Source organism: Lutra lutra, chromosome 6 (genome assembly GCF_902655055.1).
Source record: "Lutra lutra chromosome 6, mLutLut1.2, whole genome shotgun sequence".
In the NCBI taxonomy this organism is placed as follows: Eukaryota; Metazoa; Chordata; class Mammalia; order Carnivora; family Mustelidae; genus Lutra; species Lutra lutra.
Genome location: NC_062283.1, coordinates 15808492 through 15952670, shown reverse-complemented (window position 1 = coordinate 15952670; position 144179 = coordinate 15808492). Strand labels below are relative to the sequence as shown.

The 144179-nt window shown below is 42.7% G+C and overlaps 1 protein-coding gene and 1 pseudogene across 3 annotated transcripts; one reads left to right on the top strand and one right to left on the bottom strand.

The window, feature by feature from the left end:
- Nucleotides 1-42509: 42509 nt before the first annotated feature.
- Nucleotides 42510-113363, bottom strand: ADTRP (androgen dependent TFPI regulating protein). 3 transcript variants are annotated; one of them, XM_047735029.1, is made up of 7 exons: nt 113234-113363; nt 112301-112509; nt 95765-95899; nt 94076-94177; nt 64982-65097; nt 52323-52474; nt 42510-44321 (listed from the first exon to the last, which is right to left on the bottom strand). In XM_047735029.1, the coding sequence occupies exons 2-7, from the start codon at nt 112451-112453 to the stop codon at nt 44287-44289; spliced, it is 693 nt and encodes a 230-aa protein (XP_047590985.1). In that variant the 5' UTR covers nt 112454-112509; nt 113234-113363; the 3' UTR covers nt 42510-44286. The 3 variants fall into 3 exon arrangements, with proteins under 3 accessions (XP_047590985.1, XP_047590984.1, XP_047590983.1); XM_047735028.1 differs by lacking the exon at nt 42510-44321 and adding an exon at nt 47070-47419 and having other exon boundaries at nt 112301-112628; XM_047735027.1 differs by lacking the exon at nt 42510-44321 and adding an exon at nt 47070-47419.
- Nucleotides 113364-125765: 12402 nt separating this feature from the next.
- On the top strand, nt 125766-125837 carry LOC125103419 (uncharacterized; annotated as a pseudogene).
- Nucleotides 125838-144179: the final 18342 nt, after the last annotated feature.

Sequence of the window (144179 nt, the reverse complement as noted above, 5' to 3'; positions counted from 1 at the left end):
TCCCAACTGAGCAGACTAGATGCTTCAATGCTGCGCATAACTCCCATGACCTGGCCTTGCCTTCAGTTCGTACTACCAAGGTCAACATTGAAAATAAGAGCCTTTAGTCTGCAGAGACACACAAAGACCTTACAACTGTATTTAGAAGGTCCGATATCTAACTGCACCTGTGATATAATAACAAAATAACATTAATTCCTTCAGGTATTATTTGCTGTGTGTTTTTAAATAAACTTTTGTATTTTAGAGCAGTTTTAGAATTATAGATCAATCATGAAGACAGAACAGAGCGATCCTGGATATTTCATACCCAATGTCTCCTATTGGTAACACCTTGAGTTTAGTGTGGGGCATTTGCTGAAATGGATAACCAGTATTGATAGATTATCGTTAACTAAGGTCCATACTGTATTCAGATCTTTTGGGGTTTCACCCAACATCTCCTGTCCTAGGATCCCATCCAGCGAACCACATTACCTGTAAGTCACTGAGTCTCCTTCGGTTCCTCTTAGCTGTGACGGTTTCTCCCACATTCCTTGTTTCCGGATGGCTTTGACAGTTTTAAAGGTTTACTGCTTGGATATTTTGTAGGCAGTCCTTCAGCTGGGATTTAGCTAATTTGTTTGTCATGATTAGACTGGGGTTATCTGTTTGAGAAAGGAAAATTACAGAGGTGAAGTGCTCCCTCCATCCCATCATATAAAGACACATGTTGTGGACAAGACTTAATCACAGTTGGTATTGACCTTGGTTACCTGAGTAGGATGTGCTCTGTGTTGTGTGTGCGTTATTCATTCTGTGCTCTGTCTGCCACTGATGTCTTCATTGTTTTTCCAATATTTTCTTTTTTTTAAATTTTATTTAATCTTTTCAGTGTTCCAAGATTCATTGTTTATGCACCATACCCAGTGCTCCATGTAATCCATGCCCTCCTTAATACCCATCACCAGGCTCATCTAACCCCCCAACCCCCCACCCTCTCTCCTCTAAAACCCTCAGTTGGTTTCTCAGAGTCCACAGTCTCTCATGGTTTATCTCCCCCTCCAATTTCCCCCGATATTTTCTTTTTCTTTCTTTTTTTTTTTAAGATTTTATTTATTTATTTGACATCACAAGTAGGCAGAGAGGCAGGCAGAGAGAGAGGAGGAAGCAGGCTCCCCGCTGAGCAGAGAGCCTGATGTGTGGGCTCCATCCCAGGACCCTGGGATCACGACCCGAGCCGAAGGCAGAGGCTTTAACCCACTGAGCCACCCAGGCACCCCTCCCCCAATATTTTCTTATGAGAACTTGAAAACATACAGCAAAATCAAAGTTGTAAGTTTTTATAATATTTACAATATAATTATAATATAATATATAATATTATATATATAATATATAAGGCGGGAGCTGTGTCATATATATGATATATATATTATATTATAATATAAAAATTATAATATATTATGTAATAATATATCCCCCAACATAGATTCTAAACTGATCTTTTACTTCACTTCCTTTATCACATATGTGTCTATCCATTCTGCCATTCAGCACATCGATTCATCTTTTTAAACAAAAGATATCGTGTTGCCATTTATTTTAGATTCTGCCAATTTTGCCCCATGATACAAGAGGTAATAGGACAGACTTGTTGCAAAGAAACAAAGGAAGAGAATCATACTGGATATTAAAATCCAAGTTCTAGAGATGTGGCTGTAGGGGCACACCAAAGAGAATAGCACAGGGGAAAAATGAGCCTGCAATTTAGAAACTAGTGGAAAAGTCCTTTGACATTATAAAGTGTGTCAGAAACAACACTGCAACTCCAAAGATTGTCAGGCAATCCCACGGAGAGAAGCTAAAGAAAACTATGACCCAAGGCATGTGTGACTTCAGGGCATTTGCAGAAAATGGAAGAGGCATTTGCCAGTTTTAGATAGCAGGAGCAGGACTCCAAAGGCACTGTGTCATAAAGATCTGGAATTGCATTCCCATTTCCTGAATCCCATCCCCGGCACTAAATGGGAAATGCTGGGGTACCAGATTTTAATGTTTTATTCCCCTAAGGCAAAGAACAACACAGTGACTGTCCCTTTACACTTTTCCTTGTCCATCCTTGTGAAGGTTTCCCCAGGGCAATAGTCTTTGTATTAGTTTTCTAGAGATGCTGTAAAAAGGTACCACAGACAGGGATGTTAAACAACATTAATGTATTTCTCACAGTTCTGGAGGCTCAAAGTCTGAGATGGGTGCGGGCAAAAATGGTTCCTTTTAAGTGTTGTGAGAATCTGTTCCTGGACCCTCTCCTTGGCTTGAAGATGACCACCTTCTCCCTGTATCTCTTCACCCTGTATTTCCTCTATCTCCGTGTCCAAACTTGCCTTTATATAAGGACACCTGTCATATTGGATTAGGGCCTACCCTAATGACCTCATTTTAACTTCATTATCTTTATAAAGATATATATATAATAGATAAATGTATTATATTTAATATGCTATATTAAATATTATATATTTATATCAACAATATATGTTACATGTATATTATATGAAATATTATATATTAAAAAGATATAGATATCTTTATAAAGATATCTATATCTCCAAATAAGGTCGTATTCTGAACAACTGGGCTTAGAACGTCATTGCATGAATTGGGGAAGAGGGGTTGGGGGCACAACTCAACCTGTAAGTCTTCAAATTCATTTCTTGTATAACCCTTAAAAGAACTTGGAGAGGGGTACCTGGGTGGCTCAGTGGGTTGAGTCTCTGCCTTCGGCTTAGGTCATGATCTCAGGGTCCTGGGATCGAGCCCCACATCGGCTCTCTGCTCAGCAGGGAACCTGCTTCCCCCTCTCTCTCTGCCTGCCTCTCTGCCTACTTGTGATCTCTCTTTCTCTCTGTCAAATAAATAAATAAAATCTTAAAAAAAAAAAAGAACTTGGAGAAACTACATACCCTTCACACCGTTTAACATGACATTTGAGAATTTAAATCATAGGTTTAAAACAGTTTTTGGCATTTTGTAACTATTATTTTTAAATAAATGATTACTTTTTCAAGTATATTCAAAAAAATCTAAATACCATAACAATTTGATTCAATGATCATTATCATTAAAAATACATGCACAATTTCCTATGGAAATTTTAAATCTTTCTGTTTTCCCCTTCCCATTCCAATTCCCCTAGTTTTATCTTTGTGTAATATATTTCTATGCCAGGAAGTCCCATTTTTGATCACCCTATTATCTTTCTTTTTGATGAAATTATGAATGGAAATTAAATTTTAAAATTATTTTTTAATTTAAATTCAATTAATTAACATATAATGTATTATTGGTTCAGAAGTAGAAGTCAGTGATTCATCAATCATATATAACACTTCTCTCGAAATAATATAAATAGTGCTTCTCCCTCCGATTAGTTCATGTACCCATTGATGAATGGTTTTATACTAGAACAACACAGATTTCTGCACTGGTGTTATTCCTGTCCTCCTCTCTGTTTTTACAGAAGTAACTGCTCAGGAAATATATTCATCGTAATAAATAAATGGGAATGAAAAGTGTTTGTTATAGCAATTTTATCCGATTCTTTGAATCTTATTCAAATTACATGTCAAATACTACCTAGTCATTTACCATCAAAATTATTTAGTATTCCTCTTGCTAAAAATTCTATTAAATTCTTCTTCAAATTGGTGAAAATTGAAAACCACCTGATGTGAATGAGAGTTATTCACACGTTCAGTTTCTAGGAGGAACACCTAGATTTACCAAATAGTTCTTTAACTTACAGCACCGTGTATAGAACAGATCACTGTTTTAGAGTTCTCCAAGAAGGCAAGGCAAACTCTAAAATGAGGTCTTGGGTTCAAGTGGTTTATCTGAGCGTTGATCCCAGAAGGTATATCACAGTGGGGACTTTCTGAGTATCATGTAGAAGGCACCTCAGAAATGTCCCATCAAAGGACAGGGAAGTGGGGTATTTATGCCTTTTCATTACCTGCCCCTGTGCCTGGCTGAGGATCAGAGAAAGCCTTCCTTAGGCAAAGACTCAGCCCTTACCCCGAGAAGGTTCGGTGAACTTAGAGGTGGGCTGGAGGATACACAGTGGGACGTCAACTGTGTCTGTAATAACTGAAAAAAATGGAAACATTGCAACTTTCATTACTGATAGAAATATGTATCTTATTGCATTTTATTTTTTTTAAGATTTTATTTATTTATTCAAGAAAGAAAGAGAGAGCGAGCATGAGCAGGGGAGGGGTGAGTAGAGGGGGAGAAGCAGACACCCCGCTCAGTGGGGAGTCCAACCAGGACTGTGGGATCATGACTGAGCTGAAGGCAGCTGCTTAACCGACTGAGCTCTTATTACACCGCTCTTACCACATTTTAAAATATATTTTGGGGGCGCCTGGGTGACTCAGTGGGTTAAAGCTTCTGCCTTCGGCTCAAGTCATGATGTCAGGGTGCTGGGATTGAGCCCCATATCAGGCTCTCTGCTCAGCCAGGAGCCTGCTCCTCCCCGCGCCCACCACCTGCCGCTCTGCCTACTTGTGATCTCTCTCCCTGTCAAATAAATAAATAAAATCTTAAAAAAATGCATATTTTCATCAAAACCTTGAAGCTGCAGATTCATCTCATTTAATTTATAAAAATTACCCTCTCTATATTGACAAAACCAATAACCTTTGTCAAACCGATCAGCAAAATAAAACATTTTCTGACAGCGATAGTTTAACTTCATTTTTGATTCAAATAAATGTTAATATAGGATTCAAAAATCTCATTAGCTATTCCTTGAATTGAATTTGAATTTAATATTGAATAAATATGAAACACTACCGAACAACTGAGAAATAAATTTCAAGACGCATGTTGTAAAGAGAAGATTCAAATGGTGTAGAGATAGTTAATTTATTCATTTTATAATAAGTCATCCAAACAACGAAATGAATTGACATGTTATTTCTCATTATTTAATTAATAATAATGCAACATATGATTTAGCTAAAATTGTAAATTATTTCTGAAATGGTGTATATGATAAAAAAGCATGGTATTCCTTTGGTAAGTGTATTTGTATTCATGTATGGATTATTGGTATTCTGCTTTAGGGAATAATTAATTGACTTAGAACCCAGTATAGATGTCATAAATAATGTCATTAATTTCTAGACCTCGGGGTAAAACATGTCCTCGTATTTAAAGAACGAGAGAGATACTTACTGCTGAAACTCATCTGTGGAGAAGAAACTTATAATTCTATCTTTTGTTGTTAACCGTAATAAAAAACATTGTTTTATAAATAAAATTAGATGGGAATTAATTTAAACTACAATAGATGTTTAATGATATACTTTTATAATGTGCATTTTAGCTGCTTTACTTAAGAGCACACACCATAAAGAAAGAAATGACGAACACATTTTAGTTGCGAATTTTTATCCAATTTACTCTGGGCAGTTTGGGGTTTCCAGAAAGACACGTTGGACCCATTTAAAAAAATCTGAGTCCCTGATGTATACTTCTTTGACTGTTTAAAGGTGCTTTTCTTTCCTGTGAATGAAACATTTTAGGCGTAAATACTGAGAATTGCTTAATAGAATTTCCTGCCCCTAAATACACAAGAAAAGTCATAGAGTATTAAAATAATTTTAAAATTTTAAATAATTAAAAAATTTAGTCATGATTTGCTCTCATGAACTCCCCCCATCCTCATCTTCATACAATACAAAGAGGAGAGCAGTGTTCAAGACTTAACTCTTGTAGGGCATAAATGGCATTGATTTTTTTTAGTCAGAAGGTAGACCCCATATCATGTGGATTAACATTAAGCTCCCACAATGGGTTATACATCATAGGAGACCCTCAGATTACAAAAGGGAAAAGGAAAAAGGCACTGTCCCTGCTCTCAGAGTGCTTACAGTGCGGGAAGAAAGACAGACAATTGTAATCCCACATAATGACCACTGTAATAAGATACGGCGAAAGTTGCTGATAGACTATCTAGGAGGGGGCCCGAACGTGCGATCATGTGTGGTTCTATAATCGTGAGAATGATTTGTATTGAATGTTCTGTCAGTATCTCCATCATATGTACCAACCTTCCCTTATTTTATACATTAGTCTAGACATAAATATCCTAATGAGTATGGCTGATCTCCTTGAGATCTCTGGGACTCTGATTTTCCCAAGGAAGGTTTTGGCTAGCATTTCTACCAATGTGCCATTGACGGTTTGCTGAGAATGTTGTTGATGTCCTTATTCAACTCATTTACCCCCAAGGAACGGATAAGGGACACAGGATAAATTTTGGAGGCAAGTCCAGGGCCAGCAAGCATTCTGCAGCTGTCCCCCCAGGTTTGTCTCTTCTTCTAGAAGACAGAAGGGTAGTGTGGGTGAGGGTAGCCCAGAGCAAGGTGGTGTCAGCAGCTCAAGCCAAGGAGGTGGGGGGTGACCCCCAGGGCCGTCCTGCTGCTGCTTTTCCTTCTCCTTCTTCTTCACTCTTCTCCCCACTCCCAATCCCCATCAAAAGCTGCATAATCTCTTCAAGAAATTAGTGAAACTTTACAATTTCATTGGAGCTGAAATTAACAAGAGATCTCTTCAAACCACTGGCACCTTAATTTATAAGAGAGAAAAAAGTAATGCTGGACACAAAAAATCGTCATTCCTTAGCGCGTTTTGGAGGGGAGAGAGATGAGGAATTGCAGGAGATGAACTGTGCCTGTGAACATTTGTGGGACAGAAGAGAGAAAGCACTCCCAGTGGTAAAGCCATTTGTGACTTCACATGGGAGCAAATGTCATTGTAGCTGGGTTTTTCCTATTATGTCATTCCAGACTGGTTATTTTTAAGCACGTAAGCACAATTATTTATTTCGTGGCTGCTAGTTTTCGGTCTCACCTCAGTTGCTATTTTAGCATTTGTCCTATAAAAGGCTGGCTCTGGGATCTCACAGGGTGCTGTGAAAGAGACAGAATGTTCGGCAGGCCGGCATGAAGGCAGGACTAGGAGGGCAGAGGTTCTGTCCCCAGAGCAAGAGGTCCAAGGCACCGCGCCTGTAGGGGGCTGGGCCATTCGCATTTATGGGAGAAAAGTGAGGTTCTTCCAAATTCTGAGGGAGTGAGGCTGGATGACGTTGGCGACAATAGCAAAGTGACAGGAAGCAGCAAGTAAACTTCTTTCCTGGTTGTTCCCCATTGAAAGAGGCAACTGGCTGAACAGAAACGGAGTTTGCAGAGTCAGTGTCAGAAGCACAGAGCTGAGTATTCAAGCTTGAGTTGGAAGCCAAGAGAGAAAACCTTCCCTAATGAAGTTCACCAGGATGGAGCCCTAGCCACGCTATCGTTTAGTACACTCAGAAGACACGGTCAGGGTCAGGACAGTAATTAAGGAAGTAGGGGAAGACATATGCCTTCCCCAGGGAAGAGAATAGTATTAGTTTCCCTATGAAAATGTTGAGTTTTAAAGCATCTCTGTGGGGTAACTCATGCATGCTCCTGAACATTATTTATTAGTACATTCATTTATTTAACACATGTCAGGATGCCCCTCCTCGGTTCATGGTGTTTGCAGCTAAGCATTCTGTAGGTGGAAAAGAGGGCTTATTTAAAGCTAAGTTTTCCACTGTGGCCATAGCAAATGTGTCTAACGCTGGCCAGGGTCCTGGGCAATTACCTTTCACCATGTCCACTCTTTATCACCAGGACGGCTGTGTTAAATAAATAGAGAGGGAGAAAATGAAAGATATTTTAAAATATAAACACCACCTCATCCCCGCTACTTAATCCATTTTTTGCAATCTCAGGAAATTTGGGAGAGGAAGGAAGTTTGAGTCTCTGTCTTTAGGCACTGATTATATAAGGTGAGATTAATTTTCCCATATGTGCATGAAATCCATTTCACTGCTCTGCAGACATGCTTCTGCCTCACGTAAATCTATTTGCGTCTAAGCACACGGAGTAGGGTGTAGTTTAGAATAGAAAAAAAAGAAAGAAATGGGAAGGTAAGAGAGGAAAAAAAAGTGTGAAGGGCAAAGGGAGATACAGAGGATAATTCAATTCTAGGCTCATCCTTCAGAATGGGTCAAACCTATTAGGGTCCTGTCACTCATTCCATCATATGTAATATTTATTGACATTCACAGGCCAAATGTGGCAGGATAGAGTCTGTAGATGCAAGGCATACAGAAAAGAAAATAAATAAAAAACGACCCCTACCCTTGAGACGCTTTCAGTCCAGGGGCGTCTGGGTGGCTCAGTCTGTTAAGCATCTGCCTCCGCTTAGGTCATGATCCTGGGGTCCCAGGATCGAGACCCTCCTTGGGCTCCCTTTTGATGCTGCTCTCCCTGCTTGTGCTCTCTCTCTTGCTATCTCTCTCCTTCTCTCTCTGTCAAATAGATAAGTATAATATTTATTAAAAAAAGAGCCTTCTGTCCAGTGGAGAAGCTGCATGAGGGAAAAAAGCCACAGTGTGATACAGAGAACTCTGATGGGATGTACATGGGGCAGGAGACGGCATCAAAATCACACTAGAATTCTGGAAGGCTTCCTAGAGGAGACAGTACTTACAGTTGGTAGAAAATAAAGGAGATAAGATTTGGGGAGGCGGGATCAGCATTTTTTTTTAAGATTATTTATTTATTTATTTGACAGTGAGAGACACAGAGAGAGAGACAGTGAGAGAGAAAGCACAAGCAGGGGGAGTGGGAGAGGGAGAAGCAGGCTTCCCACCGAACAGGGAGCCTGATGTGAGCCTCTATCCCAGGACCCTGGGATCATAACCTGAGCATGGCAGACACTTAACTACTGAGTCACCCAGGTGCCCAAGGGTCAGCATCTTTTAAGGCAGAGGGACAGGAAATAGATCAGTGCAACCAGGGCATGGGATGAGAGACAGAACAAGAGATAGGAGGAGATGGGCTGTCAAACACTGTGGAGGCTATGGAATTTTCCCCTACTCACAGCCTAACATGTTAGCATCTTGGCAGGTGATACAAGAATCCTGGTGCAGAGACAAATGAATGGTGTAGCAAGAACAGGAGAGGCAGCATATTCACGCTTGTTTCCTTCCCAAATCCCACAAGAGTGATGTGATGGACTCAAGAGGATGCTACACGTTTACTGGAGGATCTCAGACCCAAGGGCACAGCCTTTCTTAAACAAGCAACCAACTATTAAGTCCCCCCATTCCAAAGCAGTGAGCAGATCTGCAGTGACCATGCTGTGGCCACCTGGATCTCCTTAGGTCCCTCTGTGACTGGCTGTTGGTACTGCTCGGTGTGAGGAGATGGACAAGTCTTGCTGTCTGACCCACTCGGCAAGAGTGTGCACATATACTCAGCACCCATGTGGATGATCTCTCCCAACAGGAGCTGGAAAGCTAAGCAGAGGGTCTCCCACCAAGGGCATTTTAGATGATGCTGAGGAATTTGAACTTTGTCTGAAAGCATGAGGAGCCATTGAAGACTTGACCATAGAAATGTGCCAGTGATCACTACAGTTTGAAAAGATGACTCTTGTAGCTATGTGTGGAGACGACTTGACAGCAAGCTGAGACAATGAAGAAAAGCCAATTAGGAGGCAGTGCCCATATTCCATGTGTGCAGTGAACTACCCAAAGTCAAGGTAGGACAGGCTGGGGTGGGGGAAGGTGGCAAGCCCAAGGATATTATGAAAGGTAGGATCTGAATCTTTTCTGTGGGTTAGTTTTTTAAAAAAGAAAATTTAGAGATTTTATTTGTTTGTTTATTTAAGAGAGATTGCAAGTGGGGGGTGCAGAGGGGAGGAGAGAGGATGAGGGAGAGAAAAATCTCGAGCAGACCCTGCACAGAGCATGGAGCCCACCTTGGGGCTCAATCTCAGGACCCTAACATCATGACCTGAGCTGATACCATGAGTCGGATGCCTAACTTGACTGAGCCATCTAGGCAGCCCCCTCCAAAAAAAAAGAAAATTTTAGGAAAAAAATCTAATGGCAATACTATTAACAACTTATTTTGTGTTCCACATTTCATTAGCATTTTGCATGCATCGGCTCATTTGATCTTATTCTCTGTGAAGTAGATACTATTATATTGTTATTTTATAGATGAGGAAACAGAAAACCTAGAAGGTGACCCCTCCTTGCTGCCAGGTAGGCAGCTGGGCGGATGGTGCTGTTCTCCCCTGAGATGAGGTACAGCAGAGGTGGGGCAGGTCTGGGAGGGAAGACAAGGCATTTGGTTTTGGCCCACATTTCGAACTAAATGTTTGCGATTTCCCTCCTCCCACGAGAAATTCATATGTCAGAGTACTAATCCCCAAAGTGATGATATGTATGTATGTATTTAAAATTTGATTTATTTATTTTAAAGGTAGATGCACACACATGTGCCCATGAGTGGGGGGAGGTAGAGGGAGAAAAATCTTTGAGCAGACTCTCCACCGAGCGTGGAGCCTGACAAAGGGCTCGATCTCACGACCCATGAGATCATGACTTGAACTGAAACCACGAGTCAGATGTCTGACTGAGCAACCCTGGTACCCCAGTGATACTCAGAGATGTGGTCTTTGGGAGAGGTGCTTCTATTCAATGAGGTAGTGAGTGTGGCACCCTTAGGATGAGGTCAGTGCTCTTCAAAGAAGAGGAAGAGAAAGAATTCTCTCTTTCTCCATGAGCGTGTATGAAGTAAAGGCCATGTGAGTGCACAGTGAGAGGTTTCCATCTGCCAGCCAGTAAGAAGGGCTTCACCAGGAACTAAGTTATCTGGCCCCTTGATCTTGGCCTCCAGAACTGTGAGAAATAATTTTATGCTGTTTAAGCCACTCATTCCACGGTGTTTTGTTATGGCAGGCCCAAGTGCACTCAGCACAGTTGAGTATATGATATCTGGGAAACATCTGAATGGTGATTCTTAGTAGATATTTGAATACATAAATCTGGACTCCAGAAGGGAGGTCTCTGCTGGAGAAATGGATTTAGTAGTTATTGAGTGGGTGGTAAGTGAAACCATGAATTTGGATGAAGTCATCTGGAAAAGTGGGAAGGTTAAGAAGAGAAAAGGGTTACAGGATGAAGCTGAGACAGGGAACTTGAAGGCATCCCATGAGAAACTTTTTGTTTGTTTGTTTTTTGCTCATTTTCCTGATTTTACTCTTGCTAGGACCTACATCTTTGCCTTACACAAGCCTTATAGAACAGATGTTTTTGTCCTCCTTGTGAAGGTCAAGGAGTTAATGATTTCTTTGGAGTCTTCAAGCATAGTAGAGAACATCTAAAGAGTGACTGAGTGGGGTTTTTGTGAACATTTTCCAAGACCACTGACTCATTAAGACTCCTGGCTCCAAGGCATAAGTGACTTATGGAGGATTCCTAAACACCTGTCTTTGTTTTTGGATGCCTGAGAACACATGTACCCTGGACCACAACCCTCAATAAAAACCCCAGACCCCAAGCAAAGACAAGATTCATTGTGTTTTCCTTTCTGAGTTTCCTGGATGCTATGTCTATGTCTACTCTCCCTCTATGTCTGTAATGAACTCTGCTCCCACTTCATCTTGGCTGGCTCTTGGTTTCTACCCTGCCTGAAGCCAACGACCCTCTTGGCTACTCCTGAGGGGCTCCCCTCTGGTCCTTGGACACAGATAGCTTGCATCAAAGCTGTAAACACCTACCTTTTAGGGGCAGGTAGAGAGGAAAGCCCCACAGAAGACCAAAAGTAGATGATCAGAGTGGTTGGAGGGAAACAAAGAGAGAAGGCACAGAAGCCAAAGGAGGTCTGGAGATTTTCATGTAGAACAGAGTGCCTCATAAAAACTGGACCTCAGATAGACTGAACAATGAAAGCACCATGTCCACTGAGTGAGACAATTTGTAAGCAATTTCTGCACATAAACAGAATAAGTTAAGGTAGCGGACAGATAGGGAGTCACTGAAATTTGAATTGTGGTTGACAAACTTGAGATACCATGTGTTAAGGAAGTCACCTGGAGAATAACTTTATAGGATGTCTCATCTGTGTGGTTGGAGGGATATGCAAAGCAGAAATGGCAACAAAGTAGACAGCCTGTTTCTTTTCCTAAAAAAATATGTGATTCTGTATCTCTCTGGAAGAGAATACTGTTGGCTTTTAAGAAGGTCATAGCAAGAATATGCATTCCTCTTGCATGGATTGGAAAAATAAAGTGGGCATGTGTCCCAGATATTCTAGTTGTGTTTTAGACAGCATTTGGATTCTGATCTAGCATCCCTGTGCCTTGCTCTTGTGCAGAAAAAAAAAAAAAAATGAAAGCGAGGGGTTAAGAGACCAGAGCTAGCTATCTTGTTGGTCATGCTAAATGTACTTTTTTTTTTTTTTAAAGCGTTAGGAGCCCTGTAAGATAGTAGAAAGCAAGAACAGGCCAAAGAGACCAGGTGTGGAGACCTCTCTTGACTTTCAGTGTAGTTAATTAACCAGCTCAGAAAGAAGATAAAGGAGAAAGAAATGCTTAATAAATAAATAAATAAAACACGGGCATAGGTCAAGCAGAGTACTTGTAGGAGGTGATTATTATAATTAATGGTGATACATATGGATAATGTCAAATTGTGAAAGCTGTGCTGGTCTCTAATTTCTTCTGTTCTTCTCTCTCTTCCTCCTCTGGCCTCCTTAACAGGCTTCTGCTAACTCAGCTACTCTTCCCTGTTAACCTGGTGGCCCTGCTTCTGTCTCTGTATTTCTGTGTGTGTGTGTGTGTGTGTGTGTGTGAGAGAGAGAGAGAGAGAGAGAGAGAGAGAGAGAGATATTCTAAATAGCTAGCTACATAACTATGGCAAGCAGTTTTACAGACAGCAAGGATTCCAAAATAACCAAAAGGGCTGGAGAATATTCTTGGTTGGATGTAATCCAAAATGCAATCAAGTTCATGGTCTCCTGTGATTAATAGGAGCTAGCCCTCTCATCTAAGATGAAAGAAGAGGACGCTCTTCCCTTAACATTGACTATTGCGTGTTATCCAGCCTATGGAAGAATTACTAAATTTTAAATTGGAAGGGTTTTTAGAAATCAAACTTTCTAACTTTTTGTCTCCATATATGAGATGATTGAGGCCTAGAGAGGCTAAATTATATCTCCAAGGTCACACGGCTGGACGGTGCCTGGTCCAGGATCGGCACAAAGGTTTTTGAGTATCTTTCCTGTTTTTCATTTTCATGTGACATACATGTGACTAGAAGAGGCTGAAGACATTATTATGTATCAGACACATTTGAATATATTTTTTAAAAACTGTGCTCTCACTACTATATACTTCTGTTTTTCATGCACAGCCATGGGTTCAAAGACCTATTTGGCTTTTACTTGGATATTCTTGGACAACACAATTTTGTTATTTGTAAACTATTAAGCTGTATTTTTGAGAACCTTAATCTTTTTTTCTTTCTATATCCTAACTTTTAAAAGCTTTTTGGGGAGGGGAGCCTGGCTGGTTCAATCAGAAAAGCACATGACTCTTGATCTCAGGGTGGTGAGTTCAAGCCCTACCTTGGGTGTAGAGATGGCTTAAGTAAACAAAACTTTAAAAACTATAAAATGCTTTTTGGGGAAAGTTTCAGGATGATGAAGAAGAAAATAATATGGTTAGTTTGACATAAGCTCGAGTTCCCTTTGATAAACCATGTCAAAGAAAGGTTCCTTAGGAGACAGGGTGGTCTCTGAGCTGGGAAAGGGAGAATAGGAACACTCGGAGGGGTTGAGCTAGAGAAAACGTCAGGATCTCAGCGGTGATGTCTCTAGGTCCTCCTGCTTGGTCTCTTCTAGAGACCTTTGCCACCTTGCATATTCATCTTTGAGACACGCTGTTAATTCCTTCCTTTAAATATAGTGATCATGTCCTAGATGCATGTCATTTTTTCTAACATCAAACAGACAGCTCATATTCTTTCCTGGAATTGTTTCCTTTAGCTCAAGAAGAGCCTCCCATAGCAGGCCATGGGCTCGTTAGTCATTATTTCCCATCTGCACTCTTCCTTTCTTCTTTCCATCGGAACCTGTAGCACCAAGTATCAAATAATCAATTTTCATGAATGTTTTTATTTGTTACTATTTATTTCCTTTTACCTTTGCGAAGAGCACAGTCTAAAATTCTGACATTAACCTCTTCTTAACTCTGTGGCTAGAACCAGATCACTCTGGCTTCTCAGAGTCCTTTTTTTTTTTTCCCCTCTGTAAAGCTGGAAAATTTCTACTTGATCTGCTGCTCCAGTGAAATAAATTGGGAAAGTGCTTGTCATTTTCTGATAAGTGTGATAAGCAGAATTCAAACCAGGAGGTGGGAGTCTTAAGGCCCCACCTCCTGGTTTATATACCCTGTGTAATCTCCAGTCTTTGAGAATAGGCAAGATGTGTGACTGTGATAGGATTTCACTGCTGTGAGCAGATTACAATTCAGTTGACAAGGAGCTGATCAAAAGGGTGGGCCTGAACTAATCAGGTTAACCTTGGAGAGAGAATGTGAGCCTTCCTAAAGGGAGAATATAAAGCAAGAGAGATACTCCTACTGGCTCTGAAGAATTCAACAGTCCTATTGTGAGCTGTCTATGGGGGTGGGTGGAGTGGGCCTGCGGACACAACAAAGACTTGAGTGTCTCAGGGAGCTGAGAATGGTCCTAGCTGACAGCTACCAACAAAGCAGGGATTTCAGACATATGGTGGCAAATACAACATTCTGCTGTGTTCTGAGGGAGCTTGAAAATGGATTCTTCCTCAGGAGAGCTTTCCAGTAGGAATGCAGCCCTGTCAACACCTTGATTTGAGCATGGTGAGGCTGTGAGCAGAAAGCCCCGCTAGAGGCTTGACTGGAATTATGGCCCATGGAAGCTGTGAGATAACAAATTAGTGTCATTTTAAACATAATACTTATTATGCAGCAATACAAACTAACACAGGTACTTGGTACTGAACACCAGTACCTGAACTAACACAGGTACTTGGTACTGAACATCAGAGGTGAGGGGTGAAGGAAATGGAGATTCTCTTTTCTCTCCCCTACCCCCCACCACAAGCTAGGGCCCAGGTGTGGTCAGTCAGATGTGCCCACCTGGAACTCTGAATCTAGAGAGAGGGACACAAAGACTCAGAGACTATTAGAGGTTGACCTTGAGGCCAGTGGTGGTGGCAGTGACAGCAGAGCCTAGGACAGCTTTCAGACAAGATATGACTGTGATCTGACTGGTTATGACACATGGAACCAGGTCCCCTTAGTTTCTGACTATTCTCCATGCTTTGGGGCTCATGTAAATTCTGTGAACTGTATGCTGCCCTTCTAATGCATTTATTTCTGCAGCAACTAGCCAGAAACTAGCTTCTGTCATTTGCCACCAAGAACTTGGATTATTATAGATCATACATGTAAAAATACCTTATAAAACAAGACAAATACCATATATGTAACATATTATTATTATTTAGATTTTTTTTATTATTTTATTTTATTTTTTATAAACATATAATATATTTTTATCCCCAGGGGTATAGGTCTGTGAATCACCAGGTTTACACACTTCACAGCACTCACCATAGCACATACCCTCCCCAATGTCCATAACACCACCCCCCTTCTCCCAACCCCCCTTCCCTCACTTTGTTTTGTGAGATTAAGAGTCACTTAGGATTTGTCTCCCTCCAAATCCCATCTTGTTTCATTTATTCTTCTCCTACCCCCTTAACCCCCCATGTTGCAGCTCCACTTCCTCATATCAGGGAGATCATATGATAGTTGTCTTTCTCTGATTGACTTATTTCGCTAAGCATGATACCCTCTAGTTCTATCCACGTCCTTGCAAATGGCAAGATTTCATTTCTTTTGATGGCTGCATAGTATTCCATTGTGTATATATACCACATCTTCTTTATCCATTCATCTGTTGATGGACATCTAGGTTCTTTCCCTAGTTTGGCTATTGTAGACATTGCTGCTATAAACATTCGAGTGCACGTGCCCCTTCGGATCACTACGTTTGTATCTTTAGGGTAAATATCCAGTAGTGCAATTGCTGGGTCATAGGGTAGTTCTATTTTCAACATTTTGAGGAACCTCCATGCTATTTTTCAGAGTGGTTGCACCAGCTTGCATTCCCACCAACAGTGTAGGAGGGTTCCCCTTTCTCTGCATCCTCGCCAGCATCTGTCATTTCCTGACTTGTTAATTTTAGCCATTCTGACAAGGTGATATCTCATTGTGGTTTTGATTTGTATTTCCCTGATGCCTAGTGATATGGAGCACTTTTTCATGTGTCTGTTGGCCATTTGGATGTCTTCTTTGCAGAAATGTCTGTTCATGTCTTCTGCCCATTTCTTGATTGGATTATTTGTTCTTTGGGTGTTGAGTTTGCTAAGTTCTTTATAGATTCTGGACACCAGCCCTTTATCTGATATGTCATTTGCAAATATCTTCTCCCATTCTGTCAGTTGTCTTTTGGTTTTGTTAACTGTTTCCTTTGCTGTGCAAAAGCTTTTGATCTTGATAAAATCCCAATAGTTCATTTTTTCCCTTGCTTCCCTTGCCTTTGGCGAAGTTCCCAGAAAGATGTTGCTGTGGCTGAGGTCGAAGAGGTTGCTGCCTGTGTTCTCCTCAAGGATTTTGATGGATTCGTTTCTCACATTGAGGTCCGTCATCCATTTTGAGTCTATTTTCGTGTGTGGTGTAAGGAAATGGTCCAATTTCATTTATCTGTGGCTGTCCACAGATAATTTATATGTGCCTGTCCAATTTTCCAAACACCATTTATTAAAGAGTCTGTCTTTTTTCCATTGGACATTCTTTCCTGCTTTGTCGAAGATTAGTTGGCCATAGAGTTGAGGGTCTATTTCTGGGCTCTCTATTCTGTTCCATTGATCTATGTGTCTGTTTTTGTGCCAGTGCCATGCTGGCTTGATGATGACAGCTTTGTAATAGAGCTTGAAGTCTGCAATTGTGATGCCACCAACTTTGGCTTTCTTTTTCAATATACCTTTGGCTATTTGAGGTCTTTTCTGGTTCCATATAAATTTTAGGATTATTTGTTCCATTTCTTTGAAAAAAATGGATGGTATTTTGAAAGGAATTGCATTAAATGTGTAGATTGCTTTAGGTAGCATAGACATTTTCACAATATTTATTCTTCCAATCCAGGAGCATGGAACATTTTTCCATTTCTTTGTGTCTTCCTCAATTTCTTTCATGAGTACTTTATAGTTTTCTGAGTATAGACTCTTGGCCTCTTTGGTTAGGTTTATTTCTAGGTATCTTATAGTTTTGGGTGCAATTGTAAATGGGATTGACTCCTTAATTTCTCTTTCTTCTGTCTTGTTGTTGGTGTAGAGAAATGCAACTGATTTCTGTGCATTGATTTTATATCCTGACACTTTACTGAATTCCTGTACAAGTTCCAGCAGTTTTGGAGTGGAGTCTTTTGGGTTTTCCACGTATAGTATCATCTGTGAAGAGTGAGTTTGACTTCTTCTTTGCCGATTTGGGTGCCTTTAATTTCCTTTTGTTGTCCTTTTAATTTCCTTTTGTTGTTGAAGGCTAGGACTTCTAGTACTATGTTGAATAGCAGTGGTGATAATGGACATCCCTGCCGTGTTCCTGACCTTAGGGGAAAAGCTTTCCAGTTTTTCTCCATTGAGGATGATATTTGTGGTGGGTTTTTCAGAGATGGCTTTGATAATATTGAAGTATGTGCCCTCTATCCCTACACTTTGAAGAGTTTTGATCAGGAATGGATGCTGTACTTGGTCAAATGCTTTTTCAGCATCTATGGAGAGTATCATATGGTTCTTGTTCTTTCTTTTATTAATGTGTTGTATCACATTGATTGATTTGTGGATGTTGAACCAACCTTGCACCCCTGGAATAAATCCCACTTGGTCATGGTGAATAATCCTTTTAATATACTGTTGAATCCTATTGGCTAGTATTTTGGTGAGAATTTTTGCATCTGTGTTCATCAAGGATATTGGTCTGTAGTTCTCTTTTTTGATGGGATCCTTGTCTGGTTTTGGGATCAAGGTGATGCTGGCCTCATAAAATGAGTTTGGAAGTTTTCCTTCCATTTCTATTTTTTGGAACAGTTTCAGGAGAATAGGAATTAGTACTTCTTTAAATGTTTGATAGAATTCCCCCAGGAAGCCGCCTGGCCCTGGGCTTTTGTTTGTTTGGAGATTTTTGATGACGGTTTCAATCTCCTTACTGGTTATGGGTCTGTTCAGTTTTCTATTTCTTCCTGGTTCAGTTGTGGTAGTTTATATGTCTCTAGGAATGCATCCATTTCTTCCAGATTGTCAAATTTGTTGGTGTAGAGTTGCTCATAGTATGTTCTTATAATTGTCTGTATTTCTTTGGTGTTAGTTGTGATCTCTCCTCTTTCATTCATGATTTTATTTATTTGGGTGCTTTCTCTTTTCTTTTTGATAAGTCTGGCCAGGGGTTTATTGATCTTATTAATTCTTTCAAAGAACCAGCTCCTAGTTTCGTTGATTTGTTCTATTGTTTTTTTGGTTTCTATTTCATTGATTTCTGCTCTGATCTTTATGATTTCTCTTCTCCTGTTGGGTTTAGGGTTTCTTTCTTGTTCTTTCTCTAGCTCCTTTAGGTGTAGGGTTAGGTTGTGTACCTGAGACCTTTCTTGTTTCTTGAGAAAGGTTTGTACCGCTATATATTTTCCTCTCAGGACTGCCTTTGTTGTGTCCCACAGATTTTGAACCGTTGTGTTTTCATTATCATTTGTTTCCATGAATCTTTTCAATTCTTCTTTAATTTCCTGGTTGACCCATTCATTCTTTAGAAGGATGCTGTTTAGTCTCCATGTATTTGGGTTCTTTCCAAATTTCCTCTTGTGATTGAGTTCTAGCTTCAGAGCATTGTGGTCTGAAAATATGCAGGGAATGATCCCAATCTTTTGATACTGGTTGTGACCTGCTTTAGGACCAAGGATGTGATCTATTCTGGAGAATGTTCCATGTGCACTAGAGAAGAATGTGTATTCTGTTGCTTTGGGATGAAATGTTCTGAATATATCTGTGATGTCCATCTGACCCAGTGTGTCATTTAAGGCCTTGATTTCCTTGTTGATCTTTTGCTTGGATGATCTGTCCATTTCTGTGAGGGGAGTGTTAAAGTCCCCTACTATTATTGTATTATTGTTGATGTATTTCTTTGATTTTGTTATTAATTGGTTTATATAGTTGGCGGCTCCCAACGTTAGGGGCGTAGATATTTAAAATTGTTAGATCTTCTTGTTGGACAGATCCTTTGAGTATGATATAGTGTCCTTCCTCATCTCTTATTATAGTCTTTGGCTTAAAATCTAATTGATCTGCTATAAGGATTGCCACTCCTGCTTTCTTCTGATGTCCATTAGCATAGTAAATTGTTTTCCACCCCCTCACTTTAAATCTGGAGGTGTCTTCAGGTTTAAAATGAGTTTCTTGTAGGCAACATATAGATGGGTTTTGTTTTTTTATCCATTCTGATACCCTGTGTCTTTTGATTAGGGCATTTAGCCCATTAACATTCAGGGTAACTATTGAGAGATATGAATTTAGTGCCATTGTATTGCCTGTAAAGTGCCATTGTATTGCATTGTATTACTGTATATTGACTCTGTTCTTTTCTGATCTACTACTTTTAGGCTCTCTCTTTGCTTAGAGGACCCCTTTTAATATTTCCTGTAGAGCTGGTTTGGTGTTTGCAAATTCTTTCAGTTTTTGTTTGTCCTGGAAGCTTTTAATCTCTCCTTCTATTTTCAATGATAGCCTAGCTGGATATAATATTCTTGGCTGCATGTTTTTCTCTGAATATATCTCTGCACGTTTTGCTCTGAATATATCATGCCAGCTCTTTCTGGCCTGCCAGTTCTCTGTGGATAAGTCTGCTGCCAATCTAATATTTTTACCATTGTATGTTACAGACTTCTTTTCCCGGGCTGCTTTCAGGATTTTCTCTTTGTCACTAAGACTTGTAACTTTTACTATTAAGTGATGGGGTGTGGACCTATTCTTATTGATTTTGAGGGGGTTTCTCTGCACCTCCTGGATTTTGATGCTTGTTCCCTTTGCCATATTGGGAAAATTCTCTCCAATAATTCTCTCCAATATACCTTCTGCTCCCCTCTCTCTTTCTTCTTCTGGAATCCCAATTATTCTAATGTTGTTTCGTCTTATGGTGTTACTTATCTCTTGAATTCTGTCCTCGTGGTCCAGTAGCTGTTTGTCCCTCTTTTGCTCAGCTTCTTTATTCTCTGCCATTTGGCCTTCTATATTGCCAATTCTTTCTTCTGCCTCATTTATCCTAGCAGTCAGAGCCTCCATTTTTGATTGCACCTCATTAATAGCTTTTTAAAATTTCAACTTGGTTAGATTTTAGTTCTTTTATTTCTCCAGAAAGGGCTTTTATATCTCCCGAGAGCGTTTCTCTAATATCTTCCATGCCTTTTTCGAGCCCGGCTAGAACCTTGAGAATCGTCATTCTGAACTCTAGATCTGACACATTACCAATGTCGGTATTGATTAAGTCCCTAGCCTTCGGTACTGACTCTTGTTCTTTTTTTTGTGGTGAATTTTTCTGTCTTGTCATTTTGTCCAGATAAGAGTATATGAAGGAGCAAGTAAAATACTAAAAGGGTGGCAAAGACCCCAGGAAAATATGCTTTAACCAAATTGAAGAGATCCCAAATCGTGAGGGGGGAGAAAGGGTATAAAAAGAGGTTCAGAAAGAAAAAAAAAAAGAAACAATTTAAAAAAGAAAACGAATAAAGAAAAAATATAAAAAAGAAAAATATATATATATATTAGATAAACTAGTTTAAAAGGTTAAAAAAAAGAAAAGGGTAAAAGTTTAAAAAAATTAGCAGAAGAAGAGGAAAAAACAATTGAAAAAGAAAAAAAAAATTAAATTAACTGCAAGACTAAAGAATCATGGGAAGAAAGCCATGAGTTCTGTGCTTTGCTTTCTCCTCCTCTGGAATTCCGCTGCTCTCCTTGGTATTGAAACTGCATTCCTTGGTAGGTGAACTTGGTCCTGGCTGGATTTCTTGTTGATCTTCTGGGGGAGGGGCCTGTTGTAGTGATTCTCAAGTGTTTTTGCCCCAGGCGGAGTTGCACCGCCCTTACCCGGGGCCGGGCTGAGTAATCCGCTCGGGTTTGCTTTCGGGAGCTTTTGTTCCCTGAGCGCTTTCCGTAGAGTTCTGGAGGGCGGGAGTGAAGATGGCGGCCTCCCAGTCTCTGGCCCGGAGGAGCTGAGAGCCCGGGGCCCCAGTCCTCAGTGTGCCCTCAGAGAACAGCGCCCAATTATTCCCGTCACCCTGGCCTCCGGCCACGATCCGAGCTGACCGAGACTGCAACCGGTTCAAGGTAACCCCGAGCTCAGAGCTCACTCCTCGGCTCTGTCTCTGTAGCTGGCTTCCCCGTTCTAATACCTGCAAGCTCTGTGACACTCAGACACCCCCGATCCTTCTGTGACCCTGCAGGACCTGAGGCCACACTGACCCCACGTTGGCTTCACCCCGGTTTAGCCTCTGGAGCGATGTCCCTCAGCCGAACAGACTTTTAAAAGTCCTGATTTTGTGCTCCGTTGCTCCGCCGCTTGCCAGGAGCTGGCCCCTCCCACCCACCGTCTATCTTCCTCGTCGCTTTGGATTCACGTCTCCGCCAGTCCTACCTTTCAGAAAGTGGTTGATTTTCTGTTTCTAGAATTGCTGTTCTTCTTCTCTTCGATCTCCTGTTGGATTTGTGGGTGTTTGCAATCTTTAGATAAGCTATCTAGCTGATCTCCTGCTAGCTGAAGTAGTCTCAGCCTGCTACTTCTCCGCCATCTTGACTCCTCCCCTATTATTTAGATTTTATTTATTTATTTGATAGACAGAGATCACAAGTAGGCAGAGAGGCAGGCAGAGAGAGAGGAGAGGAAGCAGGCTCCCTGCTGAGTAGAGAGCCCAATGCGGGACTCAATCCCAGGACCCTGAGATAATGACCTGAGCCAAAGGCAGAGGTTTTAACCCACTGAGCCACTCAGGTGCCCCTATGTAACATATTATTTTAACTGTTTCTCTGCCTTCACTTTTTGTCAGGTCCATAGGTATAAACTTACGTCCTCTCTGAGTTGCTGTAATTCTTGGTGTCCTTCTACATGTTGGTATTTCAATAAGTAAGTGTTCCTTTATTCTAATAAATAAATGGGACTCATATGTAAGTCTTCACGAAAATGAAGGAACTGTTATAAACAACAACAACAACACCAACAACTGAGGGAGAACATTCAGGCTTTCAGAGAAGGATCATTTCCTGGGAGCTTGAGTGGTTTAGGTTTAACGGACCAGGTTTGAAGGACTTGTCTCCAGCCAAACTTGAAGGTCAAATGAAGCAACAGGTGTCTCCTACAGTGGGGGCCTCCAGGAAAGACGTTTCCTTGACTGTTCTTCAGAATGATTTGAGTCTTGAAAACATATATTCCAATTGGTTTACATTCCCATTTAAGGTTCACATCCTCATGTGTAATGAACCGCAAGTTTGTGTGTGAATCTTCTCATACTCCCTGCATTCCTGCCACTGACAGAGTGGGAAACCAATGAAGTGAGAAACATCGTCTTTGAAAAGAGATGATGAGAGAGCAGTTTAAAAAATGAATACAGAGGGGCACCTGGGTGGCTCAGTCAATTAAGCGTCCTACTCTTGATTTCAGCTCAGGTTATACTCTCAGGGTTGAGAGATCAAGCCCCAGCTCAGGCTCTGTCCTCAACAGGGGGTCTGCTTGATATTCTCTCTCCCTGTCCCTCTGCACTTCCCGCTCTCTTTGTAAAATAAATAAATCTCAAACACATGTGCATACACACACAAACACAAAACCGCTGCATCCATCAGAGTTCTCTTAAGGGCCTTCCTTCAGATGCAAAGGGCTAGGGTTGGGTCGCCCACCACGTTCAGTCCTTGCCGCCATGCTCTTTGATGAAATGTTGGGGTGTGAGGCTATCACCAGTTTGAGAGCACCTGAGAGCAAGTCTATTTGTTTTGACTAGCTAAGTCAAGGGCCTTGGATCAATTTACATATGGCCCGTGGGTCTTTGGGGACCCTTTGTGAAGAAGGACCTCTGCATTTTAAGGAAAAAGACTACAACTGTGACCTTCTCCACTCACCATATTTGCAGCAAGGGGAAATGAGGTGTTTGCTTGTGATTCCTGGCAAGAGAGCAATGGTGAGGTGGAAAGCCTACTTGGGGCTGGAAGTGGTCAGGGCGAGAGTGTTGTCTGCGGAGCACAGAGTAGGTGGTGGGGGGAAGAGCAGTTGGAGGTGGTGTGATATTACACTGAATAGCTTCTCAGTGTACCGACTTGAGGACATCATTTAAGTTCCTAAATAGAGAACAAGCAGTCAACATGACCTCAATAGAGAAAGCTATAAAAGTGAATCAATTTAACAACCTTGGGTAAAGGTTTACCTGTAACACTCGGAACAGAAATGGGGAGAGTGCCAGAAAGTCAGTGACACAGTGACAATGGGAAGGGCAGAGCACAAGGGTGGTATAAACAACTGCGGCAGGAGGAGTAGAGCAAGGAGCAGAAGTGGCTGGCCCACCTCATGGGCATCAGGCCAGACAGGGATGGGAGGAATGTAGAGGGGACCAGCCAGGGGTCTGCCCCAGACAAGGCTCTGGGCAGGGTCACAGCTGTCCTGGAAGATCCTGTTAACCTGAGGTTCTTCACTTTGACTCGGCATCAATCGTCCGTCCATCAGCACAGGAGAAGGCAGAGCATGGCCAGGTTTGTGGTAGTGTTTGAGTGCCATGGTGTCTGTGGTGTTGCTTTCTTCAGCAGGTGTATGCTTGGCTGGGAATAAGGTTGTGTGCTGACTGCTGCAGCTGAGCCAACCTGGCCATCAACCCCTTTTGGTTGCTGTGAGATCAGAAGAGCTATCAACGTGGCCTGCGATTGAGCGAGACCTTGTAACTTTCAAATTTCCTGTGAAAAGGGTGCTTTCCACTGAAGATAATGTAATTTCAGTGTTTCAAGACTCCAAATAGAATAAAAATAGCTTAACAAAGTATAAATTATATTTCCTGGTTTATATAAAAATGAATATGGTTGGAAGTGAGGCACTTTATGTCTACAACGATTGATGGCCAGTTTATGTGTACACAGGTCACTTTGTTCATAGTACGGAAGAGCCAGAGTTACAGCATTTAAGCTAAAATCCTGAAAGCTTCTATGATAGAACAGGGCACGCTGCTATTTGCAAATACTTGGATGAGTTGCTGGGACCTGATGTGATTGGCACTAGATACTCTACTAATGGACATTCTGATCAGAGACGATGGGAAGAGCTTCAGTATGGCTGAGAAAGGGAACTCTCCAACCAGCCATGGAGTGACCAGTTGGCCAGGAATGAAAAGAAGGGTGGTGTGTGGGCACCTGGGTGGCTCAGTGGGTTAAGTGTCTGCCTTCAGCTCAGGTCATGATCTCAGGGTCCTAGGATCGAGCCCCACATCAGGCTCTCTGCTCAGCAGGGAACCTGCTTCCCCCTCTCTCTCTGCCTGCCTCTCTGCCTACTTGTAATCTCTGTCTATCAAATAAATAAATAAAATCTTAAAAAAAAGAAGCCAGACACAGAAGAGTTCATCCTATGTAATTTATGTGAAATTCTATATAGATAACACTAATCCATGGGTGGAAGGAATTAGGAAAGTAATTGCGAGAGGAGTCAAGATGGCGGAGAAGTAGCAGGCTGAGACTACTTCGGGTAGCGGGAGATCAGCTAAATAGCTTATCTAAAGATTGCAAACACCTACAAATCCAACGGGAGATTGAAGAGAAGAAGAACAGCAATTCCAGAAACAGAAAATCAACCACTTTCTGCAAGGTAGGACTGGCGGAGAAGTGAATCCAAAGCGACGGGAAGATAGACCGCGGGGGGAGGGGCCGGCTCCCGGCGAGCGGCAGAGCAACGGAGCAAAATCAGGACTTTTAAAAGTCTGTTCCGCTGAGGGACATCGCTCCAGAGGCTTAACTGGGGTGAAGCCCAGGCTGGGTAAGCGCGGCCTCAGGTCCCGCAGGGTCGCAGAAGGATCGGGGGTGTCTCAGTGTCGCAGAGCTTACTGGTATTAGAACGGGGAAGCCGGCTGCAGAGACAGAGCCGAGGAGTGACTCTCAGCTCAGGGTTGCCTTGAGCCGGTCGCAGGCTCGGTCAGCTCGGAGCGCGGCCGGAGGCCAGGGTGACGAGAGTCATTTGGCACTGTTCTCTGAGGGCGCACTGAGGAGTGGGGCCCCGGGCTCTCGGCTCCTCCGGGCCGGAGACCGGGAGGCCGCCATCTTTATTCCCGTCCTCCGGACTCTACGGAAAGCGCTCAGGGAACAAAAGCTCCCGAAAGCGAACCCGAGTGGATGACTCAGCGCGGCCCCGGGTAAGGGCGGTGCAACTCTGCCTGGGGCAAAGACGCTTGAGAATCACTACAACGGGCCCCTCCCCCAGAAGATCTACGGGAAACCCAGCCAGGACCAAGTTCACCTACCAAGGAGAACGGCGGAATTCCAGAGGAGAAGAAAGCAAAGCACGGAACTCATGGCTTTCTCCCCATGATTTTTTAGCCTTGCAGTTAATTTAATTTTTTTTTCTTTTTCAATTTTTTTTCTTTTTCTCTTCTTCTGCTAAATTTTTTTTTAACTTTTACCGTTTTCTTTTTTTTAACGTTTTTTAAATAGTTTATCTAATATATATATATTTTTTCCTCTTTTTATATTTTTTTTTATCGGCTTTCTTTTTTTTAATAGTTTTTTTTTTCTTTCTTTCTGAACCCCTTTTTATCCCCTTTCTCCCCCCTCACAATTCAGGATCTCTTCTGATTTGGCTAAAGCATATTTTCCTGGGGTTGTTGCCACCCTTTTAGTATTTTACTTGCTCCTTCATAAACTCTTATCTGGACAAAATGACAAGGCGGAAAAATTCACAACAAAAAAAGAACAAGAGGCAATACCAAAGGCTAGGGACCTAATCAATACAGACATTGGTAATATGTCAGATATAGAGTTCAGAATGATGATTCTCAAGGTTCTAGCCGGGCTTGAAAAAGGCATGGAAGATATTAAAGCAACCCTCTCGGGAGACATAAAAGCCCTTTCTGGAGAAATAAAAGAACTAAAATCTAACCAAGTTGAAATAAAAAAAGCTATTAATGAGGTGCAATCAAAAATGGAGGCTCTCACTGCTAGGATAAATGAGGCAGAAGAAAGAATTAGCGATATAGAAGACCAAATGACAGAGAATAAAGAAGCTGAGCAAAAGAGGGACAAACAGCTACTGGACCACGAGGGGAGAATTCGAGAGATAAGTGACACCATAAGACGAAACAACATTAGAATAATTGGGATTCCAGAAGAAGAGGAAACAGAGAGGGGAGCAGAAGGTATATTGGAGAGAATTATTGGAGAGAATTTCCCCAATATGGCAAAGGGAACAAGCATCAAAATCCAGGAGGTTCAGAGAACCCCCCTCAAAATCAATAAGAATAGGTCTACACCCCGTCACCTAATAGTAAAATTGACAAGTCTTAGTGACAAAGAAAAGATCCTGAAAGCAGCCCGGGAAAAGAAGTCTGTAACGTACAATGGTAAAAATATTAGATTGGCAGCAGACTTATCCACAGAGACCTGGCAGGCCAGAAAGAGCTGGCATGATATATTCAGAGTACTAAATGAGAAAAACATGCAGCCAAGAATACTATATCCAGCTAGGCTATCATTGAAAATAGACGGAGAGATTAAAAGCTTCCAGGACAAACAAAAACTGAAAGAATTTGCAAATACCAAACCAGCTCTACAGGAAATATTGAAAGGGGTCTTCTAAGCAAAGAGAGACCCTCAAAGTAGTAGATCAGAAAGAAACAGAGACAATATACAATAACAGTCACCTTACAGGCAATACAATGGCACTAAATTCATATCTCTCAATACTTACCCTGAATGTTAATGGGCTAAATGCCCCAATCAAAAGACACAGGGTATCAGAATGGATAAAAAGGAAAGTAATTGCTTGGAGTTGGAGGTGGGGCAGGTATTGACTGGGAATAGGGATGAGGGAGCTCTTTGGAATGATGGAAATGTTTTCTATCCTGATGGAGGGAGGTATGGAATAGGATACACAGGTGGATGAATTTGTCAGAACTCAACAAACTGGACATGTAAGATGTGTGCCTTTCACTGTGTATACATTCTACCTTAAAACACAAAAACCTCTTCGGTCTTTTATGTTTTTACACTGTTATAAATGGTATTTTAAAAAAAATCTTACTTTTAAAATATATGCTATTAACATATAGCAAGACAATGACTTTTTGCATATTGGCCTTATGTGGTCTAAAATTGATAATTTCACTCATTCATTCTGGTAGTTGGTTCTTTATGTAATTTTCTCTGGGTCTTGAACATGGTAAACCTCCTCCAACCTTCCATTTCTCTTAACTACCTACTTATGTTTCCCATTTGTGTCTACAGTTGGGATCATTTCTTTCGATCTGTCTTCTTGTTCTCTGTAGCTTTGTTGATTCCGCTATCAAACTCATCCATTGAGTTTTTCAATTTGCATTTTTGTGTTTTTCATTTCTAAATGTTCCATTTGGTTGTTTTTCAAATCTGTTAGGTCACTTTTTCCCCCTCAAGTTCCTGTTTACTGCAGATATTTTTAATTCTCATTTTTTTAAACATAGCTAATATATAAGTTGCCTCTGATTATTCAAGATACTGAAGTATTTCAGTATCTAAGGATCTACTTAGATAATTTTTATTTCTGCTGTTTTCCACCCCACCCCTCGATGTTTATAACCTATTTTCTTGTGGCTTGGTTACCATGACTTTGCACTGCTCACTATCTATGAAACATGATTTTTGGTGGTTACTGTGGCTTAGGTGAAGGAGTTCTTCTTCAGTTTTGCATTTGCTTTTGCAAGGCAACTGCGGACATTACCTCTTTGTAACCAATTCAAATTAAGTCATGGCTTAACGTTTTCTGAATTACTCCTGGGTTTTTAAGTTAGGTTATAATTTCTTAGGGGTGTGTCTGTGTGTGTGTGTGTGTGTGTGTGTTTTCTCCCTCTTCCTTTTCTCTATTCAACATTAAGACACTTCTATCTTAGGAGGTTTTTAGAAGGGGGGAGGAGCAGATAGTTTTACTTTGTATTTATTTTTATTCTGAGGGTTCTTCCTTTGGGAGTCTAGGTTAACACAAGAGAGGCATCTAATAGTAGTCTTTCGACCTGGTGGACACTAAGTTTTGACTTCTGTCCTTCTTAGTTTGTAAGGTCTTCAAAACAGTTACATAAGTCCCCAGCATATGTCTTTAAGGTAAAAGGATTTTGTTGCTTTTCTTGCCTTTATGGGTTCTTGGAGTCTCTTAGACCTTGTTCTGATCATTTTTTATTATCTTGTTTTTTCTTTGGTATTTTTAAAGAGATTAGAAAATTATTTTTTCCATTATTTTTAGTTGATTTTAGCAGAAGGGTTGGTTCAAGTGGCCTGTCCCTTTATTATTGGAAACGGATGGAAATGAAATTTGAAATACTGTTTAAAAGGCTCTTCTCCATAATTTCTAGGTATAAAAATAATCCTCTAAATTGGTAAGTTTCACTGTGTAAAAATTTAAAATTCTGCATGGCAAGAAATAAAGGACATAGAAAAGAAAGAAATAAGAAAGAAGGAAATAGACATTCAACAAATAGGGAAAAGTATTTGAAACTCATATAAAGAAGCTCAAACTCAAGAGAAAGGACTTATAATGTTAATATATGTACAGCTCTATATTATGGTTGATTGATGCATAATAAATTACCCCCAAGTTTGTCAGCTTAGAACAAGAGACATTTCTTACCTCTCAGTTTCTGAGGTTCAGGAATATGGAAGCAGCTTAGCTGGGTGATTGTGGCTCAGAGTCCATTATAAGATTGCAGTGAAGACTATGGTCATCTGGGACTGTAGTCTCATCTGAAGGTTCAGCTGGGGCTAGAGGACCCCCTTCAAAGGTTGTTCATGTGACTCTTGGCAGGAATCCTCAGTTCTTCACTGGCCAATTGCTGAAGGCATCTGTTCCTCACCACCTGGACTTCTCCATCAGAATCTGGCTTACATTTCAGCTGGTTTTTCCCCAGAAGAGGTGACTCAAGAGAGTCACCAAAAGAGAAGCCAAATATGTTTTACAAGCTGATCTTGAAAATGACATAACATTTCTTCTTCCATCTATTGTTGATCACTGAGACCAACCTGGTACAGTGTAGGAAGTGACTATGAATGAAGGTGGATACCAAGAGGTAAAGGTCAACCTGCACGTCTTGGAGGCTGCCCACTACAAACTGCTAAGAGTTCAATACAAAATTTAAAAACCCACACAGAAAAATGAACAAAAGATGTAAAAGTCTGTGCATATAAAATACTCATAAGTAACACATATTAAGATACATCTGAAACATAAATAAGCTGTTCAACCTCATTCAAAATAGGAATAATGGCAATTAAAACTATACCAAGATGCCATGTCTACACATAAGATTGTATAACCCACTGCATTGTTGAAGATTTGGGGAGATAGGCTCTCATATTTTTGCAGCAAAGGTAAACATTGGTGAAATCTCTATGAAGAGTAAATCAGCAATAACCATCAAGAGTAGAAGTACAGGGGCGCCTGGGTGGCTCAGTGGGTTAAACCACTGCCTTCAGCTCAGGTCATGATCTTAGCGTCCTGGGATCGAGTCCCACATCGGGCTCTCTGCTCAGCCAAGAGCCTGCTTCTCTCTCTCTCTCTCTCTCTCTGCCTGCCTCTCTGCCTACTTGTGATCTCTGTCAAATAAATAAATAAATATATATATATAAAAAGAGTAGAAGTACATATTTCCTTTGATGTGACAATTCCACTTCTAGGAATTTATCCCAAGTATATCTGGCAATGTGTAAAATGATGTCTGTATGAAGATCTTTATTGCAGCATTGACTTATAATAGCAAAAGATTATAACCATCTGAATTTCCATCTAAAGGGAACTGATTACATAATTTATGGTAATATACATATAATGGAATTCTGTGCGTTTCTTAAAAAGGAATGAGGCAGACCTCTAGGCCGATTTTGAATTTTCTCCATCATATACTGAAAGATGTGAAAGCAAGGTGCAGAACAGCACATTGCCTCTTGTGAAAAAAAAATGTATGTATATGCTTGCACATGAATACGATATCTCTGGAAGCATATGCAAGAGATTGGAATCAGAGTTGTTTTTGTAGAGGGGAACTGGGTAGCTAGGAAATAAGGGTGTGAGAGAGACTTATTTCTTATGCATTCATTCTTGTGTTTTGAATTTTATAGTGCGTGCATTTAGTACTTGAAATAATTTTTAAAATACACTTTTAAACAAGATGGGATCGGGAGGGAGACAAACCATAAGAGACTTAATCTCACACAAAAAAAATGAGGGTTGCTGGGGGGAGTGGGGGAGGGAGAGGGTGGTGGGGTTATGGACATTGGAGAGGGTATGTGCTATGGTGAGTGCGGTGAAGTGTGTAAACCTGGTGATTCACAGACCTGTAACCCCTGGGGCTAATAATACATTATATGTTTGTAAAAATATTTAAAAATTATTAATAAAAAAATACACTTTTAAAAAGCGTATTGTAATAAACCAAAATGATGGTGCCTTAAACTAAGCTGGTGTCAATAGAAACAGAGAGAAGGGTATTTGTAGGGTATGGTGGATAACTGTATTGATGAGCAGGAGAAGGAAGAGTTCAGAATGGTGCTCAGATTCCTGGTGCAGGCATCCAAGTGGATAGAAGAGAGAGAACTTAAGAGCATATCTCTTAGAGGAAATTTCTGTTCTTCAAGAAGTTTAAAATGGAGCTATGATCCAGCAATTGTACTACTACATATTTACCCCAAAGATACAAATACAGTGATATGAAGGGGCAGATGTATCCCGATGTTTACAGTAGCAATGTCCACAATAGCCAAGCTATGGAGAGAGCCCAGATATCCACCGACAGATGAATGGATAAAGAAGATAAGAAGTAATATTCCTATATACATATATATAGGAATATTACTCAGCCATCAGAAATGATGAATCCTTACCATTTACATAGACATGGGTTGAAGCGGAGGGTATTATGCTGAGTGAAATAACCCAGTCAGAGAAGGACCATTATCATATGTGGAATATAAGAAACAGCGTAGAGGACCATAGGGGAAAGGAGGGAAAACTGAATGGGAAGTAATCAGAGAGGGAGACAACCATGAGAAACTTAACTATAGGAAACAAACTGTGGGTTGCTGGAGGGCAGGTGAGTTGGGGGATGGGGTAGTTGGGTGATGGGCATTAGGGAGGACACGTGATGTGATGAGCACTGGGTGTTATATGCAACTGATAAATTATTGAACTCTACATCTGAAACTAATGATGGACTATATGTTTGTTAATTTTATTTAAAAAAAGAAATTTCCGGGGCGCCTGGGTGGCTCAGTGGGTTAAGCCGCTGCCTTCGGCTCAGGTCATGATCTCGGAGTCCTAGGATCGAGTCCCGCATCGGGCTCTCTGCTCAGCGGGGAGCCTGCTTCCTCCTGTCTCTCTGCCTGCCTCTCTGCCTGCTTGTGATCTCTCTCTGTCAAATAAATAAATAAAATCTTTAAAAAAAAAAAAGAAATTTCCGTAGTTAGTAAAATTGTCAAAATTTTTTTAAAAAACTACCACATTTTGGTAGTTTTTCAAGGCTATTCTTTTCTGTATTTTCCCATGAGCTTCTTGCAATTAGGAATGAGACTTTAAATGTTCTTGTATCTCTTATTCTACCTCGTATCGTATTTGACTTTTTTTAGATATCCTGTAGATATTTGTTAGATAAATGTCTGAAAATGAAATTTGTAAAAATGTGTTTCATCTTTTCAGAAGGCAGATTAAATAATTGCCCAGTATGTGCAGAGTGTGAGCATCAAAGAAATGGAAAATAAAATACATTAATCATCTCCTTATCTGAGAGTGAAGGGGCACAGGCGGAGAAAAGAAGTTCATGCAACAAAAGCTGTTAATCGGAACAAGCCATAGAACTTTCCAAACCCAAGATAATTTGTTGTAAGATCTCTAAAAAAGGGGGAAGAGCCAGTCCAGCCAGCAGAGGGCTCTCATTATTCCATTTCATTGTAGGTCTAGAATCACTCACGAGATAAAGACAAATGCTGGATGAAGACAGGCAGAGAATAGACATCCTCACCCACACCATTAAATTTATAGTACCATTGTGAGGACATTCTGACAAGTCATCTTATTATAAGATGAGGGAATTGAAACTCAGCAAATGTGCTCTAAAGACTACATTTCTAAATGTTGAGGATGGCATCTTTGTCTTGTGTTCATTGAAAACTGAACTTATCTCTACTACCCTGTAACATGAGGACTGCTTGGAAGGTTTTCCCACTTATTGAATGGCAAGAAGAAGGAAGTCGTAACGGGCTGTGTCCCCTAATGTAAACCTATCTAAAGCAGTGATGTTTGTTGGAATTTTAGTGCTTTATGAAGACTTAGAGGGTTCTAAAAACTAGGATTACTAAAGCCTACGCATTTGCAATTTTTCATCGATTTTCCCACTTTTATTCTGCTGGGTCGTATGTAATAGGCTCTTATGTATACTTCAAGTCAGGGAATTATTGGGACTTCTTGTTGATTTTGTGAAGTCACTTGGACAGTAAGTTAGTGTCTCTCCCATTAACATCTTCTGACCCCGGGTGCCCTCATCAGCTGCTTTGTCCACTGTGATTAACACTCCATCTGCCAAGATCACACATAAAACCTATAAATATCCTTCGTTGGATTAATAGAGCCTTTGAGTTAAGAGAACAGAGAAGGACATGTATGTTCATAGATTTCCAGACACTGGGCTATATTCTGGACCATTACAACATTCCATCATCCATTACAGTGACTCTAACACAAGGTACGTATTGTACTCTCAAATTCATAGATGAGGAAACACAGCTCTGAAGGTTGAGTGAGTCACCCAGAATGGTAAATTCTGTGGGACTAACTGGATTTTGCCTCCCTATAGAGTCATGCTCTTTCTGACATTGCATTATGCCCTACATTAGGAGCTCAGGCTTTGGGCTTGCTGTATCTCTGGCTCCCCAAGCCACTCGGGATCTCGGGTGGGGCTTTAAGGCAGTGTGTTCTATAGCCTCTGCAGTATCTACTGGGGATGGGGTTTAATGGTGGTTACAGCCACAATGCAATCCCCCCTGTCACCCCAACAGTCCATCAACCACAGCGGATACAGTGGACAGCAATGAGACCCCTGTAAGTCTTTTGCAGTAACTGCCCTGGTATGGCCATGGCTGCTCTTCCCTTTTCAGCTACTAATGACCTCTGACTGTGGGACAGCCTACCAGTCAACACAGGTGGGGTTAATGGGCCACCAGATCAGCGCTTGTGCCCCTTGCTGTGGGCTTTACATATTAACCATACACGTTGAACTTGTGTAATAATGAACCTCGCTCTCAGGAGGAAGGCACAGTGCCCCATGGTCGGAGGACATATGCTTCTGTGTTTGCACTCCCTCACACCTTGTCACCCAGTTCGCCTGGAAAGCAATGTTATATGAGCAGGACGGTAATGTGAGACTGGCTGTGAGATCTGCACCCTGGAGGACAGTGGTCTTCAGCAGCTCAGTCAGGAAGCCAACACCCAAGACCATGGCCTCGTGAGGATCATTAGCACATGGGAAGACGTAGCCAGACTATAGATCTGCACAGGGAATCCAGCCCTGGCCCCATCTAAGGTAGAGCATTAGGAAACCCCAAGTTCCCTTACAGTCACGTGTGGAACGGTCTTAGAGCAAGGTCATTTTTAAAGCAACATTCCAACACTAGGGTTTTCTTTCTGAAATTTTTTCCACTGAATGGGCTCATCCGAGGGAGGACAACCTGTTGTTTCCTTGATTGGGTGTTGTGGGATTTCAGGAGATTCTTGAATGAAGGGAAGAGAGGGAGTTTGGCAAACGGAAGCTGAGGACTTATTATAGGCCTATGAGTCAGAGGGACTGCAGGCAAGTGATTTAGAGAGGGTGAGTGAGTGGGAGTAGGCGTGAGGCAAGGCTGGAAGGCAGACCCAGAGAAAGGAAGCCAGGCCAGGGAAGAGGAAAGGTAGAACACATGAGTCAGGGGCCTCCAGAGACGTGGGAACTATAGCCTCTAAGTGTCTGTGTGCATATGTGTGTGTACGTGAGAGGGGGAGGATTTTAAATAATGGGCTCATGCTATCATGGAGGCCAGCAAGTCCAAAGTCTGCAGGGTGGGCCAGTAGGCTAGAGACCCAGGGAAGGGCTCACACTACAGTTCTAGTCCAAAGGGTGACCACTGGCAGAATTGCCAGAGGGAGTCTCCACCATGTCCCAGTGACCGGAGCTCTTTGACTGTGACAGAAGTGCACTGAGGTCTGAGATAGACATGAGAACACCCGACCGCAAAGCTGGGCAGAGGCCTCTGAACCATCCCCAGGGCCTGGCCCCACATCCTGTCTCAACGTTGTTTCCAAAGGGACCAGGCAGTCACTCATGCTACCGGCTTTGCCGAGCACTGGGATGGGTGGACTCCAGGAGGCAGCTTGGAGGCTTTTCCAAGTGATGTTCAAAATGACCCCAAAATTAATTATATCCAGTCAGACCTCAGTTGCTGCCATACCCAAGGAAAATTCAAGTAGAATTCCTGTACATCAGTGCTTCCAACTTTGTGCCCTGGAATGACCTAGAGGTGCTTTTGAACCTCCCAATGCCTAATCTATAGCCCAGATGGATTCTGAAGTTCTGGAAAAGGGAGCTGGGCATTAGGTTTTTATAGCACCCGAGGGCTCCGAAAAGCAGGCAAGGCTGAAGAGTTCTGCTAGACCCCTCCAGCAGCCTTTTGTATTTCCCTCCCTCATCCCACCCCTTGAGGGTCTGCTCAATGTCCACTTAACCTATTTTGGGGGTCATTCAAACTGCTAGACATGGGAAAGGAGATTTTCTTAGAGCCTGTACCATTCCCATATTGCCTCAGAAGGTTTAAAGTGAAAATGTCTAACACTTTGACCTTGAAACAGAAAGAAGGGTTGACCTTCTAGACATCATGAGGGAAGGAGAAGCAGGATTTGGTGGAGATCACAGGTCGTAAAGGAAAGGGGGCAGGTATCCGAGCTGACCAGACTGGGCTTGGGCTCCATTCTTCTTGTGCAATTCTTCCTTGGGAAAACCCATCAACCTCCCTGAACCTTAATTGCTTTATCTTTAACATTAAGATAATAATACCTACCTTTCAAGGACTAGAGATAAGGAACAGCAAACAGCCAGGTGTGTGTAGTAGGTGATACAGTCATGAGTGGTATAACTTATGGTGATTTCTTAAATTAAGACAGACGAGTAAGAAGAATTAAAAGCTAGAGTTTGATATCCGAAGATCTCTGACCCTCAATCCCCTCACCTATAAAATAGGGGTAATGTTCCAGGTTGAATAGCCTCCCCCCCAATATTTATGTCCACCTGGAACTTCAGAATGTGACCTTATGTAGAAATAGGATCTTTGCAGAGGTGATTGGTTAATTGATCATCTTCCAAATAAGTTAGATGAGAAGTGATCATCTCCCCTAGTCTCATAAATCAAAGTGGGGAGGGGGGAGTACAAAGCAAAGGGGGCACAAAGAAATCCCAGAAACCTGGAGACAGATGGGCTTGTGTGGCCCTGAGTTCCTTCCCTAGGAGAGGGGACAGGTTTCCTGGCCAAAAAAGTGTTCTAGGAACAAAACTTCCTTTTTTAATTTTCCCAACTGAAGAGCCTGATCTAGAAAACCATCCCTTCTTCTGCTTCTACCACTGTGGGAGAAGAGCCTGGCATCTCCATGGCACAGGTGGATCTAACTCTGGGACCCCGTATCTTTCTCCTCTAGGCACCACCCCTGCAGCCAAGGAAGGTGCACTAGCGGATGAGGGACATCTCTGTGGTGGGTAGTTTGAATGAAATCATTCTGGACTCAGGGAAGCCCTAAAAACAATGGCTGGTGTCTTTTTTTTTAATTAATTATTTTTATTAACATATAATGTATTATTTGCCCCAGGGATACAGGTCTGTAAATCATCAGGCTTACACACTTTATATCACTCACCATATCACATACCATCCCCAGTGTCCATAACCCAACCACCTTCTCCGCACACCCCCCTTTCCTCCAGCAACCCTCAGTTTGTTTTGCAAGATTGAGTCTCTTACAGTGTCTTTAAAAGAGAAAAGAGAGACATATTTGGACACGGATTTCAGATTCCCACTATGGTAAGAGGCACAGAGACCCCCGGGTAAAATGTCATACAGAGATGGGAGCCGAGATTGGAGTGGTGCAGCCAGATACCAAAGATTTTCTCTAGAGCCTTCCGAGGGACCACAGTGTAGCTGACACCTTAGTTTCAGGCTGCTGGCCTCCAGAACCGTAAGAGGATAAACTATTGCCTTTAAGCCACCTAGTCTGTGGTCCTTTGTTGCAGCAGCTCTGGGAAACAAATACAGATAATAATAGCTCTACCACTTTTAGACTGTTATCACTACAAATGAATTTATACTGTAAATACAATTAAATTTAGTGATGGTTAATCTAGGCTAAATGTTAACTGGGATTATCCAGATGCTGGATAAACAGTCCGGCCTGATGCTGACTGGCACCCAGAGGGTCTTTCACGGGTGACTGTATGAGAGATGAAGTGAAGGGACAAATGTTGAGTGGAGAAGAGGGGGAGGTAAGAGGCAGCTGTGCAATAAGTCAAATGCAAGAGCTGCTCGCCCTGGGCATCTCCACCTACCAAGAAGAAAGAGAGCTGGCTTCCCTTACATCTCAGGCACACAGCACAATCCCTTGTAATGCATACATAAACACATTCACTCGCAAATAGCTCAGACCCTTGCTGGTTCTCATCCTCCAGACTCTGCACCCCCATCCTGGAGTTGCGCTTTCCATCTCTTGCCCAGTAAGCAACCACAGGACCAAGATTTATGGGCATGTGGCATTTTCACTCAATCCCTTAGAAGGCACAGCAATCTCCCTTTATGGTTGTAAAGGCAGTCATGGAAGTAATCCCGGTTTTCAGTAATCCCAGGGTCTAATATGGCTCCCAGGTGGGCCCCCGAGAGGTCATCTGTGAGTTGGAAGGACATTTTGCAACTAGTCTTTTCTTTCCCATGATGTGAGATTTACCCGGAAATCCCCGCCATGGAGCAGGGAGGAATGACGGAATTGGCTGCAGACCTATCTCTTGACATCTTCCCCTTTGCTTGGTGATATGCAAGAGCACCGGAAGGTCGAAATGGCCGCTTATCAGAAGAAAATATGGACAGTACCAATGCAATTTATTTTATAATAAGAAGAATTTTACTTTACCACGGGACTTTCAAAATTGGCGAACTTGAGATAACGCATGTATATAAAATGACAACATGAGTGCATTTTAGAATAAACTCAGGAAAATTTTCCCGGGGAATAAAACCCAACACCTCAGACTGAGAGTTTTCAGAATTGAGTATCAGGTTCCTGCCAAGGTAAAAGTCATACGGTATTTGTTTCCTTAACTCAACTTCCTCTAACTTCATTATTTGAATCTTAATAAAATTAGGTGTTGAGTGAAAACAAATCTCTACAGTGTCACCAAATGTGGCAGCTCAGGGAAGAATTAAGCCTTCCGCAGAAGGGTTTGTAAGCTCTTGTAGTGGAAATGTTTTCTCTTGTCTTCCTGCCTGCCTCTCAGAGGGCCTGAGTCTAGAAGGGCAGCGCTCACACAGTGAGCAGAAGCAGGGCTTGCCTCTACACTCCCACAGATGCTGCAGGAGGAAAGGCTGCAAACTCCTAACCTTAATGCAAATGGCCAGAGCTCCATGAATGAATGAATGAGTCCTACAGTAAGGTAGAACGCTCTGTTTGTTGTTCAACCATTAGGTTGCAGTCTTATGGTTGGATTAAGAAATCAAAGTAATGGTCACAACATATTTCAGGTAATAGAATGGAAAACAATAGGATAGAAAATAAAGGGGTCTATCACACATATGAAAGTGTGTGTCTGGGGGCACCTGGGTGGCTCAGTGGGTTAAGCCTCGGCCTTCAGCTCAGGTCATGATCTCAGGGTCCTGGGATTGAGGCCCGCATTGGGCTCTCTGCTTAGCAGGGAGCCTGCTTCCCCCTCTCTCTGCTTGCCTCTCTGCCTACTTGTGATCTCTGTCAAATAAATAAAATCTTAAAAAAAAATGTGTGTCTGTTTCTATAGTCATGATGTAAAATGTATTTCTGAGGTATTAGTCAGTAAAACTTTGGTGGAGTGGAAACCAGTGGGGCATTTGTGTTGGGTAGATCTAGGTTTAAATTCCCATGCCACCAGGAGGCACTGAACATGTTACCCAAATCTGAGTGTCAAATATGCATTTAAAGTCTACTGTATATGACACATTGTGCCCTGTGTGGTGGATACAATGGTAACAGGTCCTGTTGCTTGCTCTCAAAGTAGCCCAGTGTACCTTGAGTAAGTGTCCATCCTTCCTCAACACTTCAGGAACTCTGGGACTGGTTGACGAGATGTGTGGGTAAGAAGGAATCTTGGCGGGATAATGGGATGTCTCATTCCATTGAGTGACTGATTTTGGCTCAGGTCCTGATGTCAGGCTCCCTACTCAACAGGGGATCTGCTTCTCCCTCTCCCTCTCCCTCTGTGGTTCCCCCTGGTTGCACTCTCTCTCTCTGTGTCAAATAAATAAAATACTAAAAAAACCCCAAAAAACAAAAACAAAAACAAAACCACCAAAAACAAGAAAGTGATCTTGGGGAAAGTCCATCCAGGTGAAGCCTTTCAAGAGCCAATGTAATCCAAATTTTTTCTTTGCCTGCCTCCTCTCCTTTTAAGAATGGTGACAATACAACACTAAGTCCTCTCTCCAGTTCCAGAGTAAATTGAAATTCCTGTAGTGCCTGCCAGATAACCAAGACTGGAAATATGGAGAATGGCATGTCTCCAGTGTGCCTCCTCTTTCCACTCCTCCAAAGGCATGCCGAATTTTGTTGACCCACCAGTGGCCAAGATCACTGTCCAGCTCTCTTTGGGTATACACTGACCATACATCAGCTCCCTCAGAGTGGGATGGAGAGCCAGGACCTGTACCCAGTCATCTCTTGGCCACTCATAAGGTAAAAACTTGTGAACTAGGCAAGGTTGGTTCTTGGAGTCTGCAGCTGACCCTTTCTGAACCTCTTTCTTTCTTTCCAATATCCTCATTTTCACTCTGATAAGCATACTTTTTCCCATATTAACACTTGCTTTCAAGTCATCAAATATCCTTCATTGATCATTGAATATGAATGAGTGTAAGTCAACAGTTACCTCTCTCATTTATGAGTTAGATGGATCTCTCCATGTTCAGTGGAATACTTTATCCATGGTGAGGGATTTTTTTTGTACATTAGTAGGATATCTGGAGTGGCAGTAAGAGCAGAGACCCTTTCCGTGGTCCCCGCCATACCATGGAAATGGTTAAAGAAGTCTCAGTTAAGACAAAGAAGAGTCAGACTAGACCAAATCCTAACGATAAGAGCTATCATCTATAAGAAAGGGCCAAGCAGGCACCTGAAAGAAAATAAATTCTGATGTCAACAGAACTTGTCTTCAATGCTCCCCTGCTCCCAATTCTCTTTTGGGGATCAGTCTCCCTGATTTGGTCAGTACCCTGTAGGCACTCTTTGGGGTAGTCTGGGCTGTCCAGTCATCCCGTCTAAAGCTCCACTCGCATGCAGTGTTTATTCTCCAGGCCATTACTCCTCTGCTTTTCCTCTTTTTCAAAATTTACTTGCTCTATGTTCCATCCTGTCAGTGGGTTTTCCACTGCTGAGTCCCGTGGAACTATAAGCTGATCACCACTGGTAACAGGATTCTGGGATTTAACATGGAGAGAGTATCTTCCGTGAAACGGTAGCTCTCATGTTGACAACCTCAGCTTCTGGGACGGGAAGGATTATTGGTGATGAAGCCTATAGAATGAAGACGCTGTAAGTTACCCCTGAGTCAATTCTCTGTATATAGTGCTAGTACTCTCACGAAGCAGAGCTAGGGCTTGTTGGGGTTACAGACAACTCGATGTGTGGTCCCTGGCCTCAACGAACTTGCAGTCCAGCAGGGTGGGACGGCGAATCTTGGATGCCACCACCCCTTGAAATAATCTTACTTACTCATGGTAGGTATTATCATGCGACTTTAAAGAATCAAGCCTCTGAATAGTAAACTCTTTCCTCAGCGTGTATATATGTAGTGAGTGGTGGAGGCCGGATTTTAATTCAGATCAGCTGTGGTTATCAAACTCACGTTCTTTCCAGTGTCCCAACTGCTATGGAAACAGAAGCGAAGAGGCTGGAGGAGGGACAGAGATGCAGTGCTGGGTGGGATGGGTGTGGCCTGCTCCGGGGTCGGGGTACTGAGAAGGGAATGAGCCTTGTGGCTAGGAGAGCTAGAGCGAGCCTTGTAGGACACTGGGAAGTGGCGACAAGTCTGAAGCCATGAAGAACAACTTGTTTACATGGCAATCGCTGGACGAACAGAGGTCTTTTCAGGGAAGGAGACCAGTTTAAGGAAAGGCCTGGAAATAGGAATAAAATCATCCCGAAGGCCAAAACAGGGAGTACTCAAGGGGATGAAAATTATTCCTTGTGGCTCACCTGCTCTTAGACCACATCCCTGTTCAGCAGAGGGAGGCCGGGAGGGCCAGCATGGGAGGAGGTTTCCCTCATCTAAGTGATCAGAACTCTGCAAACCTGGCCCGGCCCCCAGTCCTATCAGGAGCCACTGACCCAGAGGAAGATGGTCAGGGTCCCCAAGATTAGGGGCTTTTTCTCAGAAGCCCCTGACAGACACAGGCTGCATGCGAACTTCTGGGGAAGGAGGGTGAGGAAGCCAGGTGCTTCTCCCTTCCCTTTTTGGAATTCCGGCCAGTTTCAATTTACATAACACAGCTTAATCTGCAGAAACAGGAGCTGGGAGGCAGGTTCTTTCTCTCTCTTTTTTTTCTCTCTGAGACACGGAAACCTTTATTTTCTCCCTACACCACAAACCAGTGCTGTTAAATAATATTGGATAATTGCACCTGTCGTACTCCCCATATTGTGCGGAGGAAAAATAATTGCTGGTTTTCTGCTTTGCAGTTTAGCTGTGACTTCGTCATTTGACTCGGAGCATGTCATTTTCTCCCATTTTAGACTGTGTACAGTCAAACTGTGTGAAAGGACCGTGGATAGCAGCCCTGCGTGTGTGAGTGGGCGCGGGCCTCATTCAGCAATGATTTCTAATTTATACAGCATTGAAAATCCACAGCTATAAATAAACAGTTCTGACTGGCTTTGCTGCCTACTCAAGTGCTTTATTAAAAAAAAAAAAAGAAAAGAAAAAGAGCCACCAACTGCATGAGAGGGGGAAACAGCGTCTGGGGATGGATTCTGGTTTCTGAAACTTGGGCCTGTAAGGGAGAAGCCCAGACTTGGGATGGGTTCAGGGCTCAGCCAGGCTGCCTTCTGGGAAGCCCGGCCTCCCCACTCCTCCCTTGGCCCCCTCCCGCTGCCCACGTGCACGCAACATGTGTTTGGGGATTACAGTATATGCAACTAACTTCCTGTTATGACAAGTATTGCGAGCGAGTAGGTGCAGAGGAGCTGAAAATAGCTTGAGAAATGTATGACCCATTTGAGGAGAGGATGGGGCTAATGGATTGTTTAGGCAAACAGAGTTTAAGTCTTCACCGCACGCCGAAAATTGGTGTTCCATGTGATAGAGCAGCTCTAGAACCCACGGAGACCAGTCCACAAGGCACTGGAGGTGTTCCTCTCTCTGCCTCTGTGGTTGAGAGTCTCCACCAAGTTGGGGTCCCCCGACCACCACCTTTTGTCCAGCCTTGCAGAGGGACATGCATTTTTGCTTTGTTAAGTGAAAGCTTTCAGATGGCCGGTTATGGCTCTGCTCTATAATCAAGTGATAGGAAGCTGGGCTCAGGAATCGACCACGTGTGTGACCTTGGACTGGCCGTTGCCCTCCTCGGAAGCCAGTGACATACCAGAACCAGCTCCTGTGCTCCTTGAGAGGACCAAGTGCTTATGCATCTCTCCTCCCAGCTCTGCATTCAGTAGCCCATGGCTAGCTTGAAAAAGGTTGTGGTGGAGTGTTCACACTGCAGAATGGGCAAATGCTCCGATTTTCTTTTTCCCAGAGAGTTGGTTTTTAAACATTTACCAGCCCACCAATATCAGAAACTTGGTTTCTTCATTTGGAAAATGAGGACATGATACATCTTCTGCTTAAATGATTCTGGTGAGGAAGAAATGAACCATGGGGGTGAGGGCATGGCCCTACACAAAAATTATTGCTGATTCTCTTCCTGTGTGGTTGGCATTGTCTTCTAACCCCTATGGACCTGACCTTCTGTAGGCAGCAAATCCTAGACCTCTTAATGACTGTTTATTGTGTTTCATGTTTGCTGCACGTGTTTTGTTGCTTCTCCTTTCCTAAGTTCCTGCAGGACAGGAGAACCACTTACCTACTGGTGTATTTGCTTAGTGGGAGGTGGTTCTCAGGTATTTCTGGCATTGGAATGGATCCTGTGGGATGGTCAATCATATAAAAATCAAGGTTTAATTTGGTTCCAGGGACAGTGAAGTCACAAATAGAATTTTGCAGGTTCATCCCCACCAGGAGCTTATTATCACTCTAAGAAGTACGCAGCCCCAGTCACCTTTGGGGTGTGGAAAATTTGGGTGATCCCCTGCGGGCTTCGTGTTTGGGGAATTTCCACTGTGACAACTGCTTCTGGGCTCCTGCTGAGACCAGGTGCTCTGAGCACTCAAGCAGCCACAAGAATAGTGTTCCCAGTTCAATCCAAAAACACTTGCGGCTCATGTTTATATATTAGTAGATAAAGGATTAGGAAGATAGCAGGTTTGTTGGTGCCTGTCCTAGGCATCTTGGGGCTGCCTGCCCAGTTGTGGCAGTCTGCCCTCTTCTCTAACTCAAGACCGTTTTTGGTATTTCTGAGGTTTTCTGGTCTTGGAATAGATATGGCACATTGGCCATAGAGCCATCAAGTTTTGATGTGGTTCTAGGAATAGATTTTACCAAATTTTACCATTTTTGCCAAATTTCTCCTGTATGGTGTTAGGTTGGGAAACCCAAATACAATTTACTCTGCTGTCCACACCCAACCCACACGGACCTGGTGACGCACCACTGGACTCCATGCTTACCCATCAGTAGACCCTTATCATCCATGTTCTTTACAAAATGTGCCTGTGAATAAACACCCAGAAAAATTTCCTGGGAAGATCAGAGCAGAGTTCGTGAATGTGTTTGTTAATCCCCTAGCCATCAGCTTTGTTAAAGCATAAGCTAACTCAGCAAAGTGCTTTGTACCAAAGCATTCTCAGGGATCCTCATAGCCATGTCACTTCCCATCACTTACTCCCCAAGAATGATGTGCATTTGACGAAGGAAGCAATATTCGAATGGAAGAGATTTCGATGATGATGTCGCAAAACCCCATATTTGCTCACAAGAGGGGCAGATTTCTCCATAATTTTTATAACTTACTTTCTCATTGCCCCAATTAATTTGCTCTCTGATCAGGTGGACAGATGACTTCGGTAGCATCCATCTCCCTACATCTCTGTCTCGACCGAGGTAAACAAAATAGATGAGCAGCCCATGAAAATAGCTAGTTGATGAAAACACTTGTTTTTAGAAAAGTTGGAGTCATTAAAAATGGCACAGGACTGGGAGTTAGAAGATTGGGGGGACAAATGCCATCACCTTAGTTGTGATACTAGCTCCTTGGCCCTCGTGCAGATTACTTCCCAGCTAGGTCCTCAACACCCTCCTCTGAAGGGGAAGAGTTTTGGTGATGCCAAATCCCTTTCTCTCTCTAAACATTCTCTAATGTTGAGTTTACACGAATTTCCTTGGACTTTGGCAGATTTTCACCACAGAGGCCAGATAAAGGTAACAGATTCTAAGACAGCAGTTGCTGTTTTTGGCATGTCCAGTAAACTTGCAAAAAAAAAAAAAGTCCCCACATTAAGCTACCTTCATAAACACTCTTATTAAATTTAAATATCATTCACTGTCCTTTCTATCTTCCTATGTTGCTCCACCACCTCCCTCAACCCGAAAAGAAAAGGAAAGAAAAGAAAAAAAAGCAAAGAAAAGAAAGAATAGAAATGAAACTCTCATGTTTTCTTCCTCCTTTGTTTTTGGAAAACCGCCTGGGATCACTTCCTCTTCTTCCTTGGCTTCATCATGTCACCTGTACAATGAAGAACAGAGACATCAGACTTCAGGGTTTCCCTAATGGGTATTCTTGTATGGGTAGACATTCACCCTGACCTGGGACAGTGGAAAGTCAAGGACACTTAGCCACTTAGGTAAGAAGATGTACTTTGTGGAGTTCTGTAAACCTTCCACCTCTACAGAAAGGACAAGAAGCAGCTCTCTTGTTCCCACTGGTGCTTGACTCATAGGTAACCTGTTGACCAATAGTGTCATTTGCCTTCACAGGGTTCTGTAGGTCAAATGTGAGCCACTGATTGAAGTTGCTCTTGGCCAAGTGTTTACAGGCTGCACACAATCCATCGACAAACTCTAAGATTGTGCAAATGGAGATGAAGAGACCTTAAATTAGAGAAGGAATAGAAAAGTGGAGATTCACCTAATTAGGGTTCATTCCATGACCTCTCCCAAAATCAACTGAACAGCCTGAATGGAGGAGTACTGGCATATTGATTGGATATTAGTGAGCTCACTGGAAAGGCTTTCTTCTGCTAAAATTATAGCCCTGCATTTCTAGAATGACTTCCATTCAACAATAAGTTGGTACCTCTCTATTTATTGATCATAAATCTTTGCATATGCTCTGAAGTTTCTAACACTCCATTAGCACATTATCCTTCCCACCTGTTGTAAATGCTATCAATCCTACTTTGAAAACTTTTCTCAAATCAGCCTCTCCTTGCGCATTCCACAGCCCTGTTAGTCCTGACTCAGTGCCATAGAAACCTCATGCTTCTACTTCCATGCTTTACCCTTCAAGTCCTGCCCCAGTCCATCAGTTGTGTCCTTAAATGTCTTCTACTAATTTTATTTTGCTAGAATTGCCCTCTCAGAGGTGATAGTGACTTATGACTTGAAGTCTCCTTCATCACACTGATTTTCTAGGACAGCCGACTCCTAATCACAAAGCCCTTAGGGTCATCCTATATTAATGCCTCTCAACATCTCTAAGTACAGTGCTCTCTCTTCTTCTTCTGCGCATCAATCCAGGTATCCTCAGTCACTCTAGGGAAGCCTTCCTAAGCTACGCAGCTTTATGTCTTTTTCATTTATGCTCTCACTCATTTTTTGATGTAGACTCTCTCCTGCCCCATCAGGTCTTCTGTATGTTAAGTCTCCAAGTACAAACCCAGAACCTTCTCTTTTCTGAAGCATACACTCTTTGCCTGTAATAAATCCTTTGTCAGCTGAATGACACATTAATTCCTTCATTTTCAAGAGCTTGGGCAACATAAACTTCTCAACTTAGTTGCCCCTGTGGTCCCTCTGAAGGCTTCTAAAACCCTCTTACCAACCCCAGCCATTCGAGTTTAACTGTAATCATAACCACACTCCTCCAACCCCAGGTGCCCAGGATTGGAGAGTCCTTCTCCATGGATGAAATAAAACAGATACTGAAGGCTTAGAGAGAACAAGCCCAGGAGAAGTGATGGCCAGAAGTTCTTTTGGGGAGGAAAGCAGGTGGCTCCTTCCTGGGATCAGAGTCTCCCACATCTAACACTAAGAACCTAGACAGAGCACTAAGACATTGACATAGGCCTGCAAATACACTAGAGAAGGCATCGTCCCAAAATGTGTCTTGGGACTGACTTCCAACAGTCATCTCTTCTGTAGTGATTTACGTGTGTGACCATCACAGAAATCATATTTTTCTTTTGTTCATAGCAGGTAGAAGGTGAGTCCTTATTCTTGAATTCTCTTGGAGCTGAGCAGTCTCTAGGCTTCTCTGAGTCTTCAGAATTCATCTCTGACTCTGATTCCAATACATGGCTGGAGATTAGGGAGCTGTTGACTTAGTAATAGGTTGTATTATCTTACTCAAACAAAGTCCACAACATGGATTTCATATTCTGATTGGGAAATAATGTTGTTTGTTATCCTTCTTTCCTTCATGGAAGGGTAATTTTTCTGGTGGAATGCCTCCTAGTTGGTTAGGAAGCTAAGCCCAACCCTGATTCATTTTAGTCCTTTCTTTATCCTTTGTTAGATAGTACCAAGGAATAGAGATATCCTAGGCCAAACATTTAATGTTTGTCTTGTGCAAGATCCAAAAGTTTTCTGCTGTCATAGCAAAAAAAAAAAAAAAAAATTAATCAACATCACTATGGATACCATATATAATTATATTCCTTATTATTCCAATAGTCAGAAGACAGAGCAAGTAAAGACATTATATTCACTAAGATTTACACCTCTGTGTCTACAATCACAAAAGCTAGTGCTGCTAGACTTTGAACTGAAAATTTGAAGAACATTTGCCTAGTTTCCGTGGGTTGGCTTGGAAAAGGGTGAGAAGGCAGATGGTTGGGAAGATAGGAGGTGTTATAAGAATGAGGTTTGAACATGAATGAGTAAAAGTTTCAGTGCAGACGTAGCATGAAGGAGATGGAGCTGAGGTTCTGGCTGGAGAAATCCTTGTGGGAAAAGAGGCAGTGAAAGAAGGAGAAGCAATAATCCAACATGGATTCCGAGCTGAGGGAGATGAAATTAGGACAAGAAAGGCAAAAAGGAGATATATTTCTGTTATTAACCAAATGCTGCTCCTATGGTACCATGCTTTCAAAATACACATGGAGTTATCTCCTGATAAGAGTCTTTCATTATGAAATGATCAGAGGCAATGAGCAAGGCAGAAAAAAACCTTAAATTTCTTCATGGCTAAAACCAAAGATGGCCTCTAAGTAGCTTTCAGCAATAAAATATCTCTTAAAAAAATCTGGTCTACAGAAAATAGTATTAAAGGAAGGTTTTAATGTCCTTTTCTCCAAGCCATAGACACAAAGTCACTTGGTTAGACTTGAATTTTCAGCTTTTGAACTCTCCTTAGTGGGGAAAGGATTTATGGTCTCAGGTCCTGACAAAGGATAGTCTGACTCCTGGCACATGGCCCTCAGCAATGTTAGCAGAGGGGTCAAGGGCCAGAGATAAGCTGATTGCCTCTCCAGCCACACCTACCTAAAAGAGGCCCTGCCAAGTCCAGCTGGGAGCACTTAGTTCCTTTTTGTGCCTGATAGATCCTTTAGGTTGTGTTTTTCTTTCTGAGGAACTCCTGTGTTGATGTCAGCAGTCTTGTGTCTTATCAAGGAAAAGAGAGAAAGAGAAAGAGAGAAAGAAGAAAGAAAGAAAGAAAGAAAGAAAGAAAGAAAGAAAGAAAGAAAGAAAGAAAGAAAGAAAGAAAGAAAGAAAGAAAAGGGGGAGTGAGGGAGGGAAGGAAGAAAGAAAGGAAGAAAGAAAATTCGGCACTCCAGTGGCAGACAGACAAGGAGGTCTATCCTGGAATCCCTTGGCAACCCTTTTTTCCCAATTAGGGTGAAAAGAATCTGTCTGGGGCTTCCCTAGGTGCTCAGATATGGTGGCCCAAGCTTATAATGATCTGCGGAGCCTGCTTCCCCTTGCCTGATTCTACTATTGTTTGAAATCTACATTCCATCTAACTATGCCCCCAAAATAGAAACTGAATCTTTCCTGGTGGGTCTCTGGTCTCTGTATGTGACCCTGTGCTTATCCAGCCCTCTGTCCTATGACACATAAAAGCTAGCAGAAGGAAGGGGGGACATGGTGACAAGTCAGGAATGATGGCTCTCTGGAAACTCTCTAGAGCTCTTTGAGCCCCAGCTTCTTCTTGAGGACCAGCAGAACCTTCCTGAGGGCCTGACAGCTTTGTCTCCCTGGTACCCAGAGCCAGATCCAGGCACCTGCGTACTCCTGAAGGATAACACCCGCTATCCTTCTCCTACTGCCCTTCTCTCTCTTCTCTGACATGACGCATGAGGAGGAAGAAAGTAGGTAGACATTCAGCGAGTGTGGCCGTCACTGCCACAGACCAGCAGCATTGGAATCTTCAGGTGTACACATTAGAAGGAGGGAATCCCACACTGTACCTTAGATCTCCTGAATGAGAATTTATATTTTAACAAGAGCCTCATTTTAACAAGATTTGGAAGCACATAAGTTTGGGAAGCCCTACTCTGAGATCATGGCTCTTGACCCTAACTACAAATTAAAATAACTGGACAGCTTTAAAAAAATATCAATGTCAAGTTACCATCTCCATAGATAGGGATTTAATTGGTCTGGGGTGGACCTGAGAATTAGCATTTTTAAGACTCCCCCGGTGCCTTCATAATGTGGAATAAAGGTTAAGGACTATTACCAGAGAGATGCTTCCATATTAGATGGGTCTTGACTGATATTTCAGCTATGCAATTGTTGCTTTTCATCGCCTTCAGCTGCATACAGATGCATACAATTCAGATGCATACAATTGAAGGACAGGATGGGATACCCACATAGGAAAGGTTACTGATTTTTGAGGAGGGAGAATGAGCTTAACAGCAATGAATCCCACGTGCCAGGCCCTGTTTTGGTCACTTGACACTTCTCAAGTCCTTTATGGTCCTCCACGATGTCAGGAGGAGGGTGCTAGTGCTGTCTCCATGACGCACAAGGAAAGCTGGAAGACAAAGATATTAAGTGCCTTGCTTAGGCTCATGGGTCTACCAATAGCAGGTCCAAGGTAGGAACCCAGGCAGTCTGGCACAGAACTTTTCTCCCAACCACTGCCTCCCATGGCATCACCAAAGCTCTCCTTAGAATTGTGCTGTCATCCAAGAAAGCTCATGTGTGTAAAGAGGTGAAAAAGTAGGGTTAGCCCTGGATTTGGACAGAAGATGCAGCTGCTTACATGTCTCCACAGATCCAGAACAGATTTGGAGAGGCTCAGAGATAGAAGAAGCACACTAATGATCGTCCACACCTCAACAATGCTAAATCACATGCACACTCCCATGGCAGGCATTCACCGGGGCTGTCCTAGGCAAACTAGCAGGGGTGGTCACCTGACTTAGAGTTATCCCATCACTGAGAAGTTGAAGTGTTTTGGCACAGCTTACATGGTTGGTTTGTGGCCAGGTGAGAGACATACCCTGGTTTTTAAAATTTCAATTCCAGTGTCCTTACCCCTACTTTGCACTGTCTGCCCTAACGTGCATCTATTTTTCAACAGCTCTCCAATCAGTATACCACAACACCATCATCTGTGCTGCTTAAACTGTCTGCCCAATACTTGCATCTCCAATCATTATCGTCTCTCCTTGACTGCTGTCCCCAGAAGCCCTGTGCACCAAGTCCCATTTAATGCCTAGAGGGAAAAGTCCTTAGACGTCCTCTGTCTGCATTGATTGATCCATTGGATACGCCAAAGGAGAGTCTTTGGAGAGTCAAAGATGGATAAGACACACTCATAACCCTTAAGAACTCAGGGTTTTGTGTAAAAACCCATCTCTGTGCAGACCATAGGCGGCTTCCTGGAAGAGGTGAGTTGATATGATTAAGTGGGTGTGAGACAGGCAAAGACTGGGTGTTGTGAGACACTAAAACCCACAGAGGGGAGGGACAACATCAATGTGTAAAGAAAACAAGTAATTTGGTGGTTCTGCTGATGCATGCATTTAGACAATGGAGAGCAAAAGCCACGGGACTGGTTCACAGAGCCCCCCGTGTGTCATTCCAAGAGTTTGGACTTTCATCTGTAAACTGGGGAAGGCTTAAAGTGTTTTAAGCAGAATAAGACACAGAAAAATGTGCTCACATTGATAGCTCTGTTTAGTTTTAGGCAATTTAAAGTGTTCACTGCAACTGGGATGTTAAGTGATCTAATTTCTCTTTTAATTCTTACTAGACCATTTGTAATTATGATCCATTTAGAACTTAACCCATTTATGATCCTATTCTGATGCTATATAGGACTTTTGGCCCAGTCTATTCTTTTTTTTTTTAAAGATTTTATTTATTTATTTGACAGATAGAGATCACAAGTAGGCAGAGAGGCAGGTAGGGGGTGGTGGGGAGGCAGGCTCCCTGCCAAGCAGAGAGCCCGATGTGGGGCTTGATCCCAGGACCCTGGGATCATGACCTGAGCTGAAGGCAGAGGCTTTAACCCACTGAGCCACCCAGGTGCCCCTTGGCCAGTCTATTCTTTAAGGAGTTAAAAATCTAGACAGAGGACAGGGACATATGGCCACCTATGTGTGTGACTGTCACTCACCCCAATGTCCACATGTGCAAGTGTGTGGGTCCACATGGAGATGCTAGCCTATTTGCTCATTGGGACCTAACTGTAGCAAAAAATTGGATGAAGCTCTTAACCAATGAAGCTTATTTAAAAGAGCTTTGTGTTGAAAATAATATTAAATTTGGTGAAAATTTTTTTAATTTAGCAGACGTCTTAAAGTCACTGTGGAGTAACAACTTAGAAGTTAATCATAATTCAGACAATTGTTTAAAAAGGTTATTGTTCCATAAGCTCTGAGTAATCAAGTTTTTCTCTGCAAATTTCAAATGGATTAGTTTCTTCCTTTCTTCTTCTTTTTTTTTTTTCTTAATTTTCATATAGATTTGGGGGAGGCATCAAAAATCCTTACCAAGAACTTCAAGGAGCCAAACTAGTTAGAATTAGATGTCAACACATCTGAAATGTCAACACATTTTTTTTTCCTCCTCTCTGGATTCCTGTGAGTTGGAATCCTGATTTTGGGAGTAAATTTTAGTATTCTGTGTTTTAAGTGTTTGCTTTCAAGGATAGTGTCTTTGAGATTTCCCCAACCAGTTACATTCTCCAAGAGTAGAAAACATGTGAAAAAGCCAAATGGCATGCTTATTTCTCCGAGGTCTCATTTTCTTCTCAGAAATATACACTCTGGGGGTGCCTGAGTGGCTCAGTGGGTTAAAGCCTCTGCCTTTGGCTCAGGTCATGATCTTAGGGTCCTGGGATCGAGCCCCGCATCGCATCGGGCTCTCTGCTCAGCAGGGAGTCTGCCCCCCTCCCCCCGCCTGCCTCTCTGCCTACTTGTGATCTCCACTTGTGATCTCTCTCTCTCTTTCTGTCAATTAAATAAATAAAATCTTTAAAAAAAAGAAAGAAAGAAATATACACTCTTATGAAACCGTCGTGGGTTTTTTTGTTGTTGGGTTTGTTGTTGGTGTTGTTGTTTTTGCTTACATGGGCTTATGTTTCCATACCAGTTTATAGATTGGGTGGAAGATGCCACTTGTGCCATTTCTATTTTGATAGAACAGAATGGCATGTGGGCGTGTGATGTGGGGGGACTGTATGTGACTCTTGTTTCCTTATATACAAAATCAGGGTATGCTTCCTGTACTTCCCTTTGGGGATGGGAAAATCATGATTATTTTGCAACCTGACTCTTTGACAGTTACTTTTCTAACAAAATAATATTCTGGGGGTGGGTTGGTGGAAGAAGCAAGGAGGAGGATAAAATCTTCCATTTTAAAATCAGCTGAGTTAAGGTTTTTTGGTTTAGTTTGTTTGTTGTTGTTTTTAAGAAGCAACATGGTTCCAGCTGCCTATAATTAGAAAGCTGAGCTTACTGACATATTCACTTTGCCCAAGACCCTGTTTAAATGAGAATTCCCATCTCAAGTATAGGATGTGATTTTATCTGGCAAATGTTTTACTAAGGGTGGAGAGGCAACCTAAATGCAGAAAGATGGGAAATCATCTGGGAAGGCACTGCTGAGGTTAGAAGAACAAAGAGGGTCTCTGGACCCTTATCCTTCAAAAAAGGAAACTTTGACATGGAACAATTGGTATCCCCCAGTCCCTCACTTACAGGAGGAAGAACCTAAGTTCTTTTTTTTTTTTTTCATGCTCGGGGTGGTGACACCTTGCTCTCTGGGTCCTGAGCTCTCTAAACAAGATTATTTTTAGCCTTGAAGTTAAATGAGGTATTGTTTGGGGGAGGAGGGGAGATAATTTGATGGGGTCCTTTGAGAAAATCCGAAGTTTCCCCAGGCTTTCCCTCTGCCTACTTTGGTAGGACCTGTCTGAATCCTTTGGACAAAGGCATTAAGCATTACTGCCTTCTGCTTTTGGACTAGTTTCTCCTTCTGTTTCCAGGAGGGGTGGAGAGCATGTAACGAAGGAATGCCTCTGTAGGTAAAAGAGAAATAAACTGACCCCATTTCCAGTGGTTGAGCTTCTCTCCAAGTAGATAGATGCCAGCACTAAAGATGTAGCTGAGAGAGAAGAAGGCTGTTAGACCCACCGGGCTGAGTTTGGCTAACACAGGATACACCCACGTACCCGTCTCAGAGTAGATCCATAGGACCCTGCAGAAAATGACAAGTCACAATAATTAGGATGGCAGGGGCGGGTTGGTGGTGGAGCCATTTTATCCTCAAGATCAGTGGGGTTCTGGAGCCAAGGGAGATGAAGAGAAGCCATGGGGATCATTTGTCAACAGCTGAGGTGTTCCACAAACCTACAGAAGTGATTCTTTTCTGGATAAACAGACTTGATTCAAAGGGACATCCTATTTCATAAGCTGGACTTGGCTATTTTACCTAATCGGTTAGAATTCCGTGTTGGCGAAAGAACATGGGAGAAGATCAGACACATTATCAGCCAAAGAGAGTATGTGAGGACACGAATTATTCCTTTCCCTGAGAGGTATGACCTGCTGAGACATTGAACTTGCTGAGATGGCATCATTCCCTGACTCTCAGCCAGACAAGCGGGTTTGCTTTTCTGTACCTAAGAGTCAGGTGTAGCTTTTCATTAGCCCTCCAAACCTGTTGGGGTCGGAGGGACCAAGATCGACCACTGTTGTTCTACTACAATATGCCTTTTAGAGGTAGGAGGGGTTTAACTGTCGGCCCTGATTTCAGCTACTGAATATAGCCATGGACAGAGCGTTCAGTAGGAAGGGATGGGTTTACAGGAGGCTCAGATCTTGCTCATGTGAGTATAGAATAGAAGTCATTTCTGGTAGCCAAGAGAAGGAAAAGAAATGCTAGGAGAGGAGCCACGATGTCTAAGCAAAGCCCAAAAAATGCAGTATGCTGGAAACCAACTGCACTGAAAGATGCCAAAATCTGAAATAACTTTTAAAATTAAATATGAGAAACATGATGTATCAACTACAGTTTATAATTGGTTAAGAGGACAGAATCTGGAACCAGCCTTCTGTGATCCAAATCCGAGTTCTGCAACCTATTAGCTGTCTTACCTTCAGCAATTTATTCAGCCCTGCTGTCCCCTGCCTTCGTGTGAAAAGTGGGGAGTGCAAACAGGATCCATATTGTAAAGGTGTTGTCAGGATTAAGAGAGTTAACACATGTAAAATAAAATAGCGCCTGGCCCATTGTGAGCCTTTAATCAGAGTTCTAAAGCTTCTCTCTTCTTAGGGATGGCATGGAGGGGTCCTAGCAACCTTTCTTTGAGGCTCCTTATCTCTTGTAATAATTAGGATAGGCGAGGTCATGCTTCAGAAACAGCATTCAAATTTGGATACCTCAGGTTATCAAAAGATTTCAGAGGGAAGAATAAAATTCTGAGCTTAACTTCAGAAATCCAAGTGCACTCTTGGTTGTTTTAGATACTTCAGATTTGTCAAAGGCTTGTGGAAGAGACAAGGACTAATATGAGGGTCAGGCCTGGGGTGAGGCTAGAGAAGCATGAAATTTAAGGGGCCATCTCTGTGTCTCAAAGGACACAATTAATAAATTGAAAAGGAAACCTATGGAAAGGGAAAAATATTCTCAAATCATATACTTGATAGAGGATTAGTGTACATAATATACAAAGAACTCCTCCAACTCAACAATAGCAAGAAATAAACCCAAACAATCCAATGAAAAATGGACAAGAGACCCAATAGACATCTTTCCAAAGAAGAGATACAAATGGTCAACAAACACATAAAAAGATACTCAACATCACTTATTTTTAGGGAAATGCAAATCAAAATTATAACTAGATACCACTTCACAACCATTAGGATGGCCACCATCAATAAAATATCAAGTGTTGGAGAGGTTGTGGAGAAATCGGAACCCTTATGCACTGTTGTGAGGTACAAAAAAAAACAGTTTAACTGCCATGGAAAACAATGTGGCAGTTATTCAAAAAATTAAATATAAAATTACCATATGATCTAGCAATTCAACTTCCTTATCTATACCCAAAAGAACTGACAGCAAGAACTCAAAGGTATTATCTGTATACCTGTGTTCATAGCAGCACTATTCTCAATAGAGAAAACATAGAAGCACCCAAGTGTCCATTCATGCATGAACAGAAACATAAAATGTGGTATAGATAAGCAATGGAAAATTATTAAGCCTTAAAAAAGAAAGAAATTTTGACACATGCTACAACATGAATGAACCTTGAGGATATTATGTTAAATGAAATTAGCCAGTCACACACACACAAAAATATATTGTCTGATTCTACCTAGAGTCATCAAATTCATAGATACAGAAAGTAGAATGGTGTTTATCAGGGCTTGAGGGAAGAAGGGAATGGGGATTTACTGTTTCATATGTACAGATACTCAGGGCACCTGGGTGGTTCAGTTGGTTAAGCATCCGACTCTTGATTTCGGCTCAGGTCATGATCACAGGGTGGTGAGATCGAGTCCTGCATTGGGCTCCATGCTAAGCATGGAGCTTGCCTGAGATTCTTCCTCTCTCTCCCTTTCCCTTCTGCCCCTCCCCAACCCCCCCACTCTAAATTAATTAATTATTAATGAAATAAAATCTTTCAATAGACTTTGCTAGGTCTACCTCACCTAGTTCATATTACACTGTGTTTATCTATGGTGATAATAGCTCCGTTCCTGGAGCAGACTTCCTATCAAAATTCTTTTTGGAAATAAGGGAAGGTCCAAGGCTTTTCCTGAGCCTTCTGTTTCTTAAAAATAATGGACTATTACTCAGCCATCAGAAAGGATGAACACCCAACTTTGCATCAACATGAATGAGACTGGAGGAGATTATGCTAAGTGAAGTAAGTCAAACAGAGAAAGTCACTTATCATATGGTTTTACTTATTTGTGGAACATAAGGAATAGCATGGGGAAGGGAAAAATAAAGGGAAGAAATGGGAGTTAACGAACCATGAGAGACTATGGACTTTGGGAAACAAATGGAGGGTTTTAGAAGGGAGGTGGTGGGGGGATGGGTGAGCCAGTTTTGGGTTTTAAGGAGGGTGGGGATTGCACGGAGCACTGGGTGTTATATGCAAACAGTGAATCATGGAACACATTATCAAAAATTAATGATGTACTGTATGGTGACTAACATAACACAATAAAAAAATAATGAGACTAAAATACTCTTTATATCAAAGAGGCACATTTTGGGTGGAAATTCTGCTCCCCTACCTTATCATTTTGACCAACACTGGAGTTCTATAGGATGTGCATTCCATTGTCTTCTGCATGTCTGCTTCTTATGATAAGCCAGGAAAGGTTTAAGGGACAGAAAGTAAATCCCCAAAGAGCTGGGATTAGGAATTTGGGGTCAACAAGGAGACCTGAATGCACTCCAAATGGATTGTTTTAATTAATTCACTTTGTTTACCTTGTATACTAGAAATTAGGGCGCCTAATTTCTATGCCCATTTATACAAGATAGTTAGCAAATAAGGACATTCCCCTAGAGGCCTGGAAAGTTTCTCTTTATTTACTTCATTTTTGTTTCCTTCAGCATAAGGTTCCACAAAGGAAAGTTCCTGAGGTAAGTTCATGAAGTCTGTAGTTTCACAGAGAAAGTGCAAAGAAAGTTATAGGTGTGTGAACTGTCAGCGGAAAAGTAATGAAAACAAACACGGTATCAGGCAAGAGGGCAAATATTTGACGAAGGGAAGCCAGCGAGAGGCTTGGGGAGGAGATGCTCGTACTGAAGTGGGACCACTTCTTTTTTTTATTTTTTTTTTATTTTTAAGATTTATTTATTTATTTGTTTGAGAGAGAGGGGGAGAGAGCGAGAACATGCACATGAGTTGGGGGAGGAGGGGTAGAGGGAGAGAGAGAAGCAGACTCTCCACTGAGCAGGGAACCGGACATAGGACTTGATCCCAGGAGTCTGGGATCATGACCTGAGCTGAAGGCAGAGTGCCCCTGGAATTACTTTTTTATGGCTTGCCGGAATATATGTTGAAAGATGGTGGGAGAGAGAGAGAGAGACGGAGGAGGAGGAGAAGGAGCAGGAAGGAGGGAGGGAGGGAGGGCAGAAGGAAGAGAGGAAGGAAGGAAAGAAGGAAGAAAAGAAAGATGGAGGCCACAATGAAAGTCACCACTATCTTCTTAGTCAATTGTCAACTCTTCCCCAGCCCCATGCAGGATCCTATGAAACCGTATCTAAATGTTTGTCTGCTGCACTCCACTCCAGCTTCCTTCATCTCGAAGGGATGAAAGATGTAATTGTCTACTTGCTGGGCTTCCTTGCATCCTTCAATCCACTTTCCATACCACAAGCTACTAGTAATCCAGTAATCTTTCCAAAAGAGAAATCTGCTCATGGCACTCTCCTGCCTCCAAGGGATCCCCACCAACGCCTTCAGAAAATACTCAAGCTCCTTTACCCAGCCTACCTGGCCTTGCCCTGCCCCCTGTCTGCCTCCAGATCTACAGCCCACCCATACTGGATCCTTTTCTGTTTCTTAAATGAGCCGAGCTCTGCTGCTCTGGGCCTTCCCTCATGCTATTGTCTCTGCTTGGAACACCTCAGATATTTTTACTTCCCAAGACACACTTCTCCTTGGCCTGTGCCTGGCAGAACCATACTTACGCTTCAAGTCTCAGCTTAAAAGTCAATTTCTCTAGAAGAGATTTCCCAAAGTTCCTGTATCACTCATTCAGTGAGGTTCTTATGCTACACAATTCCTTTTCTATGAACTTACCTTGTTGCTTATTGGACTGTCTTTCTCCATAGCCTGGAATGGGACAGGAAGCTTATCTGTCATGCACATCTGTTTCCCAAGGGCCAAGAAGATGGCAAGTTTGTAGATCTTTACAGGAATGGCTTTTCGGGGAGCTTCTGTTAGCACATATGGTTCCTTTAACTGCTGTTCAATTTGGCTGCTGTGGACAGCTCTTGGCTGCCTGATCCACCAAGGATACCGCAGGCTCTGAAACCTGGGAGATGGACCCATAGCCTTCCAAATTCTAGTTAATCTACTGCTCACTTCATTAACACTTTGAAGAGGCCAATCATTCTGTCCCTCATTTCAGAGAACAATTTTATATACCTTCTAGAGCTGTCTGCCACGTGGATCTATGTGAGTCAGGCTGGGCAGGCATAGATTGGCAGCCAAAAATTAATGTTCTATGGTTTTATCCTCCTAATCTTGTAGCATCCAATGATTGTCATAAAAGTAATAATTTCTGTGTTTTATCAGTACAGCAACAGTGGAAGTCTGTGGGTTAGGGACTAGTAGATAACAAGGGGTTTGGTGGGCTTTCTGTATATAATTCTTAAAGTGCTAATACTCATGCTGCATCTCCCTAGCCCAGCAGAATAATAGAATTAAAGGACTCCCTGGCCCCGTATTTTCATGCCAACTTCCAACAGAAGCATGTGAGATGATCACAGTTGCACCTGAGGCCAGAAGGCAAGGAAAACCTGGGTTCATGTTTTGTCAATAAACTCAACAAGTTAGCAGACCTCCTACAATGGAAATGTCCCTGACAACAGCTGGGACCTGGTGATTCCTTAATGTAGGGACTGAGCTCATTGCTGCCTTTGCAGTGTATCCCCCTGTCACCCCTCTGCTCACCGTCCTGCCAGGCTTTCCTACAAACAGCTTCTGCTCACACACGAGCAATGGCACCTTGAAGACACCCACCAGCTTTAAGCTACAAAGATGACTCCTGGACCCTCTTGGTTTTCTACCATCTGATCATTTTTGCTATTTTGCTGTCCCCTTGCCCCTCATGCCCCTTAGATGCCCCCATATTCACTTTCTACTGTACTCTCTCTGTCTCCCCCTAACTCTATCCTCTCTCTCTCCCCTCCAATCCCTGTCTCCCTTTCCACTCCCTCCCCACTTCCCTCTCTCTCTCTCTCTTCAGCAACCTCATCCCACCAGGTGGGTTTGCTCCCTGGATCTCCACTGTAACCCCCTCTCTTGGGAGGGCCAGGTCTAAATGTCCAAACAGAAGTTCCTCTCACCCAATGATTCTCAACCTTGGCTGAAGATTAGAATTGCCATGGGGGCTTTAAAAACCTGAATGCTCAGGACATATCCTAAATCAATTAAACCAGAATGAGATTCCGATTTAGGATTTTAAGTGGAGTCTCTTACTTACACCCCCAAATTATTTTTCTGCTTCTCCAGTCCAATGGCCCAAAATTCATAGACTTGTCCTTGATTTTTCTTTCTCATTTGCCCACAGCATGCTGATTAATCCACAAAACCTGTTCCATCCCTTCCACAATGTGGGCTGCCCTCCATCCTGCTGGTGCCAAGGTATCATTCTTTGGGTTGGTACTGTTTCTAATTTCTGCAGCAGGCATTCTGGTTGAACAGGAGCTGAGGTTTGCGCAGGAGGCAAGAGGAGGGCCATGTTCTGTCCAGGCTCCTTGGCTATCACCCGTCTCCATTCTGCATCCTGGGGGACCCAAGCTCCAAATGCTGATAAGAAGGGGATCCATGTGGCATCTCTATATTCATTTCATATATTAATTTACCCGGGGGCTAAGGAGTACTTGTGTGGAAAACGGGGGCTGGGATTCTGATCTCAAAATGCAAGGTTGTGCAGCTGCGGTGCATGTAGATGGCCCCAGACGAAGGTTGTATTTATACCCAGGAAAGAGTAACAGGGGCTCTGGGCAGGAATTCATCATAAGGCACGAGTGGAAATAGGAGCTGATCTGGGAACTCAGCTCCGTGCATCCCTCTGGCAGTTTTTAATGTATTCCGGAAGGTAACATATCTCTATGTATATAGTACATGTGTAAGTGTGTATGTAAATGGATGCACAGATTTAGAGGATTGCTACACTGGAGGGCCCTGGGTGGCTTCTATGTGGGAGCTTAGCCAAGTGAGCACAATGGAGGAGAAAGGAATGATCTCCCGTGCTTCATAGGAAGGACCACTGAGGAGGAACTCTACAAATATCCCCCCCAACCCACTGCTGGGTAATAGCTGCAGATTTGCTTGACACCTGTCCTCAGCATGCAATGCCTTACCCACTAGCAGAGACACCTGTGGCACCTGCAGACTTCTGGTCTACCAAGTGCAAAGTGGTGGGACCCTGCAGGCCAGCTGAGGCTGTTGCAGTAGCCAGTAGCATCATGATACTGACACAGTGAACAACAGCAGGGTGGGTCACCAATGGGGGCGGCAAGCTGTACTGAAAGCAGAGCCAGGTGTGGGTGCAGGAAACTAGGGATCGTCACCTTTCAATCTGCGCAGGTGGACAATATGGGCAGGTGTGAGCACTCGTGCGCTTTTTAGGACTCTTAGAGAAGGGGGTCCTGAAGCCTGGGCCACCTGCAGCCGGGAAAAGGGTGCTCTGAGGCCCCAGACCTGGGCTGACCCCAGAGCTATGACATAACCAGGGACAAAGAATAGGTCATGGGGATTCAACCTCATGGTAAGAATATTCCAGCTAACTTTTATTTGTGTGTTATTTTACTCTATTTTGCTTCCCACGTCTTGCTGCTCCAATCCATTTTAAAATGCACCATTGTCAAGACAGCCTTTTGCCAACATAATTCTCTGGCCATGTTACTAGCAGCTCTCACTTCCCCTCCCAGCTGTAGAATCAAGTAGCAACAATGAAACCGCACGTTGTCTACACTGTGTCTAACCTCTAACATGCTGGCTGTCAGCATCTGGGGGTGGGCAGTTTGAGGACCACTTCCTATTAGCCTCTGATACCACTAGGTCGGGCGACAGCAAGGTGCTGACCATTACTTTACAGTGATCTGTCCTCTCCTGGCCTTGGGACCATGCTCTGTTATTCACGTTCTCTCAATTTTGTCACATCCACCAGTCCTTTCAGGCCTGGATCCAACACCCACCTCTCCTGAAGCCCTTCCCACTCCTCCCAGCCGGACATAACTGCTTCATCCCCTGCATTCCTGGGGTTCCTTGTATTTGCTAGATGTCATCCCTCCCCATCTTGTGTTCTTAAAATGCTCATTCCCCCCTTAATAAGCACAAATCCCCTGTAGGCGGGCACTTGGCTTGACAGCACTTGGCTTTTCCCAGCAAGACCAACCCTGTGTTAGGGGAGATATTTGTTCCATAAAAGAGTGAATCGGAGCAAGCTGTAGGAAGGTTTCTGTTTTCCTGCTCCTCACCAAGACCTCAGAGCAATCGAGGTGAGGTGTTTAGGGGTGAGAGATATGGGAGCAGGGAGCAAGCTACGGTATTTATAGGTGAGTCATGCTTTCCAAAGGAAATAAAAGATTTGCAGTTATTACTACTCTGCAAAGCTTTATTTTCCCACTTACAGGTCAGCCCTCCAATTCTGCAATCTGAAAAATCACAAAAATCAAGTGCCACATGCAAGGCAGTCTCCACGGTCTGGGTGGCTATTTTTAGGTCATCGTAACGTGGTTTTGTCTGGGCAGTGCTTCTCCAGCTCTGAGTTACTGCCGTTTTTCTGACTCATGTTTGCTTCTCACACTCAGTCTGGCCTCGGCCCATATTCTTTACCTCATTCCTGCTAGGCTGTTTCCCTATTTGACCATCCAAACTGGCATGCCTAACAGCTGGCCCACGGCCACTTCCCTGAAACATCTCCCCAGATAGACACAGTTTGTGGAAACTTGTTGCTGGCCATCTGTGGCTGGGAGGGCCCACAGGCCCCAGAGCCTTGCGTAAGGGTAGATACAGCACGCCACAGAGTGGGAGCGCCCACAGTTGGGATGGATGGGCAGAGAGAAGGAAGTTTTAGCCCATGGGACAGCAGATGGGCGTAGTCGCTTCGTTCTAGCAAAAATGGAGCCCAACGAGCCAGATGCTGATTTAGGGCCTCATCGAGGAGGTCCAAATCCCAAACCACTTCAGCTCCCCACCGGGGCCCACCCAGCATGTTCCTGCTGGTGACAGGTCTCTGCCCCTCCCTCCCTTTGCTCCCTTGTAGCTTTAACACTTGAACGTCCAATCCAACACAGAGCTGGAAACCATGACATCGTGGAAAGTTATTGACCATACAAATGAGGTTAAGCTTGTTTGCCTACCTCCCCTTCCCCTGCATTTTGTACAGTGTGTTTTGCACAAATGGGGAGCTGAACCAACACCCAGCCCTGTGGGTACCATGGGAAGTAAACTGCATTGGAAATAGGAGCCCTGAGTGTAAGTCCCAGGGCTGATTTTCCCCAGTCCTATGACCTTGGGCATGTCATGCTGGATGACCTCCACCTCACCTCCACCACTCAGCCTTTCTCTTTCCATTTGCAGATTGACTGACACTGTCATCCGTTGGCTAATGTCAATTCTCCCGAGTTAGCACAAATGTTATAGCCCGTGTCCTGGTCTTGTTCTTCTTCAAATGTCACACTTCATCCAGAGTCCAATCGTGTTTCTTACATAAGCCACATCATTTCTCTCCTCCACTTAGAACTTTCCTACAGACAAGCATGTTCAGAGTCCGGACTCACTGATGTGAATTGATGATCCAGCTTTTCCCTGTCCTCCAGGTCAACCCTAACCTCAGCAACTCCTTAGCAGATGCTGTTCCCTTTGCCTGAAGGTCTTTTCCACATCTCTTTTGACTTCCTCCTACTCATTATTTGAGTCTCAGCTTACACATCAATTCCTTTAGAAGCTAGCTTTCAACATCCCTCCTGGGTACCCACAGCACCATGCACTTCCCCCTCCGCCTATCGTCCCTTTGTTTGTGCACTTTCTTCTCTCTCAGACAGTCCCTAAAGGGGGCATGGTGCCTTGCACATCACTATATCCTCAGTCACTTAGCACACTGCCTGGAGCTGATGAATGATTGAAAGTTCACAGGATACATTCATACGGGACCCCATCTCATTGTACCTCCTTTCTCCAACCCCCCAATTCCCTGCATTGTCAGATTGCATGACCAAGCCCTATTGATCACTGCTTCTCATTTTTATGGCCACCACAATTTCTCCCGCAAATACCAGTGGCTTTTGGTGGTCTTTTACTCCATTGGTCTCTGAAGATAAAAGAGCAAGAATCAGATGTGACAATTGATGACCAAATTCCAAGTCCTTCAGTAGAAAAAGTTAACAGACTGGCCACCTGGGTGGCTAAGGCAGTTAAACGTCTGCCTTCGGCTCAGGTCATATCAGGGTCCTGGGATCAAGCCCCTGCACCAGGCTCCCTGTTCAGTGGGGAGCCTGCTTCTCCCTCTGCCCCTCTCCCCACTCGTGATCTTTCTCCCTCTTTCTCTCTCTGTCTTTCTCCCTTTCTCTCTTGCAAAAACAAATAAACAAACAAACAAACAAACAAAAAAAGTTAACAGACTACAAAATGCTGCTTATATACTAACTCCAAAAGTTACACTCAGCAAGGAAGACCAAATCAGATGGAAGTCCATACAAAAAAAACAAAATATGGAAATTCATATACATAACCAGCCAGACACCACTCTGCTTCTGCTCCACACATGACAACAGGAAAAAAATATCTTGATGTATACACACTCTTACCCAACCTCAGTTTCCAGATAGTCTATCTTTAGGGATTTATTCTTTTGGGTTAAGCCAGATATGGCAAATACATGGCACATATCCTGCCACTTTCCATTCTTACACTATCAGCAGATATTGCTAAAGGAAGACAAAACTCTTTTCTCGTATCAGAATCTTTCTCAACACTGTGCTCCAGATATCAACCACCAGTAGGTTCCCAACTATCACCTACTCTCTGAAAGTATCCTTGGTAAAAATGCAGAGGCCCAGACTGGAGAACATGTTAGATCACTGGAGTCTTGGGGTAGATTTATGGAGCAAGTACTTTCTTTCTTCTAGAGAGGAGAAGCAAGAAAGATTTGGGACATTCAGGGAAGGAGAGGTGCAGAAGGGTGGGAGGTGACTACATAGCAGAAGGAGAAAATGCAAGGGAAGAACCATCAACGGAGTTCCGGGCACAAAGCTTAGGAGTTCTGAAATAAAGGATGGCAAAAGACAATTAAACAGGCACTGGGAGAGCCCAAGTCCCTTGGATTACGTTCTCTTTCTGGCTTCCATCTCTAGCAGAGCCCTCTATTGAGTTCAACTTTCCCTGAATAGGGAGGAATTGGGGGATGACCCAGATTCTCCGATGGGAACAGCTGATGCAGTCTAGGCTAGAGAAGGAGCATGCTGATTAGCTTCTGTCAAGATGTATTATGCTTGGCAGGCCCCTATCCATAGAGCAAGAGCATGGTAGTGGATGAGAAGGTGACAGAATAGAAAAAGGGGTTTCCAATCACTGCGTGGAACGCCAAGGGTTTTCCCTTGATTACAGACCACTGAGCAGCCCTTCTGAGTCTTGGTGTCACCAGGTGGTTGAATAATGAAAATTAGGCCAGCTCCTTGAATTACCTCTCATGCCTCCAACAAGGCTGTTGTGCAAGTCTCCGGGCAGTTGCCCAAATGCCCTACTGGAGCTCTAGGGCCAGATGTTGATGCAAATGAGCCCATAAGAAACAGGCAACGGGAATGGGCCAAACGGAGCATGTTCCTTTTTAGATGGAATATATTTGGATAATATATTTTGGAATATATTTGGATGCTTCAGATCATTCAGCCATCCAAACATTTTACTGTTTTTTTTCTTTTTTTAAATTTTTCCCATTTTATTTTTTTAACTTAAGTTCAATGAATTAACATAGAGTGTATATTATTAGTATCAGGGGTACAGTTCAGTGATTTCTAAGTTGCATACAACACCCAGTGTTCGTCACATCACGTGCCCTCCTTCATGTCCTTCACCCAATTACCCCATCCTTCCACCAACCTCCCCTCCAGCAACCCTCTGTTTGTTTTCTGGAGTTAAGAGTCTCTTATGGTTTGTCTCCCTTTCTGGTTTCGTCTTGTTTTATTTTTCCCTCCCTTCCCCTATGATCTGCTCATTGTTTTGTTCCTTATAGTCCACACATGAGTGAGATCATATGATAATTGTCTTTCTCTGATTGACTTATTTTGCTTAGCATAATACCCTCTAGTTCCAACCATGTTGTTGCAATTGGCAAGATTTCATCCTTTTAGATGGCTGCATCATATTCCACTATATATCTTGTACCACATCTTTATCCATTCATCTGTAAAAGGACCTCTGGGCTCTTTCCATAGCTTGGCTCTTTGGACATTGCTTCTATAAACATCCAAACATTTTAATTGTAAACGGAACCAATGGTCAATACTTTCTTGGGGAAACTAATAAGTATAGCTTTGCAATGATGACTTCTTCCTGAGAGGGAGCAAGGAATGCGTGACTTGCCTGTGCACGCACACCTGTGTCCTCTTGGGCACATGATGCTTCCATGGCATCAATATCAAACAATACTCAGTCATTAAGCATCTGCCTTCGGCTCAGGTCATGATCCCAGAGTCCTGGGATCAAGCCCCTTGTTGGGCTCTCTGCTCAGCGGGAAGTCTGCTTCTCCCTCTCCCACTCCCCCCTGCTTGTGTTCCCTCTCTGTATCTCTCCCTGTCAAATAAATTCTTCAACAACAACAACAACAACAACAAAACATCAAACAATAAGAATCTCTCCTACCTAAAAATTTAGTGATGGTTAAATCCCTGTTAACCCAAGATAAAGGCATTCCTACAAAACAGTATGCTCCTTCTGGAGTACCTCACCATCCTGAAGGAAAAAGCCTAAGTAGATTTTCTCTCTGTGATTCTTACCTGCTGATGTATACAAGACTAGCGAGAGCCAACAAGGTGAGACCTTTCTTCTTCCGTGGATAGCAGTGCGGCCCGAGGAAGACTTCCACCAGTGCAAAGGGCAGGATGGATGTGTGCTAAAGGACAGAAAATGAAAAACCATAATGTCAGGTTGCCCCTGCTGCCTGCCATGCCCCTAATTCTCCAGTCTACCTTCTTAGGCAACTGCCAGATGAGATGTCCCCTAACTTGGCTTAGATCGTGCTCCGTAGATGCTTTGGGGTCTGCTGTGACTCCCTACTGCCTTCTGTGATGGCCCAGACTCCTTTGTCTGGCCACCAAGGGTCTCAGTAATGTGCTACCCTCTCCCTCCTGCTTACTATCCTCCTCCCCCCGCCCCAGGTGCGCACCCTAACCCACACTTCCACACCCACTCTTCCCTTAGAACACGGCTGTTTCCTTCACCTTTCCTTCACCCCGCTTTGTACTCAGTGTGCTTGCTCCCGTCCTCCCACTTTTGTTCATCCCTTCCGCGCTCTGTGGAATGTCTTCTCTCCCTACATTCGAATCATTCGTGTTCTCCGCGGCCAACGCAATCTTCCACGGCGCTGTCCCTGCATTTTCCTCCTGCTAATTTCTCTCACTCAGTCCAACTGCCTTTCTATCCTGTACCATGTCGTCTAGCACTTAGGAGGTGTAGCTGGAAGATCTGGGGGTGGGGTGAGCGGAGAACGCTGCTTACTGGGAACACCGAACAGTGTATTTTTCAGATTTTGCTTTTGCAGCTATGATTCCTCTTTCAACCTAGCCCCTCATTTCCTCAGCATTTGGCAGCCCTCTTGCTTCTCTAGCCTTTACCTGTGAACTACATCCCATTTCCACTCCTGAGCCCCAAGACAGCGGGGTCAGCACCTCCGTTAGGGTAATCGCTGGGGCTTAGAAATGTCACAGAGCCTGTGTCGCCATGCTCACGTGCTCAGTTCTGTGGCTGGGGCCCTGGGGTGGCCTTTGCTATCAGTCATGTCAGTGTTGTGCTCAGAGGCATCCCCAGGGGGCAACAGTTTCTCATTTGAACCTGAACTAGTGACGGGATAGTCAGGAGATCAAGACCCTTGGATGACAAGAAATCTGGCAAGTTTTTATCGGGCTGTGGTGGAATGAGAAGGAATCAGTCTTAATAATAGGGCATTGCATGGCAGAGAGGGCCTCCTGGGGCCCCAACAGGGCTGCAGGTGGACGGCAAAAAGCAATGAGGCTTCCTATGGGCCCCAGTACCCACATTTTAGCAGCAAAGCTTAGAACAACAACATTGCAGACACACCATGGTTTCTATAGGCTTTGTCCAGGATTGGTCCCGAACATACTGACAGGTTGCATAAACAAGTGACAAGACATCTGGGCCAACTGTCACATCCTGCACCTCTCTTTGGTCTGATTTGAGGCTACAGCTTCTGCGTCTCTCCCTCTAATAAAGGAGCATAGTTATTAAGAGAACGCACTTTCAGATCTGACGTTGGACTAGTTACTGAATCTGTTTGAACTTCAATTTCCTGTTATCAAATAGGGAATAGTCCACATGTCACAGAGAGGACGGCTCTGAGGATTGAGATTAGAGCATAGAAAGGGCTTCGTCCTTGGGCCCTGAGAGGTGCCCGTGAGCATTATCTGTGATTGCCACGAATATCACTGTGATTGTCGTCCTTCAGCTCATCAGTGGCCCATGGGGAGCAGGGTGAAGCGAGGTTCTAGGAAGCCCACAGTGCCAGGCGCTTGGATGCAGGCAGGCAAGCAGCTGGAGCATGGCCGCAGAGCCTCCCCGTGGCCGTCCCGTGGCTCCCTCCCCAGCCCACAGCTGCTGCCCACGCTCCCAGCCACTCCCAGCTGCTCTGCCTCAGAGCCCTGGCAACACCGGGCGACTGACATCCATGCTCTTTTCACCCAGAGGTTACCTCAGGAGGCAAGTGATGGGGCCGTCTCCCCAGCACAGCCCCCTGCCTCTCCTCCTGCCTTCACTCTGCCACAACCAGGAAGATCCAACTTCTATTAGAAGGCATTAACAGTCCCATTATCCTGGCCATTGATCTGACAGATTTTATTAACCCTGTCCATAGTCAGCAGCTTCAGCTCTCTACATTAATGATCACGGGGAACAGAACTCCTGTGGAATAATGTAGTGCGTTCATATTAGGAGCAAATGAGTTCAGAGTGATTAATGCTTTTACAACAAATAACTCAGGAATGCATGACTGGTCACCTCCTCTAGAAGCCTGCCCTTTGCAAGTGACATTCAATTGGATTTCCAAATGAATTCTCACTGATGACTTCTGGGAAGTTTACTCCAGTGATGTCATTAGTGACGGGCCATATACTGTGGCTTAATACCAGCTAAAAGGTCTTTAAAAGAATCACAGTTTTTCGTCGGGGCTGGGAGGAGGAGGAGGACCACAGTCTGTGAACTTTCTGAACATTGGGCTAGTGTGAGGAGCCAAGCATAACACCTTAAACCTCCTGGTATTTCGAAAGTACTGGTATTTTACCTCGTGTTCATATCAATTGTATAACCTTTGTCAGGCAGCACATATTTTTAAAAAAAAGGAAGAAAAAAGTCAGTAAGAGAAAAATCAAATATGCTTTCCGCTTCCAAAAAATCTAATAATTAGGCTGGGATTGACACAAATTAGAATGCTGCCAAAAATTACTGAAAACAGTGACTCATTCTGTATTTCAATTAACAGTTTCTCAGTTTCCCTTATAAACAGTGAAGCTGACAAAAATTAATTATCTCAGAGGGGATAAAATATTTCCTTCCAGAGTAAACAAAACATCACGGGCTGAAACAATAGTATGTGTGAACAGAGACGATGGAATCAAATTATCTTTCCTTGTCAATTAGCCATCATTTGGGGAAATTCTCCTTTAAATATCTCATTCCAGATGCATTGGTTAAAAGGACAGTGTTGCTCTTTTCCCATCCTTTTCTACTAAATCCTGCCTTCTCTTCCTGTCCTTGGTGCAATGCCTACTTCCATGTGACTATCTTGGAGATGGAACGCTGAGCATGAAGAAGTGATTTAGGTTAGTGTAGAAATGCACTTTAAGTTCCCTGGTTGCAAAATAGCCTTGTATGTAAGTACTGAAACTTACCAGCCTGCAGGGCATTCTTACAGGGTCACGTGAGTGTGACGCGTAACATAGTGAACCCTTATTCTTCCTCGCCTCATGCCACTGAGCCCATAGCTGTTACAAAGAGCTTCCCTGGTTTGAGGCTAAATGTACCACAGAATGCTTTTGCTTGATTCTTGGGAGAGAGGCAAGCTTTAATCCCTGAGATAACCCATGGAGCCAACAGTGTTTCATCACTGTCATGTAGGTTCCAAAGACTAAATCCATAAGACTAGGATGGTCACACTCTTATCTCTAAGATCCTTGGGGAGCCAAGAGCACTTAATTTCCTCCAGTGAAAGAAATTCAGGGAACCTCTACATTGTTTTAAAAAATCAGATAATAAGATTTAAAAATATGATCTCTGCCTCTTTCCTCGATTTCATTTCCTTGTCAGACTAGCCCTTGTGTTGATTTGAGTTGACCAAGAGAAATGAGCCGGCCTTGACCTTCTTGGACTGGTCATGGAGCAACTTTCTCCTTGAGATGCTGTTTCTCATAATGAGCTTACATAATATTGCCCGCATTGTGTTTGGTCTCAAATTTCGCCTCCCTCCCTCGTTCAGGCAATGCTTACATCTGAGAATCAGTTTCTCACACTGACGCTTTCTAACCTGAGGTCCTTTCCCCCAAGTCTCTAGGACAATATTTTTGGTTTACTTATCATGCTAATGGATAGATATTTTAAAATAAAGTTTTATTACACTGGCAAGATCTCATTTCTGAGGACATGAAGGATATTTTTTTACTCACCATACATGGAATATAACACTTTTTATGTATGACAAAAACGAAAGTCTTTACACAATCTCTTCAGTGGCAAACACATGGCCAAGACATCAATTAAAACATAAATGTAAATACAACAGACACGGAAAGGGTGGCAAAACCAACCTTAATAGAATGCTATTATACTCAGGCTTGTTAATACACTGCTCGATCACGTTCCTTAAGCTCGAAAACTACATGTGGTAAAAACACACAGTAATAATTGTTTTGTAAATCCCAACAAGACCGTCTCTGATTTCAGTAACCACCATTCATTTGCCAGCTAAAAACTTGTACCTCATTCTTCACCACTGTAGTTTCTGCCTCTAAAACCCACAGGTTGGGACAACAGTGAAGGTCTTCCTGGGAATATTTTATATCCAAAAGCAGAAGCCATCTGTACTCTCTAAGATCTCTGTGTTGTTACAGTTACAATTTTGCTTTAAGTCTATCCGATACATGGGAATCCAGAAATGTAGACGTAGGCTATATTGTTTATACATCTGGGGACAACTTTTTTATTTTTCTATAAATTTTTTCCACCTATATTACCTATACTATTCTTTTTGGCCTCAAGTACCAGAGTTTAAAAGATACTGTGATTGGATTGGTAAAAATTCCCTTTTCCACTTTCTTGTAACTCGAGAGCATAAGCTAGGCACCACTATAATTAAAGAGCCAATGTTTATAAATGCCTGGGGAGGGGGATTGGGAAGATAACCCACCCACAGAAAGAGCCACAATCTTTCCTTTGATCTTTACAGTCTACCTAGGTGGGCTGACAACAGCCCAGCTTGGTAAAAATTCAGAAAACGTAAGTTAAAAACTGAGTCTTATTTACCACGGAAGAGTAGGACTTTTTGCAATTTACTCTGAAATATGTCAAAAATAAGATGAGTTGATGGATGGGTAGATGCACAGATCCGAGATAAAGCGAATTCAGTTAACTATGAGGAGTAGGATCTAAGTCACAGGTAACACAGGTGATCACTATAAAATTCTTTCCACTGTGCTTATTTGAAAATTTTCATAATAAAAGATTGGGAGAAACATGGAGAGTCTTTATTGACCTGGAAAGAGTAAATGCTCCATTGGGCTGAGGAAGAAAAGCAGGGTGTTACTTATGAACTCGTACATGAATTGAACAGGTGGTTAAATGATAACTTTCTGGATCTTCGAAAGAGCATTTGTAAGTGATTTCTTACTTACTACACTGTTGTCCTTGGATTAATACGTAGTTCGGCCAACATCTCAAAAGCAGCATTCTCCTAATAGGAAGCTAGCTGGCTTCGACAGCATCCAGGGTGGTGAAGAAGTGGCCGTTTAGGTTCATTCGAGCCAGTTAAGGGTAAGATAGAAAAAAGACCTGCGATCTTGGGACCTGCAATCCAGGAATATATTTGCCCCTTCTTGTTCTCTCTCTCTCCATACCTCTCCAAAGCACCCAAATCCTTTCCCCTTATTTAATTCTCTCTGGCTGTAGTAACAACCTAGACACCTGCTATAATCAAGGACTCATTCCTCCCTGTCTTATATCCAAACTTGATTCATTTTTTCCTTCTAATTCTCCCCACAGCTGCCCAGGCTTTTATTCCGCCTGGCATCCCCTCCCTAGCTTTTTCCTATCTTGGTACATACTCAACGCTGCAATTAGACCAACCTTCCGAGAACAAGTTTCACGTTGCTACTCCTGCTCAAAATCTTCCAATGGCTCCCTGCTGCTTTGGTCCACTGAATACCCTCTTTCCCTAATCTCATCTCTCCCTCTCATTTTCCACAGTGTCTCCACAGGCTCTCCCTCCTTTGACTCAAACCAGTCTCCTCCTCATCCTGGTCTTTCATTCTCTTCCCTTCTCTAGAATTCCTCTTTTCCCCATTTACTGAGCTCTTTAATTCTTCCCTCCCAACTCTCCACACACACCATTGAGACGCCTCACAACCAAAAGCGCACACATTAACATGAGAAGATATAAAAGAAAATTAGGACCCAGGAAAACACTGAGATGCAAATATGCCAACCAGAGGTCCTCTGGGCTGCTGTTACTGAGATTCAAACTTAGCACTGTGTTTCCAGACAGCCAAAGTAGAAAGAGAGATATGGAATAAATGGTCCCTTTTTTGTTTGTTTATCTGTGTTCAGGGGAAATCGAGTTTTTCCACTAGTATTTTCCACTAGTAGGCGGTGTCTCTGAAGCAGAACAATTCAGAGATCTAGGTTCCATAAACTGATAAAATCTGAAGGCAGAATAATAAAAAGCAATTTCTAGAAGGGGGTTCTGCCAGTAAGGAGATAATATTGCATAATTATGTAGGCTTCCGGTGATCAGAATAGTAGATGGACTCCAGAAATACCATTTTCCCCCGATGGGTGTTTTTGCTTGTTTTTGTTCCCATTATGAGTCAGACAACAGCCAGTATTTTATTCTCCATTTAGCCTGGAGTGAAGGTCTTATACATTGTTGATGATACAGAGATCTAAGGGCTCGGAGGAATTCAGTCAGGGGTAACATTGACAGCCCCTTCCTACAAATAAGAAGCCTCACCAAAGAAACCATCCCGCTTCTGGGAGCTGAGTGCCCAGCCCTTCCTGCAACCTCTGGGGCCCACGTCGCGTCCACACCACACCCACGTCACATGCTGCCTTTGCACAAGTTGCTTATGCTCTTGTCCCTCCCACAGCTCTCTGGGGTTGCACTTGACTCCCCAGTGCTTAGTTACATTCAGTTTTATTTGTGACACCATCAATTTAATCTTTACGCAGCCAATTTTTCTCTCCTAGTTTCATCCGATTATAAACTCTGAGGGCAAAGCTCTCGTCTCTGACTTTTTCAGAACTCCTCCTCTTCTCAGTAAATGCGTTTTTGTCCAATTTTCTGTATTTGAACTTATGTATCACACAGTTGAATTACATCCCAAATGCAGCCTGCAGAGCCCCTGATGATCGGGTTACCTTGCCCATTTTATTTCTTTGACCTATAGCCCTCACCCACCTCCACCCCCTAATTTCTCCTCCTCCACCCACAGGTCCCTCCCTCACCATCCCTCCCCTCCATCAGCCTCCTCCACCTTCTCTGCACCTTAGAGGGCTCAGTGAAGATATTCCTACCTCCAGGGAGCACTCGAAGCCTTCCCGAACCATCCAGTAGGTGCCCTTCCCTGGCTCAGCTGGCTCTCCCCATGCTCACGTGCATCACAGCATCATATGATTGCATTCACCTGATACTGGCCACATGGGATGGAACCACCTGGAAGCTTAGGACTCTCCCCATTTCATCTCCAGTTGCCCAACACAGTACTCAATCTACTCTGGTTACCTACAATTTCTGGTATTAATGAACGAATCAATGAAATAACAGAGTGGGACAGAAGAAGAAGGGACAGTCTTCTGTCTAGCTTGGGGGAACAGTCTGGCATTCTGATATGAGAAGACAGCTGCTGAGGCCACATTCAACTGACACGGGCAGCCTCGTGCCGGACTGTGTCCACAGTCACAAGGTTACACCAATCCCTTTTCAGGCCGATCACCTTTATCCTTTGCCCCGGCCATCAATGGTGCCCCAAATGCTGAAAAGTGGGCATTGCGGGTCACAGGGAAATCTGTGAGCAAGTGTGACCACTGGGAATAAGCTCAGGGTGTCAATGTTATGGCAACTTGATTATAGACTCAATTATAGAGGTGTCACCCTCCAGGAGCCGGCAGCCCCACAGGAAGTCTAAACATACATAGCCAAGAGAGGCTGTGCTTTGTTCATCTTGGGATCTGCCAGCCATGACCCTCTCTGTTCAGAGACTGGGCCAGGTGGAAACCGCCCCAGGTTTTGTTCACTATCATCTTTGTGTCTCCTCCTCTGTGTCAGTGTGTAATCCGCCCTTCCTCCCTGCTTCTGTGCCTGGCTCCAGATAGCACACATGGAGACTTGTTTTTAAGACAGAGACAGATGGGCAGCTCTCTAGAAAGCTGCTCCAAGTTGGTGGGAGGAGACTGTTCTTTTCAAGAAAGAGAAAGTTTCAGAAGCACGAGAATCTGCTCTTGCTTTAAGAGCCACAGTGTCTCTGGGCACCATTGCCTCCCCTCAGATACCACATCATAATGGCAATAAAGGACCCAATGTGCAGGCAGCTGGTCTCCCTGGGAGATAATAGTAATGCAGGAAAGCACCCTGTGACCCCAAGGGCCAGGGCAAAGTTCCAAACTCCCCACATGACTGATCCCATGATGGACGGGTTTCCACAGTTTCTCCTTCCTGACTCTGGCTTTCCCTCGCTGACCCATCAGGGTATTCCTAAAGGGACTCACCAGCTATTCTGCAAGCGCAGCAGGTACTGCCTGGTGACTTTCCCAAACACAAGTAGTCATTCGGTTTAGGGGTAGTCTGTAGGTGCACGAGGTGGGATGCATGAGGTCACTGCAGCGGGCGGGGGGTCTCACCCATAGAGGAGGTGATGGCTGGGAGGGGCATGGTAGGGTGCTTAGCAGCATTCCTGGCTTCTACTCCCTGAATGCCAGGAGCACCTACCCCCTCCCCCCCCACTCCCTGCCGTTGTGACAATCAAAACTGTCTCCAGATATTGCCATGTGTCCCCTGGTGAGCAAAATTAATCCTAGCTGAGAATGCCTGATTTGAGTACTTAGCAAAGGAAGAGCATCTTGCAGAGGTAGTTGACAAAGAGCAGTTAGTTAAGTCTGGAGGAGGGGCACCTGGGTGGCTCCATCGGTTAAGCGTTTGCCTTCAGCTCAGGTCATGATCTCAGGGTCCTGGGATCGAGTCCCACGTCGGGCTCCCCACTCAGTGGGGAGTCTGCTTCTCCCTCTCCCTTTGCTGCTCCTCCCACCGCTTATGCTCTCTCTCTCTCAAATAAACAAATACGATCTTAAAAAAGAAAAGAAAGTCTGGAGTTAAGCTAAAAAAAAAAAAAAGGAAAGAGAAATTTTTGATAAATATGATTGAATGTGTCACATGTTGAGAAGGTATTAAGGCATGAGCCCGCCTCCCCCATCTCTCTACCCCCCACTGCAGTTTCAGAGACAAGAAGGCTGCCGCAAGCACCCAGGAGCTGGTTTCTTGTGTTCCCACTCGCTTGTTCTTCCTTCTAGGTTGACTCCCATGTTCCTTGTCCAGTTACTTGTACCTTTGGGTTTAAAGCTTTTATTCATGGTAATCTTGGACTTGGACCTTGGAGCCCCTGGGCACGGGGAAGGGCTAGCATAGGGATATCTCTGCGGCTGCCACTTCCATCTGTTCCAGAAACCCCAAGGGTGGGTAGAAAGTATAACGAGTTTCAGAGTGCAAAGTTTGGGAACCGCACGCAGGACAATTTAATGACAGAAGGCCTGCTCAGAGCCCCTACGCCCCTGGGAATGCAAGCCTGGGGCATTGAGACAATCCTCCCACTGCCAAGAAATTTGCTCCACTTCCTTATCGCGGTTTTCTTAGGAAAAACAAAACAAAATTTCTCAAAAGGTCAGAAAATTCCTTCTCACCACTGCATAGTAAAATGCGGCTTTTATGAGTTCCTAGATTGTGTTTTGAGAGAGACGACCAAAACACACAAGCTTTTATTCCTAACTAGTTCATAGCAGGAAAAGTCTCTGGAATAACCCTGTGCAATAAATCCAGCACTTTTTGGTTTCCACACTCAGAAAAAAAAAAAAAAAAAAAAAAAAAAACAAAACAAAAACCACAAAGGTTTTTGTTTTGTTTTGTTTAGCCTTTCAATCTGAATTTTCACTGGTAAAATCTGTTCTATGGAGGGAAGTGAAATGCTTTATGAAGCTTTTCTTGTTTCTTTTTTAAAAAATTAATTAAAATTAAAAATTAAAATTAAAAAATTAAAAATTAAAATTTTTAAATTTAAATTAAATTAAAACATAAGAAGACTCTTGGTTACTCTTGAGGTGTTCAAATGCTAGGTTCCGTGGCGGTCACCAAAGAACCTGTCCTATATCTATTGAATTCTACATTTGCGGGTTCACTTTTCACATACATATAGTAATGTACCCCATTAGTAGCCTCTTTGCTCATCAGTAGAAACCCATGGTTGGATCTATCATCAACCAGGCAAGCCCAGCACTAAAGATGCTGAGAAATCGGCCTTTCATACACTTTCACAGAGATGGAAAGAGGCTGTTCTTTCAATGGATTCTCCCTATTTTTCCTTTGACCACCTTTCTTCCATCTGGTTATATCCAACGTGGTCATGTCTTCATTCTTCTTAGTTTCAGCCTCTTCCAATCTTCTTCCCTGATGCAATGGCTTCTTGAGTTCCCTTTGGCTACATGAGTACTCAGTTACCTAATGAGCGTCTGTCGATGCTGGTAACAGAGGAGGGAAGGTGTCTGCCTGAAAAGCCTGAACACGTTTCAGCCTAAAACCATCCACCTCTGAGCCTCAGCCCAGATCAGAAAAAAACAGTATCTTTCCTTTAATAAAAGATACATAATTGCCATGACTCTGTGCATCTCTTTGAACATAAGTCAGTCAATAGTGTACCATGTGTCAGAACAACCAAAATCTGCACAGATACTTCAAGGCATCCATAATCCCTCTAGAATTTTTCTCATTTAGAACTTTCGGACAAAAGAACACCTTACAGTCTCAAAGCACTTAGTGTCAGCCACAGACTCTAAAGGAAGACCTCCCAAAGCTTCCTCTCTGCCTCCAACACCCCCTCCACGCCAGCACACCCCTCTCGGCCCCTGAGGAGAAACTCTGGGGCAAGTCAAGGGCACAGGAAAGCTACCAGAGTAAGAGGTGGAGAGTTCATTCATTCTTCCATGCAACAATCTTTATGAAGGGCCTACCTCATGCTAGGTGCTATGAGAGGTGCTAGGATTAAGTGGTAAACGTGGGTGCCTGGGTGGTTCAGTTGGTTAAGCATCTGACTTTGGATTTCAACTCAGGTCATGATCTCAGGGTCATGAGATTCTCAACCTCTCCCTATGCCTTTCCTCTTGTCTCCAAAAAAAAAAAAAAAAAAAAAAACCCTCAAAAAAAGGTAAACATTTGTGGTCCCTCCTCTTGGAGATCTTATAGTCTAGTCAGCAAGATTTTCCATAAACAAGTAAAAAAACACACGGATACCAAACATGTTCTATGTTATGAAGGAAACAAACAGGAATCTGCACCAGAAGAAAAGTAGGGGGCATACTTTAAGTAGGGTAGACAGGGAAGGCCATCCTGAAGAGGTCTTATCTAAATGATAAGAGTGAGCCAGGAAAGAACGGAAGGAGAACATTTCTGGTAAAGGGAACAGAGCATGGGCAAAGGTCATGGTGTCAGAAAGAGCTCCAGAAGGGTGGCAGGCTCAGAGAAGAGGCCGTGTTCATCAGACTTGGTAGGCCACAGGAAGGAGTTTGGGTATATTCCAAGTGTAACAGGAAATCACTGAAGAATATTAGGAGGGAACATTCAGTTTCAGTCTATTTTGCTGCTATATGGAGAAGGCTGAGCACGGAAGCAGGAAGACCAGTTTGGAGGTAGTGAGTACTTTAGATGAGAAGAGCCTGTGGATGCCAGGATGTTGACAATGGAGCTAGCAAGTGAGCAGATTTGCTAAACATTCTGGAGGTAGAATGGACATGATTAGCTAATGGATTGGATATGAGGATGGTGCGAGGGAGGGAGGTAGCAAGGTCAAGGCTGGTTTCTGTCTTGGGCAATGGGGAAGATGGCGGCTCCATTTTCTAAGAGAGAGGAGCCCTGGCCAGATTTGGTAGTGAGAATAACATGTCCAGTTCAGGACCTGTTGACTCAGAAGTGTCTGGGACACATCTATAGATTCATATGTAACAGCCGCATAAGGTAGTCAGTTAGAGACGCAAGTCAGGAACTCAGAGGAGGGCTGGGCTGCAGACTGGACACCTGGATGGGGATGGATGTATTCCTAGGGAGAAAGTCCTGATAGAGAGGGTGGCCCGGGGCAAGCCTGGAAGAACACCATTATTTAGAGGGCGGCTAAAGGACACAGCAGAGACCGAAGTAGGAAGAAAGCTAGTCAGTGTGGTATCACTTGAGCCAAAGAAGCAGAGTTTCAAGAAGGAAGAAGTCAACTATGCCAAATGCTGCTGAGAAATGTGTAAGTGGGGGACAAAAGCAGGAGTCCAGGGTTTGGCTGGCCATGTGGAGATAGCTGGTGACCAGAATACAAGGAACGAGTGGAGTAAGCATAGATGATCCTTAGTATGGGTCTGTTCCATTCAGAGAGGCTTCCCTGCTTTCTCGTGTGGCTGGTCTGTCCAGAAGGAAACTCCTAATTAGCCAACCCCACCATCACCCCCCCAAATCCTGGTAAGAATCAGGGCAGGGCTCTGGAAACTGAAGTTATAACTTGAGATTTGTCTTTGCCTTGGGTGGTAGAGAGAAGGGATGTCCTTCCTTTCATCTTCTCCTAGAGTGGTTGGTTTGGAAGACATGAAGCCAGAGAATAAGTCTCAGAGAAGGAGCCAAGCAGCAGGCTGCCCTCTTGCTTCAGCAAGGCCCTAAGCTAAGGGGACAAGATGGACCACTGTGACAAGAATAGAAGGGATTAGGAAATGGCGGGGTGTGGTGGGGAAGAAGCAGCATCTACGTTGGCAAAGTCTTTGTCTTGGGGCATTTGCAGCTACTGGAGGCTTGGAGGAGCACCGGGAGTTTGGTTTCTGGTTAAATCTCTCAGTGGAGCATATCCTAGTTTGCAAAAAGGACTTGCATTTCACCCTTCCCCTGGTGAGGTAGCCCAGGTGGTTCTGTAGGTCTGTCCAGAACTCCCATGTTGATGTTAATTGGAAAGCAAATCAAGCAATCCTGAGAACATAAAAACCCGACCCCGAGCATTAGTTATATACAAACGAAGCAGCGTGTGCCAGAATATAAAGAAACACACACTTGAGCTTAATTGTCACATTGCCCAGCGTAGAAGGCAGGCAATCCGGTCACCTCGAGAGATCACTTTATGATCAAGAGCCTTTCCTTAATTGCCAGAAATGCCTAAGGGCCGCCCCTCCAGGGACACCTGCCAGGATTAGAAAGGAGAACACTCCACCAAATTCATCTATAATCACAATTTAGTATTATTAAAGAGCAGCCCGTGCAACACGCCTTGGGGGAACAGGGCTCTTGTCCCTGATAAAGGGATGAACAAAACCGGATTGCTGAATCGTTTATTTTCTTTGCGTATGCCTATCCCTTTTAAAGGACCACTTTCAACACTTTGCATTTTCCCCTCAAATGTACCCTGACCCTCCCATGTTGCCACTCCTTTCCCCATGTCTGACTACATTATCAACCGGAATAGTTTGATTAGGGGTTAGTTGCATAATTTAGAGATTTGTGCCTTGGGGAGCAGTAGAAATGCTTGTAGGGGAAGATGATCCTTAGTATGGGTCTGTTGCCTGTTGCCATAAAGCACGCCTACATTCATGGGTTTGAACCCATCCCATGTGGAGTCCTGTTCTCAGGCTTTTCTTTGTGCTTCAGAAAAGCCCCTGACCATGAATTCAAATTCTCATCGGTATAGTTTTATTTTTCCTCTTCAGCTTTTCTGCTCCTACAGATGCAGAAGTCATACACTCCATTTCCATGTGGCTATTTTAGACATTATAACGTGCTCATTTAACTTGGTACGGTATGATAGAAGTCATTATCTCTAGCCCCTCCCCCTACTTCCCCCCATCCACAGTCCAAGACAGTCTTAGAATGCCTTCATTCCAATCGTCCTCCTCCCAATTTACATTCTATTTTCATCCAGCATTTTAACTCATTCTTTTTTTAAATCACCATAAGTTGAGCAAATTGCTTGCCATTTGCTTTTGGTATCTCCGTCCTTCCCTCTGAGATCATTTTCCTTCCTCCTGAAGCTTCCCCTTTAGCCTTTCCCATTACTGAGGGCCTGTCGGTGATAAAAGTCTGTTTCCACGCATCTGACATTGTCTTTATCTTGCCTCTGTTTCAGAAGATACTTTCAGGGAGTAAATAGGCTGGCAGGGTTTTTTGTTTTTTGTTTTTTTTTTTTTTTTTGTCAAGGCTTGAAGCTGTTACTTCACTGTCTCCCAGCTTCTTTGTCGCTAATGAAAAACCAGCTCTCAGTCTAACAGTAGTTGCTATTTGGGAAACCCAGCTTGTTAATCTGGCTGCTTCTAGCATCTTCTTCACATGTAAGGTGTCCGCAGGGTCGCACAAGAGGCTAGATGTCTGCCCTTTGTCCTGCATGGCGATTTTTGCTACTTCTTGAATCTGAGGATTAATTTTTCAAATATTCTAGGAAATAATCAGTGACTCTATCTTCAAACATGGCCTCCCGCCTTTAAATATGGCACCTCCCTCTCTTTGTTAGCTCCTCTTTGGTTTTATTTTAGCTTTGGGGACTTTCCATTACTTTCTTGTCAGTAAGTCAGACATTTAAACATCTTTTCAAAAATGTTTTAGTCAACATTATAGGTGTCTTGTAATGTTGTCTTTTTTTTTGGTGGGGGCGGGGTATGGACTCCTGTTGCATATTATAGCCAGAAACAGAAGTCACTCAAGACCTCGTTTCCTTCAGATGAATAACTCGCCCCCATGAAGGGTGTGGACAGGATTCGGAAGGAAGCAGGGATTTTATGAACATGTATCAGTCAGGATCTCAGCAGGAACACAGAAGCCCACTGAGGGACAGCAAGAAGGAAGGTCTTAGAGGCATGGGCAGCTGTTGGAAAGGGTAGGGTAGTAAGAGTCAGGGAAACTTCTCTGAGATCTTCTGTGAGACCATAAATCTCTGAGAGTTCCCACCATTGATGGCCTCTGCTTGTAGTGTAAAGTGTGTGATTCCTAGGTGCTTGTCCAGGTAGCCACAGCTAACCTTGTGTCTGTTTTCCCACATAGCTCTTTTCAGCCATCACTAGAGAATAATCGTTTATTTTCTTGCACCACTCACAAGAGTGCTTTTTATTGATGACTCTCACTGGGAACCATACGGAGAAAGGGATTCTATGAGCTGTGTGTGGTTCTGGGCTTTATCACTTGCTACTCCGTGGAGGATGGAGAAGGAGTAAAGGGGGTTCCAAGTAGACAACAACTAGGCACAGGTCCTTATGGATCACTGAAATCTCCATGTTCTACATATATTATTTTCTTTGTTCCTAGTAATACCATTGAGAAGATCAGGAAACTTTTTTTTTTTTTTTTTTTTTTTTTTTTTTTTTAAGGAGAATCAGAGAAAGGGATGGGATAGAGTTAGAACAGAACAGTCATGGGGCACCTGGGTGGCTCAGTCAGTTAAGCATCTGCCTTCTGCTCAGCTCATGATCCCAGGGTCCTGGGATGGAGTCCTGCATCAGGCTCCCAGCTCAGTGGGGACCTGTTTCTCCCTCTCTCTCTGCTGTTCCCCCTGCTTGTGTTCTCTCTTTCTGTCAAATAAATAAAATCTTTTTTTTTTTTAAAGATTTTTATTTATTTATTTGTCAGAGAGAGAGAGGGAGAGAGAGCGAGCACAGGCAGACAGAGTGGCAGGCAGAGGCAGAGGGAGAAGCAGGCTCCCTGCTGAGCAAGGAGCCCGATGTGGGACTCGATCCCAGGACGCTGGGATCATGACCTGAGCCGAAGGCAGCTGCTTAACCAACTGAGCCACCCAGGCGTCCCCTAAATAAAATCTTTTTAAAAAAAGAACAGAATACCTTTTTTAAAGAAAGATTTATGTATTTATTTGAGAGAGGGAGAGAGAGAGAACCCAGGGGGAGGGGCAGAGGGGGAGGGAGAAAGAAGGTCAAGCAGACTCCCCTCTGAGCGCAGAGCTGGACACGGGGCTCAATCTCACGACTCTCAGATCATGACCTGAGCTGAAACCAAGAGTCAGAAGCTCACCCCCTAAACACACTTATTTTAAGGAACCTATTACCCAGAGGGGTTTATCAACTTTCCCCAAATCATGCAGTAAGACAATGGCAGAAATGGAGCCCAAACTGGGATTTTCTGGGACTTAAAGGCAATTCTTTTCATGAAATCAAAAATTAACTTGTAGGAAACATCAGAGATCAATCCTTTTTTGCAACTTAGATACAGAGCAAAGAAATTTTGCTTCCATTCACCCTAATCTGACCTTTGAGGATCAACCTCCAGTGCCCTTTTCCCTAATAATTTATCCCTTTCAACTTTTCAGCCTAAGAAGAAACTTAACACGTGTGAAGACAGCAAATGCTTTTCCAGATGGTCATTTCCTGATGACCTACACTTGGAGATGTCTCAGATTATCTGTGCCATGCTCCAGAAGTCACCACCTCAAAAAAAAACCCCACAAATATTCTCCCTGGATATGCGACTCATATTCCAGTTGTCAAATAGCGTTCGACAAATATTTCTTTTTTTTTTTTTTAATGATTTTTATTTATTTATTTGACAGAGAGATCACAAGCAGGCAGAGAGGCAGGCAGAGAGAGAGGAGGAAGCAGGCTCCCTGCCGAGCAGAGAGCCCAATGCGGGGCTCGATCCCAGGACTCTGAGATCATGACCTGAGCCGAAGGCAGCGACTTAACCGACTGAGCCACCCAGGCGCCCCTCGACAAATATTTCTTAAGCACTTTTTGTGTTAGGCTTACAATTTCTGTGATCATCATGATATTTTAATGCTACTACCTCTGACATTATTAGGTTAGCAAAGTATTTTAAAATATGTCAGTAAAAGTATGCATATTAATTAAAATGTTCCCACATATAAGCTTTATACTAACCTCCCTGGGCTGATGGGAGACAAAAGACTTTTATTAAACACTATTTGATAGGTAGGTTAAGTATTTTAGTGTCTCTGCCAATCACTGCTATAAATGCATATTGAATAAAAATGAATAAGAGAATATTTATTGTCAGTCATGAAATGGTGAAAAAGGGAACGATCACCATATTATTGTCTGTTCGAGTCAGATGTCTCAGGCAATAGCAAAAAGCATCATTTTCAAGCAATGGCCATGCCCTCTTGCCACTTACTAACATCAGGATTTCATTCTGTTTTTCTTTTTTTTTTTTCTTTTTTTTTTTTAAAGATTTTATTTATTTATTTGACAGAGAGAGATCACAAGTAGACAGAGAGGCAGGCAGAGAGAGAGAGAGAGAGAGGGAAGCAGGCTCCCTGCTGAGCAGAGAGCCCGATGCGGGACTCGATCCCAGGACCCTGAGATCATGACCTGAGCCGAAGGTAGCGGCTTAACCCACTGAGCCACCCAGGCGCCCTCATTGTGTTTTTAAACATTCATAATTAGGTAGCTGATTCTCTGAGTGCTGAGACAGGGAGGGTACGAGCCGACATGACTGTAGATTTTTGTGTTAAGTGTGTGGGGGGGGTCTCTTTAATGACATCTAGGACATTTTCAATTATTGTAGCTGTTCAAGGATGGCAAGTAAGTTCACAACAAGATAGGCAGGTCCAAATGTGCAAAAAGCATCTGTTGAAAGAAAACACTGCCTCTCCCCAATTGTACAAAAAGTAGAGTGTCCATAGGGTTCAGAGGCTCTTAGATAATTGGGAAAAAGATATACTTTGATGATGGGAATATGCAAAAAAATTTCACGGAAGCATGAATGAAAGCTTTAAGTCCAAGTTCCACCCAGATTATGCCAACTCCAGCTTCCCACACAAGTATGCATCTCACAGCCCAGCCCTCACTTCCAGACTTGATTAATCAAGTCCGTCTTACGTGGGTCGAAATCAGCAGAATAAGAAGCTGCTATGTTTTTGATCTTCTCCATCATGATCAGTGAGAAAGGCATTCATGGTAAAAAACACAATCTGATTAAAAGGAAAGTACATTCAACTAATCACAGAGCTGACCCTACAAGTCAGAGGCTGTAAAAGGCACCCAGCCCACAAAACTGTACCCAGTAGCCACATATACTGTCCCCCTTAGCAGTGTCCTAAAAACTGTGAGCCATTATTTTTAAATATGGAGGTTTCATGTTTTGTAAAATGCAGATTTCCAACTTGCGTTTGTTCTTTTCTTTCCCCCCTAATGACAGGTACTCCTTTAGACCATATGAGATGACTCCCTACTGTTTCCACAGCACTGAGGGGGATTTTTCTCCCTTCTCACTGTTGCTGTGCTTAAAGAACTACTCTGTTTTCAAAGACAAGAAAATTACAGAGAAATGTAGTGAAGTCTAGAATCTCAGTGAGGTTTCTTCTGTCTGCTGGCTTCCCTCAGTTTTCTTACCTGCTCAGCCCCTCCAGACACCCACATTTGTGACCGTGAATTGGGTCTTAACTTTATTGGCCCCATGGCACCACATCAGTGTACCATCCAGGGCCAGATCCAGAAAACCAAAGGAAAATGAAGAATATCCGTGTAACTGTGAACTCAACCCCAGACTGCCATCAATGACAACCCATCCAACTACACAGGCCTGGCATCACATTTCTCATCTGCCCCTTATTTTTTATTTAGAAAGAAATTACAGCAATCACAATAATGACCAAAAGCGATATTTTTTTAAATGCTGTCCCTCAAGAATGCTTTCTTTCTTTTTTTTTTTTTAAGATTTTATTTATTTATTTGACAGACAGAGATCACAACTAGGCAGAGAGGCAGGCAGAGAGAGAGAAGAAAGCAGACTCCCTGCGGAACAGGGAGCCCAATGCGGGGCTCTATCCCAGGATCCTGGGATCATGACCTAAGCTGAAGGTAGAGGCTTAACCCACTGAGCCACCCAGGGGCCCCAAATGCTTTCTTTTTAATCCTGATGTACTCACAGAAGAAGGGCCCATGAAGATAGGCGACGGCTCATAGTTGCAGGACCAGAGACCTTTCGGGGACTTGGAGAGTCTCCCACTGGGAGGATCAGCGTTGAGACACCACAGTGTAGGGAAATTGAGTAATAAATGATCCATGTGGCACATCTGGTAATTTTAGAGTTTCCAAGTCAGGACTAAAAATGCAACCACCAATGTTGCTTGATGACAGACCCTAAGCCTACATGTATGTGGGTACATGCGTCCAATTATAGGTAGACCCACCATTCAAGTTTAGAAGGGCCATTAGGTCTTCTGGGTGCTAAACAGAATACAAAAAGGCCACAGCTACAGAAAAGGAAAAGAAAGCCCACATTTGCTAAAGTCTTAACCATGTGTCTCACACAGCCGTGGGCACATGACACGTATCACAACCACACCAAGTTGTCTACCTAAATATAAGCTCTAGCCAAGAGCACATGGGTGATTCAGTTGGTGAAACATCTGAGTCTTGATTTCAGCTCAGGTCATGATCTCAGGGTTGTGGGATCGAGTGCCTGGTCAGGCTCTGTGCTCAATGGGGAGTCTGCTTGAGATTCTCTCTCCCTGCCCCTGGGCTCCTTCTGCCTCTCTCCTTCTCTACAAGTCTTCTCCATCTATGCAAATTTGTCCAGTTTCTCATGCTAAATATCAGGGGCATGATCTTGGATTTTTTTCCTTTGCCTTTAATCCAACAGTATGTTTATAAATTCTGCCTTCAAAATACTCTTGTAGTCTCTCCATTTCTGTCCATCTCCACACCTACATCCCTGGCCCAAGTACCAGGACTCCCACCGGGATGCCTGCAATGGCGTCCTCGTTGGTCTCCCCACTTGCACAATGTTCTATAGATGGCAGCCAGAGTGGGCCTCTCCTGATACAGAGCAGGTCATGTCACACCACAGGAAGAACTCTGCAAAGTCTTCCCATGGTGGGAAAACCAGGATGCACAATCCTCAGCCTGGCCTTCCCAGGCTGCTCCCACAACCCCGCCAGCTGCTCTCCCTCCTAGTTGGCACACCTCCCCTGCTCTCCCTTCCTCCAGCACACTGAGTTCCTTTCCACCCCCAGGGACTTCACACGGGTGCTGACTTCTGCCTGAACTTCTTTTTGCCCTGTTTCCTACCCGTGAGCAGCTACTTATCTTCAGAGACCTAATCTTATCTTCCTGACCCACAAATCCATATTAGGCACTCCTGCTGGTCTTTCTCCTAGAATACTTAAAAGTTTGTCCTCATACATTAACTTGGGAGATTAATATCCATCCCTTCACTAGACTATGCACTCCGTGAAGGTGGGGGTTCTGTCTGGATCCTACATCGCCAGCCCCCATACACACAGCACACAACACACATGAACATGACACCCAAGACTTCCTCATTTATCTCTCCCTCAAAAGCACAGGGAGTAGGGCAACAAGGATTTCTTCTAAAAAACAAAGAAAAAAGGCTTCAAGGATACACTCCATGCTCCTGTAGAAACACTGAGCATAAAAGCAGGATCCCCACTTTAAGCAAAGCTCTCACTCCCACTCCCAAGGCGACCAGCCACCTAATGCCATGCAGCTCAGTGTGTGGAGCTTGTTCTTGACCCCGTGGGCTCACTCCTCCTTAACTTTGCTCTTGGGAGAAAGGTTAGAGAAGATGGGTGGATCTCATGAGCACATGAAGGTGAGAAAGAATAGAGCTGGTAAGTATGTAAGGCTACCAGTAGGGGGGTAGAGTTGGCAAAATTTAGGAATCAATTGCCAAAGGAATCCCCTGTAGACACGGATGTCCCCATGGGATTGTGGGGGTGGGGTCAAGGGCAGGGCCGGCCATGCAAAACGCAAGGTTTTTGAGAGCTAGGAATCCATGGCTTGCGGGTGTGTGGAATCACCTCTGTCCAAGAGACGAGACTATGCCCTGCAGGAATATTCCCTTGCCCGGTAAGGCAAGGGCGTGGAGGTGAGAGAGTGGTGGACTTAGACAAACTTGAATTTCCAGTTTGGCACGAGGGACAGCTCTTCAACAGGGAAGATGTTGAGACCAGGAAAGGGGGTGGGAGCTAGGAAAAAGCCCTTGGGCAGCTCCCTGCCCCAGGCAAGGACCAGGCTCCCCAGCTGTCTTGGGGCAGCTGGCAGTAGGCTTCTGAAACAGCCGGAAGCATGGCGTGGCTCTTCTGTACTGACTTTCTCATCAAGCAGGGATGTTCCTCGGAATCTGACAGAGAAGGCTCTCCTTGCTGGGCTGCTCTTGGGTATTTTCACTTCTGTTCTGAGATCATGGGACGTTAGCTCTGACCCACCCACTTAGCTTTTTTCTTTCTTTCTCTTGGTTATTCGGAAGTTTAGGATCTTCTGTTGTGAGTTTCTCCATCTGCTTATTCTCCGACATAAAGTCATTCTTCTCCTTGGTTGCCAGAGAAGTAAAGATGAATTATGTCACAGAGGAGGGGAGACCCACGAACACACCCTCAAGGACACGGAAGGATTTTAATTATTCAAATGCCTAATAACGTCTTAGAAAATATGTATACTGTTGTGATCATTAAAAAAAAAAAAACGAAAAACCAAAAAACCTTTGTGGGGGCGGTACCTGGGTGGCTCAGTTGTTAAGCGTCTGCTTTGGTTCAGGTCATGATCCTAGGGTCCTGGGATCCAGCCCCACATTTGGCTCCCTGCTCAGTGGGAAGCCTGCTTCTCCCTCTCCCACTACCCCTGCTTGTGTTCCCTCTCTTGTTCTCTCTCTCTCTCTCTCTATGTCAAATAAATTAAAAAAATTAAAAAAAACTTGTCCTTGATTTTGAAATTGGGATGTATTTTCTAAAGGGTATTTTTTTATTTAGAAAGCAGCCTGTTGTTAGAAAACCACAGGATAATGGAATTGTGAAAGCAAGCCACTCTTCAGCACACATTAGAGGTTCTCTGAAACAGGATTTTAAAAAATAAAAAAAGATAAATTTTGGCCATTGTGGTTCCTGCTCTCAAGAGATGAAGCAAGGGGCGCCTGGGTGGCTCAGTGGGTTAAAGCCTCTGCCTTCGGCTCGGGTCATGATCCCAGGGCCCTGGGATCGAGCCCCGCACTGGGCTCTCTGCTTGGCAGGGAGCCTGCTTCTCCTCCTCCCCTCTCTCTGCCTGCCTCTCTGCCTATTTGTGATCTCTGTCTGTCAAATAAATAAATAAAATCTTAAAAAAAAAAAAAAAAAAGAGATGAAGCAAGCATGTCCGGTGATCACTGGTTCTAGTTACATAAACCTGTGAGCGGACTGGTAATCCTTTGGCAGTTCATTATCACAATCTCCTGTTTACCCTAAGACTTCCTGAGGGGCAAGATGGCTTCATTATCCTTCCTCAGTTAACTCTCCTCCTTAATCCTGGTTTAGCTTCGTATTTCACCACTGAGCCTGAAGCATTCATTCAACTTCTCAGTGTTTCCCAGGTGAAGGCCTTGGAACAGCTAACCCCTCCAAGATTAGGAAGTGACTAGAATGAATAAAGGCGTAGCTACAAATGGTTTCAAACAAGAGGACAATCATAGTGATTAAACCTGAAGAAAATATCCAAGGAAATATCCTTGTGTAGCCAATCACTGCCTTTTCATTCTTGCTCAGGACCTTGGGAACAAGGCTCTGGAAGAGATCTTTTCTGTATTATACCACGAAACCAGCCATTCATGGACTTCTCTGGTGTGTCTCTACCCTCCCTAGAGTCACAGGACAAGTTCTTTCTCAATACTATTTCCTGCTCATTGTTGATGGTCATATTTTCTTCCTGACGTGGACCTTGTCTAGAGTAGAAAATTGCCAGAGAAGATTTCAGAATGTAATGATAAAATAGATTTGAAGAACAAGGTAGAGGAGTGAATCAAGGAAGGTAGACAGACTGTAGTGGAAAATGTAAGGACACTGGAATTTCCAGAAGGAATGCAGTTCTACTGATGTCTTGACCTTATCCCAGAAGACCCATTCTGACCTTCTGACCTCCAGAACTACACCGTAATAAATCTGTGTTGTTTTAAGACATTAGGTGTGTGTTACTTTGTTAAGCAGCAACAGGAAACTAATGCATACAGCATGACAGACGCTCTACCTCCCCTTACCACCACCTCATCAAATTGCTCTTGTGTAAGTCACCAGAGAGTTCGATATTGCTGAAACCAGTGGAAAATTCTAACTCAAGTCATCTTATAATGTCATCATACTTGACCTCTCCGAAGCTTTTGACATGCAATACTTCCTTTCTTGAAAATTTTGCATACTTGACTTCTGGGAGGCCAAAGGCCACTGGGTTTCCTCCTAACTCATGAGTACCTCCTTCTCAATCTCCTTGTCAAATGTTCTTGCTTTCCCTTCCAGGCATGGAAAATGGATTTCTAAGGCTTCAACCTGAGGTATCTTCTCCAACCATACTTACTCTTTAAGTGATCTTATTTAACTTGGAAAAGAATCATTATGATGAAAACAACCAAGTTTATGGCACCAGTCTGGAAATCTCCCTTATGCTCTATACACAACTTGCTTATTCTGTACCTCAGCTTTGTTGTCTAATAGGCATCTCAAACATGTCCAAGCAGAACAAAATTTCAGTAGCTTCCTTCCTCACTTTATCCAAGTTTCTCTGAAAACATCAGCTTAACGTAGAGACATCCCCTGACCACTCTGATTACCCTCTATCCTATAGACCCACTAGTTCTACACACACACACACACACACACACACCGTGCTCTGTCCCCTCACCCTGCTTTATTTTTAGTTTTAGTACTTTCACTAAAGTACTTGACATCATTTATTCTTTATTCATTTGCTTGTCTTCCCCACTAGGAAGTATATGTTCTCTACAAGGACAGATTTCTGTGGTTGGTTTGTTTTTGCATCCTTAGTGCTTAGAAGAGGGCCTGGTATACAGAAGGCGCTCTATAAATGCTCGTTATCACTGCCTCGTGTTAAAGTTAAATGTCTTTCTTATTATTATATGTATTAGCTGGTTATATATTATATAAAAACATGTAATGCAGGCTCCCTATAGTGAGATTACATTTGATAAAAATGGCATCAATCAAGATATGTTTACAAAGATATTTTTTGAAGAGAATGTATTTCCAATTCTCACTATACAAGAGCTGCATGGTTTCTATTAACTTTGAGCTCTGCTTCAAGTATCCTCTGGTGGATCTCACTTACCACCCTATGAGTGACATGGGCTGGGTGGGTGCTCGATCAGCAGAACATACTTTGGCTGGTATCTTGTGTCCTGGGGAGCAGCGGTGGATGGGAGGTGGAGTTTCTCGTGGGAACCTTGACCAAGTCCCTCTTTTTTTTTCAGATGTGGACTTTCTGGGAATGATAATTGGGGGGGGGCTTGTTTTTGTACCTTTGTTTTTACTGCCACAAATGTTCTGTCAAAGATGCTGCATAACAGTTTCTACTTTTAGTAAGTAATTTATATGTAAAAGATTAGATATAAAATATCTATAATTTAAGCTTCCTGAAGTTCAGAAACCAACCTAAATTGCTAAGGTTGCCCCCAAGGAGAGTGGATCATTTCTCTAATCACTCCATAGAAATTTCTCTTATCTCCCCATAGAGATGAAAACAGCTCTCTATATATCATAATGGCTTTTTAAAAATGAATAATTCTTGATTTTGTCTTTTAGAATTGAACTGAGCATCAAAATCATCTGGGAGTCCTCTTTTCAAGTATATGCTCAGTTACGTCAAGAGATCTTAACCTGAGTCCTGTAAAAGCAATCTACAGGGTCATAGATTTCCTGATTCACAAAACAATCTATTCCTAAAGGTTGAAAAACACTGAGCTACCCATAGTATCTAGATTGTGGATCTCCTCTGCTTAGAAGGATGGTGGGGTGAAGAATCAGGAGGGCTTGGGGGACGGGGTGGTAATTTGTGATGACAAAAGGTGGCTCTTTGGTACTGACATGTTGACAGATGACCTTCTTTATTCATCAGAGTTCACTTCCTCTACTTAGCAGACCAACTATGGTACATCAGGCTTAGGGGTAGGAGATAAAAATCTGAGATTAGGTCAGAATTTAGGGAGAGACAACATCTTGCATGCCATGAAGGTGTAGAGTTGCCCTGTCTCAACATTTCAACTCCCCAGCATACCCTCAGAGAGGGCCCAAAGGCCTTCTGGGTTGTTCATTCATGACACATGTATGATCACAGCAAGGCCAGGACACAGGGGACACAGAAGCCCTCCTCCCGTTCATGTCATTTATTGGTCAATAATCACAAAGTGCAGAGTAACACCTCACATGGCAATAAGGTCTTCTATTAGTATTAACTGTTATTTTATTATTTCATTTTTGTGTGTATATACCAGGCTCAACCAGATTTAAGTGTGCTAGAAATCAAAAGCTTTGTCAAATATTGACCATGGTGATACACAGTCAGTACTTATTTATTTTTTCAAATGAATAAATAACAACGCATGAAATAACTAAGACTGACATTGGCACTTGCTCCAATGTAAGGAGCCAGAGTAAGATCTGTCTCTTAAGAGCAGGTTATTTTGAAACCTCCCCTAATATCAATGAAAGTTTTATCATTCTAAAATTCTGTGACCATGCATTGAGAGTTTTACATGATAAGATACCTATGCCACCCATGATACTTTATAAAGTGTTTGCACGAACGTTCTCAATAACTCTGTACTATTTTCAAATGTTGAGGGGCTCTGAGGGGGTTCTCTGATCTATTTCAACTCTCCCTGGTAGCAACCTGAACAATTTAGGTTGGTTTCTAGAAAAATAAGTTCCCTAGCTCCCTTCAGGTTAAGATCTGATGTTTTCCTCAGTTACAGAGTCCTCTTCCTGCTATTTAAGTCTGCCTGCTCTCGTTCTATCTTTAGTAGTCATTTAGATAAGAACTGGGTAGTTAATGTTTTCCTGGCAAGACCTGGAGGAACACTTTGCTGTTCTTTTCCTTCTTTCGTGAAGCCTGGAGAAGGCTTAGCAATGAAAGAGGCAGGTGGATCTACTTTAAACAAGGCAGCCTGGTTCTAATGGACATTCTTAGAGCACCAGCCAATGGCAGCCTGTCAATCGTGAATGCAAATATCTCACTGATGTTACTATTTGGTTTGAATAAAAAGCAAGGGTAGAAAAATGTCCATTAGAGATGACAGTCAACTTTGAATGGCCCTACTTCAATAATGAGTCTCCAATGAGCTAGAAGGATCAGGCTGGGAGGATTCCAAAGACTTGATGAATCACAAAGATCTCAAAACCACACTGTGCCAAAGGGAAAAGTGTTATTTCTTAATTTGACAAATGCTGCTCATTAAACCCAGGGCAGTTTCACAAATGGTAATGGAAAAAATATTCCAAAACTAAGACTAGAATAGCAAACTAAGTACTGTTATGGAATGAAAGAATCTTTCAGGAAAGCATGACACTGGCTATGTACAGCAATAATCCTGATATTGTGGAAAAGAAAAAAGGGTGATTCCAGTTAGAGCAGGGCCAGCCGCATATGGAGGCAACTAGTGCAGTGTCCAGTCTGATCGCCCACCATCACTCTGGCTGCCACAGTGGTGGTTTCCAGGTACTCACTCCTTTGGATTATCATGGAAGGACACTGTTAGCATGGAGAAAGAGTTGACAAATGGACCCAGTAATAGCTATTTCCATATTCATTCATACTGGTATGAGAAATTAGCAGAAAGCATTCCTTGAGGCAACAGACCAGGGGGACCAGGGGGATTCAACAGTAAGGACAGAAAATGTCCAGAGAAAGGGACATGATCTGGGAAAGAGGGATGAAATGCAGTCCTGAAGATCTTGGGTTTGGAGCAGAATAAAAGGAAGCATAGAAATTTGGAGGTGACATTAGGGATACCCAATGCTGGTTTTGCTGATGCCAACATTTTTCCATAATGATTCTGTTGGGAGTTCCTCCAATTAAATGAACAGAAAACAGAAGAGTCTGTGTCTGACCAAGGGCAGATTGCTTCCTCCTCTCTTCTCTGTCACCAGTGTCACTCCTCCGTAGACTCTGGCCCTTTCTCCCTAAGGGGTTTACTTGATTGACCACAGGACAAGGAGCAGGGTCAACAGAAACCCCCAGACTGTGAAGGCACAAATAATCTTAAGACCCCTGTATAATATCTGCCTTGCTAATTAGTTCACAGATATGATATACATTACCCAATTATCTGCTTACAAAATTAGCAACATTCCATATAGCTGTTTAGCAAGGTCACAAATGCTGGGTATTGCCATTACAAGTGTTTGGAAGAAATCCAACTTCATGTCTATGTGGAACATGGAACCCCAAAGAGGAAGTTTGTAATGGTTGTAGGAAAACTCCTACATGAGCTTACAAAGCCATGAAAAAGCCATAAAGTGTGTTCAATATATGTGTTTGGCTCCAAAAAAAAAAAAAAAAAAAAAGACACTTCCTACACTCTGCCTTTTCATTTAGTAACATCTAGTAACATCAGTTATTTGTCCCAAATCACTTCATTTTCTTAAGTCAAGTTTTGGCTTATTACCATACAGATGGGGATTCTGGATTTCTTTTTTTTTTAAGTGAGAATTCCCACTTTGCTATGTTAATCAAGCAGAGTGACATCCTTTTTGATTGCCTGGTGAATTATGAAACCAGATCAAACAACAAATTTTGCATTTATTTTAACAAAAAACAACGAAGAGTGAGTTAGTCTTGGATTTAATTCCAGCTGTCCCATTTATGAGCTTGGTAGTCCCAGGGAAATTGCTTAACCTCTCAGAGCCTTTTATTTTTTTTCTAATTTATAAAAAATCAGGATATGGTTATCATCTAAGGAAAGTTGTGTGAATTAAATGAGTTCATGTTTGAAGAACAGGCTTAGCATAGCACAGTATAGAGCGCCATTAAAAAGCAGGAATATTCCCCACATGTGTGTCTCAGATTAATGTCAATGGGGATTTGGGAAGATGAGGTAGTGGTGGGAGGGGTCCCTGAGAGGTGGGACTTATTTAATATAAATTTTGGGGGCGCCTGGGTGGCTCAGTGGGTTAAAGTCTCTGCCTTCGGCTCCGGTCATGATCCCAGGGTCCTGGGATCCAGCCCTGCATCGGGCTCTCTGCTCGGCAGGGAGCCTGCTTCCTCCTCTCTCTCTCTGCCTACTTGTGATCTCTGCCCGTCAAATTAATAAATAAAATCTTTAAAGATAAAAAAAATAAAATTAAAAAAAAATTTTTTTGGTCCTGAACTCTGAGTTAGAGTGGAACTTGTATATCATTGTCAATTAATAATCACTATCTCACTGATTATATATTTAAAGTGAAAGTACACTTTTCCGGGGGGAGGGCACATGAAGGGGCAGAGTTAATGGAGTTGCTGTTCCAAATTGGCAATTACGCAGGTTTTAAGACAATGGAAAGGTTAGGAGCAGAAGAAAATCTGTGAACATGAAGAGCTTTCATATTCTCCCTTGTGGTGTCCTGTTTTTTTGGCTTTTTGGGTTTTTTAAAATGTCATTTGCTTCGCAGAATCTGAGACCTCCTTCTGAACTCCTGATTAATGTGGATATGCATTTGTAAATAGTGAGAAGCTGAGCTAGGACTTTGAATGTTTCCTGCATACATGCAGTGTTAATGACTCAGACCTCCTCTTTCATCCAAGATGGGGCTTACCATGTACCAGCACTTCTTGTTCAGCTCACTATTCCTGGCATTCAGATACCAGTGACCCGAATCTCTCAGACCAGGTTCTATTTACTATTCAGCCCCTCAAAAATAAATGCATGAATAAAAAACCAAATGGGGATAACTCCATAAAAACAGGTAAAGAATAAGTGCGTTTGTGACCAATTGTCCTAATCAAGTGTTAGCTGGAGAGCTGCCGATGAGCTGGGATATGTCCTGTGGGTGTTGGAGTGGGTTTTTCTTGAAGGTGGCTTGACTTCTTTCCTAGATCAGAATTTCATTACATGCTATTCACTGAAGTCACCTCTCTTTCAGGACCGCAGCTGCCAAGACATTGCCTGTCCTTATGGTTGGGTGTCTTCTTAATGACTTCAGAGGCAACTTGCAAAGAATGTTGCCAGGGCATCCCCTCTCCTCACAGTGACTCCAATTACAGTAGCCGTTTTGTTTATTTTGTATCCTCACTGTGCTCTTTACTTATTTTTTTTTAAGGTTTTATCTATCTAGAAAAAGCATGAGCCAGCATGCAAGAGTAGGGGGAGGGACAGAGGGAAAGAAAGAGGGGGAATCTCAAGCAGACTCCTTGCTGAGCATGAAGGCCAACACAGCGCTCCCTTTCACAATCCTTAGATCATGACCTGAGCAGAAATCAAGAGTCAGATGCTCACGGACTGAGCCACCCAGGCGCCCCCTCACAGTGCTCTTTAAATAAACAGTGATGGGATGGAAAAGGAGTGTACAGGATGATGGGGACTGAGAAGTTTGGAAACATAAATAAGGCCCTTTGGAGTTCTCAGTACGGAGGCTGATGCCTTTGTGTAGTCACTGAATTTGCCCTTTACTCACCATTGCATGATTCAACCACACTGGAAAGATACCATCTAAGGCCTTAGGGTAAACAAGCTCTCGATCGTAGAGAAAGAGGATCCAGAACGACAAAAAAACAAACTGGAAAACACAATACAAAAATAGCATCATTAAGTTTGTTTTCCATCAGAGCTTTCTAAGTTAACCAAGGAAACATGGTAAAATAAAAATAGACACCAGTTTTAGAGATATCCTATAGATACATTATAGAAATGTAAAATGAAGACAGACTTCCTGAGTGTTGAAGACCTATGTCCACTCTCTGGGGATTCCAGAGAACTGGGGATCAATTAATTGTCTCCATGGCAGTCAGGGAGGATATGGATGAACAGGATTCACAGACCATTAAGTCATTTTATTTTAACCAATGACATCTCTTGTCTAAGCTTTCACTGGGAGTACTAAGATCAGCCACCTGGGTGGTTTGAGTCTTACCCTTTCCTTGCCCCTCCCCCCCCCCCTTTGAGTAGGCATGGCAAGGGGATGCAGGGACAATGGGAGAGGACAGAAGTGACCAGCGCCCAGGATAATTCACAAGCTAGTTAATATTAGAAAGTTGTATCTCCCCCTTTCTCCGAGCTTTGAAATGATCCCCATCTCTAGTGCCTCTTGGCCAAGTGCCTGTCCTCTGGGTTACAAAGCCAATGTAGAGATGGGGGTGGAAATAACCATTAATTTTCCCATCTTCCTATCTTCTTAAATTCCAAAGCCTCCATTTCTAAGTCTTAAAAAAAAATGAATAAATTCCATTGCTACTAAAAACCTGGCCTTTAGATTTATGGGGGTGGAGGAGGAGGTTTCCTGCAAAGTAAAACTGGAATGCCAGGACTTGCTCTGTTATCTGAGAACTCGTCAGTGTTTGGGCAGTTTCATTTTGCATTTAAGTCTGAAATCTCAATAATATAGGAGGCAAGACCAGGACAGGCAGAGGGAGGCAGTTATTCCTAAGCATAAGCCCTGCTGGGCAACCTGCAGGCTTGATCTCAGTTTGCTTCCATTCTAACCAATGAATGAAAACAGAAGCAATGTCATCGAAACGTGGGCAGTGTCAGCAAATACGCTCGCTGTCGTTGGCATATGTCAGGCTTCTTTCCAGTGTCCATTCATTCAACAAAATGAATGAGGCACTCACTGTGCACCCCACACTAGATATTTTGGACAGACTGTCTCACTCTCTCCCCAATTGTCTTTTCCACGAGCCAACACTGAAGTTCTCATACCCCTGCACACACCCCCCTTTTTTTTTAATGGTTTCCACTTGCAGAAGTAACATATGCTCACTGTAGCAAGTGAAACAAGATGTATAAAAGGGAAAATGAGTCATCTGTCTCCCCAGCACCCTGCATTCCCAGGACTCTGGTGGAGCCAAGGCTATCTTAGTTGTAGTTTGATTAAGAAAGATCCTTCAAACTTCCCCATTGGACATCCACAAGGATTTTGAACAAATGTTTCCAAAGATAAGGCGGCAGTGATAATTCTGGTCAGTAATGAGCCTTATTTCCTGATGACACCAGGCAACACAGTACAGTCCTCAGACAAGACATTCATGCAAAAGTCCTTGTTCTGATTCACAATAATGGGCACCTGAACAGCCTTGCTGACCAGGAGGAGTGATGTTCATCCAAGGGGACATGTGTACCATATTACTAATACATCTTTGTGACTTACTGTGGAGATTGGGAAAGCCAGCGTGGTAAAAAGCAGGTCTCTGAAGGTGGTCATGAACTTAATGTCTTTTTCCCCCTTAATTCTTTTTAGTACATCTTCCACACAGACGACCCCGTAGAAAATGGCCTGCAAGAGCTGAATTCATTACAACAAATGAGGGCATTTTCATTTGCTTTAATTAATACATTCTTCACTGATGTAAAGCTCCATCCCTCTGGGAGCAATGTTGGTTTGAGAAGGAGGGGGCAGTTGGCTGTGTTGGTTGAGAGCCAATTCAAGGACTGGTCTTCCAACTCAGTGGACCCTGACCTTGCTTGCTAAAACTGATTGAGTAAAGTCGTTTAGGGGATAATAATGTGTACAGTATTTAGTGTAATGGACTCGAGCTAAAATGGAAACAAAATAAAGAGTCAGCTTAAAAGGAGAATGTAATGAGAGTTACCTCAGCCGCACGGAGGTGGGAAAAACCAAATAAATAGCACAAGGGCAAAGAGCCAGACACAATGGTGGACATATTCTGGCCTCTTCCCATGAAGAAAAAAAAAGATGTTAAATGCCCAGTGCTGTAATCCCATTAAAGAAGCTAGAGTCAGGGTTAAGAGCGCCACAAAGGGGCTCTGTGCTCTCCTGAGGAAGATGCACAAAATGGCGTCTTGCTTATCTGAGGGGGAAGTTGACATCTTCCCTGACTGAATGGGGTGCCTGAAGGCCTTACAAAGAAAATCTGGCTAAAGGAGTGAATTAAATCCAGGGAGATAGAGCAGGTCAGGAGCTCTGGTGCATCACTAAGTACCATGAGGTCCCTGAGGCGAGGTCAAAGAGATATAGGGCTCTTTTCAGGGAAGTAAGACTAGGTAAAGGCAAACTTTGCCCATTCTTACCGTTTTGAACAAACCTGTGGCTTCTGACTGAAGGCCTTATGGGTCAAAGTACAGAGTTATGGTTGGTTTTGATTGTGCTTGAATTAGATCCCATCTTATTCTTTGAAAGCTTTGGGTTGGTACAAAAGGGGCTATCAGAAAAACTGCCCTCAGAGTATGAGTCAGGCAAGATCTGGAACCTGGGACATTGCTCTCATGATGGATCAGATTGGCTGTTGGGGAATGACCTCTGAGGTCTAAACTCTAGAAAAAAGAAGTTCTAGCAGAGCTGGCCTCCTTCCACCCTTTAGCCTGAATGGGTGGGTGAGGGAGGATCCAGAGGTGAATTAGGCCAGCCATATACCCAGCTGGGTCCTCAGACTGGCAGCACCAGTGTCACCCAAAAGCTTGTGAGAAATGCAGGATCTCAGCCCCACCCTGGACTAGGAATTAGAATCTCTGGGAGTGGGGTCCCTGAACTTGTTAACAAACTCTCCAAGTGATCCTTACAGATGCTCAAGTTTGGGTAACACTCACTGGATTAGACATAAATTTATCACTGAAAATTTCTAGGATTAGGAGTCAAGATGGCGGAGAAGTAGCAGGCTGAGACTACTTCGGGTAGCGGGAGATCAGCTAAATAGCTTATCTAAAGATTGCAAACACCTACAAATCCAACGGGAGATTGAAGAGAAGAAGAACAGCAATTCCAGAAACAGAAAATCAACCACTTTCTGCAAGGTAGGACTGGCGGAGAAGTGAATCCAAAGCGACGGGAAGATAGACCGCGGGGGGAGGGGCCGGGTCCTGGCGAGCGGCGGAGCAACGGAGCAAAATCAGGACTTTTAAAAGTCTGTTCCGCTGAGGGACATCGTCCAGAGGCTTAACTGGGGTGAAGCCCAGGCGGGGTCAGCGCGGCCTCAAGTCCCGCAGGGTCGCAGAAGGATCGGGGTGTCTGAGTGTCGCAGAGCTTACCGGTATTAGAACGGGGAAACCGGCTGCAGAGACAGAGCCGAGGAGTGACTCTCAGCTCGGGGTTGCCTTGAACCGGTCGCAGGCTCGGTCAGCTCGGAGCGTGGCCGGAGGCCAGGGTGGCGGGAGTCATTGGGCGCTGTTCTCTGAGGGCGCACTGAGGAGTGGGGCCCCGGGCTATCGGCTCCTCCGGGCCGGAGACCGGGAGGCCGCCATCTTTATTCCCGTCCTCCGGACTCTACAGAAAGCGCTCAGGGAACAAAAGCTCCCGAAAGCGAACCCGAGCGGATGACTCAGCGCGGCCCCGGGTAAGGGCAGTGCAACTCCGCCTGGGGCAAAGACGCTTGAGAATCACTACAACGGGCCCCTCCCCCAGAAGATCTACGGGAAACCCAGCCAGGACCAAGTTCACCTACCAAGGAGAACGGCGGAATTCCAGAGGAGAAGAAAGCAAAGCACGGAACTCATGGCTTTCTCCCCATGATTTTTTAGCCTTGCAGTTAATTTAATTTTTTTTTCTTTTTCAATTTTTTTTTCTTTTTCTCTTCTTCTGCTAAATTTTTTTTAACTTTTACCGTTTTCTTTTTTTTAACGTTTTTTAAATAGTTTATCTAATATATATATATTTTTTCCTCTTTTTATATTTTTTCTTTATCGGCTTTCTTTTTTTTAATAGTTTTTTTTTTCTTTCTTTCTGAACCCCTTTTTATCCCCTTTCTCCCCCCTCACAATTCAGGATCTCTTCTGATTTGGCTAAAGAATATTTTCCTGGGGTTGTTGCCACCCTTTTAGTATTTTACTTGCTCCTTCATAAACTCTTATTTGGACAAAATGACAAGGCGGAAAAATTCACAACAAAAAAAAGAACAAGAGGCAATACCAAAGGCTAGGGACCTAATCAATACAGACATTGGTACTATGTCAGATATAGAGTTCAGAATGATGATTCTCAAGGTTATAGCCGGGCTTGAAAAAGGCATGGAAGATATTAAAGCAACCCTGTCGGCAGATATAAAAGCCCTTTCTGGAGAAATAAAAGAACTAAAATCTAACCAAGTTGAAATCAAAAAAGCTATTAATGAGGTGCAATCAAAAATGGAGGCTCTCACTGCTAGGATAAATGAGGCAGAAGAAAGAATTAGCGATATAGAAGACCAAATGACAGAGAATAAAGAAGCTGAGCAAAAGAGGGACAAACAGCTACTGGACCACGAGGGGAGAATTCGAGAGATAAGTGACACCATAAGACGAAACAACATTAGAATAATTGGGATTCCAGAAGAAGAGGAAACAGAGAGGGGAGCAGAAGGTATATTGGAGAGAATTATTGGAGAGAATTTCCCCAATATGGCAAAGGGAACAAGCATCAAAATCCAGGAGGTTCAGAGAACCCCCCTCAAAATCAATAAGAATAGGTCTACACCCCGTCACCTAATAGTAAAATTTACAAGTCTTAGTGACAAAGAGAAGATCCTGAAAGCAGCCCGGGAAAAGAAGTCTGTAACGTACAATGGTAAAAATATTAGATTGGCAGCAGACTTATCCACAGAGACCTGGCAGGCCAGAAAGAGCTGGCATGATATATTCAGAGTACTAAATGAGAAAAACATGCAGCCAAGAATACTATATCCAGCTAGGCTATCATTGAAAATAGAAGGAGAGATTAAAAGCTTCCAGGACAAACAAAAACTGAAAGAATTTGCAAATACCAAACCAGCTCTACAGGAAATATTGAAAGGGGTCCTCTAAGCAAAGAGAGACCCTAAAAGTAGTAGATCAGAAAGAAACAGAGACAATATACAATAACAGTCACCTTACAGGCAATACAATGGCACTAAATTCATATCTCTCAATACTTACCCTGAATGTTAATGGGCTAAATGCCTCAATCAAAAGACACAGGGTATCAGAATGGATAAAAAACCAAAAACCATCTATATGTTGCCTACAAGAAACTCATCTTACACCCGAAGACACCTCCAGGTTTAAAGTGAGGGGGTGGAAAAGAATTTACTATGCTAATGGACATCAGAAGAAAGCAGGAGTGGCAATCCTTATAGCAGATCAATTAGATTTTAAGCCAAAGATTATAATAAGAGATGAGGAAGGACACTATATCATACTCAAAGGAACTGTCCAACAAGAAGATCTAACAATTTTAAATATCTATGCCCCTAACGTGGGAGCAGCCAACTATATAAACCAATTAATAACAAAATCAAAGAAACACATCGACAAGAATACAATAATAGTAGGGGATTTTAACACTCCCCTCACTTAAATGGACAGATCATCCAAGCAAAAGATCAACAAGGAAATCAAGGCCTTAAATGACACACTGGACCAGATGGACATCACAGATATATTCAGAACATTTCATCCCAAAGCAACAGAATACACATTCTTCTCTAGTGCACATGGAACATTCTCCAGAATAGATCACATTCTTGGTCCTAAATCAAGTCTCAACCGGTATCAAAAGATTGGGATCATTCCCTGCATATTTTCAGACCACAATGCTCTAAAGCTAGAACTCAATAACAAGAGGAAATTTGGAAAGAACCCAAATACATGGAGACTAAACAGCATCCTTCTAAAGAATGAATGGGTCAACCAGGAAATCAAAGAAGAATTGAAAAAATTTATGGAAACAAATGATAATGAAAACACAACAGTTCAGAATCTGTGGGACACAACAAAGGCAGTCCTGAGAGGAAAATATATAGCGGTACAAGCCTTTCTCAAGAAACAAGAAAGGTCTCAGGTACACAACCTAACCCTACACCTAAAGGAGCTGGAGAAAGAACAAGAAAGAAACCCTAAACCCAGCAGGAGAAGAGAAATCATAAAGATCAGAGCAGAAATCAATGAAATAGAAACCAAAAAAACAATAGAACAAATCAACGAAACTAGGAGCTGGTTCTTTGAAAGAATTAATAAGATTGATAAACCCCTGGCCAGACTTATCAAAAAGAAAAGAGAGAGGACCCAAATAAATAAAATCATGAATGAAAGAGGAGAGATCACAACGAACACCAAAGAAATACAGACAATTATAAGAACATACTATGAGCAACTCTACGCCAACAAATTTGACAATCTGGAAGAAATGGATGCATTCCTAGAGACATATAAACTACCACAACTGAACCAGGAAGAAATAGAAAGCCTGAACAGACCCATAACCAGTAAGGAGATTGAAACAGTCATCAAAAATCTCCAAACAAACAAAAGCCCAGGGCCAGACGGCTTCCCGGGGGAATTCTACCAAACATTTAAAGAAGAACTAATTTCTATTCTCCTGAAACTGTTCCAAAAAATAGCAATAGAAGGAAAACTTCCAAACTCATTTTATGAGGTCAGCATCACCTTGATCCCAAAACCAGACAAGGATCCCAACAAAAAAGAGAACTACAGACCAATATCCTTGATGAACACAGATGCAAAAATTCTCGCCAAAATACTAGCCAATAGGATTCAACAGTACGTTAAAAGGATTATTCACCACGACCAAGTGGGATTTATTCCAGGGCTGCAAGGCTGGTTCAACATCCACAAATCAATCAATGTGATACAACACATTAATAAAAGAAAGAACAAGAACCATATGATACTCTCCATAGATGCTGAAAAAGCATTTGACAAAATCAGCATCCCTTCCTGATCAAAACTCTTCAAAGTGTAGGGATAGACGGCACATACCTCAATATTATCAAAGCCATCTATGAAAAACCCACCGCAAATATCATTCTCAATGGAGAAAAACTGAAAGCTTTTCCGCTAAGGTCAGGAACACGGCAGGGGTGTCCGTTATCACCACTGCTATTCAACATAGTACTAGAAGTCCTAGCCTCAGCAATCAGACAACAAAAGGAAATTAAAGGCATCCAAATCGGCAAAGAAGAAGTCAAACTATCACTCTTCACAGATGATATGATACTCTATGTGGAAAACCCAAAAGACTCCACTCCAAAACTGCTAGAACTTGTACAGGAATTCAGTAAAGTGTCAGGATATAAAATCAATGCACAGAAATCAGTTGCACTTCTCTACACCAACAACAAGACAGAAGAAAGAGAAATTAAGGAGTCCATCCCATTTACAATTGCACCCAAAACTATAAGATACCTAGGAATAAACCTAACCAAAGAGACTAAGAATCTATACTCAGAAAACTATAAAGTACTCATGAAAGAAATTGAGGAAGACACAAAGAAATGGAAAAATGTTCCATGCTCCTGGATTGGAAGAATAAATATTGTGAAAATGTCTATGCTACCTAAAGCAATCTACACATTTAATGCAATTCCTATCAAAGTACCATCCTTTTTTTTTTCAAAGAAATGGAACAAATAATCCTAAAATTTATATGGAACCAGAAAAGACCTCGAATAGCCAAAGGAATATTGAAAAAGAAAGCCAAAGTCGGTGGCATCACAATTCCGGACTTCAAGCTCTATTACAAAGCTGTCATCATCAAGACAGCATGGTACTGGCACAAAAACAGACACATAGATCAATGGAACAGAATAGAGAGCCCAGAAATGGACCCTCAACTCTATGGTCAACTCATCTTCGACAAAGCAGGAAAGAATGTCCAATGGAACAAAGACAGCCTCTTCAATAAATGGTGTTGGGAAAATTGGACAGCCACATGCAGAAAAATGAAATTGGATCATTTCCTTACACCACACACGAAAATAGACTCAAAATGGATGAAGGATCTCAATGTGAGAAAGGAATCCATCAAAATCGTTGAGGAGAACACAGGCAGCAACCTCTTCGACGTCAGCCGCAGCAACATCTTCCTAGGAACATCACCAAAGGCAAGGGAAGCAAGGGCAAAAATGAACTTTTGGGATTTTATCAAGATCAAAAGCTTTTGCACAGCAAAGGAAACAGTGAACAAAACCAAAAGACAACTGACAGAATGGGAGAAGATATTTGCAAATGACATATCAGATAAAGGGCTAGTGTCCAAAATCTATAAAGAACTTAGCAAACTCAACACCCAAAGAACAAATAATCCAATCAAGAAATGGGCAGAGGACATGAACAGACATTTCTGCAAAGAAGACATCCAGATGGCCAACAGACACATGAAAAAGTGCTCCATATAACTCGGCATCAGGGAAATACAAATCAAAACCACCATGAGATATCACCTCCCACCAGTCAGAATGGCTAAAATTAACAAGTCAGGAAATGACAGATGCTGGCGAGGATGCAGAGAAAGGGGAACCCTCCTACACTGTTGGTGGGCATGCAAGCTGGTGCAACCACTCTGGAAAACAGCATGGAGGTTCCTCAAAATGTTGAAAATAGAACTACCCTATGACCCTGCAATTGCACTGCTGGGTATTTACCCTAAAGATACAAACATAGTGATCCGAAGGGGCACATGCACCCGAATGTTTATAGCAGCAATGTCTACAATAGCCAAACTATGGAAGGAACCTAGATGTCCATCTACAGACGAATGGATAAAGAAGATGTGGTATATATACACAATGGAATACTATGCAGCCATCAAAAGAAATGAAATCTTGCCATTTGCGACGACGTGGATGGAACTAGAGGGTATCATGCTTAGCGAAATAAGTCAATCGGAGAAAGACAACTATCATATGATCTCCCTGATATGAGGGAGAGGAGATGCAACATGGGGGGTCGAGGGGGTAGGAGAAGAGTAAATGTAAGAAGATGGGATTGGGAGGGAGACAAACCATAAGTGACTCTTAATCTCACAAAACAAACTGAGGGTTGATGGGGGGAGGGGGTTGGGAGAGGGGGCGGGGTTATGGATATCGGGGAGGGTATGTGCTATGGTGAGTGTTGTGAAGTGTGTAAACCTGGCGATTCGCAGACCTGTACCCCTGGGGATAAAAATATATGTTTATAAAGCTGTAAAAAAAAAAAAAAAAAAAGAAAGAAAGGATGAATCCCCAAGTTTTGTAGCAACATGGACGGGACTGGAAGAGATTATGCTGAGTGAATTAAGTCAAGCAGAGAGAGTCAATTATCATATGGTTTCACTTATTTGTGGAGCATAACAAATAGCATGGAGGACAAGGGGAGATGGAGAGGAGAAGGGAGTTGAGGGAAATTGGAAGGGGAGGTGAACCATGAGAGACTATGGACTCTGAAAAACGATCTGAGAATTTTGAAGGGGTGGGGGGTGGGAGGTTGGGGGCACCAGGTGGTGGGTATTGTAGAGGGCACGGATTGCATGGAGCACTGGGTGTGGTGCAAAAATAATGAATACTGTTATGCTGAAAAAAATAAAAAAATTAAAAAAAAAATTTCTAGTGACTACTCAAAGCTCTAATAACAGACTTTCACGGATTTCTTGTTATGTGTCAGGCACTGATCTAGGTTTTAATGTCTCATAACCACCTTATGAGGTAAGTGCTATTATTATGCTCTCTCCCAACTTATTTTACAGAATAGGAAACTGAGGCATAGAGGCATAAACAAACTTACTTAAAGTCTTAAGGTTGGTAAATGTGGATTTAAAACCCAGAGTCTGGTTCTTGAGTCACACTTAAAAAAAAAAAAAAAAAAAAAAGAAGAAGTTGGGTTTCATTAAAAGTAAAGCACCAAAGGAGGTCAGAATAAAGACGGCTATCTCCAGGTGGGAGAATTAAAATTGACTCTGAAAATACTGATGCCTGGTTTTCAACCTATCTCTCCGGAGAGTCTAATTTCCTAAGAGGTGTGGGTTGGACTTCAGGATTTTTTAAAAATTCTCTCAAGTGATTTGCATCAGGACAGCTAATGTTGAGAACCACTTGCCTAAAGGAACTTTCATTTGGACATTTAGATCCAAGAGAGGTGGGACAGTGAAGATCCAGGAGTGAGCACTGCTGGTGGGATGAGCCTGGAGAGAGAGAGAAGTGGAAAGTGAATGCAGGGGCAATGCCCTATCCACAGGTCATGAGGGACAAGGGGGAGACAAAGTAGCAAAGAATGACCAGATAGTAGAAAACTGAGAAGGTACAAGAATCCCATGATCCCTGAAAGGAGGAGGAAGTTTTTAAGCCAGAAGGGTGGTTCCAAATAGGGGTGGGCAATGGTTTTGAATGTCCTGAAGAGGAGGTCACCCCAATACCCGCCATCTACTTTTGACATTCTGCCCCTGGGCTGTAGCATTGGTAGCCATCTTTTACACATGGATGTTAGAGGAAGTTGCGTCCTCCTCCACTCTTTCCACCCCTGAGAGCAGCTCTCACCTCACCCCTGGTTTCACTTCCAGCTGTTCAGACCACAGCAGGCAGCTGCTTTAGTTGGGAAAGGCAGGCATGGGGCCTGGGCCCTGACAAGGAGGCCTGCGCTCTTCTATCAACAGAGCAATTAATCATGTACTGAGCACTACGCGTCTGCCAGGTTTTCTGTCTTTGGGGAGAGGACGCCTCCACCCAGCATGTGAAGTCCATGTGACCACTTTCCTTAGCAAGACCTTCCTAGGGTCACCATGAGTCAAGCTCGTCCTAACTTTCTCTGGCTCTTCCCAGTCAAAAATGTGGAAATGGGATTGGGAGAAAAGAACACATAACTCAGAGCCTCCCTGGCTTCTCCTTCATCAATAAAACTTTTCTCCACACCACAAACTTGCCAATCACCTCTCCACCTCCCCCACCCCACCCTTTACCCCCCACCCCCCCCTCACATGTATATGCCAACTGCGGCGTGGGGCAGCCTTGTCCCTACTGATCTCAATCTGCATTGACATGCCATCATCTGTACCAATAGGGAATATTTGTGGAGCCCTCACAAAGGAACTCAGGAGGGAGGCGCTAGGGTGTTGCCCAGAGAAATAAATAAGCCAGAACTAGGCGAGAGAGGAGCCATGCAGCAGAGCTGGAGGGCAAGGAGAGGGAGGTACCATGAACTCGTTCAGTGGAGAGACTTATGGGACTGAATTATGCCCCCCCCCCCATTCTTATGTTGAAATTATGACCCTCTGTGGCTTTATATGGAGATAGGTTCTTTAGAGAAGTAAAAATGTGAAAACGAGGTCAGTCAGGGCAAGTTCTAATCCAATATGGCTGGTGTCTTTCTGAAAAGAGGAAACTAGGACGCAGACCCCATGCACCATGAGGCAGGACCATGTGAAGACACAGGGAGAAGAAGGTCGCATCTACAGGCGGAGGAGGGGACCTCAAGAGAAACCCACCCTGCTGACACCTTGATTGTTAGCCTCTGGAACTGTGAGAAAATAAATTTCTGTTGTTTAAGCCATCCAGGCTGTGGTATTTTGCTATGGCAGTCCAAGCAGACCAACACAGTAGAGATAAAACAAGATGGCAACAACCGGCCTCCTTTGAAGAATCTCACAACAAAATGACCGTCATTTACATTTCTCACCTATCTGGGCTGCCCAGGAAAGCAGAGCTGATGGAATCTTGATCAGGGGTTATTTCAGAGCTACAGCTCTGTGATTTATCTCTTCGACCAACTCTTTTCTAAGTCTGTTTGTTCCTTGTGCCTTTTCTCTGAAACGTTGCTGGTCTAAGTTTGTTAGCTGGCTTCCGTTTTTGCTGCTCGCTAACAAATTTACCACCTGGGAAGGCGCAATTTAAGTAGTGCAATTTAAGGAGTGCAATTTAAGAAACCATAGCTAAAGGAAATTTTGTTTTTACATTCACATGCCTTCACAAGATTCACAAAAATCTTGAAATGATGGAAACTTCGCCTTTCTAAGTCATCAAGTTAATTTCTTTGCCTTTAAGCCAGAACCTTCTTCAACTATCTCAGGAAATGAGAATTTCTTCTATTTAAAAAAATAATTCCAGAGAGGGAAATTCCACAAGTTTCCTGAACAAGACATTACAAATCTTATTGGATGAGTCAAGTCACCCAACACCCAGCCCAGCTCTGTGCCTGACTTGAACACGCTGGGACTTTCTTAGGTCTCGCCTTCAAAATGATGCAAGACTTGCAGTAGGAGACTATTCCAGAATAAAAGAGCAAACAGGGACTAGTGGTGGTGATGATTTCTATAACTGAGGCGACGAGGGTAGTTTGGGTGCAGGTAGAGAAAGCCTTTGCTAAAATAGATGTGTACTTTATATAATCGACTGTTTTAAGCACCATTCATGTGCACTTAGCTTAAGTAAAAAACCTGAGATTTAAAAAAAAAACCCAAAAAACAGAAGAAATGATATGAAGAATATAAGCTGGCATGAAAAGGAGGGGAAAAATTAAGAAGAGAAGAAACCCAGAGAGCACTGAAGGACAGGTTGGAAGATGAGTTCTAAGGATGCTCAGCCAGTGTTGAATAGCTGTGGACCACTGGCATCAGAGTAACAGCAGGATGGACAGGCTGGGTGTAGGTTCCCTTACAGGTGGGGTGGGGTTCCCTAGAAAGTGGCTCTGACCAGGTAGACCCATGACCTGGTTATTTATTCATGCAACCAACATTCAGAGTGCCTGTTAGGTGCCAGAAACTCAGAGACTGTATTAGACATAGTACAGGCTAGGGCGGGCTTTGTGCTCATATGTCTTTATTAGGAAAAAGAGAGGAGAAAGAGGAGGAGGAACCCTTTCTGTATGTTTACTATCTTACATCATGTAGTCAGGTTCCTTGGGAAACAGAACCAGATTCTTAGATCTGCCTGCAGAGCGTTCATTGAGGAGTGCTCTCAGAACAACTGTGAGAGGGAGGGGTGGGGGTGGGGGAGGAAGACAGAGCTGCAGGAAAAGATGAAAGGCAATGCACTTGCATGGAATCAGCTGGTCCCGAAGGAGCTCTGGAGCTGATCGGGCTCTTCAGAGTTGTCCTAGAGACCGGCCTCGCTACCCCAAATCAACGAGTCATTGGATGCAGCAACCTCAGGGAGGACCCTGAGACTTGTCTAGGCCAGCTCCCTTCTCCTAAGGGCATTTCTGGGATAAGACTTCAGCTGTGAGTCATCAGCAGCCAACACTCCTGCCAGGAACTAGGGAATAAGTACCTTGATGCTGGAGACATGGGAGAATCTGGGGGCCACACCAGGGGATACACACCATATGAGGATAGTGAGGCTCAGGGATATTAGATAACTCACTCAAAATCACACAACAAGTGAACAGCGGAGCCAGCACTCACCCCCAGCCAACCTGGCTCCAGAAGCCGGGTCTTCAATCACTGACCTCTATACAGTGTATAAAGAACCTACCAGAATGTCATGGTTGCCCAGGGATGTTACAACTATTTTATTTTAGGTACTGGTGGTGACGATTTCCTGCCATCTGTTCTTACCCTTTCAGCTCTCTGAGAGGTAAAAACAGTGGCCTTAAACATTTTTGTGAACATATAATCAATTTTTCACTCTGTTAAGTCAAAACAGGGAACAAATTCTCTATTCCACAGATGAATGTATTAGCCTGATAATGGAAATTAAAGGTTGGCCCCCACTGAGTCCTGTAACATAAATGGATCCCGTCTTCTCATTGTTTGTGAACTGCTCTGGAGTTTGGACCAATGGAAGGTCCTCAAGGATTTCTCTTCCCCCGGCCCTGCTTTGCCATCTCTGAGGACCTATGTGATGAAGTTACTGTTGTCAGGGTGACAGATTGAAGAGAATGAGGTCAGAGCTGTGGGAGGCTTGGGCAACTTCATGATAAATGGAGGGAAAGGTCGTGTTGGTTAAGGGGGGAGGGGACCATTCAGAATCTCCCCTGGAGATCCCAGTTATGTGGCACAAAGTTTCATGAGGAATTTTATTTTTAAAAAGAGGAAAACCCAGCACACTGTATAAAGCCAATAAGTTAAATTATAGCTAAAATCCCCTCCAATCCCCTGTCTCCCAGCTTAGGTTCCTTGAGGTCGGGGCAGTCCCTGGATAGAAATGGAGTGGATAGGGAGGAGGGGACATAACATTTGTGGAAGTCCCAGGCACTGGAAGCCTGAGGTGACATGAGCACCCTGAAGATATCCAAAGTATAGCCATGTCTCCACACCCAGCTTCAGGGGCGTCCCCATCCAGCACATCTCACTGCTCTCTGCTGGAGCTGGCCAACTCCACACCCAGGACAGCCCTGGTGCCTGAAGGTTGTACCTGCACAGCTAAAGGGGGCTCTACAGTGGCCGTCCTCTGGCTAGGAAGCTGGAGTCTGCACCCTTCAGTGGGAGATGCCAGAGCAGTGAGGCGGGTGGATGACCCTTGCCTGGACCCATGACCCACCAACCTTGGTCAGGTGACCCACATCCCAATAAATCACCTTGGCCTCTGCATGACCTCTACGAGAAGCTCATCACCACCCTCCTATCTCCGCTCTTCATCACCCAGTGTGTACAGCATTCTGAGAGCTTTCTGTGTTTTGAGTCACATATCCCTCATGGTCATTCTGTGATGAGGCACTCCTTTTACTTTTACTTGGCAGATCTGGAAACTCAAAACACAAAGAAATACATAGGCCAGGATCACAGACCCTGGAGGTGGTAGAGCTGAGCTGCCATCCCAGATACTCATGACAGTAGAGCTCATGCTTATAATCATGGGGCTACACAGCCTCTCTTTCCCAACAGAGAATTGGCCGCCCCTTCCCTAGGGTGGGTGCACTCCCTCATTAGGCAAAAGCTCACATCTCCTCGCTCTTTTCGTTACTCTCCTTGGGAACTAGGCAGGAATTGGTCACTGGGACCAACTCTCAGTGGCACCCCTCCCACAGCGCCCCCTGCCACCAATCCTGTGCATCTTCCCTTTGAATGCTGTTGGATGCTTCAAGAAGAAAATGAGGATGGTCAGAAAGTTGACCTGCGTTGAGGTGGATAGTGCTTTTGAAATGGGGCAAAACAGATATTTTGCCAAGTAAAAATGAAAGCTGTTTAAAGGGAGGTGGTAAATTTCCTGGAAGGCAAGGAAGAGAAGGAAGGCAAGGAAGCCAACAAGTTTACATAAAATAACTTAAGGAGTATTACAGCAAGTTATGAGACTTCTGTGCCTCTATAAACACAACCACTAGCTAGTCATTAATTAATCATTAGTTGACACACCAGTTAATCAGTAGGAAACACAATTATGAAATCAGTCCCTGAGGCCTCAAGAGCGAGAAATGTTAAGGCTCAGGATCTCACCTTGAGCAACATGTTTGGAATCTATCTTTAAACTGATCCTCTGAAACACAGTGAACCCATCTTAAGTCATAAAACTTAATGTTTTATTAAGAAACCTTCACATTAAGTCATACTTTCAAGATGACACCTAACAGAGCCTCGAAAGGAAACAGCCACAGGTAAGCAAGCCCCTCTGTGCTCATTTCAAGAGCCAAAAGATGTCAGAAGAGATAATACTGCTCAGGAAGGCAGAAAACACTGAAGTTCAAGTGCACTCAACATACCAAGTTGCTTAATTTTTTTTCTGGGAGCACTCTGTGCCAGCCACTGTAGCAAATACAGTGTAGACTCATAGAATGTTAGGAGACAGAACTCCTGTTTTGAGCCATTTACACTTTGATAGGAATGTTAAGACTCACATGTGGGTGGAAATAAGAAGATAATACTATTACATAAATAACCAGAGACTAAACGATGCCGTAAAAACTCAGGGAAAGGAAAAACAAATGTGGGTCGGAGTTGGTCAGCAGAGATTCTAAAGAAAACATGGGATTTGGGATGGTCTATGAAAGCAGCAAAGTGGTGGAGAGAGGTGGATAGGTCTTTCATCCAAAGATGATGTGAGAACAGTGATGGCAAGAAGCCTAGGGACCAACGCTGGAGAAGACACAGGCCTTCCTGGAGAAGAGACCAGCTCTTCTGGGGAGAAGGGGACCTGAAGGCTGAGTAGGCTGGTGAGCTCTTCAGTCAGGAGTTCACAATTGGTTCCATAAAGTAGGAGGGAGCCACTGTGATTTCTTGAGGAGCAGAACCACCTTGTGCAAGCAGGCTCATGACGGTTATAACAAAAGCAAACCCAAACCAGTGCTTTGGGAAGATGAATCGGAAATCTGAGAGGTAGATGCATGGATTGCTTGCTAATAAGAGGACAATGAAGAGATAATCTTGTCACCTAGGTACAAATTAATAAGAGCCTGTAATTACAGGGATAGTAAGATTGGGGAAGAAGGAAAAACATAGGATCTGCTGGCTGATTTCATCAGGGAAGTGAAAAGGGGATTGATTAATACTAGAAAAGAATAGTATCTTCTACAAGATAAGTGGCTTTTTCCATTCTTGGAAATATGAGGGCTCTGGGGCATGGAACTAAGAATGAAGAAGTCAGGGAGATGGTTCGTGGGAGTAGGTGAGAAGTATGTTCTCAGCCATGCTTACTGTGAGGTGGGACATCCATACCAGAATTTGGATTAGATTCCACCATCAGTCCTGGCTGCAGACACCCCTGTCTTTTGTCAACTATTTTTAATATAAAGCCAATAGATAACTCAAAGCTGAGGTTTTCACTATATTATCCTGCTCCACAAAAGCATTTCTTTGTGGTTTTCTATTTGTGTTTTTGTTTCACAAAATTCTATGATTGAAAAGAGTCACCTTGATAATTTCAAGTACACAAGAGAGGCCAGGGCTGGAAACTTTCAAGTCAAAATCAAAAGCCAGCAAGTAGCCAGAGAGGAGGAGAATGTCCAGGCCCCTTGGATTTGAACCTTCTGCATTTCCTCTCTTTAGCCCTTTGGAGTGTCACTTTTTCTGACCATGCATAACCTCTGCTTAGGATTGTGAGTCCTAAGGACTGGAATATTTTGCCCGGTTTCTGAAATCACAGGTTTTTACAGCACCCTACATTTTATTTTACTTTTTTTTAAAAATAATTTTTTAAGGTTTTATTTGTTTGACAGAGAGTGAGAGAAAGCCCAAGCTGGGGGAGTAGCAGGGGGGAGGGAGAAGCAGGCTCCCCACTGAGCAAGGACCCGATATGGGGCTCGATCCCAGGACCCTGAGATCATGACCCGAGCCGAAGGCAGAGGTTTTAACCCACTGAGCCACCCAGGCGCCCCCAGCACCCTACATTTTAGTTAAAAAAAATCTGAAACAGTAATTAGCATCCCCAAAGGATGGACTATTTTTAGCTTTTAACTAATATTTTTACATACTCCCAAAACATTTTTTAAAAACCTGTCTTTCTCCCATTCATTCACACTTCATTCATCAGAATGTGGTCAGCTGGGCTAGAGAGACAAGAAGGAATCAAGTCATAGGATTGGTTGGTGAATTGTTAAAAATGTGTATTTGCCATTTGGCTGAGTGATCCATCCTTTACAATGGAGCCTGAGCCTATAAAAAATTGAAGTGGGATCTGAACATGGCAAAATGTGTTTGCTTTTCTTAGATAAATCTGTTAGTATGTGCTGGAAAATGGCATCATTCCCCCATTGGAAATTGTGCTTCCCACGCAACATACGCCACTGTCTTCCCTCACAGATTTCCCCAAGCAAAGTTCAAAATCCTGCTTGTGTTGGTAGTCAGTCCCATGGTGAAACTATTAATTTAGTCTTTCCATTTGAGCTCATCCAAGAAGAACTCCAAGATATGATTCTTTTCAAAAGAGTGTTTAACAATTAGCACAAAATATAGCTACCGAGAACTTCTGAGCTGGGTTTCTCAAGAGCAGATTGTCAAGTCAAAAAGAAAGTCAAAACTCACAATGTAGAAGGAAGACAAAGAATAGAATTTTGTATTTAATAAAACTCAAAGGTGATACATGTAAAAACACTGGTACTCTATAGGACAAACAGCTTGCTTCCTGGTATGGTCATATGGACTTACCAGATTTAGGAATGTCAAGTACTTCCACTGTCCGCCATTGAGAAAGACTTTGGATTTCCGCTGGTCTCCTCCTTGTTGTGAGATGTAATAATTGAGAAAAATATACCAGCTCAAAACAAGGAAGTGGTATACGCAGGTACAAATCCTCGTCATGGCTAGCTCTGACCAGGGAGCCGTGATGACTCAGGTAGCTTTCCTCTGGTGTCCGTCTGTGGGTCACAGCTGAAGTCATAAGGCATGCCTGAGGGCTGTAAACCACACCCCTCTGGGACTGGGAGTTCCAGCTCAGCTGAATTTGGCTTCTCTCATAGGCTCCTTCCCTGGTAAACTTGGGAGATGGGATTATTGCTGGTTTTCAGATGCTTTCATTTAGATAATGATAAGTAATCCCCAGATTTACAGAAGTTTCAATGCTTAGGCTTGGAAGAGGAGCAGGGGGAAAGGCAAGACCTACACTTTGCACTGTTTGGCTGGGTAAGGGACCTTATTGTGAAACACCAAAAAACCCTAATCAATACTGTCAGGGCCATATCCTCTGTTCTTTTCTTTTTATCTGGGCAGAACAAGGAAGTTGGAATAATACTTCTTGAGAGATGAGGATCAGGTTGATAGATGAGATGGGAGAGATTATGGGCATGTTTACGGCACAAAGGGAGGTCCGGAGAAAGGGAAAGGACATTCTAATCTTGCTCCTGAGGTCTCTAGGGCCCTATAAAATCTATAACAAACGGCTCCTCCAAGGAGAGGCCCCAAGGCTTTTTTTTTTTTTTTTTTTGAGTTTTGTATCTATGCCCTAGAGAACCAAAGGTTACCCAGGGCTAACCCCAGATCATTTACCAGGGTGTTTCTGTGCCCTGAGAAGAAAGAAGCAGAGCAAGAGGTCTGTGGCCAAAGAAGCAAAGGAAGAGGTGTGTAGCCATGACCCCAACATACCTGAGTTTAGACATTGATGGGAAAGAGTAGGGGGTCTCTGCATTATTGCCTTAGAGAGGATGAGAATGTGCTTAGGCTGGGCAGAGTTTTCAGAACTGGGCCCTGCTCAGGCTCAGCAGAAGGCACCTGAGAGAGCACTAGAAGTGTGATTACCTTGTGACATCACCAGCTTCTTTCCCTGGGCAACTGACTCTGAGGGTTCTGAGCAAATCCCTACAGGGGAGGCTCCCAACGCTGTTATGTAAGTCTGAAACTGGCGCTGTTCAATGGTTTAATCAGGGCTAAAATGTCCTGGGAGAACTGCAGGCTACACATGGAGGGCAAAACCAAACCCAACCCACCTCCTAAGAGTCATCAAGAATAACGGCATATGGTGGCGGGGAGGTGGGGTGGGGAGAGCAAACCTGAACCAGCACTAGAGGGTCTTCATTGAAAGTGTTCCCAAGGGAAAGGATGACCTGGCAAATGGTGACATAAAACTCTGTGTACAATTCCATGGCCTCGGTTAAAACTGCAAATAGAGCAGCTCATGCTTTGACCATGTTTATTGTGTAACAGGCCTTGCTCCAAAGTGCTTACCCATACTAGCTCATTTAACACTCTCAACACCAGTTTGAGAGAAGCACTGTTCTGAACCTCACTACTATGAACCTCATTTTCAGATGGGGCTGCTAAGAGGATGTGCAAAAAGTAGCAAGAGGCAGAGTGGCAGTCTGTCCTCTGCCCAGTGTGCCTGACCACAAAGAAGGAATGTTTGCACTGCATACCCTCAGGCAGCCTCTGCAAAGTGTCTCCACCTGTGGCTGAACCTCTTTTATGCCTCTCTTTCTCCCAAGGGAAAAAGTCCCTCAGGAAAGGATCAGATCTGTTTTGAAACTTGGTACATATATAAGTTACTGTGCTATGCCTCCTGGGGTGTTTTCATGGTACACATCATTATAGATTTAGGGGTTTTCTCCTTTTATAGAAAAAATCTCAAGCCTAAGTCTGCAGATAGGGTAAGGATTTGAGGCAAAAGTGAGAAAAGAGAGGGAAACAAAGACTCAAGTCTCTGGAACATGTATATCCAACCTGGAAGCTGGTCCCCTGCATTAACTTCAATGGCCATAGATGAAGACTTTCATAAATATCAATAAAGTTGGGGCACCTGGATGACATAGGTGAAGTGTCTGAATCTTGATTTTGAGTCAGGTCATGATCTCAGGGACATGAGATTGAGCCCCACATCAGGCTCTGTGCTAGGTGTGAAGCCTGCTTAAGATTCTTTCTCACCATCTTCCTCTGCCCCTTCCCGCTTCAAATATAAATATAAATATATAGATAGATATATACAGTTAATATGTTGTTCAATGTTTGATATTGGAATCCAACTGTTAGCTTTTTAATGAATGATAACTTTATCTATCATCTATCAGGATTTATATAGAGAAAATATGTAATTTTTTACTTCAATGTATTTTCTTATAAAAATTTTCACAAAAATGTCTAAAGGAAATTCTACCTTGTGACCATGTTCACATCATAAATTGTATCTGTGGTTGAATAACCAGATAAATTTCCATGAAGCACTTTAACCATCTGTTTCGTGCTCTGAGACCAGGTGGAGCTTTGGGGAATAAAGACAGTGTCACCACTTAGCTACATGATATTATTAACTGATACAGACTGAATCTGCTATTTGCCTGCCTTTCTCCACTCTACAAGTATTTGGAGGCCTCATGTCATTTCCAGGAGGAGAAGAGAATTGTTCCCTAACTTAATAAAAAACTGACAGAAATACACACTTTTTTTCCACGGGAAATACTAAAAATATAAAATAAGCACATTTCACATTTCGAATGCAACAGATAATTTGACTATTAAAAGTAACGTTCTTTGAAACTATCTTCTGGGAATTTAGAACATCAATCTTTAATTTCACAAATACTTATCGAACAACTGCTAATTGCCAGGTACTTAGTAGGCTCTGTGGATTCCCTGGGGAATGAGAGAGCTCCAATGCCTGCCCTGATGGAGTTTCTATTCTAGTAAGGAATATGGACATTAAATAATAATAAAATCAGGTGTTAATTTATAATTATGGTAGCTTCTGTGGAAAATAACAGCATGAGACTTGCAGTGGTCTGAGGTGAGGGAAGCTGGCCTTAGGAAGCCACCTGTGAGCAGAGCTGTGTCCTCTCAACACTCCCAAGAAAATCCAGCTGTCCTTCCCAATCTTTTTTGTGAGCTCCAATTTCTCTGCCCATTCCTTATGTGTTCGTATTTCCCAGGGAGCTGCTCCAGCCCTCCATCTATCTCCCTACATACTCACCCAAGTGATGCTGCCCACTATCATGGTTTCTGCCACGACTTTCCAGTCTATAACCACAAATTTTATATCTGTTTTCCCAGCCCTCGCCCCGTCCTCACAAAGCTTCAAACATGTCTCGAGTACTTGTTGCATATTTCCTGAATGACTCAGATGCACCTCAAAACTCAAGATGTATAAAATGCATGCACTACTTTGCCCCAAACCTGAACTTTTGTTTCTATCCTCTCTCTTGGGGGGAGATGGCCCCATTGTCCAACCTGGGAGTCTTCTTTCCCTCCTCTGCCTCCCTCACTGCCCAAGTCCTGCCAACTTCATCTCCCAAATCAAACTCAAGTCAGTCCTCTTTTTTCCATTCTGTCTACTGCCCTAGTTCAAGATCTTCCCAATCTCTTCCCAGATGCTACTGTATTCTAACCAGTTTTCCGGATTCTAGTCTTATCCCCAACTCCATTCTCCCCTAGGTCAGGAGATGAGTCTATCCAAAAAGCCAATTTTAACATATTCTTCCCTGGCTTAATCCCTTTACTCCATCAATATCACCTACAGGATAGCATCCAAGTTTCGTAACTTTTTATAAACAAATACCCATCTGGCTTTGGTACTTTCTCCAGCCTCATCTGGTTTCATATTTGATTTCCTCCAACCACACTTGGCTAGGTGACGTGCAAGTGCTTTGCTCCTACCACCTCCTCTCAATGTGTCTTTGGCTGGATATTTAATAACCGTCCTCCAAAATGCAGCTCAGCAGTTCTCTAGGAACTCTTCCCTGAACATCTTCTCAACTAAGCCATATTAAATATCCCCCTTTAGTTCCTTAACACCCCATACATCTCTGAAAATTGCATGACGATTATTACTGTTTTAGTCCATTCAGGGTGCTATGACAAAAATACTGTAGACAAGGTAGCTTATAAATGACAAAAACTTATTTCTCACAGTTCTGGAGTCTCGGAAGTCCAAGATCAGGGTGCCAGCAGACTCTGTCTGATGAGAGCTTCCTGGTTCATTGATGTCATCTTCTTGCTATGTCTTCACCTGTGGAAAGAGATGATGGATCCCTCTAGGGACTCCCATGTAAGGCCAATAATTCCATTCATGAGGACTCCACCCTTCTGGTCCAATCACTGACTTAGGATCCCACCCCCTAATCCCATCACTTTAAGGGTTAGTATTTCACCATACACATTTTGGAGAAATAAAACATTTAGTCCATAGCAATTAGAAATGAATCTCTTTTATGAACTGTTATCTCTCTGGGTACAGATATGGTGTTTTTGGGTTCTTAGAGCTTAGCATAGTGCTGGACACATAGTAAAAACTTAATCAATGTCTGTCAAATAGACAAATATGTGTATATCATGCATACTTGCCTACTGAGCCTTATGATAAAGCCAGCTCACCCATGAAAAACTTAACTATGTTTAAAGTGTTCAGCTGCTGATTTCTTGGGAGGAGCTGGAACACTAAGATGAGTAAGATATAGCCCAGGCCCTGGAGGAACTCACAGTCAAGTGGCAGAGACAGAAATCTAAACAAAAAAATTACAGCATGATATGATAAGTATTATAGTAGAGGTATGCATAACCTACTAATGGAACTTCAATTATCTTGCACATTTTCTGTCATTCTAAATATACAGAAGATTGACTTCAAGATAAATGTGTTGAGTGAATCACTGGAAACTCCAGATGCTACGTAGGAGAAGATAAGGATTAATGTGATCTCTCTAAGCAAAGTAGCCATGGCCACCAGCCTGGACAACGGTTTTGTCTAGTAGAGACTGTAACCCAAACCCCAGGCCAGTCGCAAAATGAGGAGGTACAAAAAGCAGGGGCTCAATCTGGGCTTGAGTTTTACTGGTGACCTTGGGCTGGTCAGCCAATGCTTCATTGGGGCATTAGTTACCTCAAGTATGAAATGGAACTTGGGGTACCCAGAGCGGGTGATTGTCTTGCTTCCTGAAGCCAGGACATCTACTGAGCTAAGGGAATAATTGACCAAGGCTAGCCTCTGAAGGCACTGGAGGGAAGCCCAAAACCCATAGATATACACCAACTCCCATACATACAATGGAGCCAACTAGAGCACAAGGTGTTGGAAGATGCTCTGTGCTGTTCAGTACAGGTAGCACAGTGGTGTGAAGGAAATCAGGATGTCAGCGCTCAGAATTCTTGAGGTTAGGGTTGAGGTAGATAAAGCCTTCTAAAGTCTTCTTGAAGTTATATGGGATGGAGTCCTGTATTGGGCTCCCTGCTCAGTGGGGAGTCCGGTTCTCCCTCTGCCCTACCCCTGCTCGTTCTCCCTCTCTCTCTCTCTCTCAAAAATAAATAAATAAAGTCTTTAGAGCCAGAATACCTCCACACACCTTATAGGCTCCCTTAACTTTGCCCATGCTTCAGTAAATAGTCCCATCATTAAATTTCCCTCTGAGTGGGCAATCTTTTCCTGCTGGAACCCTAACTGGTGTAGCCAACCAAACTGTGAGCTCCTCCAGGGGAGTCTAATAATACCTCTGGGACCTCAGAACTATTCATACATGTAGGTAAATTCCAGATGCTGGTAAATATCTGTTTGCAAGGCTCAGTTCTGGTATTGTGGTATTCTTCATATCGACCTGTGGAGGATGGTCTCTAACCCTTGGGTTTCCAGATTATTACCATCCTAGTCACCCAGAGTAGTTTATATTTCCTTAAAATCCCTGCTGCCTCTGACTCAGTCTCACCTCACCAACCCCAGTAAAAGGTAAGTGATTCTGGAAATAATTAAATGTGTGTGTGATGTCTAGTTGGAGCCAAGATGCAGGGAAAATAGGCTCTTATTTTCAGTAAATTTTGCATCCCTAGGAGCCTTTGTCCATTTGCTGTATGTGAAGCTATGAGTGAATGAAGTGTTGCACCCATTGGGTTATTTATGCCACACCTCAGAACATTTGCTTTTCTCAGAGGTCACTGTGACTACCCTGTTTTTTTAAAAACTAGAACATTCATTGAAGGTCCCTTCTGAAGTCTCTTTAGTGACAGCATTTGTGGGTTTCCAGCCACCAAATCAAGCCAACTCTGAAAGGCAGACAGAGGAATCTATCTTCTTTGTCTACGAGAATTTTCCTGGCCCACCAGCTTTGCCTATTGTGCTGGGAAACCTCATTCAAACCTGCCTTTCTCTTTGCTCTCAGGGCTGGTTTTCACAGTGGTATGCAGTGTTCTGTGCTGCTCTTCTCAGATTCACTCAGAGGAGCAAAGTTCTCCATTGGTAGTTTTTTGAAGATCTATTTTCAGTCAACAAGCCAAAGAACTCTTCCTGTTTACCAGCATGAAATCGACACAACGTTAAATTTCAGAGAAGGAAAGAACCGTTTGAGGTCAGTTAATTCAACCTTCATTTTTCAGAGGCAAAATAGAGCTCAGAGAGGTTAAGGGACTTACTCCAAATCACAAAGCAGTGATGGGGGAGCAGTGACAAGAATACAAGAACACAAGTGATGAGAATACAAGGCTTTTGATAGGACAGTGAGCTGTTACTTTTTCTTGAATTGTTTCGTTTTGTCCCCAAGTTCTAGAATTTTCAGGTGAATTTTTCTTGCTTGAATTAATTTGTATGTCCCTTGATTATGTGCGGTCTGGTGAAGTTATTAAAGACAAACTTCTTCCTAGAAATGCCCTTTTCAGCCTCCATTTCATCACTTGCTTTTTTTTTTTTTGCAAATATCACATTAATCAGACATGCTTTAGTTTTTCATAAGAGAATGCAGATATTTCCAACAGATTTTTACATCCTGAATTAATTGGCCCAATTGAGAAACATATTCAGTGCTGACCAGTTGGCACATTCTAGTTTCAATCTTTTGAAATTCTCATGTGAATTTCTGCTCCTCTGGGAAATTCACCATAAGAAGATCAGCAGTTAAACTCTGGTTATCTTGTTTTGGCAGTCTGGATAGAAATACGAGTCATGTATAGTCAGATATATAAACTGCACTTTGATTTGCTGATTTTCTATCTAATAATTATACCATTTGCTGAAAGGGGATGTTGACATCCTCAACAATAATTATGGATTTGTGTTTCTTTTTTCAGCTCAATAAGGTTTTGTTGTATGCATTTGAGACTCTTGTTTGGTACATACATTTTTAGGATTGCTACGTCTTCCTGGTGATTAATCCTTTTATCATTATGTAATGTCTTTCTTTGCTTCTAGTAAGTTTCTTTGCTCAGATAAAATTTACCTTCACCTGATATTAATATTACTATTCCCTCTTTTTTAAATTGATGCCTACATAGCACATATTTTTTAAATCTTTTTACTGCTGATCTACATATTTTGTTGAAATTAAAGTGAATTTCTTGTAAATAGCATATAGATGGGTTGTGGTGGTGGGTTTGTTCTTTTTAAATTCACTGTGCCAGTCTCTGTTTGTTTGTTTTTTTTTTTCAATCTCTGCCCTTTAATTGGTATATTTAGATCATTTACATTTAAGGTAGCTGTCTATCATATAATTATTTGTTATTCTTTGTCTCCTCTATTTCCTATACCTCTGTTCTTCCTTTCTTGTCTTCCAAAAATATTAACTGAATATTTTTAAGTATTCTATCTTGATTGAATTATAGTAGTTTGAGTGTATCTGTTTGTAAAATTTTCTTATTCATTGCTCTGGGCATGGCAATATACATACATGACTTACTAGAGCCTATTGGTATTAGCATTTTATCATATCAAAGGAAGTGTGGACTCCTTGCTTCTAACTTTAGTTCCTTTACTTTTACCACTTCTGAATATTATAATCTTGAGCATCAGATGGTGGTGTAATTTTTGTTCTACTCATTAAATATTATTTACAAAGCTTGTGAGAAGAGTTAGTCTACTGTATGTACCATATTTTTGCCCTTTACACAGGTCTTTCGTCCTTTCCAATGCTTCAAATTTCCTTCTTTTATCATCTTCTTTCAGTTTGAATTACAGCTGACCCTTGAACAATGTGGTTAGGAGTACCAATCCCCACATAGTCTGCATGTAGTATTTGATGCTCCAAAAGCTTAACTACTAATAACCTACTATTGACTGGAAGATTTATCAACAACATAACTGTCAACTAACAAGTATTATGTATATGTATTATATATGGTGCTCTTACTACAAAGCAAGCTAGAAGAAAAAGTGTTTTTAAGAAAGTCATAAGGGGAGGCACCTGGGTGGCTAGTGGGTTAAAGCCTCTGCCTTCAGCTCAGGTCATGATCTCAGGGCCCTGGGATCGAGCCCCACATTGGGCTCTCTGCTCAGCAGGGAGCCTGCTTCCCCCCGTCTCTCTGCCTGCCTCTCTGCCTAATTGTGATGTCTGTCTGTCAAATAAATAAACAAAATCTTAAAAAAAAAAGAAAGTAAGTCATAAGGAAGGGAAAATGCATTTATAGTACTAGCCGTATATTTATTGAAAAAGTTCTGTGTATAGGTAGGCTGGGCTAGCCAGGGGGCACCAGTGGTGGTGGGCCTGGCCCACAATGGCTATGTTCCTCTGCTTGCTGGCTTCAGCTCGGTAGCATCAGCTGTTTTGGGGTCCACTGGTGGCAATAAAAGTCTGGAGGTACAGTACAGTCACCCCATCTACCGAGAAGTATACCACTAGCCTACAGCCATTGGCAGCTATGGCTACTAGTGAGTGCCTGAGCTTCCAGGAGGCCTCAGAGCCAGGACACCACTGGGGAGGGATCCATGGCAGCTCAACAGGGACCTGAAGCTCCCAGCAGCCCCTGAAGAGCTTCCAGAGACTAGCACATGAAGGATCAAGGGCTCAGACTCCCTACATAATGTGGTCCTTGCCTTCTGGGCTTTTCCTTTGTCAGCATAGCCTTCTGCCAGTCCCAAGCACTGGATCCAACCACCCTGTTGGCACAGAGGAAAACCTGTAGATCTGCCTGGTCCCAAGACCCCCAGGGGCTGCTGACAGCCTTAGTAGGCCTCCCTGAGTACTCAGGGGGCAGCAGGTGGGGCCTTTGCCCAGTCAACTTTTGATCCGATCTTGTGGAGACTCAGTACACAGCTGTAAATAAATAAATAAATAAATAAATAAATAAATAAATAAACTCCCTGGCTTTTGCTGTCAACTCTTAAAAAGAAAAAAATCCACATTTAAGTTGATCTAGGAACTTCAAACTGGTGTTTTTCAATGGTCAACTGTATTTCCTTCAGACATTTTTCTAAAGACAAGCATGTGAGCAACAAGACTCCTTAAGTTTTCCTTCATCTACAAATTCCCCTCTCGTTCTTAAAGACTTTTGTAAGATACAGAATTTACCATTGGCAGTTTTGTCTTTCAGCAATTGAAAAATGTGCAACTTCCCTCTGACCTTCATGGTTTCAGATGAGAAATCTGTTTTTATTTGGGTTTGTGTTCTCTTATGGTTGATGTGTTATTTCTCTCTAGTTGCTTTGATGACCTTATCTCTAACCTTTAGAAGTGTAATTATGGGGGCGCCTGGGTGGCTCAGTGGGTTAAAGCCGCTGCCTTCGGCTCAGGTCATGGTCCCAGGGTCCTGGGATCGAGCCCCACGTCGGGCTCTCTGCTCACCAGGGAGCCTGCTTCCTCCTCTCTCTCTGCCTGCCTCTCTGCCTACTTGTGATCTCTGTCTGTAAAATGAATAAATAAAATCTTTCCAAAAAAAATTTTTCTAAAAAAAAAAAAAAGAAGTGTAATTATGATGTGTTGTGGTATGGATGTTTTTGGGCTTATCATCTTTGGAGATTGTTCAAGTTTTGTAAATGTCTTTACAAACTTGAGAAATTTTCAGTTGCTATTTTTTTTTGAATACTCTTTTATTTCAACTACCAATGAAATGATATGAATTTTGGGATTTTGTTATTGTCCCACAGTTCCCTGAGGCTCTGTTTATATTTTTTCCTGTCTATTTTCTGTTCTTCATATTGAATAAATTCTATTAATTGGTCCTGAAGTTCATTGGTTCTATCCTTTGTTATCTCCAGTCTATTATCGAACCCAACCAGTGAGTTGTGTTGTTTTGTTTTTTAATTTCTGTTATTGTATCTTTCAGCTGTACAATTGCAACTTGGCTTTTTATAATAATTTCTACTTATTTGTTGATATTTTCTATTTTTCATTTGTTTCAGGAGAATTTGTAGTTGTTCACGAAAGCAATTTTACAATAACTCCTTAGGATCTTTGTCAGATAATTCCAATATCTGTTTCATTTCTGTGTTGGTGTCACTTGATTACCTTCTTTCATTCAAATTGTGCTTTTCCTGGCTCTTGGCATGGCCGGCGATTTTCCTTGTATCTTAGACATTTTGATTACTATCTTAAGAGTCTGTAAGTCTTATTTAAGCCTTTTATTTTAGCAATCAGTCACCTGTTTAGGCTTGGCACTCAGATCCCGGTTTAACTTTTGTAGGCTATGGTTCCAATGATTATGTAATTTCTTGAGACATTATAAAGCCTCTCTGATGTGCTTTGTTCATTTGGTGCCACTGGAGCTCCTAGCAGGATAACCAAAAATATCTCCAGACATTTTCAAAAGTCCCTTGGGAAGAATATCACCCCAAGCCAGAATTCAATGTCCCCAGTGTGGGACAGGCCATGATCCTGTGGGGAAGGGAGGATATATTATCCCCCCAAACCCTGATGGGAGAACTTTAGGATCCCAGTCTGTGTTTGTGTGGCCTGACTCCTCTGGCCTGGGACAAGGAGGAAGCTTAATTTGCTTCTTACTCCCTCTGCTCAAACTTGCACTCAGGGTGGATACTGACAATGCCTCCTATAATGAAACAAGATTTGGTTTCTTGTATAACCCAGTTCAAAGGCTAATCTCGCCCCAAACAAACAAGTGGTCTTTATTATGAAATTACAGCTATGAAGTTTCAAGGTGAAATCCTCTTAGCATTACATATATATGAATGCATATTTGTATTTTCTGCTTTAAGACATGCTGCCAAAGATCGTTATCAGATACATCCTTTTTGCTTGTTAGTTGGTTTTCTTCTTATTTCTACATTGCTGAGATGACATCACATGACCTTTTGAAAGTTTTTGATTTTCTGCTGGCAAACATAGGGCAGTGTTTCATAAAAGTGAGGAAAAGGTTGCTATGCTTTAAAAAATCCCCTTAACTTAAAAAAGGAAAAGAAGAAAGAAAGAAAGAGAAAAAAGAAAAGACAAGACAAGACAAGACAAGACTGCCAGATTGTTTATTACAGAGTTGACTCCTTTGGCCAAAAAGAGTTGTTTTGGCTAATCATTTACTCAGCTGTCCTCTGAATAGAAATGCCATCCTCAAACTGTATGAAAATTAAATGAAACCTCGCAGGATACTTGTTTACCAAATAACTGAAGTTTAAGGTCAAATCTGTTGGCCTCCTTGTACCAAGCAAATCTGAATTACTATATATTATTTATTCAGCCTGAATTATTTCACATTCTGGTTGATGGAGGTGCTTCTATGATCACTAAGCCATTTCTACCATTCCTCAGAATGTTCGTGGCATTTGGGGCTACTAAAAGTGAATCCAGTATGTCTTGGTATCCAAAATAAATCACACGTCAATACAGAATAAAATTAGCCTCTCTCTCTTACCTTTAAGGGTAGATTTCTTTGAAATATGGCCTGCTCAGAATAAGAATGTTTTAGAGACTATGAGCTCCTGGAGACAGAAGTACAGCTCATTCTCAGCTGATTGGAGGAAATGTCTCTTTCTGGCCCTCTACTCTGGCACCAACCCTGTATACTGGTCTTCAAAGAGGTAAGAACTTTTTCCATGATATTCTGCCTACTCCCCTTCTCTGTCCAACCTTCCAAGAGTCAGAGGCAATCTTGTTAAAGGATTTGGAAAAGGCCTAATAGGGAATAAATTAAGCATAACCAATTGTCTTCAAGGCCGTCCTCAAACCACGAGGCCTCCTTGCCAGTGAATTTACTTGAAGTGCTGGGAAGCTGACTTTTTCCCCCTGTTTTTGGGAACAATGATTACTTCACTGAAGGCCTGATGACATCCTCCCCCACCATAATAGTAACTTAAAAAGAGTTTTTACATAGTTTTTTTGGCTCTTTAGTGGCATTAGTATGAGCAACTCTGGTTCTATCAGTCTGGTTGTAAGCTTGAAGGTAAAGACTGGCTCAAAGTGCAGAGAGAATATACTGGGTCTAGAAGCCCTGGGATCAAGGGCCAAGTAGAAAAATCCAGCCCTCAGTCCGGCACTGTTGATGTTCTGTTGTCTGCCATCAATGACATCATTGTGAGGATGTTACAAGAAAGAGGGTGACAGAGGAAATGTCTGTAAGCTGCTGGATGATTTCAATGGCTCTCAAATTGCTTTCTGTTATTCTTGTGAGGCTGTCAGCCTACAGGTCAATGTTGGCTTCTAAAGAAGTATTGCTCCAAAATGAGGCATAATATTTTCACACAGTAGTCAAGAGTGTGAGTTCCAAGGTCAGCGTGCCCTACTTCAAATCCTGGTTTCACTTCTTCCCACCTGTGTGCCTGTGAGCAAGTCAATGAAACTTTGTGTGTCAGTTTCTTCAACTGTAAGGTGGGGATAATAATAGTGCACAATTTGTGGTGTTGCCATACAGGACGAATGAAATAGTACCTGTGAAGTGCTAAGGATAGAGCCTATAGAGTAGTAAGTACTCCATAAGCATTAGGTCTTATCATAGAAAGTGCTTGGAAAATGTCTGTCCTCACAGCCACCACCTGATCAAAATGGCCATCTGGACCATAAGTACCTCACCATTAGGAAGTATGTTTGCAGTACCTTTGGTGAATGGCACAGTAGAGGTACCTAATCTATCAACAGGCTCTCCATTGGAAGAAGCCTAAATTCTTTCCAAAAAAACATTGATGGGAACAACTTTCAGACATATTTTAGAATTGCCTTAAGGGCAACATTAGCTTTTAAACTGAAGAAAAGTTACTACCCTTGACCTGGGGATTTCCATTCAGACTGTAATGACCCATAATTTCCCAATACCTCTGCTAAGTTTGTTAGGAATTGAAAAGAGCAACTGAAATTGACCTAAAGTCCGATGTTGGTGAATTATCACTACATATGTCTTTAAGAAAGAAACAGAGAGATAGAGAGAGAGAGCCTGTGCAGGGGGTGTGAGGGGGCAGGTTCACATAAGCAAGGAAGGGTAGGAGAAAAAGCAAATCCTCAGTGTTGAGCTGGTGTCTTTGTTTTAATCAAGGAGGGTGCTAAGTGATCATCAGAAATGTCTTCTAGTGCTCCCTTCGACAGCACATATACTAAAATTGGAATGATAACAGAGAAGACTAGCATGGCTCCTGCACAAGACAGGTCTTCTGGTAGCAGAATGAAATACGGAGACAATTCAAGTATGACTGCCCTTCATGAAATTTTGAAGCTTGAGAAAACCGATTTTGAATGCATAGCCCAAATAATACCTAGATAGAAGTATTTTCTTCTAAAGAAATGAGATAGTAGGAGTAACTGTTGGTTAATGATGAAGGTAAACATGCATGACCCTAATGGACCACACAGAAGTCCAGGGGGAGTCCTGAGACTTCTCTGTGTTTGTGAGGTAGAGAAATGGCCCTCAGCATCTCAGAGTTCACAGAAGACACTGCTTGGCCTTCTAGTTTCTCTGCCCTTCCACCTCATTCCCAGCTCAGCAGGGTGACACTGGGAAACTGAGTCATGGATCATGGGCCAGCCCCACAGAAAAAGGAGTCCTGTATCTATGCCCAAAGTTCCTGAGACGGTGTTCTGTGAGGCCCCTCAGTGAGCTCCCATTGAACAGATCACAAAAGAATGTTCCAGCCTCTTCCAGCCTCTCATCCTGGATGGGTGTTATGGACTCAGTGTCAAAATTCACCTACTGAAACCCCAATCCCCAAGATGATGGTATCTGCTGATGGGAGCGTTTGAAAGGTAATTAGGTCATGAGGGTAGAGCCCTCATGATGGGACTGGAGCTCTTATAAGAAGAGAATGGAGAGAGTTTGTTTCCTTTCTCTGCTCTCTGCCATGTGAAGAGACAATGAGAGGATCGTCTTTTGCAGACCAGGAAGTGAGCTCTCACCAGACACTGCATCTGCTGACCACTTGAGCTTGGACTTCCAGCTCCAGAACTGTGAAAAATAGATGTCTGTTGACCCTTGGCCACCTTTTAAGCAGTCTGAACTGCTAAGGCAATGGGCATATCCATTCTATCTTCCCTCCATTTCTTTAGGTGGAAAGAGCTTGCTGATAGTGGGGGACAAGAAGATGGTGGGTCCATTTGACATGATGTGGACTGAGCCTGGGTGGAAGTTAGAGCTAAGAGTTCCTTCAACTGCCTAAGAAAAAGATAAAGATAAGGAAGGAAATGGAATCTATCCCTTGAAGAGCTAAAACTGTAATTGTTAGACATCAGCCATTTAAAGTTATTGCAATGTATGATTTTCATTAATTTCTTAAAACGAATATATCATCCATATAAATAATAGTAAGTGCCAATGTTTATTAAGCAGATCAACAGCCCAAGCATGTACAAAGCACTTCACATATCTATCATTTTTATTCTTTCCTACAGACTTCTAAAACAAGTATTATTGTACCATTTTATAATTCAAGAAGTCACATCTAAGTAAATAGATGGTTAAATAATTTGTTTAAGGACACAATAACAAATAGCAGACCTGGGACTTAAAGTCATTGCTGTCTGAATCAGAAACACACTATCATCTGGAGGTTCCATATACTTTCTTTGCAACTATTCCATAAATGTAAAATAATTCCAAAATAAAAAGGTTACTTGAAAAAAATAAAAGCCATTATCTAAATTGTTCTACAATTCTAGCTTCCCAAATAACTTATGGAAGTTTTGCTTTGTTTATATGCCAAGTTTCCCAGAAATTTTGAAAAATAGTGTGGTATAGTTTCACATGGGGATCCTCCCAGCAGCTATATTCCCAAAATATTATTTTGTACTTCTCCATGTAAAGCACTTAGAAAAAGCACTTGCCCCTTGAACAGTTCCCAATAAATGTTCACCATCATCATCATCATCATCACTGACTTCACAAATAATCATTTGTTACGTTATACTTTAAGAATCAGTGAACATATCAAACTCCTCCACTAGACTGTAAATGACTCAAGAGTAGAGACCTTAGTGGGGCGCCTGGGTGGCTCAGTGGGTTGAGCTTCTGCCTTCAGCTCAGGTCATGATCTCAGGGTCCTGGGATTGAGCCCCACATCTGGGCTCTCTGCTCAGCAGGGAGCCTGCTTCCCCCTCTCTCTGTGCCTGCCTCTCTGCCTACTTGTGATCTCTCTCTCTCTCTGTCAAATAAATAAATAAAATCTTTAAAAAAAAAGAGTAGAGACCACAGTAAGTGTTCACTAACATTTCATAAAACAAATAAATCCCTGTGTTCACAATTAGATCTTTCAGCAATAAATCACCAAATAGACAGGTAGTTTGCTTCTGTTTCTGTTTCTAACTTGCCTTTGCCCTAGAGGAAGAGGGTTGCTGCCAAAGGGCTGTCTTCTCCACGACTTCTGGCCACCTTTACAAGAGGCGAGGCCCCATTATTCCATCCATCTGCTGCTTGGGGTAGGGATGTGACTGACAAAAAGCCACACATTCCAAAGGTAATTTTCCTGCATCATGTCCTCCCTCAGCTCTAACTCAGTTAAATCCGGCTGTCCTCTCTGCTGCGCTGTGCATCAAGGAAAAATCTACACATGGGAACAAAATTAAGGTGACCTCATGCCCTTTGGACACAATCTAAAAGGGATCAAATCATTTTTTCTAGCTGTCACGTTCAATGTTTTTTATGCCATGTCCCCATTTTCCACTGAATGCCAACACTGTTTATAAATTTGTGGGACCTAGGAAGAGTGAGGGCACGGCTCCAGAAGTCTGATGCATCAGGAAAAGTGAACTCTGGAAACAAAAGTGTTCGCTGTGACTTTGCTGAACCAGCATACTTGTGTGCGTTCACTGAGATGGCGGGCCCATCACATGTTTGTTCGACCGACTGGTGATGGGTTGGGTGCTGTTTTAAAAGATGTTAGTTCTAGGTAATTGCAGGAAATATCCTCTAGCTCAGCACTATTCCATAGAACCTTCTACAGTGACAGGGATTTATATGTCTATGTTGTCTAATGAGGTGGAGTGGGAATAGGGTGCCACCAGGACAACTGCAGTATTGGGTAAAACCATCTCAGGTTTATTACAGGGTCACCGCTGTTCAGAAGAATGACCTCTGTCAGAGGAGGGTGTGGGGTTGTGGGCGGGGGTGTAGACGTGTATAAACGTAACCGCAGATTTTTATATAATGAGACGAAACTCTTAGAATGGGTTTTCCTTTTCTCTGTCTTGTCTTGAATATGTCTATTTTCAATAAACTAAGCAATCCTTTGGAAATTACAGCTTTTCAGTCTTATAGCTCCAAAGAGTTATTTTTGAATTCCTGCCTCATTAACAGCTGTGTCAGTTTCCCTAATTGGATGTCTGGGTTCCTGGTTAACAATGAGACTTAGTTCAGGTGTGAATCTTGGTCCCAAGGTAAAACTGTTACTGAGGCATTAAAACACACACACACACACACACACACACACACACACACACACACACACACACACACGCATCATATGACCTCCAATTAAACAATTTGCTATTTGCCACCGGTGAGTTATATAATTGGGAAGGTGAAAGAAAATGGATAATTTACTTCCTAGAAATCTCTTTATTTATTTTATTCTTTTTTTTTTTTTGAAAGAGAGAGAGAGAGTGTGTGAGTGTAACCAGGGAGGATGTACAGAAGGAGAGAGAGATAGAGAACCTTAAGCAGGCTCCATACTCAGTGCAGGGCCAATGCAGGGCTCAACAGGATTGATTTCACAATCCTGAGAGTCTGATGCTTAATGAACTGAGTCACTACTTCCTAGAAACTTCTTAAGCTCCAGCAAATAGACCCTAAATTGGTGAGCCTGTTCCTCAAATCTGAAATACCTCCAGAACTATCTGTATCCCAGCATGACCACCGGGCTCTGTTTTGAAAGCTGAAAGTAGGAGCCTAGATCTATTCATTGATTAGAAGAATGACAGGTGTGGGGTGCCTGGGTGGCTCAGTGGGTTAAAGCCTCTGCCTTCAGCTCGGGTCATGGTCCTGGGGTCCTGGGATCGAGTCCCTCGAGGGGCTCTCTGCTCAGCGGGGAGCCTGCTTCCCTTCCTCTCTCTCTGCCTACCTCTCTGCCTACTTGTGATCTCTGTCTGTCAAATAAATAATAAAGAAAATCTTTAAAAAAAAAAAATGACAGGTTTTGTCAAAATAGAAATAAAACATTATTTCAAATACAGGTTCTTCATAAAGTCCTATTGCAATTTTAAAAGCTTCACCATTTTCTTTGTTTTGAAGCATGACCTTGAACAATCAATAAACGTAATTAGTCAGAAAATCTAATTACTTTCTTCATTGCTTATATAAATTAATTTGGCAAGCTACAGTTTTTTAAAAGCATGTTTGTACTGACCGTATTTTGTATATGTAACCTAATTTGTTCAATTGTGTCCTGTGATTACTTTGAAATGCTGCCTACAATCCACATTGTTTCAGATCAAGGAGGGTTTCTTTTTGTTTTATTTCTTTTTTCTTTTTAAGATCTTATTAATTTATTTGACAGAGAGAGAACGTGAGCAAGCACATGTGGGGGGAGGGGCAGAGGAACAGGGAGAAGTGGGCTCCCCACTGAGCAGAGACCTCCATTGCGGGACTTGATCCCATGAACCTGAGATCATGGCCTGAGCCAAAGGCAGACACTTAACTAACTGAGCCTCCCAGGAGTCTCAGGTTTTTTTGTTTTTTGTTTTTTGTTTTCATTTCATAGGAGACATATTCTCAAGCATATTTCTCACTCAATGAAATCTTGTCAGTCCCAAGAGGATATTCTAGAGATCATTCTGCATCAAATCCATGGGTTTTCTAACCCAGGATCCCTGAGATTTGCTTTTTTGAGTCAATAGGAAGATCTAAACAGCCAGGCCACACTGTAATCTAGAGGACTTATGTCAGCACCTCGTGGCAATGCCTCCTTTCCAGGGATGCCATGCCGCCCCACCAAATCTCAGCTCCCCTCTCCTGTATGCCTTCAGAACAGCTTTCTGTCTCCCAAAGGCATAGCAACTAATCTCACCTCTGGTAAATAGAGACGCTAAAGATAACTGTTATGCTTGACCAAATGGCACACCTCTTCCTTCTATCACTCCCAGGTGGAAATTTTTTCCACAAAAAAACTAGACACCACACTGTATAAATCTCTTAGACACTAGGAAGGCAGAGAAGGCTATAATAGACTGTTCTTTATTATATTCTTTCTCGGGACATAGGAAGAACTTTTCCTGATTGTAAAGAAGACAGTAAATGAGAGTTGAACTCCTAGGCTTTGAAAGGAGACAAGATGGAGGAAAGGGGGCACTTTCTCGACTTCACAGTGTTTCAGGGATGTCTCACTCTTTACTCCTGTGGCTGGAGCCTGGAGACCTTGCTGCTTACCTGGACAGATGAGTCAGGCGCAGCCCAGCTTGGTTGGGCACACCAAAGCAGCAGGTGGCAGGACAAACCTGGGCTTGCTCTAATCTGTATCTCCTTAGATCTTGTGGTCTGCAGAGCCCAAAAAGGGGTCACCCTGCTGCTGAGTCTGTGACCCTATGTGTCGTTCACCAGGGACCTTCTGGCAGCAAAGGCGCCATATTGATGGGTGTAACCTGTGAGTGATTTCAGTGGTTTAAAGTTTACAAAAGTGTTGGCTAGATCAGAGAAGAGGAGTGGTACCTGGGCAAGTCATCAGGGGAGGGTTTGGAGATGAGGAAGGCCTTTTGCCATTTTGGAAGGGACATCCTGCTGACACCTGCCTGTTCCACAGTTTCTGTTGGCAGGTCCTTTGGACCCAAATGCTCATGGCCGATGCCTAAGGGGGCCAGGAAACACTGTTCACCCTATAGGAGTTAGCTAATAAATACTCACATGAGTAACTTTTGAGAACCAAAGGAAACAAGATGTCTGAATAATGTGTAAGTTGGGGAAGAATCCCTAAGTGAAGGATAAAATGGCATTCCACCTTTGGATCTCAATTTCTCTGGTGTGCAGGAAATTTTCCCCTTACCCTTTCCTCACCTCTGACCAAAGAAGTAAATAACCTTAAACCTCTTCATGTGATTTCCCACCAGAACCATGATTGAGCAGATACATGGCAACAATTTATTGGCACGCAGAGTAAATGTTCAGAAACCCAGGGTGCATAGAATTCCCAGAAGCTCCATAAATCCACGTCCCCACATTGCTGGGACAAGGTCCCCTCACCCTCTCTGCAGGTCTGCGTGTTCACGGAGCCATGACCCTCTGATGCCAGCTCTAATGTGGGGAAACACACCCAGGGCTGCTGGAGACTCCTGAGACGGGAAATGCCAAGCTAGCTGGAAGCCAAACCTACCTTCTCTTCAGGGAGATTTCCAGGCCCGGAGCAGCGCCCTCTAGAGGATCAGACGTGTTAAGTGGGATCAGGACCCCCTCACCTGGTCACACAGCTACCTCTCCCTCCAGGCCAGTTGTCAGTCTCCTGCACGCTATTTGTCTTCAGATTTGGCCTCAGATGCGTGTGTTTTGGGCACCATGGCTCTCTTCCTGAAACCACCATCGAGACTAGGCTTGATGAAATGCTAAGGACTCCCTTAACTCCCTTAACTCATCTTGCGACTGAAAACTAAAAGAACAAGATAGTTGTCTCTGGTTTGGAGAGTCTCTGAGGCTGTTCAGCTGCGAAAATGCTATCAAAGGTGAGCCGACTGCATACCTGACTGATGAATGGTGACAGTCTTGGTTGCCAGGAAGTAGTGTGGGTGTGGTCCCTGGCAAAAGCTACTTTTTTCTTTTTACTTCTTCTTCTTCTTCTTTTTTTCCTCTTTTTTTTTTTTTTTTTTTTTTTTTTTTTTTTTTTTTTGGTGAGTAGGAGTTCAGAGGCAACTCCCTCCCAAACTGGCATTGCCCACCTGGAGTGAAATGTGCAAGAATAACGTGACTGAGGGAGAGACTGTGAGTGTGTTGTGTGAGGCGTGCAAATACAACACAACAGGTTTTTGTCAGTGAAGCTAAGAACTGGTTTCCTTTAAACCAGTAGCTTAATTGAGGGACGCCTGGGTGGCTCAGTTAGTTAAGCGTCTGCCTTCGGCTCAGGGGATGATCTCAGGGTCCTGGGATGGAGCCCCATGTTGGGCTCTCAGTTCAGCAGGAAGTTGCCCCTCCCTCTATTCCCCTCCCCCTTTTCCCCCTGCTCCTGCTTGCTCTCTGTCTCTCAAATAAATAAATAAAATAGCTTAATTAACATAAAATCAATATACAACAGACTGCATATATTTAATGGGTACAATGGGATGAGATTGAACACACACAAGCATTTGTGACACCATTACTGCAATCAAAGTAATAGACTTATCCGGCGCCCCGCCGCCCCCCAAGTTTTCCTGTGTGCCTTAGGCTTTTTTGGTGGTTGGTTGTGGTTTTTTGTGGTAAAAATGCTTATCACGGGATCTACCTTCTTAACAAATTTTAAGTGTGCTATGCGGTATTGTTAATCGCAGGCACTGCGTGATAGAGCAGATCTCTGGAATTTACTCACTTAGCAAAGTGAAACCTTATACCCACTGCACGACAGCTCCCCATTTAGAACTGACTTTTCTTCAAACTCCTATATTACAAGAAGTTATAAAAACGTTGGGATTTTCTTCCGTGAAGCAGCATGATTTAACACTCGTTTTCAAATGCTTTTTTAAAGCACTGGAAGCCTCTTTTTTGTTGTTGTTTTAAGTCCTCCACCTGAGTCCCAAATTATAAAAAAGATCAGGGGAGAGTTGTTCGGTTAGGAGTGGATGCTGGCCTCAGGGACCCCAATCTGCTACTGATCCTCCTTCCTCTAGCTAGGTGGGTCCCAGATGGGCACCCACATGGAGGCCCCAGAGTGTTCCAGAACAAAATTTAACAAACATGTGGGTAAGTAGGAAGATATCTGGCAGACCTGGGTTTGGATCCTGTCTCTGCTGCTTGTGAGCATGAAGACCATCAGTCATTCATGAACCTATCTGTATCTTGATTTTCTCATCTGGAAAATGGGATTAACAGCTCTCCTGTTGTGGACTGGTTACCATGATGGAGGTAGATGCTGTGAAGGCGCCCAGCACCACATCTGGTACATGGAATCTTTACATGACTTACTGGGGCTGAATTATTTCAGGGAGACTTTGGGACTAAGGCTACCTACTAGAGGCCGGGAGAGAAAGAAAAAATAATGGCAAGCAGACTTCCCTTAGGTCAGAACTATTAAGGCTGTTGCTGTCCTTTTTGGTACTCTTTCCTCCAAAGATTCCACATGCTTTGTGTGGTATCTTCTCTTCAAAAACAGCATAGTCAGGAGAGCAAAGAAACAACCCACAGAATGGGACAAAATACTTGCAAATCACGTATTGGTAAGAGTCAATTATTCAGAATATTTCAAGAACTCTTACAACTCAACATAAAAGCAAAAGCAAGCCAATTTAAAAATAAGCAAAGGCCTTGAATAATGATTTCCCCAAAGCAGATAGACGAATGGTCAATGTGCACATGGAAAGATCCTTAGTCATTAGGAAAAGGCAAATCAAAACCACAACAAGATATCACTTCTAGCCACCAGGATGGCAATAAAAATACAGAAAAGTAATAAGTGCTGGTGAAAATGTGGAGAACCTGGAACCTTCATACATTGCTGGTAGGAGTAAAAAATGGTGCAGCCTCTATGGAAAGCAGGTTAGCAGTCCTTTATTAAGGAAAACATACAACTGTCATATGACCTAGCAATTCCATTGTTTAGACATGTACCCAAAGGAACAGAAAACACAGGTTCAAACAAAAACTGTTTATAGCAACACTATTCACAATACGTGAAAGATGAGCATAACCTAAATGTCTACCAACTGACAAACTGCTAAACCAAATGGGGTCTCTCCATACAATGGAATACCATTCACCCATAAAAGGAATGAAATCCTGACATGGATGAACCCTGAGAACATTATACTAAATGAGAGAAGCCAGACACAAAAGGCCATATATTGTATGATTCCCTTTCCAAAGAGGTGCTATATCCCAAAGAGTCAAGTCCATAGAGACCAAAAGCAGATTAGGGGCTGCCTAGAATAGAGAAGGTAAGAATGGGGGGTTGGGGGGTGACTGCTAAAGGGTACCAGTTCCTTTTAGGGTGATGAAAAAGTTCTGGAACTAGAGAGTGCTAGTGATTGTACAACATTTTGACCGTACTTGATGCCACTGAATTGTACATTTTTAAAATAAATAAAATATAAGTTTTTTGTCATGTGTACTTTAGCACATTAAAAAAAAAAAAAAAGACAGGACATGTGTCCATCCAACCAAAATACAGCTGGTGCAATTTTTAAGCAATTTTGAAGACTTGCTTTTACTTTTTTCTTTGACCTTCTTGCAGGGACACAGCAAAACAGAGCCCCGAAATGCCAGGACATTTGTGCTGAGAAAGGATCGCTCTTGTTTCAGGGGTACTTCCTTCCAGAAGGCCAACGAAAACTGGCCTGGAAAATATGAGTGCCCACTCCTCCCTCAAAGGATGACCTAAAACGGAGAACTTCCAGAAGCCCAGCCAAGAGCATAGTGAGCATGACCAAGCATCCCAGCTCACTGATGTGGACATGGCTACCCTCGGCTTAGTCAGAGATGCCAGAGTTCAGGTCTTGGCTTGTCATGTTGCCCATTAAACCCAGAACCTGTTCCTTTGGCTCCTTCCCTAGGAAGGGGACATGTCAGAAACTGTAGTTTTGGAGATATTTCTCCGGATTTCAAAGGAGATCAGCTCCAGGGCAGGTGTCATGGAATCCGTGGGCTGTGTTTGGCCCAGATATCACCCTTTGACCACTTTTGCTATTGCTATTATTTTTAATTTGTGGAGCAATCACTGTACTCCTTTGCACAGCTTTCATCTGAGTGTCTTAAAGCTCTTTACCTCCATTCCAGTCCTTTGTAGTCCTTTTAGCAATGGTTGTCCTTTTGCATTCCAAGCTGAAAAAACAAAACTCTTGGTGAGGCAAACCCCCTTCAACCAAGTAAAAGACACCCCTTAGTGATGGAAGCACCTGCCTGCTCACCTGGGGGAGGACCTGACTTCACATCTGACCTTTACACACGAATTCTTGTCCTATCATGAGTCAGCCAGGATTGGATTTTGTTCTTCTGTCTTTAGTTAATTCCTGCTTTATCATTCCATAGCTTAAATATAGGCCAACACTCCATCTTTATGTACAGATTTCCAATATGCCGTCAGAAACAGCAGTAATTATGAGTGGGAGACATTGGAAACAGATGGGGGGGGGTACATGAGGACCAGTAGGGAGGGAGAAGAGCCACCATGTTAGCAGAACTGAATTCTGACATTCCCAGACTGCCCTCAGACACATACCAGACCCAAGGAACCATAGGATCCCTCTGATTCAACTGAAGGGAGGCACAGAGTTGGCCTCAATGAAATAACTAATCAGTTCTCTCCTTTCCACACCCATTCAATAGTATGGTGTGTTGGCAAAATGCACAGTACTTGTTAACCACTCCAGGAAAAGAAAGAGCCACTCACCCTGATTAGCTGTCAGAACTAATTTTCAGCCATGTTATTATATGGTAAAGAGGAAAAAGGAAATCCAAGGAAACTGTGCTTAAGGCCAGTGCCTAATCAGGTTTTTTCCTCTTCATCTGTTTCATACAAAAGCTGCCTAGAATCACTGTGTGAGCCTTTAGGTTCCTCTCTTCAAGTGTTAATTAAATGTGATATTTTAAAATATACACTCCTTTCTCCAGGTAGAACAAACTGAGACTTTGTAAATTGCTCAACGCCTGTTGGTCCCCCTTGCAGCTCTACTTCATTGCCTTGTACTTTTTATTCCCCTGTTGGGCCACAACTCCAACAGCAATAAGTATAGAGTAATTATTTCTGCCAGATATGTTCCCCCTTAAAGGGGCTTGCCTTATTTTGGTCTTGTGTATGTGTGTGCTTGAAAGAAAGGCATATTATAATATCGGGCTTCTTTGTTTTCCCTCTTTTACGACCCACTGGTTCTCCAAGATGTCGTTGGCAAACATAACACCATTTGCTTTTGTTCCCTGTACAAATATTTTCCACTTAAGCCCTGTTTCTTACTTAAAACTGCCGAGTGTCTAGCTATGGAAAGCAACTGTTCCCAAGTAGTAGATGAGTGAATGTCTGTGCAGTTTCGATTTAGGAAATGTGTACTAAACTTTCGCCTAAATGTCCCTAAATCTGAAGCAGCTTATAGTTTCTTGGGTCCTTGAAGGCAATTCAAACAGTAGGCATGTGTGTGCAAGGTGGGAACTGAGGGCATATGGGGAGACTTGGAAATCTGGTTAATTTGTCTATTCCAATCATGCAATTATCCACTCAAGAATGGCTGAGTACCTACTATGTGTTTGCTCCTTCCAGGCAGGTTGAGACCCAACTTTTTATTCATGATATAAAACAAGAAAGTTTTGGCTCATGCCAACAGACAAATCACATTATTGTCTCTTACTCTGATAAAACCACCATATTATTTTAGAGTGCCCAGTTCTTGTCTTGCCAGAGTTCACCGAAACATGGTAGTTGAAACAGTTCTCTCGTTGAGTTCAAGGTCATGTAACAAAGCTTCTGATCCTACACTAAGCTGCGACAACAAGGGCCCAGGCCATTGGGAGCTTCATGCCTGGATAATATGCTCAAGATTGTTGCCTTCTCCTTCCAAACCTCCTGCACTCCCCAGTAAGCCTCCAGTTTTAATTTGACCATGCTGCTATGACTAGTGTCCCCAGAAGAGTGGTCTGTATCTTACCCTATACAGCATTATACCAACCATTTCTTTTTTAAAGCATTGTAGCAACTCAAACAATGATTCCTTAATTTGTTTCCATTAAGTTCTTGATAGGTTTAGCCAAATTTCCAGGGCTTTCAGAAGTATATGGCTAGTGGGATTCTCATTTCAAGCATACATCTAAGTTTGCAAGACTTGCAGGCTAGTGCTGGAGGGCAAGACTGCCTCTTTCTCCCTGTGCAGCCCACCATGCCCGGTCTAGTGCTAGCAGTGGGGAGCACCCGAAATGTACTGCTATAGGTTAATATATTTGGGTTGCTCCATTCGTTTGTGTCAACTAGTACTTTCATTCAAGTAGTGAAAATGAACTATGACCCTTTTCCACCCTGTGCACTGATTAGAAATATATTGAACCCATTGGATAGCAATATACCTCTATAACAGGAGGGCTATCAAAATCTCAGGCATCTTATTCTTTATTTTCTTAGAGGGATAGAATATTTTCCCCACCATTTTGAATATTTCAAGTGCCACACAATAAGACTTTTAAAATACCTCACCATAGACTATATTTTCTCTTTTTCTTTTCTTTAAAATTTTTTTAAATTTAAGTTCCATTTAGTTAATGTACAGTGTGATACTCGTTTCAGGTGTATAATAGTGGTTCAGCACTTCTGGACTTCCCCTGGTGTTCATCACACAAATGCACTCCATTTTCAAAGGTGCCTACAACAATGTCTTTCATTCTATAGCTCTTTTGAACTATGATCTTGCCATTCTGTCCTAAACAGGCAGAACTTATTTCCTTCTCCATCCCCTTCCAGCATCTAAGATGGCCTGTGACGTCTTTTGACTAATATAATACTGCAGAATCACACTGTGTACCTCCAAGGAAAAGTCTTAAATTTTCCTTTACTTTTCGGAAGGCTCTTTCCTGTATTCCTACCACCATACTAGTAGGAAGCCCGAGTAGATATGTGGATTGGCTCATATGAAGAAGAACTGAAGCTCCTAGCTGAGCTCCCAGATAGCCACAAGGACCAACTACCAGCCATGTGGTGGAAGTCATTTTGAACCTTCCGGCTGTCCCTATACCACTGCAACATCATGGAAAGGAGAACTGCCCAAATTGTGGGAAATAAAAACAAAAACAAACAAACAAAAAAACAAAAACACTAATCTTTGTAACCAACTAAGTATTGTGGTAATTTGTCACTCAACAATGGATAGTCAAAATAGATCTTTTAAGAGCCCATTTTTTTGTCCAGATATTGTGTGTGTGTGTGTGTGTGTGTGTGTGTGTGTGTGTGTGTGTGAAATGATGTTAAAAAAAGAAAACAACTGTTCTTATACATCACATTTATCTAATGCTTTATATGTACTACTTACATGGCAATTTCTGGTAAATCTCATAGTTTAGGTAGGGAGAAAAGTGTCATTCATTTTGAGGTTGAAACCTGTTTATTTCTGCTCTACTCTTCACACAGCTTCAAGAGCGAGGTCTCTAAAATACAGACTGATTCATATCAGTTTCTTGCTATAAAACAACTAAATGTTCTTCATTGATTACATAATAAACTACTTACTTCAACAAATGCTTTTATGTTGAATTGGAGGTCAATTTTTCAATACAAAGATGCTGTCTGGGGCAGAGATTTGCTAGAACAAAATAATCATCACTGTGTAGAGACTAAGGTCAGAAACAGAACTAGAAATCAAAAGGCACAAGCGAGAGCTCAATACTAGGTTAACATGGAATATTTAGAATTCCTAGAGATTTATAATGGAGAATTCGAAGGTTGGTGTGAGTCTTGAACAATGAGGTAGGGCACACTGGATTTGGATTCTTAGAGGCCAAGTTGGACTAGTGTCTAGACAGTCTGTGCTTGGAGCTCTTATATTTCTTCTAGAACAGAAAAAGATGAAACAATATACATGGGGGTCAAACTCATGTACAATTGATCAAATGGAACATCCACAGTGTGAGAAAGATAATGCTAAAAACTGTCACACATTTGTCCTCTAATAATACAAAGTCATCTAAGCAGCCTGGATCGTGCCTTGCATCAGAGATATGGGCAGCCTGTCCAGAAAGAGAGGAATCACATCTGTCCAATAAGGTGGGTGTCTCTTGCACCCAGGACACTCAAAATGGGAGGTAGAAAGAGGAGTCATTTTGTCATGAAGAGTCTATTTCTGAGTCCCAATGTCCCAAACAAACAAGTTAACCTTGGGGATTGAAATCTTTTCCCCAAATTTCATGTATGTGCAGTAGGACCCACGGCTCTTAACCACCCAGAGATTTCTAGAATATGAATGAGTATGCCTTGAGCAAAAACATTGGTTAATGAAATTCCTGGCATAAGAGGTCAGTGGTGGTTGGGATATGGGATAGCTGGATGTTCCCAATATCTGAAATCATACCTTTTGGTTTCCTGACCACTGTTACGAGAAACTGGGAAGAAGGGAAGGTGAAAAGAATCCAGAGATATTTTTATTTAGATAGGGACATCTTAAAGACAGGCCTTGAGTAGCCTATTCAGCCTTCTTTGGTAAAGGATGCTTATTGGGCAGAGGAATGAAGTCAGAGGCAGCTGGATTCCCTGCTACCCCATGCATCTTTACAACCCTCTTCTTCCCAATCCTTCCCATTCCCTACCACTACCCATCCCCTACTACTAAGTTATCTTTCATTCAAGCAAAAATCAATATTACTTATGTATGAATACCTCCAATAGCATTCAAGCCACATGGGCTTTTAGCTAGGACTCCCAACATTAACAGGGGAATTGAATGTGTTTTCATTTAAGGTTCTTCAAAAAGATTCACATGAAGACAATGCCTTTCCCCCTCCAAGAGAGTGTTGAACAAAGATCCATCTGCCTCACAGAGGTTGAGATTCTGTTTTACTAGACTTGGAAAAGCTGGAGGGATTCAAATTTGATCATTAACTACAAATAAATAATACAAAGTTAGAGTGAGCTTGCTGTAATATTCTTCCCAGGAACACATTAATCTCCCTAAGTCACTCTGCATTTGGGGCTTCAACTGAACTTCCCTGTGGCTGGGAATAGTTTTGTTGTAAAGCAATACTTCTCATATTTTATGCACATACAAATTACTTGAGATCTGGGTAAAATGCAGATTCAGTAGGTCTGAGGAGTACCTGAGATCCTCCATTTCTAACAAACTCCCAGGGGATGCTGATGCTGCTGGTCCAAGGAACATGCTTTGAATAGCAAGGTTGTAGTAAATTTATTCCATTGTCAATGAGTCAAAAGACATGGGTTCAATCCACCTTCTACCTGACTTTGTGCAAGTGACTTAATCTCACTAATTTTCTGATTTTTCATCTATAAAATAAGAAGTAATAGTATCTTCCCCCAAAGTATTGTTTTAAGAGTTCAATGAGATAACCAGTAAAGCATTTTATAAGTTTACATTGGTTGGTGATCTTGAGGTTTGCATAGACTCTCTGCCAACATGTACTACACAGCGGTGGGTTTTTCATGGTAGAACTGAGAACCCAGTCCTCATGGCTGCTTCTTTGTGTCTGAATGGAGGGCTAAACAAAAGTTAAAAGTGATCATGGTGACATCATCAGAGACTAGCTGAAATCTCAGTCCCTGGAGAATACAACAGTATTGCTCTCTTTGTTTCTGAAGAAAAACCAAGGATACATCTTTAGCTTTTGACTTTATTTCTTATTAAAGGGAAAGGATGGAAAATAGAAAACATTTCTTTTACTGAGATATTAGAATCAATGAATTTATCAGACAGATGGAGCAATTCTCTCTTAGGATCAAGTGTTGTCATGTCAAAGCCCTTTGAAATCTCTGATACTTACTACGGGCCTAAGACCCTATTATAGTGAAGTTTCATTGTTGAAAAAGACCTCTTGAGCCACATGTTGATCATGTTGAACAGGAAAAGTCTTATAATTCATCCAAATAAAAGTGGCTTACCTAGGTCCTGTCTAGTTAAGCTGGGTTACAGCTAAGTGTGAGTGCTATGACAGGGAGAAACTGCTTGAATAAAGGTTGGACAAAAATCACATCCACAATGAGATATCACCTCACACCAGTCAGAATGGCTAAAATTAACAAGTCAGGAAATGACAGATGCTGGCGAGGATGCGGAGAAAGGGGAACCCTCCTACACTGTTGGTGGGAATGCAAGCTGGTGCAACCACTATGGAAAACAGCATGGAGGTTCCTCAAAATGTTGAAAATAGAACTACCCTATGACCCAGCAATTGCACTGCTGGGTATTTACCCTAAAGATACAAACGTAGTGATCCGAAGGGGCACGTGCACCCGAATGTTTATAGCAGCAATGTCTACAATAGCCAAACTATGGAAAGAACCTAGATGTCCATCAACAGACGAATGGATAAAGAAGATGTGGTATATATACACAATGGAATACTATGCAGCCATCAAAAGAAATGAAATCTTGCCATTTGCGACGACGTGGATGGAACTAGAGGGTATCATGCTTAGCAAAATAAGTCAATCGGAGAAAGACAACTATCATATGATCTCCCTGATATGAGGGAGAGGAGATGCAACATGGGGGGTTAAGGGGGTAGGAGAAGAGTAAATGAAACAAGATGGAATTGGGAGGGAGACAAACCATAAGTGACTCTTAATCTCACAAAGCAAACTGAGGGTTGATGGGGGGAGGGAGGTTGGGAGGGGGGGTGGGATTATGGACATTGGGGAGGGTATGTGCTATGGTGAGTGCTGTGAAGTGTGTGGACCTGGCGATTCACAGACCTTTACCCCTGGGGATAAAAATATATTATATGTTTATAAAAAATAAAATTTAAAAAAAAAAGCCAAAAGAAAAAAAAAATCACATCCACTGAAACAATCATTAAACTCCCAAAGCAAATTCATATTAAGCAGCCCCTTATTATGTTCTGTAAGGTTTCTCCAAGTCCTTTTTCCCTTTGGTTTTGTGCCAGAAGTAGATGCAGATGCATCAGCTACCTCACAAGGAAAACCTGTTCTCACAAGTTTTATCACACCACTTGGCAGTGAAAAAGGCTTGGGTAGAGGCTGAGAACTTTCACATAGATTCAGAAAGCTTGGGAATTCAGCCATTTTGACTTACTGCCCACCACCAAAAAGAAACAGGCAACTTTGAGTGCCAGGATCTAAGATTCTCCTAATTAGAAAAAAGAGAAAGCTCTATAGGATTGAACTTTCTCTTTGGGGCAAATTCCACAGACCCTTGCAAAGACAGACCACTGAAGAACTCTTCAGGATAGTGAGAGAATTCAAAATTGCCATGGCTGTCTACTTTCATATCCCCTGGCCTTCTCCTCCCAACCTCTGCTGAACCAGAGTAAAGTCCCTCAGGAGACCTCACCCCGTGGAAAATGCCAGAAAAGGGAGTAGGAAGAGGAATTATCTTCATTGGGTCATTCCATGCATTTGAGAGTCTACAAGAAGTATGAGACTGTCTCACTGTAATTAAAGAGTAAAAAATGAAGACCATGGGATACGTAACTGGGAATCTATTGAGAATGTCTTCACATTACTCACAAGTTAATAATTTCCCCAAGAGTGGGAGTTTCTTGAGGATGTTTGTAATTTATTTTTAAACCTTGTAGAGCTTGAGAATAACACTTGCAGTTTCTCTTTTACTATTTTCATGGTATTCAAAGGTTTCAAACCCAGGCATTTTAGAACCCACCCACTTTCAGAGATGTAGACAAATTAGGTAGAAACACGCAGGGACATCTCAAACTCTTTAAAGAGCTTATCTGGAACATGTGAATGATATAAGCATTCTATCTCTCTGTCTCTCTCTCTCTCTCTCTATATATATATATATATATCCTAGACCTCATGATCTTTATGGAACACTGCATATTAATTCCATTGCAAATTTGAAAAGGTAGCATGTTAACTCTATGTAACCTACAGTGATGTCCCCAAGCTATCATCATTGCTTATGCATACCATCATTGCTTTATCATCATTGATGCTGTCAAAGAGTATTTTCTGAGAACCTATTAGGTAGTTACCACACACTAGGGACTGGCAGGGAAGCATACACTCAGAAGGCATGGATCCTCCCTGCCTGATAGAAGAGGCTTCTGAAAAATCATAAAAAGAGAGAAAAACCAGTCATGTGTTTAGATCTCAATCAAATGTGCCTATGTTTCCAGTTTACTCAAAGGGAAAATAATCCACTGAACTTGCTTACCACTTGTTGATTTCATAGATAATTTTATTCCAAGTGATAGTAGGCCTAATGGACATACAAAGATAAATATGCAATGTGACTACATGTGAATCAATGTTGCCTACTAAAGAATGGCACATAGTAAGATCATAATAAATTTTAGTTCTTATCATTGTCATCATCATCATCATCCTTATCATTATTTCTGTTAAGAATCTCTAAATCTAATAGGATAAATGGTATGCACATAATTGTAATAAAAGGCAGAAAGTATGTAGATTACATACTTGGTACAGATGTACCAATGTTGTTATTGTTGGTACAGATTAAATGCTGTAGGAATCCAGAAAAATAAAAAATAATTTCAGATTGGAAATAACAATTTGACATATATGACAAGAGAAAAGCCCAAAATGCTCATCCCCTCAGTACTATGTGTCTGAAAAGAACATCAAGTAAGATATTTGCAGGAAGTGATGGTTAATCTATAGAACCCCAAGTGTTCCTGATTTCTTTAATAATATATTACAACTCTCTCCACCTCTTCAATCCTTCTATGGTTTCTTTACATCTTTAGTCAT

What these genes read in the sequence shown, in the direction of transcription:
- ADTRP (XM_047735028.1), bottom strand. Translation starts at nt 112,453, where the DNA reads ATGACGAGGATTTGTACCTGCGTATACCACTTCCTTGTTTTGAGCTGG. An exon ending in TGTGGTTGAATCATGCAATG is followed by an intron (nt 65,098 to 94,075) that starts GTGAGTAAAGGG and finishes TCTGTCCTTTAG; the next exon opens with CACACATCCATCCTGCCCTT. An exon ending in GCTCAACCACTGGAAATGGG is followed by an intron (nt 47,420 to 52,322) that starts GTCAGTTTATTT and finishes TTCCTTGATAAG; the next exon opens with ACACAAGACTGCTGACATCA.